The sequence below is a fragment of the Coturnix japonica genome, chromosome 24 (genome assembly GCF_001577835.2).
Source record: "Coturnix japonica isolate 7356 chromosome 24, Coturnix japonica 2.1, whole genome shotgun sequence".
NCBI lineage: Eukaryota > Metazoa > Chordata > Aves > Galliformes > Phasianidae > Coturnix > Coturnix japonica.
In genome coordinates this window covers 897,386-1,037,813 of record NC_029539.1, presented here as the reverse complement: position 1 = coordinate 1,037,813, position 140,428 = coordinate 897,386, and the positions used below count along the sequence as shown (strand labels likewise).

The following is a 140,428-nucleotide window of genomic DNA, read 5'->3' as shown; positions in this document are numbered from 1 at the left end:
GAGAAAGGAGTGAGAAGCCAACCTGTGATGTTAGCCAGCTAATTCTCAGGTGTAAATAAACTGTTTCCAAATGGTTTTTAGAATGAAATTGCTGTGACACAAAGAATAGAAGATAACAAATCTCATTGTGGAGTGTTTTGAGAGGGAGGTGATATGGGGTGATGTCCTGCATGCCAGGTTTGGGATCAAAGCAGGTAAAATTAATGGTGAATGAAGTGTGATATTCTGTAGCTGGCTTCCTGTGGTTTAAATGGAAAGTAATTGCATTTCAGTTTGGAGGAACAGGGTTTATAAAATAGCAGTAGATTTCTTTCTTCATTATCTAATCACCTTTCTATTTCTGCTGTTTGTGCCTTCTACCAAAGCTGTTGGCTTACACAGGATCACCATTCTGCCCATTTTCCTCAGCTCTGAGCCTTTGGACAGATTATGGTCAGCTGCACAGCCCATAGAGCTCAAATCTAATAGGAAAAGCCCCCAGAGTTAGTGGGTGCATCGCATTTCATTGTAGTCCATGTCAGCTGGGCATGCTGCTGGAAATGGGAAGGCAACCAGCAAGGTTGAGCTCAGCTGGGAAGGAGGGGATGGCAGAACCTGGAGCAGAGATGCTGCCATTTACATCTCCTGGAGGTGTGAGTTTTGCCTACGCTGCTCTGAGTCAGCAGGAAGGCTCTGCCCACTGCAGGCTGCCTGGGGGCCCACGTGGTTCTGTCAGATTTGTTTCACTGTTTTCAATGTCTCCCAGATTCTGGAGAAGAAAAAGAAATGTTTATTTTTCTTCCTGCAATATTTCTGTTGCAGGAACCATCTAGGGCCTGTGCCTGAGTGCTGCTCAGCTGTCTGAACATGGAGTTGGGTGTTGTTTGTTGGACTCTACATCTGAAAATCTCTATTTAGAAACAAGAAGCGATGAGCAAAATATCTGATCTCAGAGTTATTAGTAAGGCTCTACAGAGCTGTTTAGGAAGAGGTAATCACATGTTAAGTCATCACCTTAGGTTCAGTTTCCCTTAAAAGGCAGAAGTGCAGCTTTTACCACCATTGATTTGAGCTCATGCTTTGTGAGCAGCAATCCACAGCATGCAATCCCATTTTAAGTTCCTCACTTTCCTTTGCTTGTTTTGCAGGCACGTGGTGCAGATATCCCGGACATCACAGGGGAGTTACCGCTCCGGACCTGCGGCAGCACAGCAAGTATGAAAGTGAAGAATGTGAAAAAGTAAGAATGCTCTTCTTTTATTTCCCTACCTTTGCTGGGCTCCCAGTTGTGATATCCTCTTGTGTTGGAATACAACCAGGGCAGTCAGTGACAGATTTCCTTAATGCCTTCACTAAGGGCAACTCAAATCCTTGCAAAACAGTGTTCTAATGTACATAGCGTGGAAGTGGGGATCAGAGGTTTCCTTAGGTCCCTTGCCTGCTTCTTGCCATGAAGGCAAAGCCTGTTGGAGACTTTCAACTTGCTGTTACTGTATTCCTAAACTTCTGTGGTTTCTCTCTGAAATTGATCCATTAAAGTATATATATGTGTATATATGTACACATACAGACATATGTGTGCGTTTATGTGTATATACATGTTAGGGCGGCCTATATATTTATTTGATATTTTGTTCTTTCCCTTTTTTCACATTCTTTGTGCCTCTTCCCTGAATGGGTTTTGCACAATTTCTTTTTGGCAGTATTCATGGTTTCCTTCTGATTCCCTTTCATTTCTCTATGAGCCTCCTTTGCTCTCTCTCTCATTCTCTCCCAGATGATGTAAACCCACTTATTATGTTTGTAGCTGAGGTTTCAAACCCCCTAACCTGTAAAGAGGCTCAAAAGCGATCAATATTACTTGACTTGTCTTTGCTAAGGATGCTGACTTGAGGACCAGAGCTCCCCAGTATTGATTGCTCTGTGCATTCAGATTACCTCTCCGTAGTGCTCTGATGCTGTGAGGGAAATGGCTCTTTGTTCTAGTGCTGAGCAGCCAGATGCTGTATCTCACTTCCCACTTATATTCCCGTGGGAAGAGAGAGCTAGATAATGACAATCTCATTGGCTCACCACCACAGTTATCTATAGGAGTCTATAATAGCTTCAGCAGAAGCAGAGCATGCTGCAGAGCCGGAGGATCTCCCCGTAAGCCATTGCTGTAGCTGGAGTCACTTGGGAATAATTATGCCTCACTTTTGAATTTTAAAAAAGCAGAGGATAAATAGCGTTTGTTCTGCACCCTCAGATACATCAACCCGGGACTGATGGGCTGTGATGCCTTTCACAGGTAACGTTCTACTTTCCTACGTGTCTCGTGTAAGGCTGCTTCTTTGCACTGCAAAAATGCATTTGTTAAGGTGGAGCTGCTTGTCCCTGCACTGTTCCTTAAAGATGTGGGCCTTGGTGTTGATGGAATGCCACACTGTTTTTTAGGATGCAATGATAAAAGCCATTTTGCAATTTGGTTTTTCCTCTTTCACTCAATTCCTTTCTCCGCTGTTTTGGTGCATCACATCAACAGACCCCTCTGTTCCCTTGGCTTTAGGGTGAGGAAGCTCTTATTTTGTATGAGTAATTGGATTGTATAACGCAGCTTTGGTGCTGAGCTTGCTTTCAGTGATTTGCATCTTATGATGTGCTTTTGGTGTGCTTCAGGTTATCCTTTACAAAGGGTCATTTCCCGAAGATGGCTGAATGTGCACATTTCCATTATGAAAACGTGGACTTTGGCAACATACAGGTGAGTTTCAGATCTCTTTTCTGTGTGTGTTTTGTTACCAGCTGACCTGGCAGGGGCAGCTCTAGTGGGGTTTCTTTGGTTCATGGTGTGACGTTTAGCAATAGGAAGTTAAAGCAATCTGGTCTCTTTGTTTGGAATTGCTTCTGTGTTCTGGGCCAGAATCTGTCCCCAGCCATGTGGTTACCCCTCTGAGGCTGATGTCACACTTCTAAGTCTGCATCATTCATTATTGAGCCGTCCATAATAAGTGCATGCATATTTTTAGCTCGTGTGTGCATCTTTAAACAACTGCGTGCATGTGTTTATGTAAATATAATATCCTAATTCCAATTTACCCGTTCTCATTGTGCTTTCTCAGCTCTGTGTTGTGCACTGCAGCAGCTGTGTCATCAGAATACAGGGAGCTGCTACTCAGTTTGAGCTGTGTGCGGGCTTTATTCCTTTGTGGTCCATCCATCAGAAATATGGGCAGATGCATTTTTCATTGAGCAGTTCCTTGCGGGGTCGAGAAGCGAAAGTCGCTGCTATTTTCTCATAAATAGGGCACACAGTGTTCTGTGTTTTCAGAAGCAGGAATGCATCCAGCATCCACCAACTTTGTGGCCAAAAAGAGATTATGACCTTTTAATTAGTGAAACGTTTTCTCTAATATAGTGAATTATTTACAGCCTTGCATGCTCATGTACTTTGGCGGCTTTGCAGACAGTTATAACAGAGTTATACATCCCTTCTTTTTTTTCCATCTCTAAAATTCCTCCTGTTTGCTCAGCCCTATTGGGCCCTGCTCTGTTTGCTGTGTGTCTGTATGGGCAGCAGCAGAGGGGGGCACGGTGATAACAGCATCCAGAGGTGCTCAGCTGCCTCTGGAAAACCATCACAGCTATCTATGCAGAACCAAAGCCTTGCTCAGCCAAATACACACAGCTGTTTGTGTACCTGAGGCCAGATGTGCTCAAAGACAACAAATCAGGCCCTACCTGCCTATTTCTAAGCAAGATTCCTGCAGTGTAATAACTCTATAATACAGATAAAAATATCTGAAGAGCAGAGCTTTGCTCCTGAGAAATGAACAAATAAGGCATTACAGTATTGCCTTCATAGGAGAAAGGCAGAATAAATGAAAGCCATTAATACAACAGCAGTATTAGTTTACAGGCTTAAAAATAGGTTTGTATGGGACTCATACATTTTAATCGAGTGGCTTTCGTCGGTAGCTCCTTTGTAGGCTGCACTGATTTGTAACTGACAGCTTGGCACCTAATAGCGAGTTACCAAGTTGCATCTGAGGGGGTAGTGGGTGTAGACTCCTTTCAGAATCTATTTGCTGTTAAAAATGTGCATAGTAGAAATGCAGTATTATCTGGCTGTGCCAGTAATTGTGTAATGCTGTCTATTAACAGCCTGGCCGAACTTCAGATTGTTTTGTAACATTTATGTCACTTGTAATATGGTCTCATGCTGCAATTGGTATTAATATCTTGGCATTTCACCTCATGAGATGGTTTTAAATTAACTCTCTGAGATGTATAAAGACAGATTTGTTCTCATCCTAGCACTGTGCTAACATAAAGATACATTTGGGGATGCTTTTCTTCAGAGACATCCTCCTCTGGACTCACTGCCATAGCCCCTATCAACACAAAGTGCAACACTTGGCCTTCTTGAACCTTGTTAGGCTCCTATGGGCACAATGCTCTGGGCATGGAGCCATTCAGCCAGTTCCTTGTCCACCCTTCAAATCCATGTCTGTGCCATTAATGTGGTCAGGAGAAATAGTGATAAGGCGTTCTGTTAGTATCTTCCTGCCAGAAGTAAAGACATTGTGCTTGGATAAAACAGAGGTTATCTTCACTTGAAGTTCTAGTAATGGAATATGGAGACATGATGAACTCTGCACTTTCCAGATGATACTGTTTGCTCACTGAAGAGCACATTGCTATGGCAGAGATAGTACATTGCTATGGCAGAGATAGTGCTGCCATGCACATTCCTGTTGCTGCAGCTATCTTGCCTTTAGCATAAGCTTGCCCCTCAGACAGCACCGTCTTGATGTGGTTGTGTTTATGAGTAGCTGCCTTCTAAAAATAAAGCCCTGTCAGAACAAGACTGGATTAAGGTGCCTGGAAGATCCTCTCCTCCTTATCTGTTAAGCCCTGGCATTGCAAGTGGTAGGAGTGTGTTATCAGTGATAAAGGAAGTATTTGAACCAGGATCATTTCCGCCTGAGGCATCAGCTGCCAGGAATGCTGCTGCAGCTCAGCAGGGTGGTTTGCTGCCTGCAGCCCTTCCAGCCACAGCAAACTGCTGCTTCTCAGTGATCCCTGTGGTTGTGTCTGCAATTGCATTTTCCTGTGGTGTCTTTAGAGTGAGGGGTATTGCAAAGAGCAGTTCAGTTCTGCTTGTGCTGGTTATCAACAAAGCCATTTGAGTGGGTTGTCATCTTCTGGCTGATTTGTCTTTTTTGCTTTGATTTAATAATAGATTCCAATGAAAGGAAGGATACCTGCAAAGGTCTCTATGCATTGCTTTTTCCTCCTGTGATGGGTTGCAAAGAACCCAAAAATGGGAAAGCCTGCCCAGCTGCCTTGTGCTGGAGCTGCCTGGGGTGGTTTAAGGTATTTCAGCACAGAGCAGTCCATGCATGGGTCAGCTACAACAACAGGAACATGGGATTACCTCCTGACCTGTGTTTAGGAGCCAGGCAGCACAGCTCTCATCTTCCATCCCTGCTGTTAAACGAAGCCTGCTCGCTGCCTTTGGAGTGGGAGGGATTGTTCATTCCCTCAGCACTTCTGTGGGCACGATAATTTTCAGCATCTTGGCAGTCATGAGCAGCTGCAGGCTGTAATGTCTTCATTTATTCCACTCATTTGCAGAGGAAAAAAATATTTATTTTAGAAAATGAAACATTAAATGGCAATTCCCCCACTCATCTCATTCCTATTTAAAAGATGGAAATGTGTAGTAAAAACCACAAAACCTGCCCTGGGTTTTGCTGTGTACTGGTGCTATGGGAGGTAATTTTGCTGGATTTGGCTTCATATTCACAAATATCTCTGGTTATGACATGAGTACCTGTATTGTATACTATGTGGTGCTCAGTTTTAGCTGTGTACTCCTATGGAGCAAGGCCTCCCATCTCTCTGCTCCATGTGGTTTCAGCACATTACTTCTTGCTTTATGGTCATCACCTGCCTTGCTGGTGACCCATCATTGATGGGTGGGATTCACATGTCATCTCCACTAGTGCAAATGAGATTCTCCCTGTTAATTCAGCTGAACAGGCTGTTTGTGGTCTGTTCTTGTTTTTTCCTTTAGGCCTTTGGGTATTTTTGCAGGGTTGCATTTAACACTGAAAAGATAGTAGACTTGTGGGTTCTCAGTCTTTATTGGTGCATAGCGGCTGCTTGATGACATGAGTACATCTTAGAAGTGACTGCAATAAGCCCAGCTGTTAACTCTGGCATTGCCCTCCTGCTGTTTGCCACCATCATAAATCGTCCTTAGCAGCGTGTCACAGGAAGGTGTAAAAATTGCTTTAATTAGGAACTGGAACAGAGTTGTGTTGGAAAATTTTTCTTCCCCGAGGTTTAATGACCTGGAAAATACAGAGAGATGTATTATATGTATAATTAAAGTATATTAACATTTAAGAAGAATCCATGTGCTCCAGAGGAGTAATTTCTATTTCACCAGCCTTTCAGAGGTCAGGGCAGGGGAAAAGGCTTTGAACTAATAGCACTTACAGACAATGTGCAGCAATATTTGCTGTTAAAGTGACAGCGTTTCAAAGCAGTGTGTGCACCACAGAGGATGCTTCCAGGCCTGTAAGCTGAGACTCAAGTTTTCTGTTTGTTTTACTTGCGACAGAGACAGATTTGTGCAGAAGATTTCCTGTGAACCTAAACCTTCCCAGGGGTCTGGCTTCAGACAGGCATTTCATTTTAGGAGGGTAAGCACACACACACAGGCACACATTCTCACCCACGCATACTATTAGGATGTCTAGAAGGCATTTAAACATGTTTGTAGACGTTGATAGTTGTGTTATTTTATCCCTTGCCTGGTGTCTGCAGCAGTGAAGGTTCTGTTCCCTCCTGGGCTCCCAGACTGAAAAGCTCTCTGGTCTCCATTGAGGATTCTGAGGATATTAATTACTCATTTCCTCTAACTGCTTGTTTCTGGCTATTGAGACAGCCAAATGTGCACGTTCAGGTTGCTCTTCTCCTGGTAAAGCAGGATATAATGATAATAAAATGGAGTGCTGCTGTTGTAGACCCACTCAAACTCTCTATTTAAAGTACCACAGCAAACTTTGATTCTAATAAGTGTTTTTTCTTCTTTCCATCCATCTACCATAGGAATTAAAGAACCTTCAGTCAAAGCCAGATGACTTGCTCTGGGATGTATTTTTAAGGTGTGAGACCTCCTGCAGCCACCTGAAATTTGTTCTTCTCAAATATTTTGTTTCCCATAAGGAGCTTTTATGGGGAGCTTGCTTAGATCCACATCCATCTGCTCAGAGTCCCATTGGGTGCTCTTCTGGGTGACTGACTGGAGATTGATTTGTGGGTTGCAGTCAGTGCTAACACCTCTCACTGCACAGTGAGCCTTTGGCATTGCTGCACTCAGAATTATGTCAGTAATAATTCAGAGGAAATAGTGTTTCTTATTAGATACCAGCAAACCTGGCATTATAGCAACTTGGAAATAAAAATAAATAGTGCTGCATGCTTTATGTACCTTCAAGATCCATGAACCTGCCTGAAAGTTAATCCTGGTCTATTGGAAGAATGATGAAGCTTATAAATATGGTTATAAAACAAATTGCCTTCTAGAAAACTTCACTTCTTGTGTAGGTGATCTGATCTGGTATTGCCAATCTGTGTTTGGCTACCAATGAAATGAGTTACCTTGAAATCCAGGGCAGCTGTGTAAGTGCTTTTCATGGTGCTTGAGTGTTTATTGCAAATGGGACATGTTGAAACATTTGGTCTTTAAAGTGATTTTGGACCAAGTTCCCATTCACTCCCTTGAAGTAGTTGAGAAAAAAGAAACAGAAAGAGCTTGTGTTACCTTAACTGTGAGTCCAGGATTTTACTTTTAAAAGCTGGTTAAATTATTTAGGAATTGTCTGTAGGGAGTCCTGCAGTAATTACAGGCATAGCAGTGTTGGGTCAAGCAGGGAAGCTATTGGGAGATGGAGCCTTGTGTTGAAAAGGGTTTGCATGGAAGAATGGAGTGAGTGGTACCAGGTCATGGTGCTGCCTGCTGGGGTGGGGGAAACTCGTGGTTATTTAGTGTAAGACTTGAGAAGCATCAGATTGAGAGTCTCCTTCCATTAGAGTCTTCTCTTGTGGCTCAAGGTTTGTTTCAGTGTCTTAATGTTTATTTTCCAGCTCAATAAGACTTAAATAGGGGTTGGAAACTCCTATTGAAGTAGGGAGCTCTTAGCCTGGTGCAGGCATTTTGAATTATTAACACATTTCAGCAGTAACACTAGAGCTGTGATGTGCACTTTGGATACACCCCAAGCTCTGCTGCTTTATTTCCCTCCTTGCATAGCTCTGCAGTTCTTCAAACTCTGGTAAGCCTCCCTTTATCCATCATTTTCTGGCTACTTTAAACTCAGTGGAGCTTAAACTAAGCAGAAGATCTTTTTAGAGCTGGGAATTTTGTCAACTTGATTTCTTCTTCCTTAGAGAAAGGGAAGGTTGCATAAGTGAGTTAAATAGAAACCTCTTAAGAGTAAACCTGAAATTAAAAGCAAGTCTCATATTGTTCCATTCTTTTTTAACAAGATGAAGCTACATCCCTCTCCTACCTTATGGTGCTTCGTCCTCCATTGCCTGCTGTGCTGCTGGGAGCTCTCAATGAGAAGTGAGATATTTTTAAGATTAATTACCCTTAATTACTATTCAGGCCCAGAGAGACCAAGAAATGATAGTAGCTTGTAATTGCAGCTGATTTTTTGAAGGCTGCTAATTAGGAATTTACCTAATTACATCCCAAACTTTGCCACCTTTGGTTGTGATCTCATCAAAAGTCAGGTCAAGCAGTGCTGGGCTGAAACAGTGCTTGAACTGTTAAGTTCTTGCTTTGGCTCTGACCTCAGTGATTTCAGTAAGTGCTTTTTGTGAGGCTGTTTTTCAGGGTCAGCCTGTGTACCATTTTTGTGTGATGTACCTCCTGTCTGCTTTGGCTTGGGTGCAGTGTCAGATACAGATGAAACAATTACTGACATTTGAATTGTGTTAAAATAGGTGTTCCTTTTCTTGCTTTCTCTCTGCCCTTTCTCCTGAGTTTGTTGTGTACTTAAATATTCTCAATCCATCTGTCATCTCTTTGGTTGCTTAGGAATAGCTGAGAAGTGAAGCTCTGAGCTTGACTATAACAGGAATTACAGTGGTGCTGTCAGAGGTTGTTAAACTTCTTTAATTGAATGAAAACCTTCAGTGAGGTCATTTTCTCTGTCAGTTTGTGTAGGGTGTTTTGATTCAAAAGCAAGCAAATGCAAATAGATAGGCTTCCCATATCTACCTAAAGTCATAAAGGTGAAGAATTTGTGCTTTTCATCAGCTCTCCTTCAGGCAGCCCAGGAAGTAATGTTTCCATTTTCTGTTATGGTTTCAAGCCGGGCAGAGAGGGAAGATTTCCATTTGTAACAAGGAATTGTTACAGTTGTAATTCTGTGTATCAAATGGACTGGTTTATTTTCCCTTTCAGAATCCTTTAGGTGTGGACAATGTACTGCACTTTCTGCTTAGATTAAGTGTGTTTAAGTCAGTGTTTCCAGACTGAGCTTTATGTAAAACCGGGGGATGTAAGCACAGTAAATGCCAAATGCACTGAGTTTCACACAGCCTCGTTCATTAAGATGAGTAGCTGTTGATCTTTCCCACTTCTGGGGTCATGGGAGGAAATAAAGTTAAGCTTCCCCTCGGCTTTTATCACTTCCTCCTGCCATCGAAAGGGAGATTATTTTCCTTCATTTGCTGCTCCTTTTGTCAGCAGGAGGAGTTGGGATTCGGCCAGATAATAAAGGATGTTTTTCCTGGGGAAGGAGTTCTCAGATGTGGTTGTAGTAACACCAATTTCCCCCTCCCCACTGCTTTTCTGTCTCAAGCCTGGTCCTGCAGGTTGTGGCTCGGAAAGATGTGGTTTGTTTGCATGTGATGTGCAAAACCTGTTGGCTTCTGCCTGCAGTCTGTTTCTGACGCTTTTAGTGCAGTTCTGATGGTGGCTTATTCCCCACTGAACCCTGCTATGTTTATTCATCTTCTTGCATAAGGCTTTTAATGGCCAGGACTGCAGTGGGAGAATGTGCTTGTGCAAATGGGGCTTCCTTATTCTTTGATTGCTGCTGCTGTATGGATGTGAAATAAGGGATATTACACAGCACAGCTCCTGATTTGGTCTCTGTGTTATAAACAGTGAGATTGCCTCTGTTTGGATGGCTTGGAGGTGAGAAATCACAGGATAAACCTATCTGTGCTCTGAGCAAGGTGAAGGAAACTTTAGGAGCTGTGATGGTGAGGAAGGATTGATGATGAGATGAAGTAAACTGAGCTCTGAAGGCACAGTGCTCTCCCTCCCATCACAGTGGTGGTTTGGGGACTGTTCTTTGTGGTTCTTCCTCTTCCCCTGGAACTCCCGAGGACATTTCAAGTGTATGAGGTGTTCTTTCTGGTGTCTTTGGTTCTTATCAATGGTGGAAAATGTTAATATTGATTCAGTGAGGGAGGAAACAGAAAAAGCGAGTGAGCAGGAGCCTAATAGCCTGCAGTGAGAGGGCTGTATCAATTCTCAGCTCACTCAGAGGAATAACGTGCTTGTTTCCAGCAAATGGAGAAGGGGACTGAGTAAAACTGTCACTGACCTCCCACAGAACTTAATGGACTCTGGAGCTCAGAGCAGGAGGGGCAGTCGTAACTAACTGTGATTTTAATGGACTTTCCTGGAGAGTCAGCAGTTATATGAAATGCCACGTGCAGGAAGAGAAAAAGTGTGTGTGTCTCATGTAGCTGTAATAACTGTAATAACTGGATTTACTTCCTTTCATTATTATTTTTTTATACTGTAAATGAAGGCTTTTCTCAATAAGCTGAAATAACAACGTACTACAGGGTCCAGTTGGTTTCTACACTTAACGTGTGTTGGCAGTGAATTAAGTGAGCCTGTTTAGAAATGATGGAAACTGTAAAGCAGTCCAAATCCTGGCCCGTGCAGTGGCTGCTTGGGGTGGCTGGAAGGGCACCTCTGTGTTCTAGGGGAGGTGGCAGTGACCACAGCAAGGGGCCTCACTCTGCAGGGAAAGAAAGGGCACTTTGTTTTGGGGGTAAAGTCACTTTTCTTCTAAACAAATAAATAAATAGGCAGCTCCTTTAATTTAAGAGGCTCTTTGTTTCTCCCCAAGCCAGCCCTTCTGGCAGAGCCATCCCCATTGTCCCAGTACTGTAAATATACCCCGAGTTGTCCCAGCCTTCCATTTGTGGCTGAATGGAGAGGATAATTTCCTCATGTTCTCCAAATCACTGCCTGAACTCTGCTATAATTTGCAGTGCAATGCCATCTAGTGTGCGCAGGGCTGCAGGCTTCTCCAGCTCTGGAAATTCAGGACAGCTGTTGTCCTTGGCTGCAATGAACTTGGAGTGTCAGTTGTCCCAAACCTCATTTTCACAGTTGTTTGGTGGTGTCAGAATGGGGTAAGGGTTGTGAGTGGGGAAGGACAGGAGAAACAGGGATAGTTTACTCATCATAGAATCATAGGATGGCCTGAGGATGTGTTTTCTCTTGGCATATCCTGGCCTGGCTGTTCTTTGGACCTGCTGCTGAATAGATGTGGTTTAGGAGAAATGTGCCTTCATCACTTGTATTCTTCAATGAGTGTTTAACAAGAGGGGTCTGCTTACAAGTCCATCCTTTCCAGCACCAGTTTTGGTATCACTTTGTGATGCCCAAAATGTTTAATTCTAGATACTGCCAGGAGAGGATCTGTGCCTCCCCAGGTGATGACTAAACCACAACACAGGCTGCCAGAGAGGATTAATTTCTGAGTAATCTCATTTTGGTTTCAATTAATTGTGAAATCAGACTTTAATAGGGTGTGAAATGGAAACAGAGAGGTAACACCAGATGCCTTCATTTACATGTGTTAATCAACACAGACCCAAACAACAACAACTAAAACTGGAGCCCTTCACAGTGTTGGGAATGGTTCACATTTGACCATGAGCTTCCAACAATGTGCTTTTTGGAGACATAAGTGGGAGGTCAGGAGCATTTTTGTACCGAAGATGGCAGTATCTTATCAGAGCCCTGAAGGGCTGTGTTTCCAAAATGCCAAATGTGGTGATGGAAACCCATCATTACATTGAATTGGTTTTGCTTTGAACAGTAACGTGGAAAATATTTACTTTTCCCTTTTTGAGCACAGCCTGTGGTGTAACGAATATCACAGCAGAGTGGGCATGTGCCCTTAATGTATCAGAGTGCCTCTTTCCAAACGCCTGCTGTTATTATAGTCACCAGGGGGAATTAAGGAGTGACTAAAGGTGGTTTCCTTTGGAGACAGACTGGATTTTGCTTTTTGGCTGCTGGTTCTTAACTGGTTGGTCTCCCAGCTCTAAGGGAATTTGTATTGGAGTCTGCACTTTCTGGTGCCAGGCAGAGGCTTTCTCTGTGGTGGGATGCTGGTTGTACATAGGTGCACAGTGAGAGGGGAAGTGTGGCTTTCTTGGAAGCCTCATAGCAAGAACACATATTAACCTGTTCCCACATTCCTCTCCTGCCTTTTGCAGAGCATTTCAGGATCTGGTTTGCCTTAGATTCTCCTCTCTGCCTCATTCTGTGATCTCTGTGCCGGTGGCAGACCAGCCTGCACGTCACTGGGGGGCACCACTTCTGTATCAGGCATTGCTTTGTGGTTTATCAGAGAGCAATGGGTGAAGGGAGAGCTGGGAGTCGCTGTTTGATGGGCAAAGGGGCAGCTGGAAGGATTGATTCCTTCAGTTCCTACTGTGTGTTTTCTTGGTGCACCACAGCGCTGTGTATTTAGGTGTATGAGAAGCAATCTTGTCAGGTCTGCAGCTTGTGCTTGGAAACACAGCAACCGGGAGCACCCAGTCAGCTTCCCAGTGAAGTGGGGATATTACCATGTAGTGAGTGAGAGAATTTCCCTGTCGTCTTCCTGCATGGAATTTACTTGTTGGAGACATAACCTGAAAAGCCTGCAGGAAGAGAGCTTGTTTATAAGCTGTACTCTGCAGTATTGCACTTAAACCCCCTGGGCTGGGCTGCAGGGGATGACCAGGTTGTGGCCAGGTCTCCATGCAGGCACTGACATAACAGCATGGCTGGCATAAGAACTGCATGCGTGGTCAGTGTGTCTCTGTTGCTGCACCTCCACGTCCTGTGCTGGGAAGGTGGTGGCAGTGGTTCTTTGGATGCTGATGTGACCACACACAATGAGCAGGGAACCTCAGACTTGGGGCTCAGAGGAAGGTCTGCTCTCCTTATCAGCGGTTATTGGTGCTCAGGCACTGATTGATGAAATCCTGTTGGTGCTGGTTGCAGTGCAGACCCCTCAGACAAGCAAATGCTTTTAGCTGTGAGCTGAATAGGGAAGATTGTGACAGCAAACTTTTCATCATTGGAATACTTGTTTCCTTTAGAGAATACATGCAGCAAACAGAGCCCCGTTGTGCCGGGGCACACATCCTGCATGGATCTGGGCTTGCACAGCACCAGGGACTCGAGAGGAATTTCATGGAGCTTCTGCTCTGACTAATTTGATACCAGAGGAAAGGGAAGAGGGATGAGGAATCAGCGTGCCTTAAGCTATGCTGTGTTTTGGGCATGTGATGGCAGTTTGCTGTCATTCTGGTTGGTTTTTTTTCTTCTCTCTGAGCCGTAGCAGCAGACTTCTGTGCTGCGCCTGAACACAATCCCTGCATGCATTCCCTCCCTCTCTGTTTCTCTTGGCTCTTGTTAAACTCCACGGCTTGTCTTGTGGGACCTTTCCAATGAGACAGCGAGCGGGAGAGAAAGGAACACCGCTGACTTCTCTGCAGTGCAAATTGAGCATGAAATGGGCAGTGTGGATACGGCTAACGGGGCTATGGAGGCAGATCTTAAATGCTATTCATAGGCACGTTCAGCTGAAGAAGCAGCAGCACCAGGAAGAGAGGAGAGCCGAGGGAGCCGAACTGGGGAGTTCAAAGGGATTTTGCTATCTTGGAGCTCTCGCCGTGCAGAGCCGATGCCTGGAAGGTTTTTTCAATTAGCTGCTGGGAAACTGAGGAGAGACCTGGAACTGCTAGGCCTTGGCTAGGGGAAGAAATATCCATGGAAAGAATAGATCATTGTAGCAGGGGTAAGTAGTACGCAGCCTTTCAGTGATCTCCATGCTTGATATATGATCCTTTTTGTTTGCTGATGCCGTGTAATAACAATAAAAGCAGCTGAAAGAAAGCCTTGAGGATGGCACCAAACGTAAATGTGGCAATAAAGAACAAATAGAATGAGTTTAACAGGCAGTGATTTCTTTGCAGAATTAGCAGATGTAGTTTGCAGGCTGTGTATTGCATTTTTTGTAGGCTGTCTTGCACTGGAGATAGTAAAGATGAGGGTCATGCAAACTGTGGGACCGCTTGCAGAGATTAACCCATGGCCTTTTGGAAGGTTCTGTGCTGAGCAAGTCAGTCTGAGGAGTATTGATGAGGGAGGAGAAAATAGCTGGGAATGGGGCTGGGACATCCCAGCGCTGGGTTCCTATCTCTGCAGAAGTGAATGGCTGCTCTGATCTATTTATATTAACTTCAGTGACACCGTAATTAGAGAAATGCAGGGTAGTGAAAGAAGGGCTGAGCTGCATGTTATGGTGCTGGATGTGCTCCGAACTGCTGCTAACAATGCTCAGATCTCTCCCTTTGTCATTTAAAAATGAAAATACTTCATAATATATTTCCTTCCCATTGATCCTTCGTGCTGCTTCTTTCAAAAATATCTGTAGATTAAAAAGCAACGTTTATTGCTGGAGAGAATGCACTTGTATGAACTTCTAGCTGCACGAAGAACCCTATAAGCATCTGTATGTGTTTCTATTTGACACTGAGATAGAGCTGAGTGGGACACAGATGTGGGTGAATCTTTAATCAGGTGCAGGGACAGAAGAATCTACTGTAGGCAGGAACTTATTATAGAATGGCATGGTTTGTTTATCTCATTCAGAGCCATAGAACCACAGATCCATGAACTGGACAGGGTCAGTATTTGCCACTTGGGGTTTCCAAATGCCCATCACAGACAGTTCAGTGCTGTCCCAAACTCTACGTAGGCAGTGGAGATCAGCATGCAGCATGCGTAAGGTCCTTGTGAAATAATGGTGAGTTACCCTGGCACCTTCCTTGGGAAATCTCAAGTCTCTGTAAGCACTTGGGATGTGTTGTAACCCTTTCCGTTGTGCTGACTCAGCTCTCCGTGTCTTTTGTGCAGGAGATTTGGACTTGAAGCCCTTCCTGTTTCCTGCCTATCTGCTATATGCAGATTTGCATATGTGAATGAGGGCATCTCTTTATGATTATTTTCTACTTGTGGTGCCAGGCTGGGTGACACCTCTCATATGAGCTTGTGGTTAGCATGACACACAATAGCTGCTGATAAAGTGATCTGTGTCACTATAACATGAGTGGGATCCTATGCCTTTAGTCATATAAAGCATCCTTGCAAATACTTTTATTGAAGGAGATGTTTCATTTATGTGATATGATATGGAAAATGAGTTTGAAAGAGGTGACTTGTGTACCTCAGGACCACTTTTGCTTCCTCTTTGGCCACAGTGCCCTTCTTGCTTGTTTCCCTCACCCTGTTCCCCCTCCATGTCTGTGCAGTGGGGCTGCAGGGCAGCATTGGCCTGGGGTGCTCAGGCAGGTGGTGATGCTCAGTGTGGACATCGTGCTGCTCTGCCTGTCAGAGCTGTGTACTCCGTGCTCTCCGAGCAACAAAACAAGTATTTAATCAACAGTATGCCATAATAGAGGCTCTGTATTTACTGGAGCCAGATGTGTTTGTATCTCTGAGGCTGGGTTTACTCTATTAGCTGTTCTTGCCATAGCTATTTTGATTTCCATCATAGTTGTGTTAGCTTTTCCCCTTGTATTCCATTCCACAATCTGTCTCTTGGTGGAGCTGATGGAGTCAGCATCAGATTCCATTAATTTACCCTCCAGTGCTTAAGAGTACACTACGTTAATCCCAGGGGCTACTATAACCAGGAGCCTGGTTGGCACAGCACTGAGTAGTGCCTAATGGGTCTCTTAGAGCATGGCTTTGCAGAAGGAGAAATGCCTGCACCCATCTGTACTCTCTGATATGTTCTGGCAGTGATGCACCAGCTGTGGCCACAACTCCTGGATGCAGGACTTGGCTTGTGGCTGCCATGTGGAACTCGGTACCCTGCTATATGCCTGGCAGAGCACAACCACCCCACGCCCACGGCAAGCTCTGGTCTTAGTGTCATGTTTCATGCTGTCTTCTGAAACCTCAGGCAATGGAAGTAGTTCCCCACAAGAAAGGGAGGAGAAAATGAGGTCATCATGGAAGCAAAAAAAGCACCCATCTACTTAGGAAAGAAATCTGTAAAGCAATCTGGTGGCAGTTCTGTATTTTTCCCATCTCTTCTGCAATTTCATATGGACCTCTCTCAGATTTTAGCATCTCTGCATTGTTTGGAAGAATGGTTGGTGTTCCCCAAGGTCTGTGCTGGGTCTGGGATTGTTCAGTGTCTTCATAGTGAGCTGGATGAAGGGATGGAGTGCACCCTCGGCATGTTTGCTGGTGTTATGAAGCTGCATGGAGCAGGCTGTTGGTTAGTTTGTTTTTAATAGCAGCAGATATTTTAATTTCATGAAAGCATTCTGTTTTCAGACCCTAAGAAGTTGTTTCTGCCTAATGGAGTCCCCAGTGGGCGCATCTAAGAAGTTTTAATGAATATTTGATGGGTTATGAAGGTTGACCTTCTTACACATTTGGAGGAAATAAACAGGGGAGACCACATGAGGAAACACTTGCAATTTGATACAGGAAAATCTGGGCAAAGCAATTCTGATACAACTCTGTGGGACTGTGTGTCTCAACAAGCTTAGGCATCAAATATGTTTGGCTTAAGAATTAAAACAACAAACTCTGGCAGCATAGAATTAAGCTGCCTGCATTGGCAGCTGAACCTTGGATCAGGGACTTAGGGTGAAATCTTTTGAAGTCGTGCCTTTCTAACTGCAGTCAGAGTCGAAATCCATCAAGGTTAGGCTTGAATTTTTCTTCACAGAAGTACAAACTGGATCCTGCTGTGCTTTGTGTCTCAGAGCAGCATTACAACAGTAGGAGTGGATGAAACCACCTCTCCAGAGCCTTGAGCAGGGCTGGGATGTGTGGAAGGGGCCAGAAACTGCCTTCCATCTCTCTTGCTGACTCTTTCTTGCTCTGTGCAACAGGCTCAGGACAGGCTTTTTTCCCTCCCAATTTCACATTTACTTTCTATAACTGGCAGAGTGCATTAGTATCTCTTAATCTGACTTATTCTTGTCTAATTGATTACCTGTGAGTCTCAGGGTTGAATGTCTGGTACCAATCCTTTGGTGAACTTAAAAACATGGGGACCAAGGCTGCTGTGTTTGCAGAGGAGTCCTTCCTAGCATGTACATGAGCGTTACATTCCCTGCACCTTGTACTGCTTTGCAAATGCTTTCTGACAAGGCATGCTTCTGGATGTGCATACACACAAGCACCCAGTGAGCCACGTGCAGTAACCCAGGGTGGTTACATCACCAAGAAAACAAACTCTTCGTTCTCAGCTGGAGCAACAGAATGGAAATCAACACCCGTCAGCCTGATGCTGATAACTTTGGTCAGTGCTAAAAGCAGTTGAATTTCTGAAGTTGGCTGCTGCTGGCACATAGGCGCTGTGCTGTCTGACTGAAGTCTATTGGGGCTGTTCTCTGCCTTAGCAAGCACAGCTTCTTGCTCTAAACACACACAGTGAGCAGAAATCCATGAGCAGCAGTGTGCAAACAGGCAGGGTGACCTTTCTCCAGTGTTACATCCTGGAGTCAGCCTCCAAGGTGCCAAATCCAGAGCTTAGTTACTTCTCAGGAGATGCTGCTCTTTGCTGCCTCACAAGGATGCTGTTTGCTCACCACCTGCATGGCTGTTCATGTGAATGGAGAAGCTCCATTTGTATGGGTCCCTGCATCCTTTCTTCTGCCTTTCAAGTCCTCTTTCCCAGCAGTTTTGATTTGCAGAGAAGCTGAAGGGATTCCTCAGCTGCTTCAGTCTCTTGGATGGAGAGAACTGCACAGCATGTAGGCATTGCCTCATTGGGAGCTTATACTGAAAACAAAATAACCCCAATAGAGACCTGCTGTGGTTACAGGCACACATGGAGCTATTCCAACCTCTGGAATGTTTAAAGCAGCTGAGGGTGCTGCTGGGGGTGAGCATCTGCCTAAAGCACTGGCAGGGTTTGTTGGTCCACACAGTGATGCTCAGCTGAAGGGATGCTGACTGCTGAATAATCACACTGCTGTAGGAAGGAAGCATTTCTCATGTAATTGGCAAACTTAAAATAGTTCCCTACGTTACTATGGGCAAAATACGCTTCCTGTAACCTTTTAAATTGACTTAATGCTTGTTCTTATTAAAGTTAGGCTTTCTGAGCACACCTGTGAGCTGATGGGAACTTGTTTCTGCAAGGAGGAGAATTTAAGGCAGCATTTAATTTCACCCTTATCTCTTGTGACCTCCTTACTTGGAACAGAGATGTTTTCTTTTGTACTCTGTGCAGCCCATGTGGAAGAAATAGGCTGTCTCCCTGGGATCAGTTTGCCTCTTTACTGCAGGGAAGCAGCCGAGCTGAATTCCACATACAACACCAAACTTCATTCCTCAGTGCACCTCAATGCTGATATTAGCAAACCTCTGGGGCCAGCATTAATCTATGTGATGGTTATACCCTATTGTACCGTACAAGCTTTGCAAAACTGACATGAAAACTCATTGCTTGTCTGCAGTGAGTGCACAGCATCCCATGCACATGAGATGTGCAGTGCTGTCACAGCGCTGCCAGCACAGAGCAGTCATCTGGGGCCATGGCAGGAGGTGCCTTTCTTTGAGCTCTGTTTGATTCCTGCTGCTCTCAGTTGCCACTTTGGAGAATTCAAAGGGCTGGTTTCAAAGAGCAGTCAATAAATGGAACTTCAGATATAGAAATATTTTGTGAACGTCGCTCTCTTGGCTCTACTTCATTTTATTTGTGCCTGGGCAAACCTGCTCTGCTGTGGATGTTCTGCTTTGAGGCCACGGCTCGGTGTGAAAGGGATAAAGCAGAAGATGGAGAGTAGTGGGAGTAAAATGAGTACATTGAGCAAGATAAATTCTGGAGAGGGGGAAGAAGGCTGAAGGTAAATCCATTCTGACAGTTGGAGAAGTTGGTTGGAAAATGAATAATTGTTCTATTAAAAAACAACAGCAAAGAAGTTGTTTCACAGGATAGTTAGCATCAGATTCTTTGCTTTTGAGCACCAGACATAGCTTTCACCCAATACGTGCTTTCCAAAGCATTGCATAGAGGTGCCATTGGTCCTGTGGTTTTTTCCCTCATCTGATTTGCTAGATTGCACAATCATCATAAATTAACAAGAGGACAGACATCAAGGAGACAGTGGAAGCTGTGGTTTAGAAAGCAAAGAAGTTCATTGCTACTATTGTCAGAACAAACCTTTGGATGTAGCAGCCGCTTTGGAAACTTAATGAGCTTTTGCTATGGCTGAGTTTGAGTAGCAGAAGCTTCGGCTGTGTGTGCCTGGCTGCTTCTGCCAAGGAATTAACCTTAAATTCCATCTTGGAAAAATGTAAGAAGATGACCAGGTTTCCTTGGAACAATGACACATCTCCTGCCAGGGGTAACGTCAGCCTTTCCAATGACTTAAGGCTCCTGGCAAAAAACAGTTCTTCATCGTTCCGCCATCTCACCATTCCTACAGATGTGTGATGTGTTTGAGATGAACCCTGTGGAGGTTTTGGCTGTGTGGGCAGCTCAGCCCCATGCCTGGCAGCTCATTGACCTCCTCCCTCCTGCAGCACTGCACCTGGTGCTGCTCAGCACAGCTGGGTGGCTCCAGCACCCAGTGAGGCTGCACCCACTAACCAGCCTCATCTCTTCCAGCAAACCGAATTATCATCTCTAGAGAGAACAGTTGTGTTCATTTTATGTCTGTAGTTATTTTAGTTGGCCATTAAAGGCATTTTGCATGTGATGTGAATATGCATTTGCATTGTGTTGTGCACAGGTAGGTGCAGTTTGCTCATTGCTGCATGGCAGGTGTTGTGGCGACGATGGATGCGTTGCATTTCTTGCATGTAGACCCAAGGAAAAGACATGTCAGCAGATGCACCTGCTGCTCAGGGTCGGGGATCCACTAGAGCTGACACCGTGCAGCTCCAGACAAACAAATGAGGCTGTAAAGCGCCTGCTGCTTTGCTCCAAGCTCAGACCTGCCAGAGTTTGATGCGAGGATTATTCTTGGAGGGAGAGCAGAAGGAGCTGCTTTTTCTCTGACAGTAAGGAGACCACAAGAACCAGCAGCATTTCTAAGCCAGCCCTGCCTGTAAATGTTATCAGTAAAGTCTTGGCTGGCGAGCGCTGCTCTTTCCTGGCAGAACTGTATACAACAAGGTATGTAACTTCATTCTGTCTTCCAAAATACCAAATTGAAACTGTTGCCATTGGAGTGGATGGGTTCTGTGAGGTTGTGTTTGCTTCCAGGGCTGGTTTCCTGTTCTTGGAAATCTCTGCTGCTGTTTGGTCTGTTTTTGTTACTCATTGCTGGGCAGTTGTTGGTTGCATTCAGAATCACTGCAGCTCTTTTTGGTCAGTGGCATGCAGTGATTTGATGTCATGTAATGCAGGAGGAGGAGGAATTCCACACCTGCTCCAGGGTTTGGTATGTCAGCTCTTGGGCAGTATGTGCAGAGCAGAGACTCGCAGGCTTGTATAAATCAGAGCAGGCCTAATGCACTTATACTCTGTAGGATGTTTTGTTTGGAAGATATACTGATCTCAGTAACTTATCCATTAACAGAGCAAACCAAAAATTAGACCTTGTGTGTTCAAGGAGCGTAAGAGAACCTTGAGGTTTTACTTCAGGAGCAGTTATGTTACAGGGTATAACCAACAGGTCTCCATGTGCACGCAGTTCTCTCTCTTGGGAGGTTGTGAGTCTGGCTGCTGGAAGGGGGATGAATGCTCAGCATGTGGGATTTCCATAGCCCAGAAGGGACATTCAGAGCACTGCTGTACTGAGCTGATGGGCCCCCTCAGGAGCTGCTTCATCTCCTCTTTGGAACACATAGACCAGGAGTTTGTCTAAGGGGACACCGAGAAGCCCTAAAATGAAAGCAAAATACGTGGGTGTGAAGGCAGTGAATATAAATCAGCAGCTTAATCCTCAGGTAGCTCTGCTCTTTCAAATGAAAAGTGATCTCAGTTCGGTGTAACTCAGCCCTCCTACACACAGGGACCTCACGCCTACGGATGATTCACTTTCTATTTCTGGTGAGGTCGTGTACAGACTTGGCTCGACATGAATCCAAATGGGTGCACATTACAGTACGTGTAAGAGGAAAGGTGATGCAATTTCACCTTTGTCTTAGCCGGACCTGTGCCTTTTCCTACCCTGTCTCACGTTGCACAGAACTGGGTCCTGTGTATGTCAGGGAGCTGCTGCAGGTGTGTGCTGTGACTTCATGGCTGGGCTGATGGCTTTTCTGTTCACAGAGCTGCAGGGATGTAGTGCATGAAGCAGGGCCTGGAATTCCATTGTGGGCAGATGGAGTGGGTGCATGGACCCTAAATAAGCACAGGGCACATTAAGGGATGGAAACTTTTCTCCTTGAGTAGGAAACCTGCTTTTGATTGACCTGCAGCTCCCCGGAACCTGATCAACATGGAAAATATTGCCATGTATTGGCTTTCCTTTAACTGCATGTTTTGGTTTTGGGTTGTGTTTTTCATGTTGGTTTGAAAAATGTAGTGGCACTCCCAATGTGAAATTTGATAGTAGAGAGCAATGACAAAATGGTGGGGAACCCGTGGTGCAGAAGTATGTTATTGTCATGTTTAATCATGTTTATGGCAGCATGCAACACAGTTACACACATTGGAAAGCCCATCTTACAGATACGTCTCTTCTGGAATGCAATTTTTGGGTGTAATTAAACTCACTGTGTTAAAGACCCTCTGAAGTTGCGTTGATTTTCAGGGCTGTGCTGCACACCACCTTCATGAGAATGTGGGAATGCGTAAACATCATGAAGTTCTCATTGAAAAGCTTTGGAGATGAAAGTTTGCTTTGAAGGGGGAGTGTATCAGTGGGACCAAAACAGTGTCCAGAAGCCAAGAAAAGAGTGTGCTAAGAGGGTGGAAGGGGAAAAGCCCAAGAGTGGTCAAAGGGGGGATCTCATGGGCTATCTGGAGAAGGGGTGGATGAAACTGGGGAGGATCCCTGTTATCTGACAGGGGAATAATTATGGAGATATTTTTGGGGAGCAATTAATTTGCAGACTTCTAAGCTAGAGGTTGAATCCCTGCCTCGAACGCTTTGCCTTCCTATGATTGCTTTATTTTTGAACCATACTTTTTATTTTTAAACTGTCAGGTGAGATGCCGGAATCCAATGGCATCAGAGGGTCTGTGCAAGGCATGAATGCTGAGTGTTTCCTATATGATGACTGCAGACAGGCTCCGCTCCCTGCTTCCCTGAGACTCAGCATGTCTTGCAGCAAGTGGATGGGACGGTTGTGCTGTGTGTGTTATTCCATGGCTGTCTTAGCCCTGCTCACTGACCTGCTCTTTCTCTCTCCTCTCCTCACCCTCCGCCCACTGCCTCGGTGCAGCTTTTGCTCTCATTCCATCTGAGCAAAGCGACAAGGAACTGCTGTGAATCCAAGGAACTTGTCTACCTTGAGGTGATCTCACTGCCAGGTACGTGCCATGTTTTGTCCCCCCGCATGGTTTTGCATGCCGTGTGGCACCGTGTTTAGTAACACAGCCTCATGCAGCTTTGATGTGACCCTGGTCACGGGTGGGTTTCTTCACTGTCCTCCAGCTTAGCCCTCAGAAGGGTGCTGTCTGTGGTGCTGTGACCAGTTAGTCTTAAGGAAACAAATCCCTTAGGCAAATAATCCCATCCCCAGCTTGTGCAGAGCTGCACAGCATGACCCAGGGCCACAAGCATGCATGTTTCAGCTATGTGTGTGTGCGTGCCTGGTGGCTGTAGGGAGCACAGCAGGGATGCAAGCAGAGGAAATCCATATACAAGACTGTGTCTGGTGCTGGTGGTGAGGCTGCTGTGAGCCATGGGGGGGATCCACCCCAACAGTGACACCTCTCACTGCCCTGCTATCGCACTGTCAGAGCGCTCTGGGCGAATGCATCTGCTGCTCTGTGCCAGAGTCCCCATTTGCTGGCAGAGCGATAGCAACTTGTACAACACTGCCTAATAGGCTGTTGTTTTTTAATTGACTGAATGAAATGGTTGGCTGTGGGGGACCGATTGCATTGGCAAGTTCCATTGAGAATTAATGCCTGAATCTGGCATTTTCCTGGTCTCAGCATAGCAGTTTTTTTCATGGTTCGTCTCAGCATTTCTTGAGCATCCATCTTAGCAATTCGTACTGAACGTTAATAGGAATCACTGTGGAGTCTCTCTCTAAAGCTCTTTATGTGGTTCTTCTGACCTTTCTTAGGTACTAAAAGAGTACACAGCAGGGATGTGTGTGCAGCCTGCACTGGATTGTGTGGGGCAGAGTCCAGTGACTTCCAGTGAGATTTTTCAAGGGATTTAAGGAATCTGAAGGCTTGAGATACCCTCAGGGGTCTGTAGGACATGCAAGATATGTAAGCACAAGAGCAAACCCTGGGAGCTGCAAGCAGCACTGAATTGCATGCAAGGTATTGACAGTGCTGTGGTCAGAGTGAACCCAGCTGTCCTGCAGTTTTACACTGCTATCAACCCTTGGATGCCTTGTGGGATGTCTCAGAGTATCATACAGAGAACTGATTTCTCTGGGGACAACGTGGTGAGGTCTGTGCCTTGCACAAGGGAGTTGCAATTGGCAGCCAGACTGAATGGAGCTGCTGCCCAGTAGATGCAGAGGCTGTAAGTCGTGCCCAGCTGCTGAGCTATTGCTTTCTTTTTCAGTGTTGTACTAAACTAAAATGAAAGCAATGGGAGTTGGCCTCATCACTTTAAAGGATGGGCACAGAACCAGTCACCTTTGCATTTAGCAATCCTCCTGACCGTCTCGAATGTCTCCACGCCCCAAGTTTGTGATTCATCTCGTGTCAGTCTGTGCCTGTCTCTCAGATCCTTGTGAAGCTGAGAAACTCGTGGCATCTGGATTCAATGAAAGGAAAGGCATGGAAGGAGCCGCACAGCTGAGTATCATTTCTGCTGTGGAGATACCTCACCCCTGACATCTCATGGCCTCCCCTAATGTCCAGGGAAAGATTCCATTCTGTCACGCAATGGATACCAGTGGTGTCTGGATGGATTTGGCTCCACATTCGAATTAAATGGGAGGTGTGAAATAGCTCATGGAATGATAGTGCAGCAGAGAGAGGTTTTGGCAGGATGCATTTTTATTGGGCCAAAAATATTGAGGAGGGGGAAAAAAAGCCTATAAAACAAATTTCACTTTGCTTGCCCTTTGGGTGTACTGCTAGTATTGGTGTCCAGCCTACTGCAGCAGCTTGCAAAAGTCTTCTTGATCTCTCTGACGGACACAGAGAAAAGTAGTTCTGCTAATCAGAGCTGTATCTGTATGCATTTAAAAGCTGCTTTGCAAAAACAAGAGAATCACAGACCCACCAAGGTTGGAAAAGAGCTCTAAGATCATCCAGTCCAACCGTCCGCCTATCACCAGTATTTACCACTAAACCCCATCCCTCAGTTCAACATCTAAATGTTTCTTGACCACCTCCAGGCTGATCTCAGGGCACTGAGCTCTCACAGTCCCAGCGTGGCTTTTCTCCATGTTTCATCTCACATTTGCAGACCTTGTGCTGGCAGTAAGTTGAGCAGCTCCATGTTGTTGCATGGGATGCACAGTTCTTTGCACTGTTCCTGCTGTGTCTGTGCTGTATTCATTTTGATTGATAGAATAAGGTCTCTGATGAAGTGCATGAAGGCATTTACGCATATATATGCCACTCGTATCTCCCGGCTCTGTCTTGCACAAGATTCGAGCTCGTTATCTTCTGTTTGAAGAACAGTTTTGCAAAACCCTGAAGGCAACCCCATCCAGCATCCCAGGGCTGGCAGTGTGGTTGCAGTAATAAGTGCTTCAGGGCAGGAGAGAGAGTGCCAGGAAAAAATGAGATCCAATAGGCAGAACAGACCGGACTCCCCATCCTGGGTGGTTTGTGGGGAGAGGAGAGCAGACTATACGTTCACAGAAGCAAATGTCTTACTCAGACTCTGATGTCTTAAGTACTGTTTGCTGATTCCATCTGCCTGTGAGAGTCCTTACTGGAAACCACAACTGCTTGCAGTAGGATTTTTGAGTCAAGCATTCAGGAATCTTTCATATGATTGGCTTTTTTTCTCTCTTAAAGGCTTGTTCTGTAACATACAATAGCTTTGTCTTGTGTGATTGAAACTCAGACACCTCAAGAACAGTTACTGTGTAAGCGCTGTGAAATTTCTTCCACAATTCTTTAAACTGATGAGACTCTGAGGGCCAAATTCTGGCACACACATATATAATAGTGTATGTGTGCATCTGTATGTGTTATATATATCTAAAAGATTGGGATAGATCTCTGTGGAGTATCCAAGCTGGATCCTACCCCAGGCAGAATCTCTTCCTCGGGGTATGTGTTACCTGCCTCTCCTTTCTTAGTATAGCATTTGCTGCCTTTGTTGTTTAAGGAAGAGTTCACTAAACAAAAGCAGTTGCTTTGTCATTGTGTTGCATAGTAAATTCAGATAATGCTTCACTCTAAGCCTGTTGCTGAGTCCCATCAGGGATGAGCACTGGATTCCCCTGTGGGTGGTGCAGCACTGACTGTAGTGGTACAGCCAAACCAATAGGTGTAAATTGAGCATACATTACACAAGGGTATGCTCTGCTTTCTTGCCTGAAGATAACTGCAATGAAGTGCCTGGAGAAATACAAGAAATACAGCTTCACCAACCACTTTGCCTGTGAGAGTTGGGCACATCACATGCTTGAAAATCCCTGTTGTGACACCTGGTACCAGTTTGTAACTCTTCCTAAAACATTTAAACTCTTGACTGTGAGCCTTCATGGATCAAATATTTCTTGCCTGTCCTTCCGGATGATCTCAAAAGTTCAAACCTCTGCCTTAAGCATTTCTCGGATGAGGAAGGTTGTTCTGTGTTAGTCAAAAGAAAGCAACCGAACTCCTTGTTCCTGCAATACTAATCCATCACTTGATGTGCTGTGCTTGAGCGGTTGATCTTAGGTCATACACTACATGCCTTCTGCTCTTGGTAGTGATAAATAAAAGCGAAGTGACAGCAGTGGGGTGGGGTTAATAAAGAATGTATGAAGCTGGCAAACAGCCTGGAGTGAGTGGTTGGGTTGTGTTCAAAGCTCAGGCACTACCAGAGCACTGGCAAGGTGTAGTGTCTGCTCTGGGCTTTCTGAAAGTAGAGTAGCATCTGTAGGGAAAAGAGAGAAGAAATTGAATTGCATGAGAAGCCTTTAAGAATGACATAATTAACATCTACATCTATTACTCTGTAGCTGTTATGATGATATTAAAGGATAAATTCATTCATTAATTAGGATGGTAATCATTAAGGACAAGGATCTGACAGGCTGTTCTTTGGAGCTTTGCCACGCAGTGCTGATCTGGGTAGGGCAGTGCTTGCATCCATCAGATTAATGCTGTGCTGTGTCCTTTCCCTGCTGTAAAAACATGCTGCACCATACCCTCTCCATTCATCATGGGGTTTATATATATAACATATATATATATGTTATATATAACATATATATATATATATATACACACATATATATATATTCCTTTGGCAAGTGCACACATGGGTGCATTTCAGGCTGCCCCTCCAGTACACCAAAGGTGAAGGCTTGCTCTGCTCTGTCCCATGAAGCAGTAGAGCCTTTTAGGATTCTGTGGTGGTTTGTTCATGTCGTGTCCTTTGAACCTTTTGCCTTCAGAAGGAAAGCTCTGAGTTACAGACATCAGCCTTCTCATATCTAAACTGTATTCTGTTTCGTTCTGAATTAAAAGTGCAATTCAGTGCTGCAATCTAAGAAGACAGGACAGTGATTGTGGTTTCTCTGTGTGAGCGATGCGTTCTGGCAGGGCTGGGGCTGTCATATGGGGCTGTGTGGACGAGGCAGGGCCTGCCACAAATGGAAGGGAGCAGTTGGCTCTGAGTGCTGCGAGGAGACATCAATTCCTGCCCTCAGTTCAGCAAGTGGAAATGCATTGCAGAGGAGCGGTTTGTCCTCAGTTTTACTTGTTTGACAACTCCAAGAGCTGGGTTTGGTTCATATCCCAGCTTAGAGGAACTGTGGTGGATGTTCTTGTCTCTCTTGGTTGCATCAGTGTTTATTCCTATGGTGGTTGAACACGTGTGTGTTTGCAATGGCAATTGCACTGTGTCTGTTTATTTGGGAAAGCTGAGAGCCACTTGGGGCAGAAGTTTCATGCGCTGTGATCCTCTGCAGGCTACAGAGCTGCTTAAAGCAACAGTGCTACAGTGCTGAACGTGGCCAATTCATCCCACATCCCATTCATTCAGTGAATGCTTTGAGGTCCCAGCTCCAGGTTTGCATTTGAAGCATGATACAGGTCAATGCCTTGTAGGATTCTCTTTCTTTGGCCAAGGAAGGGGGTACCCTCTGAGCTTCCAGAGCTGCCCACTGCAGACAGGCTGGGGTGCAGACCTTAAGCATAATTGCATACTGATGCTTTTGCATGCTGCAGAGCAAGTTTGCAGTCACGAGCTGAGGCTCTGACAGATGATGCAGGCCGACTTTCTTCTTGTCTAATGATGCGTTTTTAACCAATTTGTGGGTTTTAAAAGTACAGTGTTTATTTTAAACATTCTGGCTTTCCTTTTTAAAAGACCCCATCAGGGATATTAGCTGTTAAGGATGGCCTGTCTGCAACACTTTGTCTCCTAGCTCTTGGCACCATTCTATCTCTTGAAAGTGGTACGTGCAGCTGCCAGCAAAGCAGCTATGTTTCCATTTTGGCTGCAGCTCCAGTTCATTCAGTGGTGCTCCAGAGCTGCTTCTCTTTCTCTGCTTTCTAAATCACTTTTCTCCTTTCTATCTGCTTTCCTGGAGTTTTGGTCATCCTTGACACACCTGCTCACTAATATAGCAGGGCTTTCTGACCTGTTTAATTACTGCAGTGCTAATGGTAACTGTAACCAGGCTGTTTTTTGTTGGTTCCTTGTTCAAATAGAGTTTGGAACCCACAAAATCTTTCATCTCTGGTGATTAGTTTTAGCAGAATCTTGCTTCTGTTTTTTGATGACTTGAAAAAAATATATCTGCTCTTTGCTTCAGTGTTAAGCCCAAGGAATGGGATGCAAGAAAACCAAGTTCTATATCTGTCTAAGCTGCTGTCAGTGTAGCTGACCTCAGGCAAGTCATTGTGGAAGGGCTTATTTGATTTGGTTTGGTTTACTGACCTCGGGAAGTCATGTTCAAAGCTTTTCTGTTGGTGCTGTTTTGTATCTTACTTTGATGAAGTAGTGTTTCTTCTCTGTGGTTCTATGCCCAGTAGATAATAGCACGTTCCAGGCACTGGGAAAAGGCAGGTTTGTATTTCAGTATGCTCAGTGTCCTTATAATGATCAGCAGATATCTGGCTGTGGTCACTTCCCCAATAGGTCAGAGCAAGTGGAATGGTACTGCTGTCATTCCAATCAGGTCTTGGGCAGCCTTGCATTCCTGCTTGTTTCAGGTGTTTCTATCTGTAATTGGAATCAGAGAGCACAAGGAACTGCAGTATTTAAGTGAGGAGAGCTGCAGTGATTTCCATTGAAATGCCTTTTTTTCCCTGCTGATTGCAATCAATGGGTAATTAGTGCTGAAAAGGATTAATTTCTTCTGTGGAATAAGGCTATGAAGGATTCACCAGCAAAATATGGGAGCTCCTGTTGAGGGGCAGCACCAGGAGCAATGAGTGAGCATCCCTCCCTGGGCTGGAGGGGAACCTGGCACTATGAGAGCCAAGAAGCCTCAGGCTGCTGCTGGGCGAATGCTTTCATTCAGAAGTAAAGCAGCTTCATGTTGCCTTAACACAAACTTCCTTTACATTTGAAAGTTTGTAATTTTCCTAAGGTTGTAATAATAGTGCTGGCAGGCGTGAAATCATCCAAGGCAATCTGGTAAATGGTGTTGAGCTCGGATAAAGCCACCTACAGCACCAGCTCAGAATGGATCTGATCAGCCTTGTTTTCTGTTTTGACTGAATTTCTAAAGCTGTTTTCCAACGTGACTCATATTAAAAAGGAAAAAAAAAAAAAAAAAAGAAAAAGGCTTTAGGGTCAAGCTGGAATAACACACAGAGCCCGAGACCAGACAGCTGTAAAAGTCACTGCATGGCCGAGTTGAGCCCTTCTGGTGGGTGCTGGCGCTTTCCCAGCTATTCAATACGTGGTGTTCCCTTTCTGCAGGGTCAAACTGCAATGACTTTTGCCGTGCTCTTTCATCTCATTCTCTGCTCTCGGTCTCCACGTGGACTGGTGAGGTTCATGGGAGCGTCAGTGTGATTTCTCTCAGGAACTGAGCATTTGAACCAGAAGAGAAAGGTCTGCTCCTGTCTTAACATAAATAAATCGTAGGTGCTGCAGAGAAAACAGGCTCAGGCCGTGGGACAGGAAGGCTGTGCGTGCTGGAGCTCAGCATAGCACCCTGCCTGCCTGGTAGATGCATTGATGGACAGAAGGGATGGGTGTCTGGGCAGACTTAAACACTTCCAGCTGGAAACAGTCCTTTACTTTCCCTTATGCAGCAGGGACAGCACATCAGTAAATCTGTAATGAAACCGGAGTGTATTGGGTTTTTAAGTGGATCATATCACAGGTTTGGAGGAAAGGAAACACTGTGCCCATCAGTGCTAGCTCTCATGCTGGGACAAGGGAGCAAGGAGCAACACTGTGCAAACTCACAGCTGGGCTGTGTTTGAGGGAGTGTGGAAACATCTCTTGGCCGTGGCTGCCTGTCATCCTCCTTGGGCTGTGTGAGCAGCAGAGCTATAAATGCTGCTTATGGAGCTGTGCTTCAGAGTCCTTGTCTCTCTGTGTCTGTGAGGTGCAGCCCATGTAGCCTTTTACCATCTATGATCTCAGAGTTTTACTAATGGAAGGCTCCAATCTCTGGCTCCTTGGAATTTAAATCATCAGTTGGGTAATCTTGAATCATTTTTCTAGCATGACACTTCTTGCTTTGATTATGGGAGAAAACCAGGAGCTCTGTGCAATATTATGAAGTCTTGCTGGTCTTTCATGATGCATTCAGCCCTACACAGCCTGAAAGAACATGAGGGAATGGAAGATCAGACTGTAAGAAGGGAAGAAATGAAAGAGAGTTTTCCATTTTGGGAGAAATTCCATAACTACTGTTGGGAATGTTTCTGTGGGATGAGATTCCAAAAACCTTTGGTTTTGTTGGAGAGGTTTTGTGTCAAAGTCGGCTGTCAGGTTTTTTTTCCCTTTTAAACACAGCAAGAGCTCCTTTGTTGGCATTGCTGACATCTTCATCTGGGACTTGATTTTTTGTCTTTGTGAAATGTGTCGTACCCAGTTTGTAACTGAAAGCCTGAGTTCAGGAAATCACTTGTCTGTGTGTTTAGCTTCACCTCTGTCCTCACATCCCATTGGAGTTAATGGGGTATCGTGTGCTTGTCTGCATCTGGGCCACCAGTAAGCAACTGCAATTGGAAATTAGATTGTGGTCATCCATTGGTTTGAATATGGAAATAAAACAGGAAGGGGGTATTTCTGATTCATGGCTGCTCTGTGCCCGAGGTATCAGTAGTGCTTAGCTTTGCTGTGAAACTCGTAGCTGCAAACATGAGGTTGGCAATGTGGGACTGAATGAATGGTTGCTTTCTTGATTCTGCTGTGTTATTAACTCTCTATATTAAAAAGAGAGGTTCATACTGAAGGGCTGTGGGGAAGCACTGAGCATGGATCAGCACTTAAAATAGAGGGAGGGGAGGTTTGGGGATGTCCATGGCCACTGATTCAGAGTCAGTGTCTGTAAAACAGAAATAGCATCATCTTCTGGGCTGCATGGAAGGATTCATTCCATCATTAAGATCTCTGACCTGTAAACTGCTACGCTATTATGTTTTTTTATTGATCGTGATAGGCCATGAAGCGTTTAGTCATTAGATATTAAAAGCTTCACAGGGTAAACTATGCTGCGCTGCCGCGGCCCCTTCCTTGTCCCCTCGAGCAGTGTGCATCTCATCAGTGGTTTTAATTGGGGAGATGATATGCACTCAGGAGTACGTTTTCACATAGTGCTGTTATTCATCATGGATTTTTTTCCCCTTAAAGTCAGCTGAAGATTTGCCTGGAAGCATCTATAGGAATGTTGCAAGCCCCGGTGCTGCCTTCAGATCCTTGTTTGAATGTTCTTCACCTGGTGCAGGATCTGATGCCAAGCTATTTATACAACCATTTTGTAACTTACGTTTGTGCGGAGACATCTTGTTCACAAAAACGCCACAAAAATCCATCAGATGGGGCCGTTAACAGCTTTGGTGGGTCCCACAATCGCTGGGCCACGTGCAGACCCACTGGTGTGTGATTAGAACAGCACTCACAATGCAAACTAACACATGTAAATATCACTGGGGCACTTCCATCACTTCCAAATGCTTTGCAAAACATCATCTCCAGAGCTGTCTGCTGCTTCTGCTGGAATCATCCCTTCCTTCATCTCAGCAGCCCTGATGAGTCTGTAACCACATGGGGTTGTTCTCTCTATACAGGGGAAGAGTTGGATTGTGAAGCGCAGCTACGAGGATTTCCGAGTGCTGGACAAACACCTCCACCTCTGCATTTATGATCGGCGTTTCTCCCAGCTCGCAGAGCTGCCCCGCTCCGACGTGCTGAGGGACAGCCCGGAGGTGAGTTAGCAGCTCAGGTAATGAAAGCAGGGTGGCCTTTCCAGACTTTAATTACAGTGGCTTAAAGGGAAATGGCCTGTGAGATTTTACCTATCAATGTGCAGCTATGGAGCTGCACATTTCATTTCTTGTCATGCAGAATTGGAATCCTTTGGCTTCTTTGCTGTGGATAACTGGGGGATCCATTCATGTCCGAAATAATTTGCTGGGAAGTAGCAGGTGCATCTTGGCTGCATCATTTTGAAAGCCAAGGAGAGAGACAATGCAATGTGTGGCCACAGAGGGTTATTTGAGCCAGCAGAGCATGACAAAACCGCCTCTGTTGGGCTGCAGTCTGGCTGTGGGAAGAGCGTGTATCCCAGTTACAGGCAGGGCCCGTTGCTTCATTTCACAGGTCACTTGTCTCTGGGCCCTGTGCTTGTGTGTTTGCCCCCTACCATCAAGTACAGCTACGGACCAACCTTGACATGGTGTGTCAGAAGGCGAATGTTGCCTGCCTGCAATGTGTAGCTGAAAAGGGAGATCAGAAAATTGAAGCCATTCTGAGCATTCAAAGCAGAATCTATCCGGGATCTGTAAATCAGAGTCTGTGTTCTTTCAGTGCCAACTGGGTGAGGATTGATTGCTTTAGAACTGCACACAATGGTTGAAATCAGTACCCGACTGCAGACTGTGGGGCTTCAGCCATTCAGTACAGAGGGTCAATAATGCTCTTCTATTGCTCATGAGATAATGCGATTTATTGGTTACTTTGATTTCATGCAAGTTCTTTCTGAAGAGAATTTAAAGTTACCACTCTCTTAAACTGAACAGAAGCGGCAGCATTCAGGATAATGAATTCTTGCATTCTTATTATTTTTTTAATTATATTGTAATCATCCCTATGCCAATGGATAACTTAAGGAGTCTCTCAAAGCTGTGGTGTGTTGACAGAGTAACTGTATGTGTTTCTTTTCCATTGCAGCTTGTCACCCATACGCTGATGGCTTACCTGTCCCGTCTCTCAGCCATAGCATGCAGTGAGATCAGCCGTGAGCCTGAGGTGGCGGCGACGGAGGTACAGTATGAAGCTCTGGCTGGTCTTTGTTCCCTGTGTTGAGCCAGCAGAGGGAGCTGCAGATGTACTCTCCTGCCTTTCAAGAGGAGATCTATGGGAGATCTCTCCTTCTAGATCTATGGGTGTCACAGAAAAGCTGTCCTGAAAGCTTCATTTCCTCACTGTGGGTGTCTAGATTGCCACAAAAAGTATAGTGCAAAAAAGGCATTATAAACATACAGAGGCATTTGTCCTGTCCTGCTTGGGTTTTATAACCCAAAGGTGTGTTCTCATTTTCATAAGGTGGCACTTTTGATGAACCAAGGGTTGGGTGAGCTGACCACCACCTCAGTCATGTCCATGAGGTCTCCAAGGAATAGCTTACAGGAATCAGACAGCTCTTACCCTCCTTTTTTGGGGCTGTCTCATCTCTGGTGTTTCTCCTCTTTGTTTCTCCCTTTTTGTAGCTGCAGAGACAATAAATATGATCTGCTCCTGTTTGCCGGATACGGCGTTGTTGTTCTTAAGTGGATGGAGGGGATGTACGACCTTCTGAAATACACACCATGAATTTTTCTTCCCTTTTCTTCCTGTGTGTTCTGTGCCCTGTGATGCCTCTCCATGCTGCTCTGCTTTGGGAGCCCTCAAGCTGTGCTGTCTCAATGAATCAGCTTGAAATCTCTGCCATGTATGAGCACCAATAAAATTCCTCCTGGTTTGTCCTCAGCTCCTGACCACGGCCTGTGCTCTGTTTTGCAGGCTGATAACATGCGGAAGCCGCAGCTGGAGCGTGCTGTGTCATCTTTAAACGTACCAGCAATTGCGGCAGCCCATGTTATTAAGAGCCACGTCGCCCAGGGGCCGGATGAGCTCTCCCTGGAGGTAAGCAGTTACAGGCATCGGCATTTCTCATGGTCATGTAATGTGTGAATGCATCAGTAATATGCTCAGACACCTTTGGAATCATAGAATGGCCTGGGTTGAAGAGGACCACGATGATCATCCAGTTCCAACCCCCTGCTATATGCAGGGTCACCAACCAGCAGCCCAGGCTGCCCAGAGCCACATTCAGCCTGGCTTTGAATGCCAGCAGGGATGGGGCATCCACAGTCTTCTTGGGCAACCTGTAATATTTGGTGAGGTGAAGCTTAGAAGATTCGGTTCAATATTAGACTTGCACTGGGTTGGATACAGTGAGGAGTTCAGTCATCTATAAAATATAGCTTTACTTGGCATTTCTATCTTTTGATTACTGCCAAGTATTCTAGCCTGGTCTCTGAGCAGCATCAGACCCTGCACAAACAGTGTCTTAAGTACATTAAATCCGTTCAGGAAGGCTGTCCACACTCATGCATACATGGACACAAGCCAATTGAATTATTCATAGGCCAGCCCTATACAACCTATATTCCTACTCTAAAGTTTTTAAAGACTTCTTCTCCCATGAAAAGTGAGGAACCCAGCTGGGATTGATGTTTCAATCTCTTGCAGGTCGGAGATCTGGTGAGCATTGTTGATATGCCACCAAAGGAGCTGAGCCCCTGGTGGAGAGGCAAGCGTGGCTTTGAGGTAGGCACACGTTTTTGACTAGAGAGCACAACTTCAGTAGAGTCGGGAATCTCAGGTTGGAGCTGCTCTGCCTGCACAGGATGGCTTCTGGATGCAAACAGTTGCCCTGTGTCGGTGTCAGAGGACCTTCCCTTTGGCTCTGGGCTTGGGCTGAAGCTGAAACAGCGTCCTTGTAGGAAATGGTCTCCTCTCCAACTGTGCAGAGCAGGGACAGCTGTGACTCTTTGATGCTGATGTTAGGGGAGCTTTTACTGAGCCCTGTCTGAGCCAGCTGACGGTTATTCAGATTATACCATTCTTTCCACTATCTAAAACTAGCTCAGGCAGAATGGAAAGGACTCAGGCAAAGGCAGCTGGTCAGACTGCCACTGAGATGGACTTTTCCATGCCAGACTCGATTGTGGTTCTGCTGTCACTAATACCAGTGCTGTGTGCAGTTGGATCCCATCAGAAAGCAATGTTACACACAGGGCTGTGTCCCTGTCTCATTAGAGAGCACCTGAGATACAGCTTTTGTTGCCTTTCTATCTGGTGTGGGTGTTCTGGTAATATCTCACTAAGATGGCCAAGCTGCTCTGACTTGATGATTAGTGAAGTGCTTTAGTACTGCTTGCAGTGATCAGACTACGTTGCATTTAACTCTTGAGTGAATTGGTAAGAGGAAATAGAAATACATTGTGATATGTCTGTGAGCCTTTATGCACGCAGCTGATTGCTTGCAAGTGTGTCCCCACATACAGTGTGGATTCCATCATTCAGTGCAAGCTCCCTGCTTGCCATCAGGCTGCTAAAAATTGTGACTCAGGGTCACAATTCGAGCTGTGAACTCAGAATATGAGAAGGATTTTATTGCCCTGTTTGGTGTTGCTCCCAGATCTCTCATCCTGACCTGGAAAGCTTTTGTGCTGGCAGGTGTTTGGAGAAACCAGAGCTGGTAGGGTGCAGATATGCTCCATTTGAACGTCAGCTTTGATTCAGTATGGAGGATGGTTTGTGCTTTGCCAGACCAAGCGATTCCTTGGGAATTTGTCCTTCTGTTTTCTGTTGCAGTTGGAGGCACCTTTCTCCTAATACCTGATCTAATGATTGCATTGCAAAGTACTTAATCCTGCGCAGAACAAAACGACCCTTTAGGCTCTTTATCATTTTCCTGGTTAAAGTACAATCATTTTTAAGATGTTTTTCCACTAGCTTTTTACTTTTCAAATGCCCTCGGTGAGTCACTGCTTTCATTGTAAGATTGTTACCTAAATTACAGCCACCTCCACAGTAACAGCCTCCCAGCCCTCTTTGTTCTCTCCTTCTTCTTTTCCCTTCATGCTTTGTCTTTTCAATCAGTAACTCTGTGTCAGATAGCTGAATCACCAGAGACAGGCCTTCTTCTGATGCACAACTGCCTTTTGATGTTCTTAATTATGTTGTCTTCGGGGTATAGCTTCATTAGTTGCACTGCTGCACAACAGCAAGCTGCCCAGCACAAGTGTGTGTGCAGCCAGCAGTGGACTGTGTGCTTTTGGAACCAAGGTCTGCTTACATGAGCTTGAACTGGTTGTGAAACTGCAGATCCACCCTTCTCAAGCATGTTCCGTGCTGGGCCTCCTCACTTAGAGGAGGAGCAATATTGCTGTTCTGCTACTGAGGTCTGGTAGAGGAGATATGAATATCTCAACCTTGCAACTCTTCCAATCCCTTTTATTCGCTTTCCATGAAGGATGGCATATGTTTAACCTTGCAACTCTTCCAATCCCTTTTATTCGCTTTCCATGAAGGATGGCATATGTTTGTTCTCCATTCCAAAAGGCATGAGCATGAGGAGGCAATTGGATCAGAGCAGTGGTTAAATGCTGTATCAAAGAGGAGTGGTTTGGATTGGAGTGAACCTTTGAGATCACATAGTTCCAACCCAATGCTGTAGGCAGGGACACCTCCCCCAGACCAGGATGCTCACAGCCACATCCCACCTGGCCTTGAATGCTTCCCAAGAGGGGTATCCACAGTCCCAGTGTAAAGAATTTCTTCCCAGTACCTACTCTAAATCTACCTTCTTCCAGTCAAAAACTATTTCCCTTCTTGGTGTTTTGCTGTTAGGTTTTGTTCGCCCTTCATGATTTGCAACTAAGAGAAAAAGACTGCATTAAATGTAATCCATACTTTAGCATCATTTAAGACTAAAATGCAATCAAAATGTCTCGAACAGCATTTCATTTGCCACTTATGTTGCTGATATGTTCCCATTCATTAGAATCCCCTTCTCCAACACTGACAGTGCTTACCATTATTCTGTCTTTCCCATAAAGCCTGCAGCATCTTCCAGTTTGAGCAAAGCCTGTGCAAAGAAATAATGCAGTTGCTGCAGTACAAATGTGTGCACACAGCAGTAGTGTGTGCTTTCCTTTTGAGCATGAGTGATTTCTTAACCTTCACGTGACCTTGTATCTATCTAAATATGTGTTATCCTTGCTATTAATTTTCGTACGTTGCCAAATCCTTTAATCCTGGCCCCAGCACCAACAGCGCCTCACTACATCTGTTGAGATTAACTCTTGGACTTAACTCATGTGTTTATACAAAATCAGGGAGAACTTTCCATGCAGGGAGAAGCAGCATCATTTAAGCGGGTGGGAATAAGGCAGAAGTCAAAGGTGATGACCCTGCAGCTGATCTCCTGAGGATCATTAAGAAATGTCAGGGTAAATAAGTCAAAAAAGTGCAAGCTGTGTCAGCTCTGTTAGCAGGAAGTGAATGTCAGAGAGTTTATAAGGGCTGAGAGAAGTGAGAATTGTTTCCCTTAATGTTGTTCATTACAGTTATTGGTTCTGAATATGGCAAAAAAAAAGGGGGTTGTAGAAACAGGTGTCATGTTATATTTGGGAGAGCTTGGGAGAAATCTCAGAGCAAGGACATAACCAACCTAGTCACGCTCCATTACAAAATGCATGGCTGGCATTTTGTATTGCACCAAGAAACAGAGAAGGCATCTCACCACATCTCTGTTTTTCCAACTTAAAAATTGTCTCCTGCATCTCTTGCATGGGAAATTTCCTGGAGAGACTCTCTTAGCTGTAGAGCTGTGGTTTAAAATATACATGATGTAATTTGTTTAAATAGCAGCACTTCTTGCATGTGTGCCAATCAGCATTTTTCTCCGCATCTCCAGGGAGAACTAGGAACAGTCTCCCAGGCTGAACTATTCACCTGGGCACAGTATGTATGGCACAGCAAGCATGGCACTGCTGCTGGTTGATTGGGAGCTTACTGGTACAAATCATTGTGGAGTAAGAATGAGTTCCTTTCTGCCTGGGGAGTTGTGCAAGATGGTTCAATGGGGAGAACCCTCTGCCACGTGTTGTTGTTGCAGCACTGGAGCAAACCGTGGCTATAGGGATGACACAATGCAGGTGAATATACTGTTGTAAGGGTGGAAAAAGATCAGGTATTGGTGAGATCTGAGTACAGATGACTACAATGCTAAGAGCTGAACAAGCTGCTCTCATTGCAATTGAAATCTTTCCCTTCAGTTCCACTTGGGGTGTAGGACTGTGTGGCATACCTGACCCCTCCCTGCTCCATGCACAGAAGTTGACCATCTGTATCCTGAGCACCAAGCATAGAAAGCAGAACAATGATTTAGTTTGTGGACTTTTTGACTGCAATGTTTTGAAGAATGACGACTCTTACGCAGGCTGGTTTGTGTTGGATGAGGTTGTGGGGCGTCAGGAAAGCACATCCCGAAGAAAATGTTATGTTGGTTGTTGGTTGAACAGTTCAGCTCTTAGAAACACTGCATTCAGTACTCTGCCTGTCTTTTTGTTCTTATTACAGGTTGGGCTTTTCCCTGGTGAGTGCGTGGAACTCATCAGCGGAAAAGTTCCCGAGTCCCTCCTCAATTCATTGCCAAAGCCAGGTACGTATGTTACATTTTAAGGTGCAGTGAAGTGAAATGGAGTCTTTTATTGCGTGTCCCATGCCTAACACCTCCTTTGTACACCATACATTATACTCTGTGTTGATCATCCTTCATGCGTTCCATTGCTGCCCTTTCTCCGTGTTGACCATCCGTGGGTTCCTCCTCTTTGAATGGCATCCAGTGCTGAATGTCTTTCATCTGTTTCATATGGTAGTAGCAGCGTTCATCTCCTGCATGGTCTGAAAGACTCAAGGCACGTGTGAACGTAAGATTCCTGCAGCAATCCATGCAGCTTCCCAGCTCTTGGTGTGTTACATTCGTGTTTCTGGTTTTCTATAAGTGCACAACAGTGGTCCAAAAATGCTTATGCTGATTTAGATGGAATAGATTAATCAGGTGTTGTGAGCTGCTTTCTCTTTGGAGTGTGATGGAGGAAGTCAGCTAGAACAGAACTTGGGATCTTCATTGCCTCTGTTCTGGGTCTAGATTAACTCCATCCACTCCTACCGCCCTTTGTTGTATGAAGTGCAGGCAAACCAACAGCAGGCTCTGCTGTTGGAAGGGAAAATAAGTAGGAGATGTGAGCTGTCCTCCTCCTGTTATCCTGGTATCTGTTGGAAGTGGTTACAGGTGTTCGTGCTGGGATGTCCATAGAATTTACTGGTGCTGAAGCTTTTGTTTGATTCCTCCAGTTTTTTATCTGCTGCTGTTTGTGTGTGTTTATCTCCTGTATCATAAGGAGCAGTTTGAAACTGCTGATCTGTCCTAAAACATTACACAGCAGGCGTGTAGAGCTGGAGAGCTGCTTAACGAGTGTTCTTTTCATCTGTTTTCTTTACTCTAATGATGATCTTATCTTACAAGATTGCTGGTTTGATACGCTGCAAACGGATGCAATTGCAAAGCCTGATTTTTACTACAGGAAATGCATTGTATCAGGTCTTGTGCTAGGATTTGAGGCATTCAGGTTCAATAGTAAGAAGTTGTGAGAGGCCTTAAGTTATCAGCCTGCTGCATTCATCTGCATTCTCCAAGAGCAACAATTCAGGGCAATCAGTTTTGCAGCTTTTGTTATTCCTGGGAGCATGCAAATGTATTTGTTGGGATCAGTGTCAGTTGGAGGCAATGCAGCAGGTGGTCGTTCCCCAAGGGCAGCACCTCCTTCTGTTGGATGCTGAGCTCCATACACTGCGCTCAGTCCCTGCTCTGTGCTCTGTCAGCTGCAGCATAGTAGATGAGGGAGCCCTATATACAGGCTGAGCTGATAGAAATAGTCATAAGTGAGTGTTTGTTGTTACGTATGGCTCAGGCAATTAAATGTCATGAACTGCTAGTGAGTAGGCTCTTGCTACGCTATAATGAGAGATAATGAAGTAGCATAGATTAATAAATGCTCTTTGGCTTTAGCAACACGCTGGGGGGTGGATTTCCTCTGTCAGCCTGGGGAAATGTTTGCTACAAAGTTACAACAAAAGCCTGAATCCTATTAAAAGTAATACGATGAGATACATTGCCAAGCCATGAGGCTGTCCCTGCTGCCCTTCCCTGGCTGTCATTCCAGGCATACAATTAAAGGCAGAAGCAGCACAGTGAGAAGGGTTCAGATGCATGGACTGCTACAGCAAACGTTGCAGCTGTTTCTGTAATCCCCCCCTGCCCTTCCTTTGCACACAGAATCTGTGATACTGTATCACTGCAGCATTGTACTCCCTGTTTTCTTTCCACCTTGGGATGGCAGCGCGCTGTGTTAAGCACATTGAATGTTGTGTTGGCAGAACTGAAGGATTTGAGGGGAAAAAACGATGTTGCGAAAGACAGAAGGGGTGAGAACAGCAGGGAGGAGGGGAGAGGTTCCATTTGCTGCTCTGGATTCAGGCAGCAATGGACACAGGGCAGCAATGAGATGCTGGAGTAGCACTGCTACAAAGAGTGCAGTTGGGTCTGCTGAGGATGATGTAAAAAGCTTCTTGCTCACCGGATGCATTCAATGCCTTCTAATCTGCGGTTTATGCATATATGGGATATTTTCTGTACACTTTAATATCCACACAAACTAAATTTCCTCCCTTTAGATATGTTTTAAACATTAGATTGGCTTTTTCTCTGGAATAGAGGCTTTCCTCAAGGGAAGTGCTTGGAGCTTTTGTCCTTTGCTAACACTGTCAGGGTCTTTCATCCAGAATTAATGGTTGATAAGGCACGCTTATCAATATCCAAACTTGATTTAATCAAAGTATGGTGAGCAGAGCTTCCAGGGCATGTTGTATCTACAGCATGAAGCTCTTTGCCATGAAGGGCTTTACAATGTAGGACTGCTTGTGCCGTTTAATTGTCCGTAGATTTGGCTGCACTGAGTAATGTAATGAAAAGCAGATGGAAAGCAAAGAACTTCCTGTGTTTTTTACTGTTATTTACAGAAAGAGGCTTTGATTTGCAGAAGTGATGAGGGCAACATTTTAATGGAACCATAAAATCTTGCAATGGTCTTAAATATGGAACCAATGATGACAGAGGTTCAAATGGAAACAAAAGGCAGCAGGAGCGGGGAGCCGTGTGCTGAAGTGCAAAGTGCTTCTAGAAACAGCATTTCCAAGGGCTGTGGAAGTCATTCTAAGTGTGCATTTGGGAATTGCCAGTGGGTTGTGGCTGTGTTTCCTTTCCTTGTCCAGCTCTGGCTGTATCTGCAGCAGTGTCTGTGTGTGCTCACTGCTTTGCACACATAGCCCTTCCAGGCTTCTCAGCCATCCTCCATCCTGCTTAGGGCAATGGAGCCAATGGACCCAACATCTCTACCCATGTTTGTGGAGGATGTTTTTCAAATCCCTTATCCATTCATTTAATTCAGATTTAATGAGGAAGCGTGCTCTTCTTATATGAGATGAAGGGTATGTGAAGGGGGGTGTTTACTTAAAAGGTCGGGAAGAATAAGGTGCAAATAGATGGGACGTGCTGCAGATGGCAGGGCTGAACAGCCATTTGACACTGATGAGTGCATAATGTCTTAATTAGTGTTTTTATAAGGAAAATATGGAAAGAAAATGCACCTAATTAGTACCATTCTCCTTAACCTTCAGTAAACAAACTGTTTCAATAAAGCTAAATTAAATTAAATGAAAATGTTACCGAGGCAATGCAGGTGCTGTTTGCAGGGTGGAAGCAGACAGGGAGCAAACACACAGAGCACTCAGGGCTCCTAAAGCAGGCTGTGGTCAGAAGACAGAACATGTGCAGTCAGTACTGACAGACCGAAGGGCCAATCCTTGAAGAAATCATGTTTTCTCAGCTCCTATGGGGTGAGAGGACAAAGGTTTGGGGATGAAAGGTCAGCAGTGTGAGCTGGGAAAGGAGCTCAGCAGGGCAGTGCCAGCATCACATTGCTGCTCTGACCTGGAGGGGGGGGGGGGTTGTGGAGAGGAAAGCATCTTAAGCAATGAATGCAGAGAATGGAATGTAAGATAAAGCAGCTGTTTGCTTTAGCTCTGCAAGAGATGGAGGAAAGCTGATGAATGTGTAAGAAAACCATTCATGCACACAGTAAACATACAGATTTGTGGGGTATTTTTAATTGTTGCCGCTAATGGATCAGCGCTGTCTGTTTATATAAAGACACACTGCAACTTCCAGCCCTGTTTCTGACTCAACAAAGTGCTTAACCATAAACACATGCTTAGCAGGCACTGCAAGGACCGCAAAGAAAGCGGAGGTTTCGCTGTGCTGCTCAGCGGGGTGGGCCTTGTGCAGAGCTCAGGCAATGCCAAGTGTGTTGTTTCTGAGCTGGGACACGCTGGGTGGGGAATTCCTGGATCCCAATGAATTTCCAAAGCATCTGTTTCTTTCTTCCTGGTTTCCCTCTTGTTTCCATCTCTCTGTTCCCTTTCTTCCCCCTGCACACAGCAGGCAGTGGCACTGAGGCTCTGAAGGATATCCAGGAATCCAAAACAAAGCTCAATCCGACACGTGCCTTGGTGAAAACCCTTTGGACATAAGACATAACACAGCAGGGAAACAAAGCAACTGCTTCTCAGCCTCTTTTTAGGTGCTGCCCGTGCTAATGTGAGCCTCCCAGCAATAACCTATTGCTGGTGATGTGGCTGTGTCTGCAAGCATCCTATTTTACCATTAAGCTCTTGCTTACATGCACAGCTCCTCCTGGGATGTCATAAACCGCTCTTAAAATTGGATATGTAAATACCGCGTGTGTGCCTATCTATAAAAAAGCAAGTAATATATGCGTGCATGTAGAGATGCATATGTACTTTCCCTGTGTACACACTTCCAGCCCGTTGGCATGGAGATGGGGCTGTGTTACTATGGTAATGGGGATGCAGGGCTCCAGCTGCTGTTCTGCTGGAGAGCACAGGGTGGGCGATGCTGCTTCCTGAGCACTGGAGGGGGAGATGCACTTAGAAACAGGCAGCACCTCGGAAAGGAGCTCTGCCTGCAGCTCCCAGCCCTACCAAAGGTGTGCAGGCTGCAGCTGTGCTTAAACCCGCTGTGATTCATCCTCCACCATTGGCCAAACTCAGCTGTGATCTATTCTATGTGGTTTTTTATTCTATGTGAGCTTTAAAAGTAGCAGGAGCTGCTGCCTGCCTGCTCCTACAGCATCTCTTCTGCCCCATTTGGGGGAATCAGCTGAAACAAAGTCCTACAAGTGAACAAATATCAGATAACTTTTTTTCTGCAGACAGCATTGAATGTCTGACCATGAGAACATCCTTTTATCTGTTTTTGATTTCAGCCTCCGGTGGCAAACCTGAAATACTGGCCACAGAAATGCAATTTGTAAATCCCAGCCATCCCTAAGTGAGGGATGAGCAGGGAATGTGAAATGCTCCAGATCAATTCCTGGAGACACACAGCATTAGGAACTCAATGTTTTTTCCTCCTTAATCCTTTAATCCTTGACTGGTGCAGCTGTTTGTGGCAGTGGTAGGAAGCAGAACTCCCACATTTGGGCAGCGTTTGTAGGCACCCACGGTTGTGTAGATCAGCTCCAAGACCTGCCCGTCCTCTCCTTCCCTCCCAACCCCCACAGCACAGAGCCTTTGTAAGCTCAGAAACAAATGCCGTGTGTGCAAAGCAAGCACTTTGCAGGCATCAGTTATCTCACGTGAGCGTTGCCTGTGCAGTCACATGGATGCTGAGCAGAAGGCTGATCGCTCTGCACCTTGTGGCTGTGTGGCACAGTGACAGCACAGGTGTGGGGCATCAGTGAATGAGGCCTCTGTGTCCAACCTGGGCCAGGTCCACGCTTGTGTTTTTCCTGGCACAGCTGGTCATGCTGTAAGTAAGGAAGAGATAGCAGACAGAGCTGGCACAGCTTATCTGCCAAAGAAAGCCCATGGCTGTTGGCCTCAGCAGTGCTATGCCAGCCCTGTGCTCAGGCAGAGAGTTCTGCCCACCTTGGAATGGGGAGATTGAAGATGCAGGTTGATTTCTGCACTCCCTCTGTGCCATTTCTTCTCTGGGGCAGCTGAATGATAGCTTTGAGATCCCAGTGTTTGAGGAGTGGATGTGTGGTGAGCCTGGGCTGTGTTTCTTAAGGAGTCTGAGCTGGAAAAGGAATAATGGTGGTGTATGAGTGAGTGCACAGTCTGTATATTGTCATTAATATGAAAGCACTGTGTTAATGGTTCTGTTATGGAACTGAAGGTGTTTGTGGGGGGTGGTGCTGGGGTGGCCGTGCCCAATGCTCGGTGCTCCTTCTCACTGCTCTCTATGTGATCCAGTTGGAAGTGCTTGTTATTTTTAAACGAGGCTTTTTTCCTTTCTCACAAGCTCTGTCAGAGTGGGACTCGGCTCTAAGAATAGTTGGCTTGAGCAAAGCTCTGTGTTTGTGGTAAGAGCTCTGAATTCCTGGCAGAAAGGTGGTCGGTTCTGCTCTCCTTTCCCATGCGTAATTGTGAATCATTCCTGACTAATTGGATAACCGCAGGAGCCAAATTGTTGAACCACAACAGAAAGCTCTCCAGGTGGCTTTAGCCATAGCTGGTGGCTCTTGGCTCTGACCTCTCCTGGCAGTGGCACGTGGAGTCACACAGTGATGCTCACATCAAACCTCTCTGGTGTGTGCCCATGCCCTGCCATTCCTCCTTGCCTCTCTGCTCTCTCCCTCCCTTCCCCCCCCCTCCAGCAGCAGCATTAAGCTGCTGCACAGCAGAGATCACAGCATTACTCCGGCCTTTAGGGCTTGCTCATGAATCAGCCTGTATCTGCAATTAGTTTGGAAGACTCGGCTGATCTGAAGTTTCATCTGCAGGATTTCATTTAAGAACTCGTGTCGGTGTCGCACTCATTCTTCTTCAGCACTGAATCCTGTAACAGCAGCAGAAAGCTTGCATCAAATTCTTTGACCTGTTCTCATGGGAACTTGCTTTTGCTAAAGGGAAGGTGAGTAGAAGTCCTCTCTTCCCTATTTGCCTATGTTTTGTGTCATTCCTAACTGCTTTTTTTATGGGTATCGGCGGGTTTGATAGGAAGAACGTTCCTGGTAGCAGGATGTGGGTTCTGTATGTGCAGTGGTTGAAGCTGGGCACACACAGAGCTGGATTCCAGCGGTCACGGCTTGGCTGCTAAGGAAAAAAGAAACGTGATACAGTCATAGTCCAAGCAAAACGATCCAGCAATAAATACCGAGCAGAATAAATAGCTGGAGAAAAGCATTATTAGGAGTTATGAGTCAGCAAGCAGTTCTGAAAATAACACATTTGGACACCAAAGATGTGTTTTATCTCCTGATGATCGGCATGTCTGCATACCTAGAAGCAGATCCCTCTTTAATCTCCTGACCCTGAGGTTGCCCAGCTGACCCAGTGAGCTGTGAGCCCACGGTTCAGAGATGGATTGGTGAAGTGCATTGCAGCCCTATGTGAACTGAGGCACTGGGGGTCAGCGTGGCTCAATAGAGCACGGCAGTGTTCATTCCTCAAGCAGATGCAGATAATGCCGTGCGCTGGAGACAAGTGGGGCTGAGTGAATCAGCCCCGCTGGGTTTTGTCCCCTCTGCCTTCAGCTCGGGTTGCTGACATAGCTGGGGCTGGGAATCAGGCTATAAATGAGGTCACTGCAAAACGCTCCGTGTCCTTTTGCTTTGGATTTAAACAACAGACCTGGGGAAAATTTGGGACAGAAATACTTGATTTTTCAGCCACAAAGTGTGTTGGTTCCCAGCCACGCAGGTGGGAAGGAGCACTGCTTCCTCCCGGTGCTTAGGTCCGGTCCGGCCGTGCCCGAATTGGACAGCAGAGATTTTTCCTGGCTCTTGGGGAGGGCTCCGCTTGGGCGGGGGGGGTGACAGCCGTCCCTTACCAGCTGTTAGCAAACCTTTGACCTCAGCGAGGTGTTCTCTGTACCCTTCGGGGCGTGAAGCTCAATTTAGCTCCGGGAGAAAGCGGTGGGCAAAGCACAGCGTGTGCTGCGTCCCGATAACGGAGGTTGGGAGGGGGCGCGATCAGGAACGCTGCCCGGATTGAGCCGCGTCCCTCTGCGCTCCATCCCCGAAGGAGGCACCTGGGGAGGTGGAGCCGGGCTGCAGGGCGCAGTGCCGGGGAGGGGCCTGACGGTTCTCGGGGGCGGTGAGCTCCGCACCTCCGCTCCGGCTGCATTGAGAGCCGCGGGAGCCCCGGGCTGCGCGGGTCCGGGCGGGCGCTGCCGCCGGAGCACGTCGGGGAGGTAAGGGAGCACCGCGCGGAGCGGCTCCGGCTCTTTCCTTATGTAAGGCTTGCGTTTGTCTGTCCCCGAGGCCACTTGTTGCCTAGTAACTTGTCAGGTATTCGGTTTGCCGCTTTGGGGAACGGCTTTGCGTGGCTTTTTCTTCCGTGCGGGGCTGCGCGCTCTATGCGCTCTGTGCGCTCTGTGCCGTGTGCGGGATGGGAGCGGAACCGTCCGCTTTAGCCCGGGGCTGTGCCCATAGCAAAGGCCGATGGAAGCCCGCACGCCTTCCCCCTTTGCCACTTCAGTTCTATTTCCCTTTTACTAACCTCTGGTTTCAGGTTTCTATTGCACCTTCCTGCTTCCTAGATCCGCAGCCATAAACTGTTTATTGCACTTACGCTCGGGCCGTGGGTGTGTAGCAGGCCGGAGCCGTTAAAGTGTTCATTTTGGATCTGGGAGGGTTGGTGTGTGGATTCCCACCCTGATCCCAGGGCAGGAAGAGCTCTGGAGCTCCCAGACCCCCTCCCATGTGCGGGGGTTACCCACGGGTTTATACCCCTCCAAAGAGGCTGCTGGCAGATGGGCATGTCTAACATTTGAATTTCAATAGACCTTTGCATATCACGTTATCCTTTGTTTTCCTTCTCCTCTTGGACCAGCGCTCAGACAACATAGGATGCATTCCCAAGCATTAATATTATGGATGGTATTGTTTGGAAAATGGGGCTTCCTATTTAGAACTGCTCTTCCATTGTGTGCCGGAGCCCCGGGGCACCGAGTGCAGCTCTGGGAAACAAAATTCCCAGGAGGAGCAGTTACTGGGATCATAGCAGCCCCTTTGCAAATAGCCACGGCTTGTCTGTTCCTATTTGTTCAGAAAGCCTCCTAGAAGCTACCGGCTATTTTAAGGACCCCGTGCCCTGCGGGGTGTTATTATTTATGAGAGAGGAGGCAGGAGGCCTCCCCCTTCCACTCTTCCCCGACCTCTTTTGTTCCGGGCACCACACAGGCGTGATGAAAGAGTCACTGGAAATCAAAGCTCTGGGCTGGTGTGATAAAGGAGAAGAATAAAGCACACAGAACAATACAATGTCTGCATTCCTGAGTCTTAGAAAGTAGATTTAGTTTGCCGCAAGTCCATAAATGCATTGGGCCTGATTTTCAGTAAAGCTTTTGTACACCAAAGCAGTGTAAGGAGATGTGTGGGAATATGTAATTCTCATCCTTGGTGCCTTATAAAGTGACTGACGTGAACGTGTCCTGTGTTCCTTGTGTTCAGTATCATTTCCACTCCAGACGGGTGCAAACTTGGCTTCTAAAGCCAGAATCCCTGCAGGGGTTAATGTGGGTGTCAGTAGCTGAAGTAGAAACAATTGAAAAAGTCAAGGTTGTGAATAGGCAAAGAACTGTCCTGATGTCGACCCGGGCAGAGTAGGTCATGGCAGTGTGAAAGTAGCTGGTGTGGATGGTAAACATCTGCCCTCTGGCTAGTGGGAATGGAGATAGGGATCTGCAGTGCCAGTCTGGGAGAGCTGCAATGGGAACTGGGAGGTATGGGGTGCTCCCAGTGTGACAGGTCTGCCATCTGTGGTTTGGGAGAAGGGAGATGCTGTGCCCTGAGCTGAGCCCTCCTCACCCAGGTCTGTTGCTCACATCCCTTTTGAAGGAACAGCAGCTCCTTTCCCAGTGCCTTGCATGAGAGCAGATGCCCTCTCAGTCCAGGATTGGGTCTCACCTGGCAAACTCGCTGTTATTCAGCTTTTGCTGTTTGGTGATTCATGTCAGGTCTTTTTTTTTCGCTGCTTGCCTCCTCCCACCACCCCAGCTGAAGCGTGCTGCATGCAGAACTGGAGGAACTTGACTGCAGTCACTCCGGTTATCCTGGTTTGGCTGATGTCAGAGCTGTGCTTGACTGACAGGTGAAGGCTCTGGGCTTGTGTGCGTGTGTGGGGATGGTGCTCAGGGCTGGTTTTGGTTACTGTCAGGTTTTTGGATGATCTCCTGCTGTCAGCAGTGTGGGTGAGGAGCCAGCAGCCGCGCTCTGACTTCATCCAGGGTGTTCTGAAGCCTTTTGGTCAGGGGAAGGTACATCACAGGGTATATGGCTGCTGTTTGCAGGCAGTGAGGATAAAAGAGGGCAGAGGCAGTTCTCCTTCCAGTCTGAGTGAGGCTGGGAACAGTCGGTGTCCCTGGTGGACAGATAAAGGTTTGGTTGTGCTAGTGATGCACTGACTCTGCCAGAACGTGGCTTTCAGGGGTTTCGTTAATGCCCAAGTTGAGCAAGCTTAGCAAGAGGACTGCATTAAGCTCCTTGGGACACGCAGAGATCTGGCATTGTGTAGTATGAATAAAAAAAGAGAAAACAAAAGATGCAGGTGTCTCTTTTGCTCCTTTTCTCCTCACTCTGCATTTCCCACTTTAAACTCCTCATCCCCTGGTCCCACTGCTGCCTGGTGTTGCCTGGCTGCTGCCTTTTCCCCACTCCCATTGCAAGGACCTTCATTACCTGACCAAAGCCCATCCCTGCTGCTTTGTCACTACCACTATTAGTGCTGCATTTTTCCCCAGATAAAAGGGAAACGTTAATAGAATTAATGGATTGACCTTGTCAGCTCTTGGACCTTTGAAACCTCTCTCTTTTCTCAGTTGGCCTTTGGCTGTGATTTATATCTCCTGGCCATGCACTGCTTCCCCCAGGGTAGAGAAGCTCTCCTGCAATAAATGAATCCTGAGCTGTCCTGTGGTCTGTTTGCTCAGGAGGTCAGCTCGTATTATCTTCATGCTCATTTATGGCCTTTGAATTGATGAAAAGATCAGACATCTCTTTACATGGAAAGTATTGCACATTTCTTGGTACTGGACTTCCCTGTCTGTGTGCAGGTGATGCCCATCTGTATCTGGCTTTGCACTTTACTGCTGTTATCCCATTGTAAATACTCCAGAAAATTAGGCAGCAAAGTGCCTGGGAAGAGTCTTTGTCAGTGTGAATGGCTGTCGTATGTATTTTCTCCTGGAGGTTTAGAAGCCATCTCCAGACTGTTCATGCTGTAAGTAATGGGTGTGTGCACCATCACAGATGTGTGGCTGTGCACCCTTAGATCACATAAAGAATGTTGGAAACTGCCTGTGCTGCTGATCAGATACACCATTTGCTTTTGGAGCCTTCTGTAAGGAGACCAATCAGACCCAACTGCAGCACAAGATGATGATAGAGGTGGTTGTGTAACCTGGGAATGGAAATGCACGGGGTTGGTTCCTGAGCTGGTGGGTCTCTATGCTGGGTGTTCTGCTGAGCCTCAAGCTCAAGCTGGTGCTGGCAGGCACAGAGAGGAGCTCCATTCTGTTGAGAGGATTGCTTACAAGCACTGCCCAAAGGGCAGCTCCAGGGTCTTGGCTCATGCAAGAATAAGGGCTGCTCTTATCCACATTATTAGGCTTTGTGAATAAGAGCAGCAACATTGCTTGCCAGTTTCAATGATCTCTCCATGGTTGTGGCGCTTTTTCAATAGCTGGAAATATGTGCTTGTTCTTGGCCAGTTCTTACCATCCTAGTTTGATGATTTTTATCTCCTGAGGATGAAATGAATCACTTTTAACCTATTTCCTGACTTCTTGTGGCACAGAGGCCGACCTCAGCAGATGTCAGCCGCAGCATCAGGGCGCTCAGCTGTTGTTGTTTGCTTTCACTGAGCAAATAAGCAAATACACACTTACCAAGGCTATTAAATATGAGACAGGAGGATATTTTTAGACTCGGATCTCTGAAATTCTGAAGTCTTTCTAAAAGTCTTTATGGTCAGCAAGGGGAGCCCAGTGGTGTGGTTACTGATGTGGTGGTTGGTCCCATTCAAGAGCTAAAGGAGTGTGATGGTGCGTGGTTCCAAATTCTGGTTGGGTTTTTAGGGCTGTATAAATTAGCTTCCAAAATAGAATCTGTTGTGGCAGGAGGAAAGAAGCAAAATGCCCCGTTGCTAAGGAACATGACAGAGAACTGGGAGATGTGACTCAGTTCTTGGCTTTGTATGATTTCTCTCCAGTAAGATGTGGGTCCACAGAGCACGTCTTGCAAAGTGTGAAGGGAAGGGTATTAAAAATCTTGACTGAGGTTTTAAGAAGAGCTCGAGAGATTTGCTCTGAGGGGAACCAGCTGAACCGAGTCTGCTCAGCAGCGGTTGTGCAGGTAAATGTGTTTGTGATCAGTGTCTGCAGAATCAGGAGCGTATCAGATAGGTGGCAAAACTCAGCTCAGCTATCTGATATGCTCCTGATTCCCGTTGCTGCTCCTTCTCTCCCCACATTAGAATTTAGTTTTGGAGGAAAATGGGTCTCTGGGGGCTGATAGCCTGGAATGATTTCAGCTTGGCTTACTGTAAATCTCTCATCAGAGAAGATGGATTTCGCTTTCGTTTTGCAATCCCTCGCTGTGCTTTTTCTTTTTAATGACATTCCCACACCTCTTGATTCCACCTTTGATTTTGTGACTAGTTGTTGCAGTGTGTTGATGTGTTATGACCCAAGCAGCCGCACGTGGCCCTGCTTTGCCCCCAGCCCTGCAGCAGCTCTCAGCAGGGGATGCTTGGGCTCAGCAGCATGCAGCCCCCCAGGGGGAGCAGGAGAAACAAACAGTGGTGTGTGCTGGAATGTGGGTCAGCGAGCAGCTCAGATCTTCTCCTATAGTCCAAGCTTACCAATTATCTGTTGGAAAACATGCTGCTGTCATGTGCCAAGGAGAGGATTCTTTTCTAGGAGTGGGTTGGAAGGGGTCAAGCAATGGGTATGTGCCATAGGATTCTGCCATTATCCTGCTCAGAGCTGGGTGCTGGGTCACCATACGGCTGCGTGTCTATGAGCGCTTTGCTCTGATGTGCATATAGACTGCAAGTGCTGAGAGCTGCTCATGTCTGCTTCTCTTCATTTCCCCACTCTCTGGGAAGTGGCAGAAGCATAAAGCAGGAGATGCTCTCCCAGGATTCAAGTGTCTCATCATACAGTGTTGTCTGTGCTGTATTTTGTCCTCAGAGGGATGCAGTAAGAAATTACTGAACAGGAGAAGGGAAAAGCACACAGAGATTTGAGTACAAAGGCTGTGTTTGTTGAGAGAATTCTCCTCTTTGGTCCCCGTGATTCAAAGCCAAGGAGGCAGAGCCCATTTCTATTCTGCTTTTGGTGCAGTGGGCAACTGATTAATTAAATACTACATTTTAGAAGTGGTCCCCATTAGAGTTTCACAGCCCATCCATGATAATGCTGCAGTTTGGGCTTGATATCACTGGGTTGCATCCGATTCCATGTGTGTAGATCCAGAATCATTGCATCACTGCCAAATCTGTGCTGGGTAAGAAGAACAGTTTGTGCCCTGGTTGTGCTGCAGTGTTGGGCTGCTGCTGGACTGAGTGCATGGCGTGCTGTGCTGCTGTGTGCACTGAGAGCTCCAGGTTCATTCAGCAGGTTGCTTTAATCCAGGTCACTTCCATGGCTCAGCTCCTAGTGCAGCCCCACAGGGGGATGGATGCAGGAGCCCAAAAGGAGTGCTGTGATGCTCAAAGGAAGGTGGGCAGCTCCTTAATGTGTCCTAAGAGATCCCTGTGGGCTTTCAGCTCTCAGTAACCCAGGAACAGCACTTTGTGCCAATCTGCAGCCATGAAAGCTCTTTGAAGCAGCTGCTGGCTGACACATTTCTCCAGGAAACGAGCTGTGTAAAGTATATCCTGAAATGCTTTATAGTCTGCGGCGTGAGGGCGAGCAAGCCCTGCTTTTAATGAAGTAATTGTTATTTAATAGTTTTTATCAATGTCGGGGGAATTTGGGGCCTCACTTGCACTACAAAGGCTGGGTGGAATGGCAACAACAGCACAGATTGATTGGCGATGGCAGCTTCCCAGAGCCACAGCACGCCTGGCATGGAGCTCTGCTGCTTTCCCTCCCATGCACAAAGGCTTTGGCCAGCACAGCTGTGGCACTGAAGGGTGTGGTATTTCTTTGCACTCCTAATTGACGTATTCTTGCCAGCAGAACGTTAAAAATAGTCCAACCTTGGGTTATTTTTTGACTATTACTATTTTTCTCACTATGGCAGACAGAGTTTGCCTTTGCTTGCTTGGCCAAACCTGCTCTTGGAGGAAGATCAGCCCTCTTCCTTCTAGGAGAGCTGCAGGTTCTTGATAAACAACTTGTTCTACAGCGTTTGCTTTAGAGATGGGAAGTAATATGGCTAAATATTGGGATTTTCACTTAGTTTTATTTGCCTTTCTGTTGCTAATCTGGTAGCACTGGGAATATAGAGATAGGCTGATAAAGGAGAGTAGGAAAGGGTTAAGGAATCTGTCCAGGTCTCCATAGCTTGGGACAGTTTTAGGTCTGTTTCTGGTATAGATCCTCTCCCTGGATCCCATTACTTTGTTGCACTCCCCAGTTTGGGCTGAGCAGGAGCACTGGGTTGGCACATGGGTGCCCTTGCTGCTGCTGGAGCTGTGACAGCAGAGGTTTTGGTGCAGAGTTTTGGAGCAGAAAACATTTATTGTGCAGAATTCTTGGTAGCAGCCTTAGTGTCAGTGTTTGTACAGAAAGCAGGACTGCTGTGCTAGCTTAATCAAAACAGAAATGAATCAGAAATGTAATCTCTTTGGATATGCGTTGCTGGTTTGAGGGTCAAATGATGCCGGAGGAGCTGGAGGTGGGATGGAAAAGCATTTCTCCTTTATTGCTATTGGCCCCAAGACAGCAAACCTGACAGCCTCCTGTGTTCTTATGATAGCTTATCCTGATCAGACACCTACGTGCTTTTCTTGTTCCTTTTGATAACCTGTCAGCAAGGAGAGCACTGCTGGAGTTCTCTCACATTTTCTCCCCCCACTCCAGAGAAGCCTGACTTCTCTTATCAGTGAATCATTCCAGCCTATGTGTAAGCCCCAGAAGTTGCTTTAGGCTGAGAAACTCTCGCAGGGAGGGCAGTGATTCAGAGAAGGCTGTTTAACCAGGGAAGCATGCAGCCGTTCCCATGGGCTGGGATAGGCATAGCTCGGGTTCCTTCATCTGCCCAGGCACTGCCTGGCTCTGTCATGGATTGCTGCACTGTGTGTTTCCAGGACTCTGCTTAATGGTGCAGAAAACACAACAGTTGTTTTAACCTGTGCTGAGAGGCTTAAGGGAAGATTGATTCTGTCTGAAAAGGGTCTAGAGGTGTAAGTGTGTCTCAGTGCCAAGCAAAGCACAGTCCAGCATCACCCAGGTGTATGCACTGCACTGTGCTGCTGGTCGGTGGTGCTGGCACAGCCATTGTTTCTGCAGCATTGGGACTGGATGTTTTTCTCCATTCTTCTGTTATCTGATGGGTTTGTTTTTCATTAAGTCAAGCAAGAACTGTATGCACAGTCTATGAAATGATTCAATGGGTACATGTGTATTTGTCTGACTGGTAGAAGGGTCTGTCCAGCTCTGGTAGCATTATCACAGCATCCCAATGGTGTAACCCTGTATGGCTGCACGCAGGTCAGGATGAGACTCCAGTCTCCCTTTGAGCAGGGCTGATGAGAGCTGATAAAGGAGCTGTTACTGCACTGTGATGGGCACAACCAAAATCTGCCCCAGCTTTGTTTGGTGTGTCAGCACAGCCTGCTCGTTTGTTGTGTGTAATTAAAGAACCCCATCAAACCGAAAACATTCCTGTAATTAAAGTCCCCATCATCACAGTTTGTCCTGCTCAGTGCTGCTGCACATCCAGCCTGGCCTTGAATGCCTTCAGGGATGGGGCATCCACAGCCTCCTTGTTGGGAATGTTCTTCCCGTTGTTACATGCTCTGTCGAATGCATTATGTTTGGCCTCGTCCAACCGAGCCAAGCCTGAAATGAACTGGTTTCTTTGTTTTGTTGCGCAGTGCCAAAGAAACGGGGCAAGCTCATCCCCTTCCTTCGTTCCCTGGTGAAGGCCCGCCCCAGGAGAGCGACGGAGCCGGAGCCAAAGAAGGAAGGGGTGTTTGGGTGTGACCTGGGGGAGCACCTTCTCCGCTCTGGCCGTGATGGTAAGGAACAGCCCATTCCTGAGATCTTCCTCCGTTGGGCATCTAAAGATGAAAGGGAGATCATACCTAACATGGGGCAGGTTGGTACCGGTGGAGAAATGTGCAATGATGGCTGAAAGATTAATTGGGGCTAATGCTCATTAGAGGTGAGTGTGATGGTTCAGCGTGGGAGAAATGAAGATGAGTTCTCCATCTCTTGAGGTCTTTGAATAAATAGTAAGTGGCTTTTTTGTGGCAGGGAAATAAACATTACTGTGTGTGTGAGAGGATTCATTGTTATGGAGAGGGAAGAGCAGATGGAGGGAGTAGAAGTGAGATGGAAGGACAACAGCTGAGAGGTCTGATGCGTTGTTAGATGAACGCTGAGGCAGTGGGCTCAGATGGTGTAGCTGGAAGTTGCAGTGCATTGCAGAAGGAGAATGCATTGACATGAGGTGTCCAGGAGGAAAATGATACAGCAGTGACATTGTTGGTGTAACAGGAGCCCAGGTGACAGCATCCCACAGAGCTCCGTAGGTTTGCTCTGCATTCAGCTCCCTGGTTGGCAAAGCTTTATCTTAGATCCCTTGAATTTTTGAGTTTGGTCTTCACTGAGGCAGAAAATGCATCTCAGGCTGACGTGACAGAACTTGTGTCTGCAGAACTGCAGGACATGATGCCTCTGCTTACCGGAGTTTCTCCCGAGGGGAGGGCGGCTGGGTGTGATATAGGATGCGTGGAGCAAGCACGCTGTTGTTGCTGTTGCCTTTTCATTTTTGATGAGGGTGCAATTTATCAACTCTTTAATTGTTGTGTAGGCACCTGAGAAGTAACCCTATGAGCAGGCATAGGGAGGGAGGTAAGGATGTTAGCAAATGTTTGCAAGAATGGCAGTAGGGATGAGTCGTGCGCCTTAAATTCTCCCTTTATGGCTGGTGACTCATGTTGGGGATTGCAGTGATTATGGGCTGGTAACTGTAACATCCTGCTTTTGGGGTTCAGTTCTATGAGTTTGTAGTTTGTTTACACTTTGGGCCATTTTGTGTTAGTAGTTCATGGGCACATTGTTTGCAGTGAAAGCAGCAGAGCCTGCCCTTCTTGTTCCATGTGTGAATGCTGACTGATGGGCTGATGCCTGTAGGTGTAAAACCAGTTTTGATAGGAGGGATTTTTGACTTCTTTGTTGGATTTAGATCTAGCCAAGGCCATGGTGGTGCATCCCTCAAGCATACTGGCTTATGCAATACACACCCAATGGCCATCACAGCCTGCCTTGGGAGCACCATCTCCATTTAATTTTAGTGCATTACTCATTTGTTGGCTCTTCTGGGCTTTGAGTGCTTCCCCTGCCACTGAGGCACCTTGAAAGCAGACCGTGCTCAGCAGGGAGCAGCTCATTCTGCATCATCCTGAGGGACATTCCCAGTGGCTTTTGTGCTTTGTTGTGCAGAGCTGCAAGGTGCAGCAAATCCAGCTCAGTCCCCAATGGATGAAGGCTCTGTGCCCCCTGTGGGTAGGCAGCCTTTTTTTTTTTCCCTTGATTTTTTTTTCTCTCAAAGGAAACCAAACAGAACTGAAATGTAGCCCGACCCCAATTAGACAGATCTGTGCTGGCGGAGGATGTGTTTGCTTAGCGTGGGAGCTGCTTAAATGCTGCATTGCAGCATCCATACCACGTCCTCAGTTGTGCCTCAGAACGTTGGGGAACGTTGCAGTCCCTTCTCTGCAGCTGCACACAGTGCTGTGGTTGGTGTGCACTGTGTGGGCTGCTGATGGCAGCTGGTTGGGCACTGCACTGAGATACAGAGAGCTCCAAGATCAAAGCTGAGGGATCCCTGTGCAGGGAGCTCAGTGTTCAGGTGTGTGTGGGATAACAGGCTGGAATCACTTGCACTACAGAGGTGTAAATCCTGGCTGTTCTTTGCCTACACTGAGAAGCTGCTGTTGCCCGACACTGCATGGAAATACCATTTTTCTCTGGGCAGTTGGAGTTGGGTGCAAGCTAACCCTGATTGAATGTATTACTGGGTGTGTGTTCTCTTTCTGTGGCTGTTATGCTCTTCAGATAAGCTTAACAGCACCTAACTGCATCCTAACTTCCCATTGGTGCCTCTGGGAAGATAATGCATGCTTGCTTCTTTGGTGAAATCCGTAATGCCCTCAGGTAGTTGTGGGAAGTAAAATAAAGCACTGGGTTAGGGCATGATTCCTCTTGAGGTTACAGCTCACAAACCAGTGTGTGCACCATGTGCTTCCCAACAAACCTGCCTTGTAATGCAGGTACTGATGAAACTCTTCTCCTCCTTTAATAGTACCTGTGTAGGATGGACCCCGCAGCAGCCACTGTCCCAGTGTGCACATGAGTAGAGAGTATTCCACTTTCTGCAGATGGATTCACAAACCCGTTGAGCACCAGTTGATACTTCTAAAGGCCAACAGTTCTGAGCTATTTGGGGCAGTTTTCCAACCATAACAGGCACTGTTATTGCTTCACCATCTGCCCTCTCAATTGCTGGAACTCGAGATTACTGGGTATGGGGTTAGCATTACAAAGAGATACGTGGGGTTCCCACAGAGAATTACTTGTTTGGGGGGAAGTTGTTGCAAAAAGGGCAAACTGGGAAGGCAATACAAGCTCTGGCAGTTAAGAAAAGAGCCAATTTCTCAGTCCCCTCCCCTTCCCCATGCCCGCAGCTGTGAGGAGAGACATTCTTTATGCCTGAGTGACCCAGGGGACAGCGGGGAGTTGAAAATTAATTTGCATTTTGAAATGCTGCAGCTGCAGGGAGAACAAACAGGAGAGAAAAAAAATGATTCCCTCCATGCAGGAATTGCTGGGCTCTTACCCCTCATTTTGCTCCTGCCGAGGTGGGTGCTTTGCCCCTCTTTATTTGATTGATCTAAATGGAAGGTGCTAGCACACAGCCTGTGTGGGAATATATCTGTAGTGTATTTGTTCCATTTAATGGATATTTAATGGATATGCACGCAAACAACTGCAGAGATTTAAGTGGATACCACTTGGGAGATGGATATACCATACAACAATGCTTATCTTGGATGTCAAAGCAATAGGAGTAAGCATGGCAGCTCAAAGCAGGAATTCCCTTGCACAGATAGACCTGTGATGCCGAGCATGTTGCTGATAACACAGTGCTCTGTAAACGTGGCTGCCTGCCTGCCCAGCTTGATGCAGCACGGTGCGGTTTATGTTTCTCATGTTTAGACTTTGCCCTTGTGCTTTTTTTACACAGTTCCAAGCTGCCATAACCAAGCATTGCCATCTTACACAGCAGAGAGCAGTGCCAGAGGCTGACTCTGCAATGGGCACTACGTGGTAACCAGTCTGTTTTATGGCCCCTCTTAATTATCACCAGGGATGCAGAACACGAGTCACACCTTCAAATAAAAGCGTTGCACGTTGCCAGGAAATAGTGCAGCTTGTGGTAGCTGCCTTGGACTTTACTCCTTACAGTGTCTGGAAAATCAGGAAGGGAGCATCTCTAAGTCACTGTTTGTTTGGTTTTGTTCTTCTCTCTTAATCCTGGTGATTTGAACTTAAGGACACAGATACAGAATGAGCCAAAGGTCCCAGGAAGAGAAGATTTCAAAGTTAGCTTTTCTGTGACCACGTGGGGCGTGTTGTTGTATGTGTGATTGTAAACGTGTGTGCCTTCAATGCCCTGGGTGGAAATACTTGGATATTTCATTGAAGAACTGAGCTGAAAATAGGAGAATGATTGGGGTAAGAGCAACACTATGTCTTGAATATATTCATTGGTATCTTCTTAAACAACCTTGTGTTTGTGCAGTAAGGGAGATGGACGTGTCTGGCTTTACCTTTGCCACTGTGGTTGGGTGGCACTCAGGGCTGTTCATTTGCTGTGCCTGGTGGTTGACAGGTTTTGCTTTCCACGTTGGTTTCTGTGTGTGGAATTCAGCTGCATTTCAACATGCTGTGGTCCATTAACCAGCCAAAGGCCTGGCTTATGTGGCAGCACACCTTATTGCTGTAATAGCATGGAAACAACTCTGTGAGAGGGGAGCTTGATGGGAGGCCTCATTCCTCAGGCTGAACAAATAGTTCTGATTCCAGTAATACACTGGAAAAATAAAGATATAAAAAAGCCTCCCAGAACCCAGGGAAGGAACACTACAAGTGATTAAAAAGGAAAAAAAAAAAACCCAGCAACAACAAGATGATAGGAGAGGAAATGTGTCTGATTTCAAGATGAATCTAATTGCTCTTCAGAATGAAAACCGTATAACTTCTGCCTCCTCTTAATGGGGAAGAATTAACCAGTTATGGTTACTACCATGTTAACCATATGGTTACCGTGGACTGCCAGCTTCTGCAGGAGGATACTGTGGGAGACAGTGTCAAAGGCTTTGCTGAAGTCTAGGAAGGCTACATCAATAGCCTTTCCCTCCTCCACCAGACAGAAGGAGATCAGGTTGGTAGATGAAGGGAAGCAGCTCGGCTGCTATAGTAGTGAGATGATTCCTTCCATCCACACACACATATATGTAAGTGTGGATCTAGCTAAGGGGCTTAGAATTCAAAGGGGAGAGGGTGATTAAACACACTTGTCAGGTGTCATCTTTGTTCAGAAATTAGAAGAATCGAATCACTGCTCCAGCAAAGGGCCTTCAATTGTAATTAAGGCCCTACTTATAATTCAGTCGCTTCTTCAACCATGCAAAATTCCCCCCAAAATATCTGTGGTGCTGGCATGATATATTTAGCTTAAAGAACAGATCGTCCTGGCAACCAGATTAGGAAATGCGTGGAACAAGCCTGCTGGATGTTTTCAGTGTGCATTAATTCTGGCTGTGCCCGGCCCTAACATGATGCTGCTGGATGCAGTGTGCTATTGCTCATGCAGCCCCCTCCTCCCCTCTGTGCTCCCCTGACCTGATTCATAGTATCACAATGGGTCGCTGCTCAGAGGAGCAGGGGTGTAAATACCACTCTCACCATACTGTGTGTTTACACAACTCGATCAAGCCCAAAAGGAGGGGCAGAGAAACAGGGGGTCCATATGGGCTGTCCCTGTGCTGTGTGGTGTCAGCTTCCCTGCTGGGACCTCAGGGCAAGGTGCTGTGCTCACCTCCCATCATTCCGCATCCATTTATACCTGGGTCACACTTGTCTAATGCTGCAGTGCAACGCGAAGCAGATTGTTGCCTTTTTTGGCAGTTGCTGGCTTGTGGTGCAACTCCTACCTGATCCGCTTTACGCATTAAAACTTCCTTCTTCAAGAGGTGTGGAATTTTATATGTATATATATATATATATTTTGCATAAGGATTAAATGTCCTCTAAAAACGTTGCTTGAAACTGTATTCCGGTGTAGGGCCATCTGTTCTGCCTGCCCTGCTCTCAAACTTTCAGCTGATGGCACTGTGGATCCATTCCAGAATGGGGAACACACACAAGTTCTGTCTGGCTGGGCCTGCATGGGTTTGTTCTATCGTGTGCTCGAGTGTGGAGCAGACATTCCCATAACCCAGGGTTCTTCTGCTGACCACCATGGAACCACTTACAACAACTCTTCCTTGCTGTGTGTTTGCTGTTTGCCACAAGCCCAGAGAGGAGCAGTGATGCACAGAGCATCCCTGTTCAGCAGCACTTAGAACTGAGTGGCAGATGGCATTTGCTGCTTGATAGAAGGGGATTTGCTACGTGACCTATTGAGGATCAGACTTAGCATCTAACGTAAGAATAAATCTTGATCTTCATAAGAGTTGTGACACGAAGGTGGTTTGTGCAGGAATCCACACGGAGGTGGGCTTTGCCCTGCAGGTTTGCTGGTGTTAACAGGAGCTCAGTTCTAATTTTCTCTGTGCTTAAGGAAGTTTTATCTCCCTATGATAGATAAAATGAGGTGCTCCTCTTCAAAGCTACATGGATGGACAGATAGCTCAGGCAGTGGCAGCTTTCTCCTCTAAGGAAGAACCAAGCAGTAACCCAGTGGATGGGATGTGAGAAGAGCACGGCCTGAACCAGGACTTGAGTAAGAAGCTCAGCTAACCGCTGGCTCTTGTTCTGTAGTCCCCCAGGTCCTCCAGAGCTGCTCTGAATTCATCGAGCAGCATGGCGTAGTGCAGGGGATATACCGCCTGTCCGGCGTGGCGTCCAAGATCCAGCGACTACGGTAAGAGTGACACAGCTGTCAGTGGGGTTGGGATGGGAAACGTGCCATGTTCTGAGTGTTCAGAGCTCTGTGCAGGCAGTGGGTGCTCAGCAGTGCTGTGCCAGGCTTGTTGCTGTCCTATGGGAACATGGGGTGTTCAGACTTGCTGTTCTCCTTCAGGACAGAGCGTTGGAAGGCTCCAGGTCTGCAGTGTCGCTGCTGTCAGATTTCATTCCTGTTTCCTCTTGTTCCCGGAGACCTTTTTGAGTAGCTGATGTTTCTCCTTGCTGCTTCGGGCTCCTGGCATATTAGCAATTAATTAGTGACAAGTGACGGAGCACTTGCATAATCCTTGGTGGGCGGCATTGCTGTGTGGGGGATGGCGAAGTGCACCTCATCCCCACCATATCATGTCCTTTATCCTTTTGTGAGGCTCTGGATTTTTCCTCCCTTTGCTTGCTGTGCTTTCTTCCATTGTGAAGGGACTTAGAGAACACTGTGTGATGTGACCAATTCCAGGCCCACAGCCCCACAGAGGCAGTAAAGGGGTATTTTTCTTATGGAGGATATCCTTTTTGTACCAGCTATTCCCATGTTAAATGGACAGGTTTGAGCCAGCACAGCTACTGTACAAACCCTTGTATGGATGGGTTTATTCTGGTTTCTGGTTCAGCTTAATCCTGTTTTTTCATCACAGCAAGTTCAATTTTAACAACCTGCTTGTGAGGCTTTGCTATGCAGGCTCCAAGGACCCTGCCTGTAGCTGTTGTGCACAGCAATCTGCTGAATAGAATGGTTGTCCTTGCCTCAGTTCCAACCCTTTAATTCCCCATTCCAACTTGAGCTGGTCCATCCTTCCTATTGCCATGTTTACCCTTTGTTAAGCCATGCTCATTTTCTATTTGGATGCACTCCAAAGGTGCTTTCAAAATGTTTTTTCCTGAAGCATTAATTGCATAATTCCCTGGTCTAGTAAAGAGAATGAGATGATAACTTCCTTCTCAGTTTTCTGAGACAAAAGCAGTGGAATACGTGGCATAACTTGTAGACACTGTCCCTGTTGTTCATCTATATCACTACTGCTTTCTGTAATCAAAATGTGCCTTGATGTGTCTGATAAGCACAGCAATGGCTTATGTTCAGCTGCCAGTGGCCGTGCTGCTCAATGCTGCTTTCTCATTTCAGTTTCCAGGCCTTTGAAATGCAAAGGCAAGCAGTTTTCATTCTGACCTACAGGGACTTCTCCTCCAGGCATCTCTGTGCTCTCAGAAAACATGCTCTGGGGGCTCTGCAAGTGGTTTTAGACCAAGCAGTCAGTTGTAAAGCTGAGAATGCTTTACCATAAAGAAAAGGTCTATTTTGGAAACAACCGGTCTGGCGTGGCTCATGTGGTGTTGGTGACTAAAGGAAGCTCTTGCTTTTCATTTGGCTGTAATTTATATTGGTTTTTATTTTTTTTTCCCCTCTTTTTCAAACCCCTCTGTCCGTTTTTGTGTCCTCCGCAGCCACGAGTTTGACTCCGAGCAGATTCCTGACCTAACCAAGGACAATTATATCCGTGACATTCACAGCGTGAGCTCCCTATGTAAGATGTACTTCAGGGAGCTCCCGAACCCTCTCCTGACCACCCAGCTGTATGACAAGTTCACGGTAAGCACAGGGCTGGTACATACACATGCATCTGCTCCCCCCCCCCCTTTTATTTTTCGGTCTTAATTCAGTTTAAGTTTGGGTTATTATAGAGATCCAGAGGGTGTATGTGTAAAACGAGCAGCTCGTGCTTCCCACACACCAGATGCCCACCTGCTGTTAGTATCCTTCCCACTTGAACAGTGGGAGATGGGCACAGTGGTGCCCCAGCTCTGAGGTCTTCTTTCTGTTAGCCCCATGAGGCATGTCTTTGCCACATCCTGCCTCTCACTGATGCCGCTTTGGAGAATTCCTGGTTTTTTTTCTTCCATGCTCCAACTATAGAACAGGAACGGTACTTGGAGACGAATGCCTGCTGCGAGGAGCTGCACTGCGCAATCAGGCAGTAAGCCAGCCCAGCACTTGGATTCCTCTGTCTTTATCACATCAGCTGCATACACCACTATGTTCCCCTGATGCCTCTTGGAAGGCAGAGAGGCTCAAAAAGTCTTCCTCAGTATTAACAAGCAATGCATTGTCCCCATAGTTCCAGATCCTGCAGCAGGTATTGGTGTCTGAATCCCTTCCTGCCTTTTTCCAGGACGCTGCCGGTGCTGCTACAGAGGAGGAGCGGATGGTGAGAATGAAGGACGCCATCCAGCAGCTGCCCGCTCCTCACTACAGGTCAGTGCTGTGCTCGGTCTGCTGAGCTCAGCCCTCCTGCCTTTCAGAGGGCGATGATGCTATCCAGGTGTTGCCTCATGTCATTATGCCTGTGTACATTAATGGGGATTATGGCAGCAGTTGATTTATAGTTTACTTAGATCTTACCCACCCACCATTAAATACTTTGCATAGTCTTATTTTATTTCCTCTAGAAGTCCATATAGGAGGTCCAGAAGTGGCTGATGCCATTGAGGAAGGCCCATGTCTGGGTTGGTCCCTTGGCATGGGGATGCAGCTGATGGCTGCGATGCTGCAGTGTGGTATTTAGTATCTGCTTAATATTTAATGCCAATAGCAATAATACTAATAAGCAAATGGTAAAACTGACTTAAATAACTGTGGATAGTGTTCATTATTTAAATGGCAACGAGCTCATTAGAATAGCGTGTAACAATTAGTATTCGTAATATCAATATATGCTAATTGATATTCATGACTATTTGTGGTGTATGATAATTTAGCACTTAACATTGCAGTGTATATTAGTAGGCAATTAGCCAGTATTAATAACCTCTGCACTGTACAGTTAATGTATGCTGATTGGTGTTAATAGTATTGCAGTTTGTCTTGACCAATTATAATGTATTGATTGGTATAAATAATATATGTTAATCTCCATGTTAATATTAATAAATATCCAGCTAAATATAATGAATAACTAACTAGTGATAATATTTAGTGTTAACTAAATATCATGTATGGTGATTGGTATTAATAATTAATTTATTGTAAGGCATATTAACCTATCATAATTAGCCTATCATAATGCATGGTTATCCATAGTGACCAGTTATTATGGGATGGGGCTGAGTGTACTGGAAGGGATGGAGTCCCTCTCCCTCTGCCCAGTTTTGCAGTAGCAATTGGGGATAATGTAAAAAGCAGCTTTATTTTCATAGGGACATCAGTCTGTGAAGCATATTCAGATACACTTTGCTGGTATCTGAGCTGTTAGATCCCCCTCCTTGTCTGCTGGATCCAGTCCTGTGGCAGAAAGCGGCTTTTTCCTTTCCCCTGGATGACTCACAAGAGACCCCTCCCCTCCACCCCTATGTAGCTGTTATGATAAGGATAACTTCACCATTCTTCTTCGGGTACACAGTTCAACTTTTGTTTTGATTGTTCACAGAAAAGAAAGCATGAAGTGAGGTTTGTTTTGTGCACTGCAGCACGGCTTGCTTTTTGGTGCTGAACATCTGCCCCTCTTGTTTTCCAGGACACTTGAGTACCTGATGAGGCATTTGGCGTCTCTTGCTGGGAACTCCTCAGTCACCAACATGGACGCTCATAATTTAGCAATAGTGTGGGCTCCAAACCTCTTAAGGTAAACTTCTTTTTCTGTTTAAGCCAACGCTTAGTTCTGTTCTCCAGAAAGAAAGCAATCTTCCCTTCTTCTTCATCTAATGTGCTCTTCTCCTATAAAAGCTGTCAGAAGTTTCTGGCAGCAGAGGAGGAGCCTGGACTGCTCTCCCCCAACCCCAGGGGCACAATTTCTAGATGACAGTTTCTACTCACTTGTTTAGCTGGGACTGCTGTGTCCCTGATCATCCAGGAGAATTTCGTCAGTGGCATTGCTGATTGCCCACTGCGGAAGTCTCCAGAGCCCAGTTTGACAGTTTTTGGCTACAGAAATTCAGACTTGGGGAAATGATCTTGGGGAAATGACTCCTATGGTTTGTTTTCAATGTGCCTTACAGGGTATCCTGAAATTAATGATGTAATTTGAAAATGTGTGCTTTAAAAGAAAGAAAGAAAATCACCCCTGGCCTCCATTACATTGATTTCTGCACTGCTTTGTTACCAGCCTGAGAAGTCTGAGTCATAGCTCCCCCTGTGAGCAGTTAATGAGGGAGAGCTATTTTCTCCTCTCTGGCAATTCACTCACAAGCACTCTTTTAAAAGATCTCATTTGAGTTTGCTGTTGTGAATACTGGGGTTCTTGCTGAGCAGGACCAGTTGGAGACATTCCCTGCAAGAGGAAAAGCTGTGGAAAAGCCCATGCTGGGCTTTGTGCAATGCCACTGCATTAAACTGCTGCCACTCATTGTTTCTGAAAGGAAGTTAAGGGTGAGCTCCTGCTCTGTGTATATGATACATTTACCTCCATCTGGACCTGCCAGACTCATCTTTTCCTTTTTTGACCAAGTGTTTCTCTTGCCTCTTTTAGCCTAAAACCAAAACCTTGCAACCACTTCTGGCTGGTTGCAGTGGTGCTTAATCTGCCTTTTCTTCAGATCCCAGCAGAGCCAGTCTGCCTGCGCCAGTGGAGAAGCTGCCTGCATGGAGCTGCAGACACAGACAGCTGTAGTGGAATTCCTCATTAGCCACACAGACGGCCTCTTCGGCTCCAAATCCACGTCAGCCATGGGAGAGGGAGCAGGTGAGTGTCTTCCTTCATTAGATTGATCTTGATCAAAAACAGTAGCAGACACTTAATGGAAGTCCTCCACAATACTTGAAATATGCTTTTATTATCAAGGAGACAACATATTTCCAAGGTTGTATAAGAATATGGCAAACATGGCTACCATCACCTGGTAGAACCTGAGCCAAATGATTGTCACAGCTTTAGAGTGGAGTGTATAAATTTGCCTAATTGTTTAATGACTCAGGCATTCACATTGTCTGCTTTGACACAAAACTGGGGGGCAGGAGGGTCAGGGTATGTCACAGTGTATCAGCTAAGCTCAGGAATACTGTGCTCTAGCAAGGCACTCTGAGCACAGCATCTCAACCTGTACCAGCCTGATAGAAGCAAAAGCCTTCCCCAGCCTGCTTTATGCCATCCCAAGTTAGTCTAGTTGGAAGACAGCTGGATGTCTGAAATTTCACCCCTGGTACTCAGGTACAGCTTACAAACACCCGAGGCTGTGCATACGTTACCCGGAAGCTGTGATGTTAAGGGAATAAATAGTAGGAATGGGTCCAACCAGGATGTTGATAGGAGGGGATGATAGACTTCCTTCCTACACCTCTTATCACATGAGAATAACCATGTAAATACTTGCTGTGTAAGCAGTGGCAAACAAGGACAGCTCTTAGAGCAGGCTGCTCGTGCTCCCCTGCAGCACTGCTCTGCTTAGAAGAATAAATCACCTCCCCCAGAACTGTGATGGCTGTACTGCTGCTTTCTGATCCTCCGTCTTACCTGTGGTTTTCCCTTGTAGGGCACAGTTCTCTATCCAGGCCCAAGTCTGTGTGGGTGTCTCCTCTATCCACAAAGCTGCTCACACTGCAGGAGGCACAGGCTGAGAGGAGAGGCCAGAGCAGCTCTCCCACTGTGACACGGAGCAGCAGGATACAAGTAAAGGAAGGCCCCGCAGCTGTACTGGGAAGATTCCACACAGTCATCAATTTTTCATCTGAAAGGTAGAGTAGATAAGTGCTTTCCCAGCACATATCATAATTGTGCAAACACTTACTGAAACTAACTTACATTAATCATGCATAAAGCACTATAGACAATTTCTACCCACTTTGGACCTTGAGGATTTAACTAACAAGCACATAGTTGCCCAGTAGGTTTAGTTTAGCCACACAATGGTGCCATTCCTTCCCTTTTGAGCATGAGATACAGGAAGCCACGATGACGTGTATCCTGGTCTGTGCTGGCTGTACCTGGAAACATTGGGGTTTCCAGATTTCAGGGCCACATGCCTGAAACCAGTTCCAGTTCTCCTCTAAGCAAAGCTGTTGGTCAGACTTGCTGGCACTAGAAATTAAAGATGGCAGTGGGAGGAGGCTGGTGATTTGTTAACACAGCAGAAGAGATGCTTCTGCATGCCTTGTGTGGCTGCATGGTTCCTTAGAAAGCAGTTAGACTGCCACTGAATTAAAGCCATCCATTAGATGCTGTCCTGTCCAGCTGTGGAGCCTTTGCTCACATGCTCTGCATCTTGCTTGACATGGTTGAGAGGAATGTAGCCAGCAGGACTTGAGGGCTGAGCTGTAGGAATGGAAGCATCCTCTGCTGTTTGAAACAGAGCGCGTTTCTAAGCTGTGTTTCAGCAGAAAGCAGGCAGTGCCAGGAACTATTGGCAAGGGCTCGGTGCAGCTCTTCCCTCACCCTGCACCACGACTGACAGCATGCTCTGTTTTCTCTCTCCAGACCAAGTTCTCCCAGTAAGAGGGCAGAGTCACCAGCTGGCAGTTGGTGTTCCTGCTTCTGCCTGCGCAGACCATCCCCTGTGGCCGAACACCAACTGCAGAGCAGTGCCAGGGAGCCCTCTGAAGCAGAAGTCGTGGTCCTGGCAGGTAAGGGTGCAAATCCAGCTTTCAGAAGACAGCAGCGTAGAATTCATGCTTTCAGTGGGCTTGTACCTCCTTCTGGCATTCAAGCCCGTGCCTGACATCTTCAGTTGACCCCTGTCTTTCCCAAATGAGTCTTGTGTTAATGCAGAATCCAGACCTGTTACAGCACACAGTCTCGTGCCTTCCCTCCAAGTAGCTTTCAAAGGACAGTAAATGAGCACCTTTACAAAACTCTCAGCAGGGAGTTTAGTCCCATCTTCACCCTGATGCCCTAATTTCAGTGTAACAAACACATTCTGTGACTGCACATTGAGACAGTCTCCCTTAAACATTTATTTGTGCTTGTTCAGTGCTCATAAAACCAGCTGTTCAAATGTTGCTTTCTTCCCCATTGTGTTGCTGTCAGGAGTTAACCTGATTCCATGGGCACATGCAGAAGGACCTGCCTGGCACACTGGGCATGTGGAGCAGCTGACAATAGAAGTGCAACTATCACTTTCAAGACAGTGACACTGTTGCTAGAAGCCTATTTGCTTCTGCCCACCACCACTACATAGCCAAATGTCAAGAACCTCTTTCATGATTCATCTTGTCACTGTCTGGTTTTATTTCCCCAGGGGGACGTGGAGACAGCGGGACTCTTCGCTCAGCTAAAAGTGAAGAATCACTTACCTCTCTGCATGCTGTTGATGGTAAGGCAAAACGTGGGTTTAAAAAAAGGTAACATCACTGAGACTGCAGATAAGCAGCAGGGCAGATGCCTGCCACCCCCCAGTGAAAGCTGGACTTGTTAATGAAGCAGCTTATCTATCCCTGTTGAATCGGACCTGAAAACTGCTTTAAAAAGAGTTTGAACAATCTTAATTAACAACAGCTATTGCTAACAACATTGTTTTTCTGTTTAGGGCTCGCCAGGTGAGCAACTTGCATGCTAATTGAAAACCACCAAGCATTGCCTCCTCAGACAGTAAAGTTTTGACACTAACCCCTGTGTATCCCCTCCTTCCTAGGTGAATCCAGCCCTTGTGAACCCACAAGAGCCAGGCCAAGTGGTGATGTGCAGTGTGTTTCCATCAATGGAGAGCTCATGGGAAGCACAAATCGCTGCAATTCAAATGACAGCCTTCCATATGACATCAGCGATGGAGAGAAGGAGGTCATCATTGTTCAGGCAATCATTTCTCCCAGCTCTGCTGAAGCTGCTGACCTGAGCCTGCCAGAAACCACAGACACCAGCCTGGACTGTGACCCGATGCCTTCGCAGTGCAGCCCAGCCCAAGCACAGCCCGAGTGCCCCGACAGCAGCACCACCATGCAGGCTCAGGTCAGCGTCACTGAGGAGAAGCCAAGCCTCTTGGAGGGGGACTTGGAGTCAGGCCTCCAGTCCCAGGCTCCAGGCAACAGCACGAGCTCTGAGCCACTCTCTCCTTAACAACAGAGGATGAGTCCCATCTTTCCTCCAGACCTGAGCCCAACTGAAGAGAAGACCTTCAAACCCAGTGACACCTCGCCCCAGATGGGGAAAAAGCCCATCAAATCTCCCCCGCTGACCACATCAGAACCAGTCTCCTTTGCACTGCCCAGCTGCACATCGGAATCAATTGGAGGAATGCTCATCACAACCAGAAACTCCTCCACTTCCAACTGGAGCGAAGAGATTGGGATCACTGAAATCACAAACAGGTTCCCAACCCAGATGTCCTTGCCTCTGAAAGAAATTGAAAGAGCAGCAGAGGAGGAAGCCCATCAAGAGCTAAAGCATGCCCAGATAGTGGCTGCTGGCAAACCAGAGTTGCCAGAAGAAGGGGAGAGACCAATGTCAAGCAGTCAGAATAAGACTGTCCCCAGTGGACACGCACAGCCAGGTACAGTGCATTTTCCTCCATTCTTTCTTTAAGTTCCAAAGGGGACCTGCTCTCAAAAAAGTCCGTCTCTGCGTGCCTTTTAGGAGAGGGGAATGCCCGTCAGTTCTGATCACAAGTGTTCTTGCAGGGCTGTGCAAATCGGTACGGTCTTAACCTCTGTCTTCTTCCTACATCACACAGATCTCGGATATTTTTCCATAATACTTTCTATACCGCTTTCTTTCCCCCATCATGTTGTACACGAAAATCTATAGCATGTACTTCTAAAACATTTCGGCTGATAAATCATCTAAGACTTTTCTTTTCTTAAGTTAAAGATCTGCCAACACTCGAAGAAGGGATCCTTTTTGCCCAGAAACTTATGATCAAAATTGTGTAAGGGTATCTCCTTCTCTGCTACCTTCTTCCTACCTCTCTAGAAATGCAAGAGGAGCCTTTAGACAATCTCTTGTGTTTTTCCCTGTTTGTGATGAACTACTATGCTATTGAGCAGCATTTATATGTAAGACAGAAGATACAGTATTTCGCATCAGAAGGAATTACTGCTGTGAAAATGTGGAGAGCACCTATTTTTTCTTAGGGTAGTCATTAAGGTTAGGTCACTCTCCTTATTGGGTAACATAAAATCACTCTCTCTTTCGATTTTCCCCCTATTAGGAGCAGTTGCCCTCGACTCCCCCCAGGATCCTGTTCCTGTCAGTTCTGTGTCTCTTATCCCTCCTCCTCCTCCGAAAAACGCAGCGCGCATGCTAGCCCTAGCGTTAGCTGAGTCTGCACAGCAAGCATCTGCTCAGTCTCAGAAAAAGCCAGGAGATGCCCATTCTGAAAGCAACAGTTATGGAGAAACTGAAGCTGCTACAGCTCTGGAAAAGCTCCATCTCTCTGCTGGAGCTCCAGACAAGCTTCACCTGTATACTGATCTGCCTGAGAGCCAGCTTCACTTCCAGACTAGTGCACCAGTTGAGCAGGATTTTCAAGCTAGCAGCACAGCTCGGGAGCAGAACCATCCTCCAGGTGCACCTGGAAGTCAGGACCCCCAGCCTCTTCACACCAGCGTGCCTGGGGATATGCCTGCTAGAAGAGATGCAGAGCAAGAGCAGCCCAGCTACCTTGCTGGTCAAATGGAGAACAAAGAACAGCTCCCAGCCCATGCTGAGGACTGGGAGCAGACACGGCAGCATGCTCCAGGGGCACTGCCCGACTGGGAGCCACCTGCACCTGACTTGCCTATGGATAAGCCCCATGTTCGTGCATGCACATCTGGGGACAAGCAGCTCACTTCGACCTGTGCATCTGATGATAAACTTGAGACTCCTGTAACTGCTGGGGAGAAAAGCACCCCAGTCCCAGTGCCGTACCTGACAACCATCCAGACAGCAGCAGCAGCTGAGCCTAACCGTGCACCGACATGTCAGCATGCAGCTGGTCCTGCCATAATTCAGGCAGATGTGACTGGCACCGCTGCTCAGCGCACACCCACAAGCAGCCAGCCCACCCCACCGCAGAGGCAGGATCACCAGTCTGCAGTGGGACAAGTGCCAGCGGCCTCTGCAAAAGCATCCAGCAATTCCAGTCAGGTACGTGGATGTGCCCCTTGCTCAGCCTTGCACATGTTGGTGAGTGCAACATCTGTGCACAGCTCCAATATAATTATAGGGGACTGAGGTCGGGGAGAGTTGCTCCCAGTCAGTCTTGCTTCTGGAAGAAGCAGGAGGCTCCTTGCAGGGAACTGTGAGTGTATGGCAGAGGCCTAATATGAATGCAGCACAGAATTTGCTAGGTGAACACAAGGGAACACCCCAAATATAGTTGCTCTCATAAGTTTTACAGAGGAAAGAAGTATTTGCTGGGGTTACTGATACAGTGAGTGGCATTTCTGAAGTGCTCAGAAGGAAGTAACTGACAGTATCCTCTTCCAACAGCCTTTAGCGTAAAGCAGCTCAGATTCCCAGTGGGGGAACTGCCTCTAACTTCTGGTCTCTTCCCAACAGGCTTGGGGTGCAGCTGCACCTGAAAAACCACCCGAGCCTGCTCCTGGTTTTGCCACAGAAAGCACATCCAGCACCCACCGCTCCTCCTCTGTGCCCAGCAGCCACCAGAGCCGCTTGGAAAAGCCACGGGAGAGCACGAGGGCTCCCCTACTGCACCTGCGCTCCGAGTCAGTCCCTGCTCACTCCTCCTATGGCTTCACTCCACCTGTCCCACCCGTGAGAACACTGGAGAGCAAAATAGCTGCCGCCATGCACTCCAACAACACTGACGCGATCAACAACTCCAACTACCACGCCTTCCTGGCTTCCTCCATGCTGGCCTCCTCCGTAGAGGAAGTCCTGCTGCCTCCACCAGCCCCTCCACCACCACCACTGCCACCACCACCCCTTGCTCCACCACCACCACCACCACCACCCCCCAAGCACGCCTCCCTGCAGTCCGTCTATGTGCCGCACCCCAAACCCGAGAGCATCCTGGAGCCCTCCGGGCCAGATGTCTACCTGCACCACAAACCAACCTCCATCCACCAGTTCCGACCTGAAAGCGTTCCTCCTCACATGACCTACCACAACAAACCAGACCAGCACCCAGCCTACCCTCCTCGATCTGAGACACCTACTTCTGCGGGCACTCGCTACAACACCTACGCAAACCAAGGGAGGAGCGCCTCTGCTGTCTACTCCAAACCTCGCAGCCGGATGGAGTTTGTGTCCTCTGTGAGTCCCACAGGCCTGCGGAATGCCACCTATGCTGAGGATCCTCCACCCTACCCCACCATCCGAAGGGTTCAGTCGCTGCACGTTCCCACTCCGGCCGCCTCTGCCATCCGCTCCGTCCCCATTTCACGCACCGAGGTGCCTCCAGATGATGAACCACTCTTCTGCCCGCGGCCCCTCTACCAGTTCAAGCCATATCAGCCTCACTCCGACTACCACGTCACTCAGCTGCAGCCTTACTTTGAGAATGGGAGGGTGCATTACCGCTACAGTCCTTACTCCAGCTCCTCTGGATCCTCTTATTACACCTCTGCTGATGGGAACTTCTATGACCTGGACCCCTACAGCACCATGCGGGTCAGGCCTTTTCACCCGCTGCACAGCCGTGACTTCACATCCTATGAGGCACGGCTTCATAGCAAGGGGCTGTACCGCCACCCCAGCCTGTCTGCCTACCCACGGGGTGGCCTCATCGGCCACCTGGCAGGTAAGGAGCACAGCTTCATCAGCAGGGACGTGCCTCCTGCCCCAGACATCAAGCACATGTATATGTCGTGGGACCTGGAGGACATGGAGAAGTACCGCATGCAGTCTATTCGCAGAGAGAGCCGTACGCGGCAGAAAATGAAAGGACCACTGATGTCCCAGTATGACAATGTGACCCCACTGCTGCCAGAGGACCCGGGAGGGCCCGATATCATTCACTTGCGCAGCAAGTCAGACCCTGGGAAGAGCGGGCTGCTCACTGTGGCAGAAGGGAAGGAGGGCAAGTACCCGGCCAAAGCAGCTACACCCGATGGGGATGAACGTTACTACATGCAGCACCCTGAGCCAGACCTGGACAGAGCCCACTACCACGGCGCCTATGGGAATGGGCAGCCGGAGAAGCCGTCCCTCCCCCAGAAGCAGAGCAGCATCCGCAGCAGGAAGGTGCACGAGCCAACCTGCAGTGCCAGCGACCACCGGCCACACCTGCAGCAGGAACCGAGCCACAGGCAGCCTTCCGAACCCAAAAACGGACCCCCTTATCCTGACTACAGGCCCAAAGGCCCCGAGCCCGCCGAGCCCATGGGTTACCAGCACTTGGGAAGGAAGTACTTCCTGGCGAACCAGGATACCCTGAGACTAAACCATAAGGAAGTGAGGCTGGCAGATGACAGGCCAGATTTGGAAAGGTCCCGAGCCAGGCCCAGCACGTCCATTGAGAAGCACTCCAGAGATGGCTACAAGGAAGAGGAGCACACCGCCTCACCCATGGCACCACCGCCTTCACCTGAACGGAGTCACAGTCTCAGGGTGCAGCACCGCGAGTCCGTGGAGAAGGACCCTGCCCTCTTCTACCCATTCCAAACCCTTGGGAAACGCCAAAGCACTATGACTGTGATGTCCCAGTATGATAACGTGGAAGATTACCATACCATGCCTCAGCACCAAAGAGGGGGCTATGCTGGAGAAGGGGGGTGTGTGCCCCCCGCTTTTACCCATGTGCACAGTAGAATTTACGCCACAGCCCTTGGCCAGGGGGCCTTCCTCCCAACAGAGCTATGTTTGCAAAGGCCTGAGACAGAGGTCCATGTTGAGTGAGCACACAGAGGTAAAAGAAATAATGGAAATAATTGAAATAATAGAGTTTTAAACAGCCTCTGCTGGACAGTGGACTGTTTTATTTTTTCAACGACGGAAAAATAAAAAGTAAAAATTCCTGCCCCAATGAGCAAAGCAAACCCACCTTCAGCCCCACCCTTCCCAGCCCACCACTCACTGTTTTTATGTAGTAGAGATGGAGCTTTTTCCATATCATTCGAGACAACTGGAACAACAGGGCAGGCTGTTGGTGCACAGATATTGCCAGAAAGGACAGGCAGAGCTGAAAGAGATGCTGCTGGGGTAGAGGAAAGGAAGTTTTTCCTTCCCTGGGTTTAACACTGGCAGTTACCAGCACTTCCTCACCATGTCTCCATGGTCCCGTGCATGACAGACTGTGCATGCTGCTGTTTTTGTGAGCCCCGCGTGTTGCCTTTCCCACTGTTAGCTCCCAAGAAAGGGTCTCTGTGACGTGCGGGAGTTGCTTCTACCTTCTCTGAGGTTATGCTGGAAGAGCAGGTGGGAAGCTGCAGGAGCAGGGGGAGACCTACTGAGCACTTTCTTCTTGATCAATGCCAAGGTCAAGCCTCTCCTTTAAAGATTATTGCTTAGGCATAGCAGGTTCGCTTCTACTGCTTTGAAGTGGGTGTGAGCCTGTTTTGACTTCAGCCTGTGGAATGGGAATTGAAGCAAATCCAGAACACATCACACTTCTGAAATTGCTTAACAAGTTGCTTCCGACTACATGAAATCAGATTAAAGCTTCTCTAGCCTAAGCAGAGACCAGCTGTAGAAGCCAAGTAGATCACAGGTCTACATTTCTTGTACCAAAAGCCAACACCAAAAAAAAACAACACAGACACACTTGGGAGCAGCACCCCCATTTCATGCCAACCCCTCTTTATGCTGCTGGGCTAGCTACAGTGCAGGTGATGTAATCCCACACTGTGGCTAGCCAGTATCCTCTCTCTACAGAAATAATAAGATTTCTATAGCATTATGCCCAGCTTGTAAATGGGAGCACAGTTACTAGCTGGCAATGAGTGTGCAAGTGCTGAGTTACCTGCACAGCCAGGTATTTGGCCCAGGCCACATCCTGCAGCTCTCAGATCAGGGAGTGCTCCCATTGACCTTAAGCTAAAGGCCGCAGGACGCTGCTTGCTGTAACCTTTCAGTTCTGTGTTGGCAAAGGGATCCCTGTGAAGTCGTGGCACATGCAGAGTAGTTATGTGCTGTCTGTGCGCTGTGAAATAATATTCCCTCCTGTATACAAGTGTAGATGATACCAGTATTCAGTTATAAGTAGGGACAGAAGGCCAGTGCACTCTGTAATACACTAATACCATTGTCCTAGGTATTTACAAGCTTTCTGTACTGTAAGAGAAGCCAGGCACCCACCCTACGCAGCCTCTCAGACTTCCCCGGACTAACTACAACCCCACCTTACAAAGCACATCCATTTCATTAGACAGGGCTTGCAAGCAATACTTGAGACTTAGGATTTTTAAACGCTCACTGGTAAATACCAATTCCTGTTCTGTGTGGCTGAAGAACTTCTGTACCCATTTCAAATCTCTGATGTTTTATTAAAAAGCTGCAGGTCCTGCACTTGGGACACAGCTGTGAAAGTTAAAGGGAGCTTACATCAGTTGTGCTGGATATATATATATATATTTTTTAAGCAGAAGTTTTGTGGCTATTTTGAATCATAAAGAAGAGCTGCTTCTGGTAGCTGATCTGTCTTCAGCTGTTTAGTTCTTTTGGTCTTGTAGCCTTGTCTGGGGCTGTTTCACTAACAGTACCTTATTGTGCAAAGCTGTTGTTTTAAGCGTTCTGTCTGGAAGAGATGTTTTGTGTTCCAGAAATGAATCTGGAAGTCAGAAAAAGACTGAGAGCCAGATTAGCAGTAATGACCGGGCAGAAGGGTTCATTTCCTCATGGGGGGGAATGCTATTTGTAATATTTGCTTTTAAGGAGTTAAAAAAAAAAGAAGATGCACAGAAAGGAGGTGTTAATGAGCCACACTGTGGGTCATTTCCATCCCTCAGTGCAAGAGCTGGGGAATCCAGGTCGAGCACCCCTGGGTTCTGTTAGGATGAGAGGCAGTCCTGCAGTGCTGAGCACAGACTCCCATGACTGCCAATGTCTCCATCTGAACAAGGGACAATGCTTTGGTTTGGGCTATTTGGGATTCAGGTAATGAGAGCTGGAGGTTAAACCTCTCTCTCTGTGAAAGCCTTAACTCCCCTCCTGCCCCCAGCACCTAACTTCCATTTTGGCCTTATCTAATCAGGACTATCCTTCTGCTACGAGGGGGCTGAAGTCAGTTCCCACCAATTCTAAATGCCTCTGGATTTTCCTGTGCAAAGCCACTGTCTCCCTGTAGATACCAAGTGCCATCCCTGGACAACTGTTCCCCACATTGTTCCTACCCCCAAGCCTGCCATCTCCAGCTCCCTGCACTGTACCAGGTGCTAAACAACACAAGTTTAAGTCCCAGCATCTCCCAGACAAAAATATAGATGAGCAATTCTCTTTTGGTTTGGGTAAGCATTCAGCAGTCATCCCCACACCCACCCCATGCAAAGCCATATAGCCAACTATGCAGTTCTGCTCTTGCACTGTGCTGATGGTCCTAAGAAAGTTTTTGCGTGCCCATTAATTGATTTGCAGTAAGGCAGTCAAGATATCTTTCCAAAATCATAGCTGATAAGAAAAACAGGGCATTGTGCACCACAGCAAGGAGGTTATACCAGGTATCCCAGGAAGGTAAGTTGGCAGCGCAGTTCTCAGCATCCTAGCAGAGAATAGGGAGAGAGAGCAAGGGGATGGCAAGGCAAACAAAGAACAATTCATTGCAAAGCCAGTTGTGCTCAGATTAAGTAATTTACTGCCTAACCTCATCTCCAGACAAGATGACAAGCAGCTGTGATGTCAAATAATTCCCCTATACTTGCCACAAGCTATCTGCATCTTAAATCACCACTTCCTAAGTTCTCAGCTGAGTTCTCCCTCATGCAATGCAAGAGTCAGGGCCCAACAGCACACTCCAGCTCTGGATTTCCACCTCCACATTGGAGCAGTGAGTGACCCACAGGAGACCTGTGAGCAATGAGGACCCATCCCCTAGAAAGTCATTTCTGATTTTCAGAAGAGGTTTATCAGGTGAAATCCATATGCAGAAGTGACAGAACGCCCACAACTTTGTGCCTGTGTCTTTCCAGAGATCCTCATTTTGCACTCATCATTTCAAAGGGGTTGGTAAGGATTGTTTGAATGGCTACACAAAACCAACCCGAAAACACACATGGTTCCACTTTAACCCCAGAAGGGACAGAACCGCTGGCCGGGGCATTGACTGAAGCGATGTGTAATGTGTTAGGAAATCCAGATGAGATACTGTTTCAGTTTCTTTTGTTACAGGGGCTTAGGCATGCGACTCTTCCCAAAACCTCGTGCTACATAAACCCAGTATTGAAGGCATGGTCTGGTGTAAGCAGCCATCCAGCAGAATACCTTTGTGTGCAGTCTTGCCTCGTCCAGTCTGTGGGGGGTGGTGGGAGGGGGGATGGGGGGAGGACAGGGTTGTTTTGCTGTTCATTTTCCTGCTGTAGAAGACTTGGTTTTTCTTTCCCTGAGCCGCATGAGAGAAACGTCCCAGAAAGTCTTGGGTTACCTTTGGAGTTCCCTTCACTCTAATTTATATAGTGTCTTTTTTTTTTTTTTTTTTTTTTTTTTTTTTTTTTTTTTGTGAACTGGTGTAAAATGTATATGCTGACAAGCTCATGTATTTTTATGTAAATATTTTTTGTGGTTTCCCCACTGCCCTCCTCTGTAAATATTTAGAATTCTCATATTCTTCTCACCTTGTATGATGCAGATGTGGTTTTGTTTCTGTTTTTTATTTGTACTGTAATGCAACAATCCAGACTGAGGTGTCTTGTGGTATTAAGCAAAAGCAACAGTCCCACTGAGCTCACACTCAGATGTACAACTTGACAGCATTAATCAAGCCAGGTTAAAAACTATTCCTGTGTACGTGTGTGTTTGTGCCTCTGCCTCATTAATTAAGAGTAAAAAGCCTGGAAAGCCATTTTGTGGCCACAGCAGGGATCTCTAAAGCCAAGGGACAAGGTGACTTTGTGCTCATATGCCAATACCCCTCTAACTGCTGCTTATCTGCCCAGTCAGACTGCAGACCTGATGGCTGCATAGCAAACAATAAACCAGCCTGGGCATTTTTAGGCTGCCATCCTTCTCACCCAGCACGACAGGGCAGCAGAAATAGCTTTGCACAGAAGGCATAGGGCAGGGAGGTGGGGATGGACAGATGGCAGCAGCACTGTGGCCTTTGCGCCTGGCCGGGGGCATTCTGGCACTGCAGGCATATTGCTCACTGTTAGTTAACAGCAAAAGGTGTTGGGACTTTCAGCAGGTCCTCTCTGTGCACCTGTAATAACTGGGAGTTATTGTGGTGGGACGATAGCAAGGTTACTGCTGTGCCAACTTATGCTTGGGATAGAGGGACCCTGGGAACGTTATTGAGCATTGCTGCCAGGCTGGAACAGACAGCCCCCCCCCTACCCCAAAACAAGCCTGCTGAGGTCAGCAGCAGCACTTGCAACATGGGCTCCATGAGATCAGCAAAGGCAGAACACAGCAAGCAAACACAAAGTCTACAAGTTCTCATTGCATTCATGGCAGCACTGTACATTAATTGCTAAAAAGATCGGGTCCATGGTCAAACCCATCCCCAAATGCCAGGAGCAGCTCCCAGCAGGAGCTCCGTACTTCTCTCCCCACGTGCTCCCACCAGGCGGCACTGTTCAACCACTTGTGCCTCTGAAACCAACTTCTCAGACCCATTTCCGAGAATTAGGCTTCGTTCTAGCGAGTCCTGTCCAGGTCCCCAACTCCTGACACCCAGGGAAATACTGGGAGGGGTGTTTTCCTAAGGAATTCGGTGCTGCAGCAGCACAGGTGCTGTGCCAGCAGTGCTGTGGGTCCCTGTGCTCCTGCCAGGCGGACACACAAACTGCAGAGCTCAGCAGTTCACTGCTGCTGCTCAGAAAACCATCAGCTGTTCAAGGGCTCCATCCCCAGAGGAGCTCTGCCATCTATTAGACTAGCATCAGATGCACCGGTACAAGAATCAATGATAAGCAAGCCATCCAGAAGCAGCAGCTGAGGCTGGAAAAGCAGCAACACTCAACCCTTCCCCTGCTGCCCCGCTCCATCCTCCCTGCTGTATCCTAGAGGGCTATAAAGTCCCCTGGCCACAAGTACCAAGTCCAGCAGCTGTCAGAGCAATGCTAACTCGATGGCAGCATTGCATCCTCTTGCACAGCATCAGTCACTAGCCAGGGTTTATCTCCTCACCTCCAGAGGCTGAGCACCTGCTGCAGGGTGCAGCCCTGCCCCCAGGCCTTGCTGCTGCTTTGAGAGCTCCTGGAAGTGATAACCAGGGCAATGCGACGGGTCCACAGAAAGCGTGCTCACAAAAATCAAAGTCTTTCCTCCTCCAAATCAAGGACAGGCAATCTCATCAGCAGCCATATCCCAGGAGAACATCGTCCTGCTGCACTTCAAGTTTAAATTCAAACAAGATTTATAAAACAAAGTGCCAGACAGGGTCAGGTTCTCAGACAGGCAGGCGGGCAGCCAGCAGAGCCACATCCATACCCACAGCCCAGGGCTTGCTCCCAAGGGTGGGAGACACCTGCCATGCCCCTCACCCTTCCATCACATGCTTACCTTCCTCAGGTTTCACTTAACTCAAAGCCATTCGGTTTTCTTTCCGAGGGGCATCTTAACAGTCACCTCACATAAAGGATTTGTTTTGCACTTTTGGTTTCTTTTCTCTCCCTTCAGCTTCACTTCTCCCCATTCATCCAGCCCCAAAGGATGGGAACAGGAGCACAGTCTGTCTCAGCTTCTACAGCAGAAGATGGGAAGCTGAGAGTGGGTGGGTACACAATGAAGCCTGTGCCCCCCCAGAACAAACAGGGCAGCACGTTCGGCATCCAAGATTCACCAAATAAAAGGGGATGTTTGCTGATAACACTGCATAATGCAACAGCCTTCCAGCTCACACTTGCTGAGGTGCACGTTGGGTACAGAAGGTGCCTCAGTTACTACAGAGCAGCCACTGGTTTCTGTAACAACAGGAGAAAGGTTGCTCTAAACACTCTCCTATTTTCCCCCACACAAAAGACTCTTAGAAAAAGAAAACAGCGTTAAAGGACAACCTTTAAAAATGAAACAGTAATCTCCTCACTCAGCAACACAACCAAAGCACTGTAACAAAACCCCAAACCCACAGACATTTCCTATCTCATGCTGCAGGATGAGCACAGCAGTCAGCATCACTGTGCAGTGAGCTCTGCTCAGAGCACTGCCCTGAGCATCCCCAGCCCAGGTGAGCTCCTGGATGCCAGCAAGATGCTTTGTGTTCTGTCTGCAGCACTCAAATCTCGTCCTGAACCCTTGCGTGCCAGATCTCACATCCTTGGCATATGGAATTCGTGGGTTTGAATTATAGACACAACCTCTGCTCTCTGCTCCTGCACACACATTAGCATTTCTCCATAGAGCGTGGCTCTGCTCCCACTCTCATATCGAACAGCTTAAGTGTCCTTGTTCCAGCCTTCCTCCAGCTCATCTCCTGGAGGATGAATAATGGAGCAGTGGTGAGGAACAGAAGGGAACAGACATGTCTGTTTGGGGTTTCAGGTCAGACAGAGAGGAGCTTGAAACCCAAACTGGCCAAATTAGAAGGAAGCTGTTTATTTCCATCCACCCGCAAGTAGCATCACTAGGAAAGAGGCTCTATCATTGCCCAATCCATCCTAAAGGAGAAGAGAGACAGCAAGGAATTAGGATCAGTCTCGACTTTCCAAGGGCTTGTAGCCCCATGGTGCCTGATTTTATCCTCCTGGCTTCAAACCAGTCTTATAATTTACCCTCGCATGCTGATATGAGATGGGTCAAATCTACAGCCCTTTCCAAAGCTCTCTGCACTCAGCAAAGCCTGTTTCAAGTTTTAAACATTAGCTCAGCTCAAGCATCAACAAATCAGGCAGGATCTTCAGAGGTAATTAAGCAGCTAATCAGCGTTGAGAAGCTGAGCCTCTAATCACTCCTCAGAAATACAAAGTGGACTTTTCTTACTAGCTTTCCCAGGCAGAAGAGCAGGATGGAGCTGTACCAGACTGCAAGGGATCGTGCCCAGCCTCCCTGCTTCTGCACGTGGGCTTTCATGCTCCAAAACTGCATCAGCACTTCAGAAACGTCAAAGCAATTCAGTCTGAAGAGGTTCTTTTTCTCTCCATCCATTAAAACCCTGTGAAACATTCCCCAACTTCAGCTCTTCCACAAAGAACCACCAGCATGGAAGCCTTGATTGCTCTCTGGTTCCTCAAGAACAAGAAAGAGAAGAAAAAGCTGAAAGTAAGGAACCAGACATGGAGCAGAAAAGCTTCATCCTGCACTGTCCAGTTTTCCTCTCCAAATTGGAACATCCCTGGTTCTGGTACCAGGCTTATTATCGAACAACAGCTCCTGCACATCTGCCAGTGACTCTACCTGCCCATGCTTCACCTGACAGCTGTGAATTACCCGCTGTGTACACACAACATTTTTCCATTTAAACAACCCTTGAGGCTTTTTCTCTGAGCTGTAATCAACAAATGAGGTGACACTCTTGTCTTCGGCAAAAGAGCTTCTGCCAGGTGCCTGGTAACCTGCCTGCTTCTGTGCATACCTCTGTGCACAGCCAAAAAGCAGCAGCAAATGCTCCCATTACTGAGCACCATTGCTGTAGCTGACATTATACAGAAGTCCCTCAGCCCAAAAGGCATCACCCAGCAGCAAATGCTGGCAAACAGCTCTGCAGTCCTTTCTCTGAAGGCTTCTACCCCACCCAGGACACTAAACCTCAATGATATGGTGTTCAATTACTGCTCTGTTCTTCCAAAGACAAGGTCAGTGCTAAGTGTTTGCTTCAAGGAGAAAGCCATTATGGTTATTTCCCAGGGTACGGTGCAAGCCAGCTCACCGTCCTTGTGCAAAGGCATAAGAGAGAGGCTGTGCAGGGATAGGGTTGACTTTGCCTCTCTGCATCCTTGTATGTTTCCTGGACCCCAACTTCTTGGGTCACATCTGACACCGCTGCAGCCCTGCTGAGCCCAGCTGCCTCATTGAGAGTCACAGACAGCCCTCCCAAATGGAATTAGGAGAAAGAAGTGGACTGTGCCCTGCACATGGAGAGAATTATCAATTCACTACTGAAACCTCAAGGTAAAACTGCAAGAAAAGGACATTTCTAGGGCTCCTCTGGCAGCAATAAATCTTCCAGCTGCATGGGATGGGAGGATGTAATAAATCTGAAATATAAGTCAACAGGAGCATCAAAGCTTGGCCAAATCCAGCTGTCAGTGTGTTGCTGGGGTTCACCGAGAGCCGCCTGCTCAGCTGCTCTGGGAAATCAGCAGGTAACCTGGAGAAACACAAAGAGCAGCAGAGCTGGGAGCTCAGTCCTCATTCCCCATTCAGCACACTTGGATGGCACTCCAAGGCTGGGCCAACACACACCCTGCAACACTGAGCTGCTGTGGAACACAGGAGAGCAGCAGAAAGGGGAAAGGAGAGGAAAAGGAGGGAGGAAAACCAAGCAGAAATAGCAGGGCTCCTCCTTCAGAACGCAGTGAGGAGCTGAGGGCGGGGGGGGGGAGGCTTCCTTACATCTCAGTCTGCATCCTCCAGTCTCTGCTCAGAGAGCAGCAGAGCTGCTGCCAGCCCAAGGAGGGAAGGGCAGGAGCTATGGCATGCTCATTGCTACACATTCATTATCACAATGACAGCACACTGCCAAGTTAGAGGGGTATTTTTAGACTGGAGAAAAAAAACCTGGGGCCTTATTAGAGATTTATTAATACAGAAGCAACACGAGCGCTCACAGTGTTCTTGTGTTTTCCCTACACTCAGACAAATGAGGTTTATTTCCTTCCCTCCTCCAGCTTTTCTAGACAAGGGGATTGATTCTCATCCAGCCCCCGCAAGGACTGGGGCAAAGACAGCAGCTCAGAAGAGCAGAGATGAGAGTCCCTGCTTGGACTTAAGGACAGAAGGTTGTCTTCAGAAGGACTATTTTTGTTCATGTCATGGTTACAACCACAAAGTCAGGCAGGGAGCGGGTCTTGGTGCAAGTGCAGTGTAAATGTAACCCACTGATGGCCATGATGGGCAGACCAAACTCATGCACTCTCTGGGACATCCTGCTCCCCAGAGAGCTGTTGGCTTGTGCACAAAGGCCAGGGCAGCTACTTACAATAAAACTTGGATATATGAACTGGATTAAATCTCTATGTGGACAGATTTACCTAGAATTAGAAGCAGACTGCATTTCATATAGCTTTGAAGTAAACAGACAAATTAAGGCCATTTAAAACAGCAGTTGGGCTACAAGTGATCCACTGTAAATCCATGCTGCTGGCTAACTTGGACTCATTTTCACCCAAATCATAGAACCACTCAGACTGGAAAGCAACCCTCAGGTGCCCAATCCAACCCCTCCCCATCATGCCCACGTCCCTCAGTGCCACATCCCCACAGCTCTGGGACACCCCACTGCCCTCCTGTGCTGTATCATCCATGACCTGCCTGTGTGCCTTGAGGCGAACCTGAGCCACAGCCGGTCACCCAACTGCCCTGGATTTGCTGCTCCCAGCTAATGAGCAGGCAGGCACACTTGGGCTTTCAGCCCGGTTTTCTACAAGAGCATTTCTGGCTGAGCTGTGCAGACAGATTATTTAACAGAAGGACAGGAGAAAACTGGGAGGGAAGGAAGGATTTAGGCTCTCCAGGGAAAGCTGCTGACAACAAGCAAAACACAACACCCTGGAGAGAGAGTGCTCTACAAGAGACTAAGAGGGAAGGAAATGTATTAACAGCATCACAGGAGCAAACCTGGATGGAGTTCCCAGCTGACAGGTGAAAAACAAAGGGCAGAACAGACCCTGTGGTGCCAAGAGTGGCCATTGGAAGCACAGGAGTGGGGCAGAAGGGAGCACTGCCTGCACCAATGGGGCACAGATCTTCCCAGGGCTGGGGTAGCCCCAAAGGAGGCTGATTTGGGGTATAACCACACTGAACACTCCCCTTACAGCCATATTTTGCACACAGCAGCTTATTTCACCGGGTCAGGTTTCCACACAAGGTGACAGCAGCAACAACAGAAAATGCTGAATGCATTCAGCAGCAATACATGGAGCTGGAAAGAGAGTTACTGAGCAGGGTTTATCAAGATAACCAAAGCAGCAGCTCAGCTACAAAGACAGAAACTGATTCAAATACATCATTGGTTTGGCATCTCTGGGGCAGAGCACAGGGCAGGCTGCAGCACCTCTGCAGAACCGAACGTCATTCATTGCATGCAAGCTCTTATTACAGATGCTATTGGGCTACACACAGTGATTAAGTTCAAAACCACACTACCAACTCACACTTAATGAACTAGTTCAGCTTATGGAACGATTTAGTTGAATGATTTTTCTCTTCATATTTCCCCCCCTAGCATAAGCGGGGCCATGGGTTAAGCACAGCTATTCCATCAAGATCAAGAAGGAAAAAAATAACGTGCCTATTAGCATTGGAGCTAAGGGAATAATTAGTCGTACCTCTTTCTGCTCACAGATGGGCTGGAGCACCTCACCATTTCCTTCTATTTATTTGTGATGGGAAATTTGGAGAATTATTCCTGCAAATAATTAGTTATTGATGTGGGAGTTTGCTGAGGGGAGAGCACCTCGAAGCAAATCAATCTGTTATTCAAGGAACATTTGTTGGTTGGTCTGCTTGGCATGGCCATGGGGAACTGCCCCAAGTTCCATTTACAGCAGTCAAATGTTCTTTTTCCTTTCAGAGAATGCTTCTCTCCAGCATAAAAGGTTTGGAACATTTCTTGAGGAGAAAAAAAAAACCACTAAGCTATTTTATCAATATCCTAGAAACATTTTCCCGGCATTTAGAAGTCATCAGAAACAGCATTAAGATGGATTGGAATTCCTCAACCCAAAGAGCACAGAGAGCTTCAGATGGACACAACTGGGGGCTGAGCTTTGATTTCTGTTCAGTTTCCCACCTCTCATTGCAGCAGGCAGAGCACTGACCACCAACAACTGGCATTTACTGCAGCTCAGGTTGCCACTCCCAGCACAGCAGAGCAGACTTGCAGTCTGCAGTAATTAGGAAGGAAGAACGAAGCAAATTAGCTCTCAGCCTTCAAGAAACCATGATTCATGCTTCGCTGGGCTTTGTCAAAATGAGCTCAGAGCCAAGAGAGCCAGAGCTTTAGTCCATCCTGAAGTTACAGAAAGGAGAACTCCAAGCAAGGTCATAGCATCCTCTGCATGTCCTGTAAGAGCCCAGCTGGCTGGCACTGAGGACATGGAAAGAAAGCTACAGCTCTGCACTTGCTGCAAGCATTTGGTGCACTGTATGCTTTCTGTCTGCAGAAAGAACAAAAGACTTTTTAAACTCACTAAGCTCTGCATCAACCCCCAAGAGCACATAGGCCAGCACTGCACAACAGCCCTGCCCTGCTACAAGGCAAGGAATATGGGCTGGCAGGGGACAGGCATCATGCTGTGTCACGATGTTTAATAGCAACGAGCTCTGAGATGGGGGACCTTCAAGTCAGCCTGCCCCACACTGTGTGATATGGATATCACAAAACTTTCCATGCTACAAATGGAATGTAAAACAGACAACAGCATGGCCACATCATGGTCCTCCCAGCGTTTATGGGAAAGCTGCTTTTAGAGACCACATACAGCCACCTGGTGCAGATTGTCTGGGCTCCTGATTTTAAGTGCTACTTGAGCTCCTTCACATCACATCTCCCTGCTCATCCCCCACATCTCCTACAGCATTTCTTCAAATTATAAGCAACAAAACACTCTAAAAGTATTACTTCATGCTGCAATGATAAGAGATGCCAATGTGAAACACATTTTGGAGATAACCAAATCCAAAGTCACCAGTGCTTGTTAATGCAAATGCCTCAAACTACCCTTAAGCCTCCAGCTTCCCTCCTTCCCACAACTATAGGGCCACTCTCAGCATCCCAAACAGCTTTAGTGCTTATTCCTTTCAACACTCCACGCAAATCAGTGATGGGTTCAAAAGAGATCTGCACTTCCCAGGCAGAGGAAAGATGGTTCTGTAGTTTCCTTTCTTATTTATAAAGCATGTTGTAAAATACAGGGGGAAAAAAGGAGCTTTAGGAGAGGCAGGAGATAAATGTTTTTAAAGGAACATCTTACTCTGCAAGCCCAGTAGGAAATGCACGATTCAGTGCTTTCTCTATTAATCTCATCCTATTCTATTAGTTAATGCTATTAGCTTCCATCATCATTACTACTCAAGATTAACACTGTAGGATTTGTCCCTTCAATGCCTGCTCCAGGAATGGGATCCACACTTAAGGCATCAAACACAGCACCCAGGGCAATGCTCTAACCTGCAAGGAATGGCATCAAAAGGACATTGAGAGATCAGACTTTAAAGATCCATAAGAAACCTCTCAAGAAAGAGAATCAGTGTGCAAAGCAATGCTGCGTCACCTGCATGAAGTCACAGAGCAAACTGCACCAGGAAGGAGCACCGCAGCTCAAGGTAAGCAACATCTCATACTGCTCAATGTCACTTTGTAACCTTAAACACATTGCTAAGTCAAGCCATGCTGAAGCCTTGCTAAATTAAACGGGCTGGCTGCAGGGCAATGAAGTGGATAGCTGGAACTGCTACAAAATTGCACTGCTCCTCTGCCCCAGATAAGATTGTTAACAGTGAATTCTGCCTCTCCCTTCCCCGCCCCCCCCTCCCATATTAATGCCCTCCATTGCAATAAGGATTCCTACCCACTGCCAAAACTCAATTTACACTATTTACTTTAATGACCTCGTTTGTCATCTTAGCATGTGCATCCACCTCCGGGACTGCAGCCCCGTCAGTCTGCCAGAAGGTCTCATTTACAGCTTGCTCTTTCATTATTATTTTTAAAGATTAAATTGCTTTCATTTCAAGGCAAACAGTCTGGGAACTCCCACAGCCCCGAGGATACCAAGACACATTTATACATCTGATCAATATACTGTAGAGTTACACACATCTCAATCCCAGCTGACTCCCCCCCTCCTCACCACCATCCATCCATTTCCATCACCTTTAACTTCGCTATTGCTCTTAATCTTTACAAAGGATGCACACCAGGTATGAGGTTTGAATGCTGCCATAACGTTTCAAGTTGGAGTTGCGGGAAGAGTTTTAGCTTTTTCTTTTGAGAGGCACAGGGTGAAGAGTGCATTAATTCCTTCCACAACACATCAGTTCATTTGTTTCAAACCACATTTCTCATCTCACAGCTTGACTGCTCCAGAGCGGTGCATTCCTTCCTATTAGATTATATTTCTCTCTTACGGTGCACCTCCGATGCAGACATGCTCAGTAAAATTCAATGTTAATCGAGCCATTTACATAGGTTAGGAAAACAGAGAATACTTCGTGTTTTGTGGAAGTAGCATTGCATAAATGGAGAACTACAGCTGAAGAAAGTATCACAAAATACAGCATCAAAACCTGAACAACACGTGGACAAAACCCGAGCAACACACAGAGGAGGGATTGGGTATTTCAGAGTAACTCACGCCTGCCCTTGGTATCTCAGTAAACCACTCCCTTGCTTCTTTACAGCATCCTTAAAGGGAGATATCAGAAGCCATTTCTCACCTGTGAGCACTCGCTCCATCCGTGTGTCTCCTCCTGTCCCTGCCTCCCATTGACCAAATGGGACAAAGCACATCAGAACAACACAGCCATTGCTCTCCATTTCCAGGAGCATTTACAAAGCAGACCAGGCACCATCTGCAAATTCCAGTATGAAGCTCAAGCAGAGCAAACAGATTAACTGCTAGGAAAACCAGGGCTACGTGAGCAACTGAGAATCACAACACAATTTATTCCTTCAACTTTTCATGCTTTTCTCAGGGTAACAGAAACCACTTCTAACCAAGAAACATCAATCAGACCTTCCAGAAAATAAGTTCAGAACTCAAAGTTCTTTCAGAGCTATGGAGCTCCCTTCAGCCCATACAACAATATGACTACCTCTGTCTTCCTTCCACCAAAAGCATTTATCACAAGTACCAATAAACATCACAGCAAAAACCTCCACTCCTCCTATTAGTGCTTTCCAATATGCTGAAATGTTTCTCCAGAAGCTTTTCCAGTGAAACAAATTGGTCCCAAACTAACAGTACTTGGTATTCAGACACAGAGTTGTCTGCGCTTGATACATCTCCTAAACACACCAAAGCAGAAGCTTAAGGAACATCATCTCTTCCACATCTATTTGGGTCAGACATAAACGTAGTTATTTTCTACAGAAAAACAGCCTTTGCGTTTCTCATCAATATTTATACACACAGCAGAAACAAAACTCTTCCAGATCATATATAATGATAAGTTGGCAATTGAACAAACTTAAAGGTTATGTATACAGTATAAAAGCGTATTTATCTTACTTACAGTTAGATGCTCACAGTTCGGGTACGGCAGGAGGAGATGGAAGATATCAGAGCTCAGCCTTCCCTGGGATCCCTGAGGTCATGCTCTGGGCATTACACGAAGAGAGGAGCAGCATCAAGGCTGAGGAAAAACAAATAACAATTGACAACATCAGACCAAGAAAACCAACACCAATTTGTCCAAGACCATTTGGTAACACAGAAGTAATACAGCATCATCAAAGCTCTTTGGAACATCAGGTTGTGCCAGAAAGAAGCAATCATTTTGGAAGCTATGCAGTAAAATAAAAGCCTTTGTGCTCCTGTTGGTTTGTTTGTTTTCCCTTCCTGCTTTCCTTTGTGTCCATTTTATTTCCCTTCCTCACTGTGCTCTCTGCAGCAGCACACAGCACTGATGCCCACGTTGCTGCCTCAGACCTGAGGCTGAAGAGGACTCTCAACTATCTCAGCAATTCCTGCTTCCCAAAGAAGCACAGAGGGAATACTGATAAAAACAATAGGGTGGGAAACCCACAGCATCCCCACGTGGAATAGGAAGAGCCTATCCCTGCTGTTGTAAAGGTAGGGAAAGCAAGGCACAGGCTGGGGACATCACTACAGCACAGCCCTTAAAAGAGGGCCTAGGAAAGACCCAGAGCTGTGGTTTGCAAGGAAAGCTGCCCACATTGCCTCAATCAACCCATGAGCTGAAAACCCAAGATGGAAATTGGGTGTGAGCACATCTGTTTCTGCAAAGAGCATCACGTTCAATAAGGCAGCTTTTATGGTGCACTCTGTCAAAAGAGCTTCCTGATCCATTTAGTGGGGGGCAAAGGCTCCTTCTGAGAGGCACAGACCTCTTACTTGGCACATTCTGACACCTCCTAACTGCAGAGAGGAATATTTGTAGTCACGGCAGATAAATGAGCCGTGGACAGGGAACACAACTAATTTAATGGCATGAATTATTTACACATACATTCACAAAAGCCATCTTGCTACACAGCAGTCCCAGCAGCAGGGATTATTAATTTATAACTCAACTACAGCTATGTTAAACAGAACCAGGCTTCCATAAAACCTTAACAGCAGCCTCCAACCCCACATCAACTGCATCTGTCAGGCAATGAAGCAATGCCCACCAGTTTCAACCCACACCCAGAACTATCTGCTGTGCCCACACAGTGCATCCTCAAGTAGGATTGGCCTTTAAAAGCCATTAGCTTCCAAAATAGCATGCTTCCTCTCCTTTAGAACAGCAGTGCCAACACACCTCAAACCAGACGTGGTTTTAAGACCCAGTTACTCAGTCTTGCTCCTGGCCAAATACTTTGTATACTTAAATCCTGCTTGAGTGTATTGTACCAGCTGCACAGAAGCCTCCACAATGTAGGCATCCTTCCAGCATCCTATTTATCCTGATAAACATGCTAATATCTGGACTGCCTGCATCTTCACATGTCTTATTCACTTAATAGATGGCTGAGGCAGCAAACTAATCTTCATATAGTAGGAACTCACTTCCCATTAATGACTAGAAACCCTTCATAATGCACTGCGATCAACCTGAAATAATTTCATAAAGCCAAACCTTGTGGCAGAGCTGACTCTGCTTTTAACTCCTTGTGGAAGATCAAAGGACTGGAAAGGGAGATTGGACTGTCTGTTTGTAGTGATACAGAGACCTGCTGCTTTCAAGAGAGGTGCTTGGTGCTTCCTGAACACACAGGACAGAGCAGAAAATGCACACAAAGACATTCACTGCACCAAACTGCAAGAAGGAACCACATGGTAAGGCCAGGTGTGGCTGATATCTAATCAGCTCGTTAGGCCAGGAATGTGATTGTTTCTGCAACACCAGAAAAGCCAAAGAAAAAGCAATATTTTTTTCTTATTGCTTTTTGTAGAGCTGCTGTTACAGGACTGGTCAGCAGCTGATGAGATGAGAGAGGTTTGCAGGGAGTGGACAGGACTCACAGCAGAGATATTGCACTGCAAGTTTCCCTACGGACACATTCAGAGATTTTAATCGTTACCTTTCTGCTCTGTGCTTCGGCTTCTTCATCTTTATAAGCGGGCATTCTGACACCAGACGGCCACGTGAAGTACTTGGAAATACTAAACTGTAAGACCTGCTTGATGTATACGAGCACACCACAAAGCACACAACCTATGAAAGGAGGGGTGGGGGCAGGAGGGGTTTTGGGGCCAACAGGTCAGTGTTGTTCCAAGAATCACAGCTGTGGAGCAGAGCACAACTCTTCCAGACTCCCGTGCACCACGTATTTTAGTGCACAAAGTGGGTTCACTTAACAAGGCAGCTATCAGCAGTGACACAATGTGCATCAATTGCTGCTGGCTGCTAACACAGAATCACAGAATCACAGAATTACCCGGGTTGGAAGGGACCTCAAGGATCATGTAGTTCCAACCCCCAACATGAGCATCATACCCCATAAGAAAAGGCAGCATGACTCTAGAACACAGCAAACAATTTTAAGGAACAACAATGGGTTCATAACCTACAGCTCCCCTACACCACAATACAGGGCAAGTCCCGCTTGGCACCCTCCAGACCACACAACTATGCCTCAGAAGCTTCAAACCTCAGAAAGAAGCCAGCTTTCCTCCTACAGAGCACTACAAGGTCAGCACGCTCATCCTTCCCATCTCTCCTTACCTCCCATCTCCTCCATGGCTGTTGCTTCTTTTTCCTCAAAGAGGTTGAAGGTTCTGAACTCTTCACAAGGGCACAGAGAGCTCAGAGTAGAGCAGGAGGAGCACAGCATGTACAACAGTGCAACAGAACTCCAACCACCTCCTACTCCCTCACCAACAATCACTGACTTAATGAAGCCTCCTGAGCCCCTGGGAGGGATAGGGGCCCCAGAGTGCACGCTCCTGCCTGTCCCTGAATAGTCATCTGTGTTGCTGGGGGCCACAGCTGAAATCCAACAAAACTTATTATCAGCTTTTCTGAAGAGTTACAAAATCACCCCTCTAGTTCCTGACATCCCCAAAACGGGTGAACTTTTATGTATTTTCTGTTTATCCACAAAAATTTGGGTGTTTTTCTTTTTTCCTTTTCTCCTATTTTTTTCTTTATTGGATGCCAGGGAAGGAAATAAACGTGTTTTGCTTTTGAGACCTGGTTCAAACATGTAATGAAAACCTGAAAATCTTTCTTCCATGAAAACGGCTGCTTAGGAAAAAAAAAAACAAAACCCAAACCAAAATGATAGTCTTTCAGGAAGAAATGGTTTCATTAAAAAAGAATAAAAAGATACAATGGTACTTTCTAGTGAGAAGCTGGAGCCTATCCTCAAATTGTATTGAGTAGCAACCCCAGCCAGAGGGATGTAATTTCTTTGTTATCCTCACCAGTGCCCACGCTTGCAGCAGGCAACGTTCCCAGTGGTACTTCTGAGATGCCAGCAGTACTTTGGTTAAGAAAAGAAAAAACCTTCTGTCTGGCACACAATCTGTATTCCTGATTTCCAGCCACGCATTCAGGATTTAGCCCAGCTCAGAGCTCAGCTGGGTCTTTCCAATTTGTACAGCAAAGGATGCTGAGCTGTGATCCCGACTTGTGTGATGCCAGCAGAGCTGTGCCATACAGGATGTTGGCTTGGGGACTGTTTAGGACCTGTACTGCTATAGGAGCTACGCAGGCAGCCGCCCCCTGGGAGTGTTTCTTGGCTAAATGGACACTAGAGAGAAGTGTGTGCAAACCATTTACCACTGTATAACATTAAGAAAATTCCTGAGACAAGCTCACACCATTAGGGATAGGTCAGACTGATTCCAGAGTGCTTTGTTGTACACATTAACCCCGGCAAGAAATGGCAGTAGGAGTATTTATGAGCCAGAGGAAGGATGAGAAAGGGCAGGTTAAGTATCAGGAAGTTGCTAATGCATCTGTTCTTCAGCTACAGTGGGTGATGTGTGGGGAGGGGAGAGGGGAGCAGCTATGGACTGCCCTTATTAATCTGCAGCTGGGAAAGAGCCCTGAAACAGCATTTCCATCTAAGCTCTTTTAGTAATGGCCACAGATGAGGTCTGGATTGGCAGCATGAGGCAGGTGAAGCTGAATATTAATAATCAGGGCCTGGAAACAATCTCTGACTGCAGAGTTCAGATCTAGCTCATAACTCCTTTTGCTCATATGAAGGACCTTAACATGGCTCAGTACAAAGCCATTTTACTACTGAGTTGCAAGCTTCGTATTTATAACTGTGATAGCAGCGTGCTCTACTCAGGACTGAAATCCTCTTCTATTCTGAGCCATGCAAGAAGAGAAAGACAGATTTCCCACCCCGGCTGATTTACAATTTAATCAGGCTGCTGCTGTGTGGAATCCTGCAGCACGCCAGCATCAGTCATGAGAATACGGTCTGCCAGTGGGATGAGAGCGTGCTCCTTCAGTTGTTAATCACAAAAAGGTTTCCATAAATTTGCAAGCTCAGAGCTTCCTTCAGAGCCATGTCCCTAAAGCAGGGAAGTCTGGGGCACCTGTAAGCCTTTAGTCAGCCATTTCCTTTGCCCTTTGCTCTGTCAGTGTACAGCTGACAGCACGGTGGTCCTTCCAACACGCTGCTCTGTCAGCTTCAGAAGTGCTCATCTCCTTCACTGGTGATTGAAGTTCTACTCTCCCAGTTGCCCGTCCCACATTAAAGGTGTTTCCTGAGGCTCTGACAACAATCTTCCTACTTCCAAGGGAAAGCTACTGCAAGCTTCGTTCATATGAAATTATATAAGGGAGCTGAAATAGGAGTTACTCGGAGATGGAAAAGGTAGAAGCTCCAATTTTGGATCCTACCATGCATGCTGCAAGATGATCCCTAGAGAACCAGCACTTAGACTGCATTCCACTCCAAATGTCTTCAGGCATTACACCCAGAATGGTTTCCCTCAATGGAATATTCTGAGCCTAATATGCCCCTTGCAAGAGACACTCCGGTGTACTGACTATGGAGCGGAGAGAAAACACATACAAATGTGTGTGCGTGACAGAGTCTGTGTGCATACACAAGCAGGTCTGAACATATTCATACCCAAATAGCACGGCAACAGGAACTGTGCCCTTCACACTGTGTATTAATGGTCACTCCACGCAGCATGCTGCTATGCAGAACCCAGGGGGCTGCATGCTGCATCTGTCTGACTCCTGGTGAGCGTCGCTTCAGGCAGCTGTTCGAAGGATGTAATTAAAGCTGGTCTCCGGATCCATAAATCAAAGAGAGAAAGGCCTTGAAAAGGAGGATAATAGAAAGAAAAAAGACTTAAAAGTATGTCCTGTGTTGTATAATACCCAGATAGGTTCTTTCTAGACACAATTGTGTTCCAAAAACAGTGTGCTGAGGCTGGGGAATCCAACTGGGGGAAGCATTTAATCTCCATGTGTCTGTGGGGCTTTGAGTGCTTTGCTCTGCTGTTAAATCATAGCTCTCCTCTCCTGCACGGCCACCCAGGGAAAAAGCAGAAGATGGCAATGCTCCAGGGAAAGGCTGGTGAGCTGCTGGAGATGTGGCTGGCTATGAAAAAGGGAAAGAGCAGCAGGGAGGTTTACTGCCACAGCCCAGATACACAAGGATCCCATAATTAGTGCCTCCCTCGCCACCATTAACAGTTTATCAGCACGGGTGAAGTGGCAGAATTGGAAAGAGGGAGATAACCCATCTCATAGGAAAGGGGAAACTGAGGCACGAGAGGTCAGCACATGTGCCAACATGTGCCCACAGCCATCCCAAGTGTCCTTGCCATGATACTCGTATCTGTTTTTCTAAAGCCTGAACTCATCCTCCCAGAGGCGTCTGCTGGCTCTCATACAGCACATGAGCCACGGGGATGACTCCTGAGATCACCACAAGACCTGGGAGTTGGATGCTCACAGCCCCAGGAAGGGGGTGAGTTGGCTCAGGATTCAGATGCCAGATGTGCATTTTCAGCAGTGCTGTTTTATTGAAGGCCATTGAAGTCTGAGCTCTATCAGTTCCCCATCTGGAAGAGCCATGTGAACGCATCTAGCTGCTTGCTCAGAGATGACAGAGAAGGGAAATTCAAATATGAGTAATGTTTGCAAACTAGTACGTGGGTTGTTTTTCTTCTATGCAGACATCCATAGAAGGCTTCATTATTCCGCTTTAGGCTGAAATCAGCTCTCTTTAGCGATTTCAGCTGAGTAACATTTGCCACATGACACACCGCGTGTAGCAGAGGTTCATATTCCACGAATGAGAATGAATGCAGAAGAGACGCGGAGTTCTGAGCAGCTGCAGGTTAGATGAGGCCGTTTTAAAAATAAAAGATCCTGCTCTGCTGTGCAGGATGGAATGTGGGTCTGCTTTGGGGATGGATTCATGGGAGTCTATCTGGAACCAAAGCAGAATTCTTAATGAAACAAAAACGAGGAGCTCTAAATTTAGATGCTCTATTAATGCTTTTAAAAGGAAGTGCATCTGTAGCCACGGGCTGTCTGAAATTTCATTCACGGTGTTTGCTTCCAATGGGCCAAATCTCAAAGCCATTGAAGGCAGTGGTAAAACTCCTACTGATTTCAATAGGTCCATAGCTTGGCTCAAGTCTGCTGTCCTTGCCCTTCTTTGGTCACCCGATTGGGAGGTGGCTTTGCATGCCTACATGGCAGAGTCTGCAGTTGTTGATACTTGTAATTCCATTTTATGCTTCAGCCTTTCTGGAGGCAAAGATAGCTTGGAGCTTGCACAGTAGCTCATCGAGTGAGACAGCAAAATAACCAGCAGGGCGAGGACTGTAAATCCAAAGGAGATATCTATCTTTTGAATAGCAGGTCTGCTAGTCTAATTCTCTTTGTGTTGCAAAACAAGCTTCTCCATGGCACTCCAGTTACATTTGCATCAGATGTGCCATACATCATACAGTGATACAGACGCGAACTGTGACTTGCCTGGCAAATTGCATTCTGCTTTCGATATGCCGATCTTTGCAGGATATGAATGTATAAGATCTGTGGGTTGAAGGCATTATTGAGATCTGTAGTAAGATGGTTATACATGAGAGATGTTCGTATCAGACCCTTGCTGCAGTGTATTGCTTATTTAAGAAGCCTGATTTATAAATATTTCACCTGAGCAGAACCTTGGCTCTTTAAAGCCATGCACACAGAACTGCCTTGCAGTGCCAAAGGGTGATCAAAGAGATCCATGAGATGCAGGTGAGGGGCTTGAGAGCTGCAGCTCCTCCACAATATCTCCAGAACCAAAGAGGAGCTGAGCTTTTTTATTGGGCCACTAACAGCTAATAATCCCTCATTTATTCTCTGCTCCAACTAAGCACATTATGTGATAGGCAGTGGTTAAAAACTGGTATTGGTTGCTCCCTATAGAACCAGGAGAGGTGCATTCATTTCAGTATTAAGGAACAAATTACAAACTCGTCTGTCCTGCCAAACTCTCTCTTCTCCCTCATAAGGTCAGGAGATTCAGACCGATGCAATAATAAAACACCAACCCCTCTCCTGTCAATCACTGCAGGTTTATCAGCTGCAGACACCTCTTTCTGCCAGCAGCTTAGTTCTATTTTTACTGAGCAAACGCTTTCACACCTCAGCTTCCATGTGTGTGCTGCTCCGTGCATTGTTCACACCTTGGTTACTCTTCACACCTCTCAAGGGCCTCGAAGATAGGCATGAAAGGATTCCTCCTCTGGGCAGCCATGTGCTCTGATGGAGAGGGAAAACAAACGGAGCCAGGGATGCTGTCAGCACTTTGGGTTATTGAGAGGGGACAGGAGAGGCCTCCTTTGTTCTGGTGTGTTTACAAGCAGCAAGGGAGCATATCTTCATGTCAGTCCTTCACAATCACTCCAGCTCACTACAACCTCCTTTCAGGATCTGGAGAGGCAGTGAGGTCTCCCTTGTACCCCCTCTTCTCCAGACTGGGCCATCCAGTTCCCTCAGCTGCTCCTCATAAGATGTGTTCCACAACCCACAGGCTTTAGGGCTGCCCTGCAGGACACACCACCACCCCATCCATCACCACCCCATCCATCACCAGCTGCTGCACCAGTCAGATGTGTTCAAATTGTGGCTCCTAACCCAAATTCAGCCTTGGGAATATTCTCAGCGCATCCATCTCAGTGACAATTAGCCATGAAATATGACTCCCCTTGATACCAGTTTAGAGTCTTTCCAGTAACATCGTACTTCATCACTGAAACGTGCACTATTTAAAGTAAGAGGGCCACATATTTAATTGGAATGGAAATAAATGTGCATGCCAAATATAATCTGACTTTAAATAATCACCCCGGCATTTAAAACCTATCAGTTTTCCTCTTCCACCTCAGTTATTAATAGCAGAGGTGTAAAAGAAATCAAACACTTTCCCTGGGATGAACCATGCTGATGGGTGGTTGGCCAACCTGCGTGCTGCATGCTGGGCTCATGAAGGGCATCAGAACATCACAGAACATCACGTACAAATGCTTCACTGAATCCAGCCCGGCTCTGATTTGCCACTCCTAAGAACAAATACTTCCTAAAAATAAACCTGTACGTTCCTGGTTTTCTTCCTTTCTTTGTTTTCCTTCTCTCTTTTTATCCCCCCTTTCTCTCTTTCCTTCTACCTCCCCACCCTCCTCTCTTCTTCCCTGTGTTTCGTGCAGCCTTAAGATTCAGAAGGAGCTCTCCTGCCAGCATTATCAGGTCAGGGAGCTCCCTGCACACAGGGCTTCACCACGGTAAAAAGTTCACTTACTAAAATGACTGATACAAGAATGAAATATTTATGAGCCGGGCTTCTTTCACCATCAGTTTACAAAGACTGTAATTTCATCCCTGTGACAATCAGCGGGCTGTGTAAGAAGTGAATCACTGAATTGACTCGGATGAGGGAAAGGCTGCCTCTTTCTGCCAGAATCACGACAGGATAAATGTAGAATCTATTTCCAGCTGGAAAACAAATAAACAAATTTAGAATACCCACAACAATGGCTCAGAGACTACAGACGACATGATGGACGGCTATGGGAGCAGCAAAAAAGGGCTTTCCTCTCCCATCCCTTTCTCTCTGAGAAGAACGAGGGGCATGAGGGATTTATAAGAGCGCTGTCTCTTGAACTCCCACTTCTCATTCCTCCTAAGGGAATGTTACAAGCAGAGCATCAACCCTCTGCATGTCACAAATAAGGATTGCTCACTCCCTCCTCATCCCCACAGAGAGGGGCCAGAATTTCTGGATGTGGTCATTTTGGAAACCTAATTGCTCACCTTAGGAGAGGCATCAGAGCAGACTCTCCTTGTTCACTCAAGTGTGAATCTCACTTGTAATTATTGAGTCCATTTTGTATTCAGATCCTACTCTCCCTCACGCAGAGCCACATCAGCTTAAGTGTTTTCATCTCATTTCTTCCTTTCCCACAATTCAAATCTTTCACATTAGCAGAGATGGGGGAACCCTCTTTGAAATGTATTATTCCATTGAATGTTTCCAGCCAGGTTCCATTTTTCATGGTCTTTATTTGGATCAATCACATTAAGAGCTGATGTTGCATTATTTAAGCTTTGACAGGCATGGAATTAAGATGCAGGTTTATTCACTTACAGCAAATGTCAGGGCAGAATTAGATGATCACTTCAGGGATTGAACCAAACCACTACGACCGCTGCTTTTCCATGCAGCAAATGTTAGCATTTTTGGACATATTTTTTCCCCTGGTTTTTATGGCACGAGAAGTAACTTTGTGGGAAAAAACATCCTGTTCCCTTCTTCAGTGCAAACAACCTGTTACTGAATATTCAGTACTGAAGTGTACGATAGCAGGCTGGGTACTGACATAACAGAAAGCACCCAAGGTTGTGCGTACCCACACAGGAACTGAAAGGACTTATGCCTGCAGGCAAGTCAGCTTGTCTGCTGCAGAATGCAGTCTTGTCTGGCTTCAGACAGTTCTGTAACACCACGATGATTTGCAGCAGCCAGGACAGCTCTCCCTGGTACTTAAATTCTCCCATATAAAGCTGGGTGCTCTTGAAGGGCGGTTATGGGAAGGACAGAGCTCAGCACACGCTGCCCACAGCTCCAGTGCACAGCTCTGGGTATCAGCACAACTTGGCTCCTGCTGATAACTCACTGCACTGAGTACTGTGTGATACCCTCAGATGAGGACAAAAGCCTTGGTAATGAATAAAGCAACTTCCTCAGGGCCCTGTAGGGTGCTGGATTCCCACTTTTTGGATGAAATACCCAGACACAGACATTTCTATTACTTGATGCATTCCAAAGCAGATCATTAATATGTTGTGAAGGACAGCGGTGGGAGCTGTGATGGGAAATGACGGCTGCCAGGGGGTCCATCACCTCATTTAGAGCTGGTTCCTGCTTACCCAACCCCTGGAAGATGCACCTGTAAGGACTGATGTGCCTCGGTAATGAGTGGGTTAATAAGCAGCTATCTGCATTTTCCTCCTCTGGAGCTGAGTTCCCCCTCCCCATCAAGGCCACAGCCTGTTTTTCAGCACGGATCTTATCTTTCCTACTCAAGAGGTCACAGATTGTCAGCCTTGTTTTAATGAGCTGTGTCCTGTGAATTTCACAGTCACTTCAAGTCTAATAAGGGAACCCGCAGGGGTAGTGTTTTCAATTTGCTCTTCTTTCCTGGAGAGTTTGTACCATACATCACATGTAGTACTTCACAGCTGGTGAAAAAGGAAAGAATCAGCTTGTATTCCCTGTGCACGGATTTTACAGTTCAATATTTATGAAGACTGAGGGTCCTCTCATCTGAAAGGCCGAGCAGTTTCTTTCACTGTGTGTGGGATATATTACGTTAATATAGTGAACAGCTGCTTCCAAGAACTAATTTGATGCTGGTACTGAAAAGCTCTGTGCACTATAGAAATATTATGAACATCTAAGAGTCCTTAGCACTTTGCTTAGCTGAGCCTTGTGCATACAAATTAAACATAATTGGAATCCCTGCCCTCCCCCCCATCAGAACTAAGGGCTACTTTATAACTGAAATAACACCTAAATATCTAATTTTAATTTCAAATTCACTCTACAAAAGCTCAGCCTGATTGTTTTTCTCCTCATTAAAGAAGGATTATGAAAAATGATCAAATCTAAACATCACTTAAATGCGTATGAATGAACGCAGCCATCAGCTGGAGATCACAGGAATGTAGCACTCCTTGAATACTCAATAGTTCTTCCAGACATCTGATATTCCTTGTACAAAGAGTAGCAAAATTCAGTCAGTAATGCCACTGTCCCATGAGAAATGAGGAGATCCACTCTCAGCTCTTCAACTGAACACAGGGTTCACCTATTTGACTGTTTTGGATTACAGAACATGCCGATATCTGTATTTGGATGGGTCACAACAATTGTGTGCCATGAGCAGCACACTGGGATGTCCCCAATGAGGGCTGTATTCATGTACCCACTTGGCCATCCCCTGCAGCCCAAGGAGACACCATCAGATTCACCCCCAGCTTCAATTTGCTGCTGAAAAACCTCAAAATTTCAGGACTGGAAATTCTCCCTTCTCTTTCCACAGTGACAGTTTCCATGGCCCGGAGAGCAGCAGAACAGTGTGTGCAAAACAAAGAAAAACAGCTTCATCTACACTGCAGTTAATAAAAATTAAATGTCAAGCAGGACAAGAAAAACTGATGTGGTAACGTACAGAGGACAGGATCCACGAGAGACTGAGTAATGAAAAGGTCAGGAGGGCCATAAATAAAGCAGGAAGCAGCCAAGATGTGGTGAGGAAGAGAGCTCATCTGAGGGGTACAAGTGCTCAGGCAGTTTAATGGATGTGTTTTATGTAAATAGAACGATTACCATTCCAGGAACAGGAACTGCCCTTACTCTGAACACCACACGCACCCCGCATCAACCATCAATGCAAGGCATGAGCTGAATATGTTGCTTGTAAGGGCTGCACAGCACAGGGACACAGCTCAGGAGCCGTCCAGTGTTGTATCTGTGAAGTTTTTCCTGCTTCTTATCTCCATCAGTGACCAAAGCAACAAGACTGAAATCACGAGCTTGACCTACCCGTTGCTATTTGATTCCCTGTAACAATATCCCAAATCCCGCATCAGAATAAGCTGTAGCTCCTGCCTCAATTCAATTGAAGCCATCAAGCCCTACTTTGGAAAATCAGCCAGCTTGAAATTCAGGACATGCTTATGGGTCTTCCTGAACCACAGACTACATAGATATGACAAACAAAGCACCACGTGTAAGCACTGCCTCGCACTGATTTATACATGGGGTCAGGGGAAGCCAGGGATAAAGCACAAGTTCTCCGAGTCACAGCCCATTGCCTTAGCCATCAATTATGCTGCATTCTTTGATATCGTATATAATGAAGCATAGCACTTTGTTCAAGGCTAGCTGTTCATTTATACCAACCAGGACCAGTTATTTGTTCAGTTCATTGTTATAATGGTCTGTCATGTGTGCTGCAGGAATCACTGCAGGACTCAGCCCCGCTGGCTGCTCCATAGACACAACAGCAGCAGTCCCGCATGCAGGATCTCACGGTCTCACTGCAAGGAGCCTGAAAGCAGATGGGCAGAAAAAACAGGCAGGGGAAGCACAAGGCAGAGAGACAACGATGATTCAATAAAACCTGACATCATGGAATAAATGAGATAGAAACATCTCGTCTGTGCTATCGAAGGGTCCTCAGAGCTGCGGTCCTATTCCCTTCTCCTTATCTGAGCACCGTTTCAGCCATGTGGTCTGTCTCTACTCAGCCTGGCAGCAAAGAGAAGCCCCATCCCAGCACAGACAAACCCCTCCTGGCCTTCCTTGGAGGGTCTGTCAGGCAGTGACTCTCTCTGCCTGCACCTGGCATCTGTCTCTCCTCTTTCTATTCTGGGAGGAAAAGAAACAGCTGAGCTCTGCTACCCAATGCGAGGGAGGCAGATGGGGCGTGAATTCGGTAGTGATTGTACTGCTCATTTGTTTGGCATGTAAATGATGAACACAGGATAGAACAACCCGGAACAAACATGGGGGGGAAGGGGGTATGAATACTGAATAGCTTTTACCATCATTACTTTTCCCATTACTGTGAGATTTTTTTCTCCTCCAGCAATAAATCTGCATAAATACAAAGGGCTACAGTTGCCACCCTAATTTTCATGAGGTTTTTCATCTGATGGGCTTTCCTATTTCTAGGATTTCCTATGGTGCATCTCTTTCCCTTTCAAGCAATGGGAATAAGCAGTTCAGTTTAACTGCTTAGCTGGCTGCACACACTCCTTTGTAGGCACTACTGGGGTAACAGGTCGGGGGGAGGCATTTGCTTCCATTCTGGGACAGAACCAGATTCATTATATTTTTTAGCAACTTTTGGCTTTATCTGCTTTTGGTTAACAGGGCTTTAAATCCATACAGGGCTGGAAGGCCAAAATAGGATTTCAGAAGTATATACTCGAATATTGGGTTTTTGTGATATGAGTCCCAACACCTTCATCAACCAGGACCATGAGTTTGGTGCTTTCTTGGGGCTTTACTTTTTAGAAAGAGTAATTCCAACAGCATATGCTGCTCAACAGAAGCCACCTCTGTATGCATTTGCCTCCTCGCAATAACACAGCCAATAGCTGAACACTGCTCTGTTATATGCTGGCATTGCAGAGGGACCCACTGGACTCCACTGGAGCGTCTTCCCATTTCCCTGGCATAAATGAGATTGGAACTTGCCCTTGACTTCTTCATATAACAAAATGCCATCAGATAGATGCTCCTGCTTCCCACTCCTCACACCTACCTAAGTGCCCAGTTATCCCTGGGCTGAATGGTGCCAGTGAGAGCATCAGAATCAGACTTTCAGCACTTATCGCTGTGTCACTGGCCTCAAAATGGAAACTGCTGCCACTTTTATGCATGGACTCAGAGCTTGCCTAGTTTCCCTGTAACCTCATTAAGTGTCCTCTCCATCATCCCCAAAACTGCTGCTTAACACACTCTGGCAACGTGCCCTCCTGTATTGCAGCAGATACGACTGGCAGTGTGCAGAGCTTATGACAAGGTATTAATGACTTGAGCATAAATAACATTCTCTCTTATCTCTGCTTCAAGATCCACTACTTCTGATGGAAATATATTCATAATAATAAACGAGAGAGAACAACAAAAGGAGTAAATCTGAGCATAAAAACAAGTGACAGGTCTCACAATGAGTGAAAATTAAAGCCAGGGAAGCTCAAATGAAAAATAAAGGTACATTTCCACACTTCTGTTGATTATCCTCAGGAAGCAAATGCCAAGAGCTGCATTCTTAATGCCTATGCATCTTCACATCAACGTAAGAAACACAGTTTAGTAGAAAAAATGGTCTTAATGCACTTAAATATGGAAAGTCATGCAGGAGGAAGCAGTGTATGAGGCATCCAGGTCAGTTGGGCTGTGTAAGAGCACTGGTGACACTGCATAAGAACAGAACAGCTGGATGATGTGGTCTGGGGGAGCAGCTGATGCACAGGCTGAGGGCTGCCCCAAAACTGCAGCCCCAAACCTTCAAACAAAACCACGCTCAGCAACAAAGCCTTTGCTGAGAGCAGCTCTCCTCTGCCTCCATTCACAGATCATCAAAGCTCCTGCATTAGGAAGGTGTTTCCCTGCTACCAAGCCAAAAAGTATAGCTTGTGTTTGCTCAGAAACACTCATTAATGATTGCGGGACAGAAACATATACCTGAAATCAAACTACTTCAGTGAGTGTTGGCTGCTGAGACTTCCATTGTTCTGTACCGTATAGTGTTGGAAAAGCATTTGAGTGCATAGATTTGGCAGCTGGAGAGACAAAGTGTACCTTTACATTTGCATGAAGGCATCTGTATTTGAGACAAAGAGTGCACAGTCCCCATGTGGTTGTTAATAAGCAGGAGCCAGGCATGCACATCAACGTGTGGGTGTTGTGAGTGGCACACCATGGACGCAGCTCCTGAGAGCTCTGCAGACACTGCTATAACTGTATGCTCTTATGGACAGGTACTGCTGTAAATGTTGCTCACCAACAACACATTTATGAGGCGTAATTGATGTTTCGAATGTGTATTTTTAGTTTGTTTGCTGGGTACGTCGTATAAATGTCATTATATGTGTATGAATGGTGTGCTTACGGGCTATAAACGCTTCTTGTGGAGTATCAGTATTTTTAAAGGATAGAGGCTGATGAGTGTAAAGTATATATTGGTTATTCATGTGGGTGGACACAGCCACGTGAGCTGTTTCAATTCACATAAGACATACAGACTAGCATGTAAACCTCCATCACAGCGAGGAGGAAACTTCAAACACAGGAACAGCCCATGGAAGCCAAGAGAATGCACAGCTGCAAAAGGGCTTTGCTCAAGAAGGGAGAAATATTGAACTCCCAGTCATTGTAATGGATGTGCACACACAGCCCAACTATACACCCAGCAGTTATTTTGCCACTAATAATGTTCAACAACAAAAATTCCTAAGATGTAGGATATATGATTTCTCAGACTTGACAGTACTAGAAAACAGCAGCTTTGTGTGATGAGATCTCAAGGGAAATGAAGGGGAGAAACAGCATTTTGGTCATTCAAAGATGGCTGGCTTCTCTCTGGAGGGTATCACACAGGTAGGAGAAGCAAGGTACAGATGCAATCCAGTGCCATTTTCCAAGCTGTCTATCTCTGGCATCACATAGGGGACCCAGCCAGCCATCTCTCATGCTGAATTGAACTGGACAAGTTAGCTCGCCGGGTAGAGCTTATATAACCTCTCTCTGAGGGGCTGAAATTGCCTCTGCCTCACGTGGATCAGTCACAGTTCTACTTTCCATTACTCTCCCCTCCATTAGGAGTTCACTTCAGCTACAGAATGAAACATTCTGGAATACAGAAACAATCCTTGCAGAGGCAGAGTGAGAAGTGAGGATGTGAGAAAAGGAAGGACAAACTCTGCCAGGAAATCTCTCCCATTTTTTTCTCCCTATTTTCTTATCTTTCTTTCTTAGTTAATCCTGTTCTGTACTACTGCTCCTCCTACCTTGCAAAGGGAGAACATTGCAGGGTGTCAGTACATGTTCCCATTAGCTATAGGAACACGAGCATCTAAACCCTCACTCTAAGTATGTGTTTTATGGAAGAGAGTTTGGCAAACTGTTACTTACCCAGCCGAACTACTGCAGGGACTCTAAGTGAAACTCCAGACCATTTCAAGCTCCCAGGTAACTACGTATCTTTTCTTAATAATCAAGTGGGAATGAGACACCCAGCCAGGAATGAAACCTTTACTGGGGCAGCATCTCTCTGTTCTCTTATTGTGGATGGGCTGTGAAATGTATCAGAGGATAAAAACATCGGATAAACCTGCCATGATCTGCAGGGAAAGCTGTAATATTTGGTAAGAAATAAACAACAATGTCTGTGGTCTTGGAGCAGAACACAAACTGAACTCCATCACAAAATAAAAACTCCACGGTGTACAAGAGAGGTTTTTTGGTCTCCTTTTAATTAAGCAGTAACAATGTCTACAACACATCCACTCACAAGTTAAGTGAAGGCATGAAAACACATTCTTCATACTGAGATGGGAGCTTCTAGCTCTTTACCTTTGTAAATACCCTTGCAAGGGGAGATACGTTTTGAATGTCCAATGAACACTTTCTGAAACAACTACTGGTGGGGATTTCAATTTTAACCGTGATTGTATTTAGTGAGCCTTGTCCACAGAGATCCAAACGTTTTGCAATTGAGTGCAAAGCTCAGAACCTCACCGTAAAGATGAGGGAAACTGAGGCACAGTGCTGTGCAGTGACTCGCCAAGATCAAGCAGCAGGGACAGAGATCTGGATTAGAAACCTCAGGTCTCTGACTCCCAGTCAATTCCTCACTTGCTGTGTGTGTGGGTTTCGACTGCCCAGCAGCTCACGTATTATACAGGCAGATCTTCTTTCATCTCTCCCGCTGTCCCGTTGGCTCCACTGAATGTTGCTGGCTCCCTGTCTTCTTCCTCTTCCTCTTCCTCCCCTCTTGCTGTCTTTGCTTCCCTGACTCCACCCAGGACAGTGGCACTAGAGATGCTGCTGAGGAGCTGACCTTCCCGGCGGGACTCGGCCAGTTCTTTGGCACAGCACACGGGAGTGTTGGTTTCATAAGTGCTGTGGAAGCTGTTGTAGTCGACTTCATAAAAATCCTTCTCCAGGGTGAGGACAGGAGTGAAGCGATGTCCCCACAGCACCTCTGTGTCCATGTAGGAGCTGCGAGCCTGGCAAGTCATCCCTGGGTGGAAAGAGAGGGATGTTAAATGCAAAGCTTCCTTACATGCTCACCCAGCCACTTCTTTCATTTAAAAGCACTTTCATGTTATTTCCATACCTGATTGCTTTGGGACACAGACAAAGTCTTCGCTTAATAAGCCTCATAAAAGCCTCTATCATGAAAAAGCTGAGCTCTCAAAGGAAAAGGGGGTGGACTCATCGCCGCATCTTCAGGCTGCTTCCTGAAACCTGCACTTAAGGGTTTGAAGTCTGGTAGCACTAAGGAGCTTCTCTCTGTCCTCACATTTCTCTGTCGAGGTGCTGCTTCCATGCGTGGCTGCTACTAACAGTGTTTCTGGTGAATCACGAGCTAGAATGACATACAACCCTGCTAATGCGCTTCAATCCTGACCCACACATCCCCCAGGGAGAATGAACCACTGCTCTGCCAAAGCCACCTGCACTCCCACTGTGTCCCATGCTGTCCCTCTTGAGCTACAGCCCCACCAGCTATTCTCCCTGCACACTAAGTGATGCGATCTGTAAGGAGGAAGAGGCTCCTACCCCTATATATGACCTATATATGGCACACTGGCTTACATATTCCTCATATTCCTTTGGAGGGTACAGTCCAACTGCAATGGGTTGATTGAATCAAAACACAGCATCACATAGCCAAGCTCGTAAGTATGTTGAATTCAGTGTCTTAATGGAATGAATGAACAAGGGGCAATATGAAACCAATTTTGTCCAGCTTCTCAGCCCCAAGGATAAGAGTTTGTTTATGTACTTAGAAAGCTCCTAAAGAGGTTTTGCAGAGCAGAGATAAGGATTCAGCATTGGAGTGACCTCCTCTGGAATCACCTGCTGATTGAGAAGCCGAGGCTGACCTCTCTTCCAAACATTTGCTGTCTGCTCATCCTGAACATGTTACGCTTTTGCCCTTTAATTCTGGTGAAATGTAGAAAAGCTGAACTCACAAAGCCCTCCCACTGTTCTCCTTTGGAGTGTGAGTGATGGCCCTGACTGGAATACATTCAAAACATGCACTTGATCCAGTTTGCAGCCAATGCCTCCAAGCCCACCTCCTGCAGCCCAAAGTATGCAAACAGAAACCTGAAATAACTCGCAGGGGGAGAATAATGGTGTCAGATACTGCAGGACGGAGCATATGTGTTCGGACCACACGAGTTCTATGGACCGACTGGTATCTCAGAGCAATCAAAAACCTTATCCTTTCAAAAAGCCGCCTTTGAACAGACTGAAGCTTGTTTCTTGTATTGTTGCTACAATCTATTAAGACATGAACACAAGCAAGATCTGCTGAAGACTTTACTTGCCTCTTAATGAGTTCTTTCAAAGCCCAGGAATGCAGAACAGGCTGCTGACACTCACCGGGCTAGGAGCTGTAAGCAGAAAGGCTGATTTCTACCATGGCTTTCCAAGAGCTGCCTATAGACATGGCATTGTGAACCCAGGCCAAGAAAGAAGGACCTTGCTACATGCGGGGGTTTGAGGCATCCAAAGGGAACTCCTGCCTTGTAATCATGGCCTGAAATAGTTCCTCCGCTGGGGGAGAACCTGACAGTGAACCCGAACTCCAGAGACACGATCACGGTTATTTCCTGCTGTAAATATTCAATTAAGGAAGGAACAATAGAAAGCTTTCATCAACCAAATACTGCTCGCTGCCAGCTTCCTGCAGGAGCTGCTTTCTGTAACCCCAGGGGTACGCAGAGGCGGCACAATAAGACAACTTGTAATTGCTCCATAAGCCCGTTCAAATATTCCTTTTTAGCACATGTGCAGTGGTATTTTAATTGCGTGGGGACATACTGCTTGGCAACCCCAGCATCACCCAGTAAACAACAGCATTGTCTCTGCCTCTAAGTCCATTGAGCGCCTGCTTTGCAGGCTGCCCTGCGCTCTTCAGCCTGGTTAATTAATGCAACTGTAACATCCCCCGGCTAATCACTGCCTTTATAACTGCAGAAAGATGACAGAGGAGGTGTGGAAACAATAAACCTTGCTTTTATTAACACCGAGTGGATGCAGCCACCTCCTATTTGCATATAACATGCACTCTGCCTTCTGTGCAGTGGAATCTGAATTCCAGCCTGTAGTGGGGCTGAATTATTCCCTGGGCTCACACCTTTCATGCATTGCTCTGTGCAAAAAACAGCAGTTCTGATTCACAAGCCTTGCCCGTCCGAGTCCATGGGTGTAGTGAATCATTACATCCTATGCTCACATCCATCAATAGGCCACTGCCATTCTGTTCCATTGCAGCAGCCCTACCCTGTGCTCTCCTGCTGCAGCTGTCTGAAGTGCTGCTGTCCTGCAGAGTGCATGCAATAAACTGGGGGAGATTCAAACTCCCTGAATTTCTTGCAAAACAAATCATCATAGTACGATGCTTGGTCTTGAATAGAGCTGTTAATGCTTTTCTTTAAATAGATATAATTATATGGTTTAGGTTTAAATGGCGTGGATATTTGGTATAGATATAGGGAAGGAAGGAAGGAATATTTGGTGACTGGGGCATTTCATTCAGACTCGTTTCATGCCAAATATCTTCATTTCCCCTTTGTCAGCATAAGCAGCTGTGCTTCAAAACCTCCATCCAAATAACAATCACTGAGATTTTTACTTCCGAAGCATTACAGGAGTGGACTTTGGTTCTGCTGACCAGGATCTGTGCATGCTCCTGTTCACAGCAGCCAGATGTTTGTTCAGAATGACTTGTTTCTGCTTTCCAGCCGATGAAAAGATGTGGAATATACTGCAGTGTGCCTTAAACCAGGTGTTTCATTACATCCAAGAACAGACGGAGTCACTGAGGAAAGATTCCTGTGTAAAATTGGTGTCAAGGAACTCTACCGAAAAGGCTCTTTTCTGTCATCAAAATCAATGGGGATCAAGCAGCTTATATTTTATCAAAGACAAACGCATGTAAATGCATGCTGACAAAAAGCAGTTATTTGATGGCTCTCTCAGTGAGGAGCCTATATTTTCTGCAGTGTACTCAATGAGAGCTGCAGATTTCAGAACGTTTCACTGCTTGCAACACCACTGATTATACAAGTGGAGCAGCGGCTGCTGGCTATGGAAAGGGGAAAAGCTGCAGGAGAACACTCCACATCTCCCTCAGGTCACCAGTTAAAATCAAACTTCATTATCATGGGCCAATTCTAACCACGCTGTGCAGCTGTTTGGGTGCCCAGAGAGGAACCAGCCATCTCCCTCCAACTTCAGAGGTTGTTTTTTCCCCACATGTACCATCACAGCCTGTTCCCGTATTGGCAGTTTCACAAGAGAGGGCAGGAGGACCACAAAGCACGACCCACCAGCCAAGAAATGGCCTCAGGCTTCCATCGGATCGCATCAGCAGCAGAGCTGAATCGTTTGGCACTGTTGCACAGCCTGGACTTCCTCAGCGGGTACGGCCACCCCAAGCCCTGGGGCTGTCAAGACAATGTTTTTCATCAGCCTAAAATTAACTCTCCTCATTTAAATGCCACGAAGCTCAGTGATTATCTGCTGGCAGAGCGTCATGCGGATGCTGACTGCATGTTGGCTGTATTTGCTCTGCTCCCTCTGCAGTTTAGCCACAGACACTGCCGGAGGTGATTTCACCTCCCTGGCCCTGGCTTCATATGCTATTGTGCACACACTGATTACTCCCCTTGTACCAGGTGCACTAAGGCTGCACAGTGCAGACTGCTGCTTCAGCTGAGCTCCAGCTGCACTGCCAGAGTACACAGAAAGAACTGATGGGCTCAGAGGTACAGCAGCAGATGTATGGCAAGCAGTAGCTATAAAAAATGTACTTCTATCACTCCAATTAAGAAATACATGTCTTTAGATCAGCATCAGCATTTTAATAGTTACAAAAGTTATTAGTCCCTTTGCATTAATTAGACCGAGGAACATTGCAACCTCCAAAAAGTCAATATTCCTCCAACTTCAAAAGGAATATTAGAAGGTAGGAGCGTGGCCCTCCAATTATTCATGCTTGTCTCTTTGAGAGGAGGACATGTCCAGGATTGATTCACTTTGATTTTTATGCCAGAGGAGAGTAATAGGATTTTAATTTTTCTGAATGCTCTCCAGGCATGGAAAAGCTCCCGAGCACTGGGGAAAAAAACAATAATAAAAGGGCATTGTGATCTGAAAACCTTGAGTTTGGTGGCCTTGATTCTGAGGCCCAGGTACACCCACAGACCCCTCACAAAGGCATTCATACACTGCAGGGGCATCTAAGACAAGTGATGTGCCCTCATCCTCCCATGGAGCATAGCGTGGGTGCTGAGAGCAGTGACTGCAGGTGTCTGTCTCTTGCCTTTAATTACATAGGCAGCGTCTGTAACAGCTCTGCAAGGTCCTCCTTGCAAAAGAGAAAATGTATTTATATGCAAAATTCAAAACAAAACGAGAACCCAAACCAGATGCTGAATGCATGAGAAATCCACTTATTAAATTCAGCCTTCCTTTGTTCTCCCAAGAAAATCATGACTAATTTCAGAACGCATTACATTGCAACTGCTTCTTTTTCTCCTACATTTACAGACACAGCGTTTGACTGTATCCTGTCTAAAGATGGATGGTTTGAGATGCAAATGGGATACATTCCCATAGGGACGGGATAAGGAACTGAGATGCAGAATCCTGACACATGGCTGATTACTTATATATGTAGGTATATATATATATACATATGTATTTATTTATGTAGGCTGTAAGCCAGAAATATGTCTACTTATCCTTTCAAGGTGTTTACTATAATTTTGTTTAGCCATGGACTAGTCACGTCTTTAGACTGTGTGGTACTTAATAAAGGAAGAGGTGTGAGAATCCTCACTGTGTTTGCACAAGCTGGCAGACCTGGTTGATATTAAGTACCATAAGGGCAAGGCCAAGACTTGTGGCCAACACCAGCTTGGTCCCCTTCTGTCAATAGGATGGGTCTGATTTTTTTCTTGCCACTGTGGGAAGCGGAAAGACAGTGAAAGCAAAAATGTATTCACTTGGCAAACAGATTTTCCACCTCCACTCTCTTTCCTTTTATTGCAGATCAAATTTGGGCCAGCTGATCTGGACGAGCGTCTCTTTAAGATGCCGCACAAGAGAATTAATTCCCTAAAGTAATCTCTATGACCAATTCATTAAGCAAGCGCTGTGAGCAGAGCTGCTGCTTTCAGGATGCCCACAAAGCAGCAGGGAAGTCAGAACTCTTGTCATCTATATCGATGATGCCCTTCAAGTGGTTATTTCACTCAGCAACGATCACCACAGATCTGTCCAGAAATGCAGGCTCCCTTTGGTGCTCTTAACCTCTTGTGGAGTCACAGTGCCACAACTAAACCAAAATGCTGCTTGGAAAGGCAGCTGTGCTGCAGCCTGACTGCATGGGGCAGGAGTGCAGTGGCTGTGGGTCCCTGGAGAGCTCTCTAATAAATTCACTAATTTCACTAATAAAATGCTATTCAGTGTCTTTGCCTTCCATGGGATGGAAGTTCAGTGTCAGTGAGAAGGGTTACCTGTCTGAGAGCAAGACAAAGCATTTCTTGGACAACATGTGCCTATCTCAAACTACAGGCAGTGGCCAGGAAATCGCCCTCCTCAGCGTTTATTCCCTGAATAATTATTCACTCAGAGATTATGCTCAGGATTCCTTTGGTCATTTACACATTGACAATCACAGCACAGTCAGATCTGACCTGCTTTTCCTTACCAAACACAGCCACCTTCCCCCACCACTGCAGGGTATGACCTGTTGTTCTCTACAGACTGGGGGAGTCTCCATTAATTTTCCCTCCTGCCAATAACTGCAGAGCTGAGCTCCCCCCAGGGTGCACGCAGGACCTGTCTGCCCTGGGCACCGTGAGCCGAGCTGGATGTGCTTAATAGCCCCATAGGAGGTTATTAAGGGAACAAGCAGCCTGCTGTGTTTTCTTGCTGTCCCAAACCCAAACAGGTCATAGCGGTGTCGTCATTTAATAGAAGTGGCACTGCAATAAATTATACCATTCCTGAAAGCAGATGGGGCTTGGGCAATTGGAGGGAAAGAACCAAAATAATTTGCTGGGAGCAAAAGTTATGGTATGGGGGGGAAGGTATTCAGTATTAACGCCTCCAGAATGGGTTTAATCAATATTATGAAGTGTAAGGGAGCAGAAACCCTTCTGCTGGGCCAAAACATCACCCATGTGCCATTCAGAAAACCATTTCAGCCTCTGACTCAGACCTCACCGACACCTGAGGTCTGCTCCCACTCTAAGCCCAATGCAAACTGGCTCTCCTAGCTCTGGTTTTGAAATTTCACATCGTGTCTTCTGAGACCATAACAAATCATTTCCACAGATGTCTGTTCCTTAATATCATTACGCACCGGTCTGTACAATCCCTCTGGGAAAGGAGCCCATTTGTAAAGTAATATTATTGCTATGCCATGCTTTTAATTTTAAGGCTGTTGCTGATAATGATTTCCCCTCACACACATCCAGCAGGGACTGAGCTCTCATAGGACTGCATTCCATGCTCACATTAGGTGGTTTTAGTATCTGGTAATTGTTTAGGCTACAAAATAAGCTCCCATTACAAATCCTCCCCTTTAATATTCTTTTCCACCCCCTCTTCTTTTGCCACATCTCTACGATATTCTGCTGGCAAAGAATATTTGCCTAGCAATGCCACATGAATTCCACCCATAAAATACAGTACTCCAACCTAAGCACAGTGAGGCTGTGCATAACCACCCATTAGCTGTTAGAAATGCTTGCCTATTGCTATTCACTAATAACTACAGGGAGACATTAGGGAACAGATTTAGTTCTCTAGAGCTCTGTCCTCAGGTCTGAAGTTCTGGGGTGCAGGATTCAGAGAGACTATTCCTCCTTATGTTCAGCTGTTAGGAGAGCAACAGGGACAAACCACAAGGAAGGGACAATATTCACTGTAAGCAAAGGGCAGTGTCTATAGAACAGGATGCTGATGCCACTGAGAACCCATATCAAGCAGAAACCCCATGTTAGTGCTTCAGAGAGAATGTGTGCTTCAACAAGATGAAAAAATACTTGGGTTCAGAGCAGCCTTGTAACAAAAATCCTTAAATGCCAAAGGGCAAAATTACTCATAAAAGCATTTCTGTATCTTTGAGACTTTCTAGGCTCCTGCATCTCTAGACAGTAATTCACTCCTCCCTGCTGCCTGCAGTCCCATTGCCCTTAAGGACCCTGATCTGACCACGGCACGCTGCCAACCCCAGGCTGAGAAAGCCTGCCTTGAAGGGAGCATCAGCATCTCAGGCTGCTTAAAATCGTTTGCTCCCTGTTGGCTCTTTCTCAATGCCTGGAATAAATTAGCTGCAAGTGGTAAAATGATCCCTTATGCCTTGTCTTTTAGGTAAGACTCCGGAGTAAAAGCCTCTTCCCCACTAGCCAGGCTCCATGGGGATGCACTGCAGGGAGGACATAGAGGGCCTTTGTGGACAGCCATCCTCTCACCCTGTGAGAAGCACACTTCCTACACACCTTGAAAGGCTGAGACACAGAGCTTTTCCAGATTCATTTTATATAGAAGCAGATTTCTCTCATTGCCTACCACAAATACACCCATAGGAGGAAGCTGGGAATCAGCTGAGCCTATCTCCTAATCTGCCTATTGCACAGAATTGTTTTGTGCTGTTAAACAGCTGGTATTTTTCCTCTATGAGCTCCTTTATAAATGCATGTCCTGCATCATGTGCAAGTCATCCAGTTTCAGCACACGCTGTTTAATGGGGTATTGTAATACTGGGGCAGTTCCTTCATAGCCTCCATTAAGTAGCAACACCACAGCAGTATCTAAAATAACAGCTACAGCCAATTTTTAATACTGAGGAGTAATGGAAAACAATTTGCAGTATGAATTTTGATCACAGAAAACAACCACATGAGACAGATTCATTCAGTTCATTCCTTTTTATCCCATAGATCTGTTCTAATTGATTACAGACAGCTCTTAATCTCTTCTGTGTGACCCCAAACACTACAGTGGGAGCTAAAGGACCTCTCTTTCAATCCCTACCCAAATCAGACAACAGTATCTTACCCAAATGAGTCACTTGAGAATGATAAACCCAACATGTTCTCAGTGCAATTTACCCCTTTTCTCCCTCAAAATTGTGACTGACTTTGACAAGTGCTTACCTGTTGCTTCCACCATTCCTTCCAGAATGACCACAATCTCAAACTCTTCCTTTTCCAGCTGGGTGCGGGACATCTCCCAGAAGGGGCTTTTCTCATTGATTTCATGTGAGATGATAAGAGGTGACACCAGGAACAACCTGTCATCTCCAGTGTCAAATCCCACATTGATGTCTGTTTGGTTCAAGGGGATGAACTCTCCCTCTTTGGTCTGTTTGGACTTAATCAGTTTGGCTCTAATGGAAGCCTCGACAATGTGGGAATTGCGGAGGTCTCCAACACGAAACATGAGACAGAGCTTCTCATCCCTCATGGAAATCACTGCGTTGTTAGAAAACATGAGGGTTTCAGCTCTCTTCTTTGGTTGGCTGATCTTGACAAACATGCATCCCACCATGAACGCGTTGACTATGGAGCCCAGAATAGCCTGGATCAGGAGCAGTACGATGCCCTCTGGGCACTTCTCCGTTATAACCCTGTAGCCATACCCAATTGTTGTCTCAGTTTCAATAGAAAAGAGAAACGCAGAAACAAATCCACTGAGATTTTCAACACAAGGGATCCAGTTTTCATCTTCAAGATGGTCCAGGTCTCCCCGGACATAGGCAATGAGCCACCATATGAACCCAAAAAACAACCAGGTGATGGTATAGACCATAGTGAAGACAAGAAGGTTAAAACGCCATTTGAGGTCCACCAGCGTAGTGAAGAGGTCACTCAGGTATCGGTAGGTTTCTTGAACGTTCCCATGGTGCACATTGCACTTGCCACTTTTCTCCATGTATCGCTGCCTCGGCTTCTTACCTTCTGCTGTTATGAGTCGGGTTCGGTCAGTGGCAATGGGGACATCATCCCGAGCCTGTTTGGGAATCTTCTTAGGCTCCCTAGATGCAACTCCGATGTCCATGTCCTGGTTCATGAAGATTCTAGAATCTCTGGCCATGGCTGGGCTGGGGGAGAATAAAGAAATGAAGCTCAAGATCAAAGGGAAAGAACTGAGACAACAGTCATTGTACTGCGTGAACCACTATGGACAGTGCAAGCCATAGGGGACGTTTTCCTTGTCAAAACTTCTTGGTTTTCCTTTACTTTCATTACACAGGGCTCACTTGTTTCTTTGTTTTTGACCCAACATTTCCCAGAGATCACAACCAGAAGCAAAGCAAAGTTGTAATAAAGTATGATCTAAAAAGGGATTGGAGTTTCCTGGTGCCTCAGGTCTGGGATAGATACCAAGAAAAGCCTTAGAAATGCTCAGAAAATACTCTGCACTACTACCTACCTAAATCTCACACAGGTCTAAATTATTCATCAAGGTTTCCCTTACAGCCAGCAGAGAAAAGAACCTCCAGGGATAATGGAGGTTTCAGATGTACTGATTCACCTTCTGGGTATATTCACTCCTTCCCACAAATTATTCTGGGATCCTGAATTCCAGAGGTGAAACAGGCTTTTAGTTCAGCATCTTCAGCTGCGTGCCTATGGGTCTGATGGATCCAGGCCTTCTGGTAGTCAAATATATGAGAACTCTTTCACCTCATTTGATGCCAGACGAACAGCAGACACTTTCAGAAACGTAACAGCTATTAAAAACCCACAGTCTACATGCAAAACTGTGCTTGACAAGACACAAATAATACAAAATGATGTCTGAAATGATTTTTGGTTATCATGCAACATCCTGTTTACTCGGATGATTTGATATAACTCTTAAAAAAAACCCCACACACTCTATAGAAAAAATGAGAATCTCTACTCTAAATGCAGGGCACAGACAACATCTCTGTGATTACCTGAGAAGCCTCAGGAATATCAAAGATAGAGTAGCAATATTCTCTATGATGTTCATTCTCTGCATTGCCCTCTGCAAATCCTATTAAAATCCAACTAAATCTATTACTGCTCCCTCTATCTTTAATCTTCTTATGAGCCTGTGAATCAGAAGAGGTGTAGAGATACAATTAAGAGTATCTTGGGAAAGATAATTTTAAGAACGAGGAATGTAGCTTCATCTTTTCAGAATTAAAAAGCACGAAGGGTGGGCAGGAAGGAAGCAGAGGCAGGATGAGTCCATGAAGCAACAAATTTCCACTTCTATTCTGCTGTAGCCAAGTCTGGTTAACAGCACTACGCCCTTGTACAAGTCACCATCAATCATTACCCCACTGAAGCAGCCAGAGCCTGTTGTTGGAAGCAGCCCCGCTGGCTCCATCCATCAGGGAGCCCAGCCATCTGCCCGCAGCACAGCCCCAGCGCTTCCTTCTGCTGGCAAATCTGCCTGCTTGGAAGGGTCTGAGCCAGAGCTGGGGCAGTGCAGTCACAGGAAGGGGAAGCAGAAGGGATCAGTGTATCTGGATGGTGAGGCAGGGGAACTGGTTTGCTGTGCCCACTGCTTGTTATCATGGACATAGGTTAGGTAACCCCAGCACTGTGCTGCTCCCTTTCTCTAACAGCACCACCAAGGATTTGGATAGAATATTAATCCCTACCTCTGTCTTTGCATTCTCTACAGAGGGTTCCCACAGCTGGCTAACAGCAGATTTAGGCATATCTTGAATCATTTTCTACCATTTTTTTACAAGCTCAAATCCCCCCAGCCATTGGTGTGGCTCTCTGCTGCCTTTTGGTATATGTATATATCGAGTGGCTGCTCGAGCTGTGAGATGATGAGGGTACACACTGACACTTCACAATGCCCAATAGCTTATGCCAAGTTCAGGTCAGAACAACCAGCAACTTTCATTTTCCTTTTTAATAGGGGAGGAAGCAGCCCATCACTGACCTCAAAATGATTTGGTACAGAGAAGAACCTCTCAGCTTCCTCCTCAGCAATATCACTTTTGATCCTTGTGTTCCTTGACCGATCCATTACTCCATTTGGACTCAAGATTTGGATCGATCCGCATATGTGTACTAGTGTGAAGGCAGGCAAATGGGGCATGTTTTCAATTCAAAAAAAGACTTTTGTTCTTTTAAAAAACATTATAAAACTTAAATTTAAAAGTGAATTTCCCTCCCACTGATACTACATAGGAGAGAACAACTGATAACAAGACACTCATCTATAGTGTAAGGTTCTGTATTTCAGATTCATACCCAAAAGACCAAAAGGATCTGGAAACATATTAAAAAGATCAGAATAGAATAAGAATAATCATAAGGACTAAATCCCTAGAAATATCACTCTGGTGAAACCAGCTACAAGAGCTGCCCATTAATGAAAACACAGGGAGACTTGCTTTAATAAAACACCCAGGGGACTGGCAACACCACTTTTCTAATGCTACTGATCTTTAGCAATAGGTCACGAGAAATCTGCCTGGAAATCTTAAGGAACACCTCACAAGTGCTCCATTAATGCGAAGAAATTCCTGCTGTAAATGAACTTTACTGACAGCTGCAGCAGCCTTACAACTTCTGCTAATATTTGATTTAATGCTCTCCCATCGCAGTGAGAGAACGAACTCAGTATGTGGTTACTGAAAATAATTAAGCACATGAATCTCTGAGCACAGGTTTGGGTGTTTGAAGACTATCCAGCTTTCTGTTACAAAAGCTTGCAGTGTTCATTCTCTAATTCTGAGCAAATCACTCCTCTCCCTCTCCCTTAATTTCCCAACTGTAAAATCTGTGATACAAATACAGTCTGCAAGATCTGAGGTGGAAGAATCTAATAAGAAATTCACTATTATTCCCTTATTAGTTCAGCTGCACTTTATGATGGATGGTCAAACACCAAAGAGGACCACTGTCCCTATGTAAGGAGTTGGTTTACTTCTCTATTGTATGATATACTGCCATCAAGCACACACATTGTTTCCAGGTACTGGTAATTATGTGTCAGCATCTTACAGAGATTTAGAGTTCAGTTTGTAAACCATTGCTCCATCCAGCAAAGAGAGCTGTGACACAGAACTGCCTCTTACCATCGCACACACCATCCTGCTTCATTGGCATTTACCATCTTTGGTTAAATGGGGCCAGGATAATAAAAATGTCACATTTGTACAAAGCTGCTTTCCTTTTGGACAGATAGCTGCAAAAGAAGATGTGAGTCACTGCATTATCAACCTTGCAAAGAGGCTTTCTATCAGACTGGCTGTTGCTCAGCTTTAGCCCAGACAGACTCAGGGGCAGGCAGCGACATTTGGGCTCCTGGCTCTGCTTGTAGCAGGGTCACACTGGGGTTAGTTATTCACATAATTGCTGATCTCACTTGGGTAAATGCAGGTTTCAGTGTGGATAGAATTTGCCCCTGGAGAGGTCTAACCTTGCAGGCAATAGGAGTCTGGATGCAGGGATTGGCCACTAAGTTGGGCTCAAAAATCACTTTCTACTATTTGCTTCAAACCCAATGCACACATCACCTTATAGCATGGGAATAAACAGGCAGCTGTTCTTTAGTAACACTCCCAGTTCCCCAAGTCAGGATTTTACTTGATCACTTGCTTCCCAAAATGAAGAGCCCTGCGCCTCTAAAGAAGCAACCAATTTAGCAATACACATTGAACAGGTCACTACTGGATGATCCTGTGGGTTCATACCACCTTTCTCAGGAACAGATGTATGAATATAGGATATAAAGACTCTTTGCAAAGTGCTTGGAGTTCCAGAGGTGAAGGAATGATACCTAAAAACAAGGCAGGACACTTCAGCAAACTGCACAAGAGAGATCTGTGACATTTCACTAATAAACATGTGGCTCCAAAGCTCCCTCAGCCCAATAACTGCTTTTCAGAGTGAATTCTCACTCAGCACTAAAGCTGACCTGCCAGTTTGTGGTTCATTAGGCTCAGAAATACCAACACAGAAGGTGTTCATTCTGTCAAAACAAAATGCTTTGTAAGGAAATCTCTCCGGGTAGGAAGTTATGGCACAAAGACAGAGCTTAGGGACGTTTGTGCCTTACCTTTATCTGCTCATTACCTCCCACTCTATTTTTCCCCCCTGCAATAATCACAGTTCTAATAGCCCTCAGCCCTTTCCTTGTCATTTGTGAGGCAGTAACGTGCCCCCCAGAGCCTCCAGATGCTTCAGTGCTCAATACAAGTAACATGCTTAATTTGTATCATTATTATGATTATTATTGAATATCTGTGAAATAAGGAAGCTCTCTGGTTCTAATTTATCGGGATGGGGAAGCAAAACAGAGATGCTTTCTTCTTGCATGGATGGGAGACCTGTGGCAGGGAGGCACGGATGTGGCATGGCAGGGAATGGCAGCTACAGATCCCCAAACCCCTGAAGTCACCACACCAACCAGCAGAGCAGCAGCAGTTGCTGCATCACCTTCAGCCAATTCCCTTTTACTTCTTGGGAGTTACAGAAACTGAGCGTGTAAAGTCTGCGTGCAAAGGATGGATTCATAATATCATCCTGTTGGGTGTTCTGAACTGATGTTGAACAGCCAAATGATATTCTCTTTACCAACAAATAAATGCAGAAAGGAAACCAGTTTGATCTCTGCATCTCCAAGGGGGTGGCTTTGCCCGAGGCACTCTGCAGCCTCTCTGACCCTTCACCCCAGGCTATTTTTAGGGAGACCTTATGGTGTCATTGCAAAAGTGACTGTTACCTTTCAACAAAGACAAGTGAACACAGACAGTCCTGTTCTGATGAGCCATTCCTGCTCCTCCTGTTCCTGGCTGCCTACCCACAGCACACCGAGTACTGCGGTATGCACAACCTCAATTCAATGAGAAAATACTGCTCCAAAAGCACTAATATTCCTGTCCTCCATAGTTCAAATCTTGCACTGTTATAACAACCGATGTTTACTGTACAAATCTGCAGCTGGCTTACAAAGGAAATAAAACTGAAGGATGCTGACACCACCTCACACCTCTACAGTGACTTGATGCCAAACAGCTCCAAGATGAACCGGCCAACTATTGTCTCCTTCCACCCCAAGAGGTGTAACAGTGCCACTCAACTGCAGACAAGGGAAAATGAGTCACAGAGGGACAAACTGATCTACCTAAGACCAAATGGCTGGTAAAGTGCCAGCATCATCCCAAGCGCCGAGTGTCTCCCAACCTCTAAGTGAATTGGAATTGGGTGACTCATGGAGAGTCCATAGATTTGTCTCAGAACTTGAAACTAAAAGCCTGTTTGTCTGTTTCAGAGCCTGTAACTAATAAGCTTGGAACCTTCCAGAGGTGGACAACTTTCTCTATTGGGAACCAAAAATGATCCTGATTCCTTATCTCCACCCAATGAGGAACAACAGGGAAAGAATTGGACCCCAAAAATGAAGTAAATCCCCCAGCACAATTCCCACAGATGATGTTTGCTTGGACTGCACAGAGAACAACTGAGAACCAGCTTTGTTTCCCTCCGAACCACCCAGCTATAACTATACGGCAGTTTTCTTCCCCAAAGGAGAGTGGTGCACTGATGACCTGTTTGATTACCACACCACACAAAGTCACACAGTGAGCTTCTGGAAACAGGGACAGCTTCTGGAAACTCTTGGTTTGTTTCCTGGAGCTCTCTGATCAAAAGCAAACTGGAGAGGTGCTGTATAAAAGTTAGCATGTAACTCCCAACAGCACGAATTAACACAACAGTTTGGACTCTGAGCACTATTTGCTCAGCGTCAGTAAATAAACGAGTCATGGTTTTATTTCATGGGGCCATTAAGACCCCTCGGGATTCTCAATGCATTAAATGGTCTGTCTCCCTTTAGGGGCTGAACATGCCAATTCATTGTCTATTACAATGCAAGGGCTCTTTGAACCCAACCCGTCTTCTAAGCTTCCTCATTCTAAACGAATGTAATCTCTGACTCCAGGTTAGGATTCCAGTTACTCCATGCATCTCAGGGTTGTTCAACGACCACTCTGTTCCTACCCACTGTATTCCACCGACCTCCACTAATTTGGTTTCGGGGCACTCCATCATTTATAATGTCATTTCCTACACAACACCTCAGATAGATCTAACAGTGCACAAAATCCACATCCACTCCCACGGTCACCCAGTAGCCAACAAGTTACACAGCATCACATCTCCAGCTGTCTGGGCTGGGCACAGAGACCTCATGCTCAGCTCCTTCTCCTCTCACCTCCTTGGCTACTGATTGTCAGCAGCCGGAGAGGAAAGCAAGGAAGCCGACAGAGCAAACACAAGGAGGTAACTTACTTGCTGAGAGCGGCTCTGCATCAGTCTCGTGCCGTGGCACTTCGGGGATGCCGGGCTGTGACCGCACCGAGAGGCGGGGAGCGCAGCTGCTGGAGAAGCGGCCGATCCATGCCATCACCAACAAGATGCGGTGATCTGTTGATCCCGGGGCCGTCTCCTCCTTCCCTCCCTCTGCCCGGCATCACAAAACATTGATGTGGTACCGTACGGTTAAACGCACACACCCCCGTTTCTGGGCTCTCTCGCTGTCGGACTGACACGGGGAGCTCCGTGCTCGCCCGCCCCGCTCTCCCCGCTCCTCCTCCCGGCCGGAATGACGTCCTGGCTGCACGCAGCTCCCCCGGGGCCGGGAGAGGAGCAGCATCACTTGCAACGAGCAGAAAAGGGGAAGGGAGAGGTGGCAGGAGGGGACGGGGAGGGAGGGGTTTAGTGCTGCCTTGCACAGCACGGGCTGGAGGGGAAGGGGAGCGGGCTTTCTTTTCTTCCCCTTTTTCTTTTTTCCAGTGGGTGGGGAAAAGAAGAAAACCCATTGTTTTAAATCACACGGAACAAAGCGGGCCCGTGCAAGGTGCTGCAGGGAACCTGCTTTAGAAGAGGCTGGACTGAATGACCCCCAGAGGTTCCCTTTGAAGCCTTGAGATTCAGTGATTGCTGTAAGACAGAACGGGAAGGATGCAGAAGCTGCACATTTAGCAAGGAGCACACGTGCTTTTTTCTTTCCTTTCTTTTTATCACTGATAATACCACACTGTCTCCCCAGCTTCATAAATATTTCCTCTTTTGAAAAGCAAATGTCAGGCCAGCTGCATATGTAACATCTGCCTCCCGAGTGCAGGTTGCCTTCAGGCTTTGTTGCTCTGTTCCTTACTCCCAACCTTCCCCCCCTCCCTAATTCCCTCTTTCAGGAGCCACACACATTACAGCCCATCAGAAATGCTTTCTCAGAAGATTTTCTGGGCCAGAAAAGAGAGCTCGTCAAAATCACAACATGTCACAGGGATGTGCCAGTAGCACTGGAAACTGACAGCAATTGTTTCCATTTTCTGGTGTGAAACAATACTCAACGTCTTTAAAGTTACACATCATCTATGAAATACATTTCTACGTGGATCTTACTTTATGGGGATGAAGTCTCCCTGTATTAGATCTTGTGCCTGCTCACAATCATTGGGAACACTCTTTGTTCTCCCAATATTTCACCTTTCAGGACTGTGCCTATGATACACAAAGGATCCTCATAGATCCATAGAGTGCAGAAGTCAGTCCCCATGAGAATTACAATGTTCCCTTTCAGGAGGCACTGCTCACTGCTTCCATACAGCAATAAGGACAGTGTCACCTTCATAAAAGCACCAGCTTTACTTTTATTTCACCTATTTTAATAAGATATAGAATGAATCTTGGTGCTACAAAGGGCAGTTCTGCCAGCAGCCCTAGAAGAACAGAATCTCCTCAAGTCTGCAAAGCTGATGTGATGTGGGCACACACACGTTGGAATTAGCACCATTCTGGGCAATGCAAATACAAACTTTTGCATTTCGAGTGCATTCCTACTTCTTTTGCCACGAGTGAAACTGCTGACAGGCACTGCCATCTGCTGGCACCTCGTCCCATCACTGACTTCTCTATAGAGGTCCATCAGGAGCCTGTTTACCTTCTGCAAGGTCCATGGGAGTGTGAACAGCTTGGTGGCTTTGTCACTTGGTTTTTATTTCCTTATTCTTACGCTCTAAATCACTGCATTGTTCCACCTTTTTCAGCAGACATCTTCTAGTTTGCAACGACTGAAGATCAGGCAGATCTGAAAACTACACTTTGTGAGTCACTGACATCAACATTCTCTTGCTAATGTGGTTTAAAAGCTGCTAAGAGCCTCACGAGCTTGGAATATAACAAATTACTTTGGGTATCACATTGCTGCAGGACAGATTTCACACATAATGGCAGTACAGTTTGGGATCACTCGGTCCAGCATAGAAACAAGGAAATACAGAGGGAACGCTTCTGAGTCAAGGAGGCCAAGTTCTCCCAGGGTTTGGGATGAAATTCACCTCACATAACGTCACAGTGCTCTTTCCAACTGAAGAAAACAGGCAGTGCTGGAGCTGCTGGGCTGTGAGCTCCTCACAAACACACTTTGTTCCTTTACATCCAACAGAAGCTCAAGGCAATTTCCAAGACACTTCTTACTACCACAACTACGAGAGCCTTTAAGAACAAAACCATTTGTTCAACCCTTCCCCAACGCTTCCATACCCAGGAAGCAATCTGCAAGGACCTATTAAATTCAAGAGCTGGGAGTGTTTATTAGAAAATTCCATTAGCCTCAGCGAACTCCCCCAGCTCCTGGATTTACACCTCATTTGCAAACATCAGGAAGATTTTTCAGCAGATTTTCAGTCATTTTGGAGCTGTAGAGAAACATTTCTAGAACTTATGATTTTTTTTTCCCCCAGCCCTTGCAGCAGCATTCAATATTTATAAGGAATTCCCTGCCTTGGTAGCAACAACTGGCAGTTATAAAGAATAGCTGCTCTACAAAATGCATTAATATTTTAAGTCTGCCAAAGAGTGCTGGATGAAGATACTTCCAGCTTTTGCCTGACTGGTTGTTATGTAGTTCAAGCAAATAACTGACAAAAGGAAACATATATAGGAGGGAAATGAGAGCGCGTCCGGGAACGTGCAATAGCTACAATAAAAGGCCTTTCTCTATTTACACAATAAATCAGCAGCACGATGGAGAAAGGAACCAATATGCTGCTTTCTGCTCCAGTCATGTATTCAGGGAACCACAACAGCTCAGACATTGCTGTAGGATTCTGTAGTACGTGAATGAAACCCTCCCATTTTTCCAAATGAAATGGAAGGATTGTGCTGAATGCAGGCTTTTCTACACACACACACACAAATGAAAATAGCTCCTATTTAATGATGCAATGGAGAGAAAAGATAAAGCTTGATATCCCTGCAATGAAGTGCCTTTCTTTATGAACACTCCTGTGTGCTCATGACCTGACGATGCTGGACACGCTCTGGTTCTGTTTGCAGAGCCAGTCTGTGTCCCTGACTTCTGGCACATCTGCACATTTTGTTCTTGCCATGTTTGTATCTATGGAGCCAGCTGACCTTGGAGCTCACAACACAGAAAGAAATAAAGAATAAATAAGAATATTGGCAGGCAGAAAACTGACCCGCCCCCCCACCCCCATGGTTAAAGTGCTTTTCCTCTCTTTGGTTTGCACAGAGATGATGCTCAGTAACACTGAAAATGTTCCTAGTTCCCCTGGAGAGGCCTGTTCAGAGCAAAACCAAAGGAAATTAAAGACCTATCAACCAATCCCTTGCTACAGGTTCATAAATACAGAACTGCAGGCAAGGGCTGGCTAAAACACTAAGGACAAAATGTGCTGAAATGCTTTGACTTGAATCCCTCTGTTCCTGTCTCTCCCGTGTTCCCTGCTCTGCGAGGAGACGGGGAAAGATGTTCCCTCCCACTCATTATCGCTGCATATTCACATGAAACAGAGGATGATGCCTTTGCTGTTTGGACTAACTTGCCATGGAGCACTGCTGCTGTGACAGCAAGGCATTGCAGCAGCCTCTAAAAATACACTCCTCTGCCTCTGCCACTACAAGGGCAGCTTCTTTCTTTCCATGGTGCCCAGCACCTGATAGGATGCGCTCAGGTGCAGCTCATCCCAATGATCCTACAGACCAGGGGATCTGAAGTCCCAAGCAGAACACACCAGACCCTCCCATTACACAGTCTGTGAGCCTGGGACACAAACTGCCCCATTCTGAGCAATCCTTTATTTGAGGATTCTCCCTCCTTAAAGCGTTTCCCATCCTCCTGAAGAACCAGCGGGTGAGTTTTGCTGTGTTCTGCTTTACGCCTCTACGATGCACATCAGCGACAAGGGTTTATTTTTCTAGCAGCCCCGAGAAAGAGATGGGGATGCTCAGACACAAACCAGGTCCCTCCATGATTTTCAGAGCCGAACTGCTCTGCACATATGCTGCCTTCAGTTTCCATGCTCACTGGAGCGCTCCCTTATTCACTGTAATTTGTGCAGCAACAGCTCTCTAAAGTTGTGGCAAATCTGTTGGATTTACCCTGCAGTTATTCAGCCAAGCTTTCCCTTCCGGATGGATTTGCCTGAGGCTTATTTCGTCTCCATGCAATGCACCAACTCCGTGTTTCAGATCTGACTGGTGCTAAAATTGTACGAGATGCTTCATGCAAATGGATGAAGTCTCCTTTTCTGTTCATCACGAGGTTCAGCCGCTGTTAGATCCATCTGAGCCTGAGATTCAGGGGATTGGTGACATCTCAGGTCATTATAAAGCCATCTCAGAGTGCAGAACAGCCGCAGAAATAACTCTGATGACTCCACAAGCCGTGCTGTGCTCTGCTCTAAGAGCAGACGTGAGGAGTTATTGACTAGACTTCCCAGAATGTACCAGTGCAAATGAGGCATAACCACACAACTGCAGACGTGTCAAAAGAAATAGAAAGAAGTTTCCCCAGGAAAAGATGCTGCCATATGGACACGGCAAACTCTAAAGCTTTGGTTTGCTGAAGCTTCTTTCAGCTCCCCAGGCTTTTCAGTGTCACAATGTTCTCTAGGAATACAGCCGGGCTGTGTCATCTCAGCACTCACATTGCCCTGGGCTGTGGTGTTTCCATGCCTGTGATACCTCTGGAACTCACAGGCTCAATAGCATCCCGTTTGCACAGAACTGATTCATTTGTGCTGACAGCTTGCATACACCTCGTCATACAGCAAAGTTATTGAAGCTGAATTGCCAGAAAGGCCGCAGTCATTGCTTCGGGTGATTTATCAGGGACTTACACTGCATTGAGCCCATGCCAAGAAAATTCCCTCGTGAACCAAGACCAGATGTCGTTCTCATCTAACTACATTAAACCTGAGACAAAACCACTAAAGCCAACAGACCTGTAGCAGTGCTATCGCTCTTGTATCCACGTAGAGCTGCTCTCCCCTGTGTGCCTCCACACACACAGCCCACCCCAACACAGAACGATCCCACTTGTTTGCTGTGCAAAACGATTTTGCCATATACCAGAAAGCTTCTTCCACTTTCTTAAGAGATTTTTCCCATCACCAGCGGAGCCGGCCGTCACCCCGCAGTCCCTGCACAGGCCAGCAGAGGGTGATGGGCAGCTATGCTGTTTCTGTACCATCCTGACAAGTTCTAGGGGTAAAGCCATGCATCTCTTTGAAGCAGTATTTAAGCAGGCGTCCAACTTGTGTGAAAGTACGGATCTTTAAGTACGAAACAGGAATTATACTGAAATAAGGCTTTTCCTATAACTTTATCATGGAAATGATCCATGCCAATTTTGACTGTGTTGTCCATATGGAAGAGGTCTGTGTATGACTCATCTTGCACAGATGATTTTTGCATCCCTGAGGTCTATGGGTGGTGAAGACCTACAGAAAGCCTTGCTGCAAGGGGTGAAGGTGCCTGGGCATTAGCCAGGTTTCACTATGGGAAGTTCCAGCTCCCTAACCCAAGTCAGCACCAAGGCAGAGGTTCTGAAGTTGGCTGCCTCTTGAAGCCACCCAGAACAACTTGCACAAAACCCAACTGAGTGCAGTCCAAGCAGAGCTGTGCTGACTGCACACCAGTGCCACTCAGACAGCACGCTTTTCCAGCCTGAATTTGAAGCCTTGCATAGATGCAGACACATCACTGAGCATTTTCATCACTCGTGGAAAACGAGCAGACTACAGCTGATACCTCAGTCTGCTCTCTGTTACCAAAAGTGGTAACTGCTCACTGCTATCAAGCCTGTTCTTACTGCCCTCCCAAGTGACTCATTCTGTTGTGTTCACTCATCTGTAAAACAGTCGTTCTTCACATGGCTATTTCTCATGTTCTGACCTTCAACAGCAAGGCCTGGGGTTTTTGTGTGATCATCCAGTAAATGTACTTCTGAAAAGGGAGCGTGCAGGAGAGGAACCTGCTGCTATTTGCTAGGGAACTTTTAAGGGTACAAAGCAAGACCATCAGCCTAATCCACTGCCTTTGAAAGTTAATACAGAATTACCACCCAGTTCTGTCATTGCTGTCAGTAATGGAGATTTACCAAAGGAGAGCAGGAGCTGCAGGGCTGTGAGTTCCATAGCACTGCCTACTGTGTATCTGCACGTGCATTCCCCAGTCACGCTGACATCTTCACCACCCATCCCATGCCCATATGGGGCCGTATTCCTGCTCTTGGGGAGCAACTGAACAGTCACACTACACAACTCGTTCACTTTCTGACTCTGCAGGCTCCATCCAACCCATTAGCTGCAATGGGAATTCAGCAGAGCCCTGTCTTTGAAGTGCTATGCTCTCAGCTTTCCTCATGGCTCCCATCAGAGATCAATGCCTGACTTCCACAGGTCAGAATATCACACCAGGCTTTCTGCCATTGTTTTGCCTTTCTGCCTTGGTTATTATCAGAGAAAAATAGCGTGATGACTGCTTCCTTTATTTCTCTCTCCTTCCCCTGCATTCCAAAAGAGGCCAAATTTCATTTATTAATGCTGATAGAGTCCATGGAGACATGCAGATAAAAGACGCAGTTTGAAGCAGAATGTAATGTTCTGTCTTGCAGGAAGCTTGTGCTTTACTATTTACTTTCAGGGCACCTGCTGACATTGCTAGGCAACTGTGACAATGTCCAAAATAAAAACACTACTAACAATGAAACAAACAAAGAGGTTCTGAAGCTGACAGTCCCAGCTGAGAGCTGTCAGGAGAGCAGAGAATGGATGGAATCGATTCCAGCATTTGGAAGAAAGCGAAGGCCAAAATGATCAGTTGTGGGTTGAAAGATAACTGCAAGTAACAAAAACACACCTTAATCTGCTTATTCCTATTTGTATAGTTGCCTTCCAGCAGATGCCCACACAGGTATGCCTGGTTGTGCACTGTGTGCCACCTCATTCCTTATCAAGCTATCAGGTCTGCTCAAGCAAGAAGGGCATCACATGTTTCAGAGCCTGTCTAGCCTGTGGCTAAACACATCTGTGCTCCCTGAGCTCCCAAAGGCTGATATAAGAACAAATCCCTTGGGACCAGCACTACAGAAACACTTAAGACTTCTACAAATGGCTTTTTGGAGGTCTTTCTTCAGAGCCATATCTATCTGGAAAGCAGAGAAAGACAGAAGGTGAAACAAAGCGTGCTCTTACTTTAATGCTTCATAACATTTGATGGAGCAGGAAGGAAAGAAGTGCCTTTGTTGCAGTCCACCCATGCCCTACATTTTCAGAGGAAGTAAGGACTTTTCTGGCACTAACGTACTCTGCCAAGTAGCTGAATTACACACAAATGCAAGTAATGAGCTTTATTACTTCCAGTGAGAAGCCAGCACAACTTTCTTGATGAATACTGTTGCATAAAGCAGACTTTCCCCATCTGGCACTCTCACTAAGGTGTTCTACCTTGCAGACTTGCCTGACTCAAATGAGGTCTCTGCTTCCATGCAACTCTTAGTACATCAAGGAGTTAAATAACACAGGGCTCTGTATTTTTGGATTCCCACATGCATTCCCACAGCCAGCATTGCAGCCAGCTTCATTCCTGAAGAGAAGTAGCCTTCAATTATACCTATGCATTTAAATTCTATCATTACAGTTAGCAGAGGAGGCGAAGGACTTCCAGCTAACTGCTGTCTAAGAATAAGAAAAGGAGAAGGGATTATAAACCTCTTGCTTTCATTAGCAGCAACGCCAGAATCACAGCTGTATGTACACACACAGAACAGACTCCTGTTACTTCCACATTATTTGCTACACTACTGTCAGCTCAGCATTTAACAGCTAGAAAATGAGAGGTAATGGGAAGGATGGAATCACATCTCTTGGGACTCAGAATAAAACAGCAATGGATTTCAAATCCCTCCCCATGGTAAACACCAAGTACATCAGCACTGGGAGGCTGCCAGCCTCACTGCACTGAGGTTAATGAACAAACTACTGCCTTCAGTACTGACTTCTCTACCACGTTTATAAAGTGTGTATCTTTGGTTACATCTAGAGAGGATGCATCTTCCATAAATAACCATTCCTAAAGATAAGGGCATGACATCTTCCTTTTTATTTGACAAAGCAGATAGAGATGATCAATATTTATGCAGAAAAACTGCTTTAGGCGAGCAGGCTTCACAGAGCACCCTCCATCAACAATGTTGACTTAATGTGGGAAAACACCAGAAAAATATATTCACAAATACAGCAGGGGATGTTCTGACATCAGCTCAGTCACACCTCGTTTCCCATTTCTTCTTTATAGGACAGGTTCCCAAAGCCAGCTCAGAGAAGGGGAGATCATTACAATGGAGGAGAGCAGTTGGCAAACCCATATCAGGCTGAAAGTGCTGTTTAGTTCCTTGGTTCTCAAGTTCTCAGTCTCAGTTCTGGCCTCAGATTGAAGGAGGAAGTGAATTACAATCTAACCTAAAAACCTGCAATCGAAATCCACTCTGGGAGCTCCTGAAATCCAAGGAAATCTATATGTTTTTTTAACGCTCTTTTGACACGTCATAGTGGGAGAATGGAGGAAGCCCATTCACTTTTAATTTCCCAGTGTTGAGGATAATATTTAACAGAAGCAAAACCCTTTAAGGGCTCAACACGCTCTTTGAAACTAATGGGAAGAAAAAATCCCATTGAATTTCATGGCAGGAGAACAGCTTTTTTTTTCTTTGAAAAATTAAGTTAAACAATGTGCAATATGCTGGTTGATGACATTTAATTTGTACCATCACGAACTGCCAACAGGTGAGCAGCACGAGGCTCCTGTGTGCACTCGGTACAGCATTACAATAACCAGACTGATCATTTCTGAGTACACCACATCAATTACTCCTGGTAAATTTACCTGCAGCCATTCCATCATCACATTGCTGGTGCTGTGTTGGCACTGCTAACAGCATCCCAGGAGTGTGAGGAGAAATAACAGATGGATTAATGTGCTTAGAGATGAAAAGCACTACTTAAATTATCACACTGATCATCAATGACTGAGCTATTTAAACAAGGGTATGGCTAAAACCTGAGCTCAGTTCCTTGAATCATGGCAGGGCAAGGAGTTCTGACACTGAATCACTGATCTCCTGTTGGTTTCAACTGTGTGAACAGATCTCATTTTGCCCAAACATTAAATAAGGTTTTGATGTACAAATTGTATCCCCCATTTCTTTCAAGACTCTTAGAGACAAAGAAGATCCTGCCCTCACAGTGGCTTCAACATGCCTATGGACAGTGGCTGGAAACACGGGGCTCCTGTTGCTGTATAACCCAGGGAAGATCAACCTCCCATTTGGGGATTTTAATGTCAAAGGTAGAACTCATCTGTTCACAGCAGGCATTGAAAAGATAAGGATATAAACTGCTTCAGCCTCTCAAGTCCTCTCTCTGTAAATGGAGATGGATGAGCATCTCTGGAAGGCAAGGCATTCTTAGATACTTGTCTTAGAGTGAGAAGAAATACCTTCCTCCTTTGAGCAAACCAGAAGTATTAACTTAATTATGTGCATATAGGTAAATTAATTTCAGGCTTAAATCACACAATCCCTTATCAGTGAGATGCAGAGACACTGCTAAAGGATTGAGAAATACAAGAGATGTTCACTTCTTCAGTCTCCAAGATGACAGCAGTGAATTAAATGAACTCCTGCAGTCCCTTTGCAGAGGTTTTGGGTGGAATTGGGCTTTCAGCTCAGATCTAGGAGGGAAACCCTAAGGAAAAATACATGCTTCTACTACACCAGAGGTCGAATAAATCAAACTGCAAAGGTTCTGCAGAATATAGGAGGTATTAGAAGATATGCTTTGTGGGTTTTTTTCCCCCCAAAACCGTGCTTCCCATGCAAAATAAAGGTAGGATCCTCACAGGTAGTCAGGATACTGCTACTACCAGTGCAATGGGGCAATAGACTGAGATGCTGCTGAAAGTAATAGTAACATCAGCTTTCTAAGGTAATACTGCACTTTTTCCCCTCAACAGCTCAATACCTGTGCCTTGTTTTTTACTCAAGCAGTCACTCCTCTGCCTTTCACATAGGGTATATAAACTGAACCATTATGTTAATAACCCACTGCATATAGATGAGCTGGCAACCAGTCTGAGCTGACGCAGGCACACATAAAAGCCAAGGAGGGCCCTGGCCATGCTCCCTTCGGTGGAGAAGCTGTTGGGAATTACATGCTGTAGGGGTACAGGAAGCTTTCCCTCCCACCTCCCTGCTGCAGTCACCTTTGCTGCTTAACACCCAAGGTAAGAGGCTGACTGCCATATTATTTTCTTGAAAGGTAGCAGTGACACAGGGCTGGAAGGATATCGAGGTGCAGCAATGCAACAAACTACAGTGGGATGAAATGACGCAGGTTTGCATCAAGCTGGTAAACTGCCATGACTGCTGTTCTAACCCTGTGTTTGTCTAAGAGCTACTCCTGCTTTCAGAACCTTCCAAGGCACCTTGATGTGCACAGAACCAGCAGTGAAACCCCCCACCCCAACCCTCATTACCCTTTAACGGGGGGAAGGAGACATGAGCCTTCCATGACTCATTTCCTTTCATCAAGGTTCTTGCTGGTTTCCAGCTCCATCCAGATCTCTCTGCCTTTGAATGCTCCTTTAGAAATGTAACAGGACAGCTCTGAGAATTCACTTTTCTTGGTGGCAGCCCCAGGAGCTGACAGGTAAGCAGTGATATTCTGGGGTGTGACAGTGGAAAGCTCTTTCCAGCCATGCAGTTCTAAGTGTCCTATACCTAAAGGCCACTAATGGCTTCTGCATTTCAGCTGTACTCAGCAGCTCACCTAAACACTATGGAGCATCTGTAAGTGTCTGGACTACATTGAGAAGGGGGGCAGTTTGGCACAGGAATGTGGTTTTACCTTCCTTTACATATAACCATGAGACAGTGAAGTTGCTACAGCAGAGCCAGGTGTCTCTTCCTTCACCAACACAGCTCAAAAGATGTACTAGCATGATATAGCCCAAGGCTCTATTTCTAGTCTGCTGTGCATCAGCCTGAATACCAGAGCAGGAGCTTTATAGCTAAGATTCAGAGCCTTGTTAGCTCAGCCTGAATATCTTAAATCTTTGCTACACAACAGGTAACAGACCACAGTCAGGCTGTGGGTGGCTGATAAGCCTGCACCTTCCGTACACAGAGCTCACAGAGATAAGATGATTTTATTTGTTTCTTGGTTTCACATCACAGGGTTTTGATATGCAAATGTGCCTCCTCTGCAGCAGCATCCCACAATAAATGCAAGGTAATTTAAGTTGGTTCATACCTTAATAAACTCCCTCAGATGCAGCCTGTGCTGTCAAGAGAAGTGTGCACACAGAGTAATCACAAAGATAACAAACAACAAAACAAAGCCTGTTTGAAGCCCTGGGACTTTCTGTCCCAAGGAGGAAAACAGGATTAAACAAGAGACCTTCACAACACAGAGCTGCTGAGATCTGAAGAGCTACTTTGTGTGAGAGCATTTAGTAATATCAAGAGATAAAATAACGGAGTAAGATCTCCTTTACTCACTTAAATAAGGAGATCTAACCTTGGCTGCCAACATAACCTGGGGGTGGGCAGCAGCTCACCCAGTCCTCATTGCACGCTGGATCTGGTATCTCAATCAGCTGCCTGGGCCTTTCTCATGCTTTGAGGGTACAGCGAGGTGAAATGAATCCTTCATTAGGTTTCTACCACTTCACAGGGACTGTGGCAATCCCAAATCACAACCAAGGGCTGCTGTGAGTTGTGCATTAGAACAACTGAGACAAGATTCCTGAGTGCCTTCACACTCATAATAAACCTAAATTAAAGAATTTCTTTTGCTTCGTATCTGCAAATCAGCTCAATATTTTTCCATCTTAAAGCAACACTGTATGTTTCCCTCTTTTCTCTCTTCACTGCTCTCTTTGCACATAAATGCTTTTCTCCCCTTCAGAAGATGATAAGTTCCTACCAGGACAGCAGGCAGGCATCTCTTGCCTTTATATTCCCCTAAAATCTGAGCTCCATTACAGTTCTGACTATGATGAGCTGATGGCACGCTGTCAGCCCATGGCAACACACACAAGAGATCTCAAAGCACTTTGCTGTCTTTGAATTCATCCACACAACGCTCCCATTTTGCTCCCATGTTATGAGCAGATGAGGAAACAGACACAAAGGGGAAAGCACAACAAAAAGAAATGGAAAGCCAGAACTAAGCTCAGGTAAAAACCTTTCCTGGAGGGTTCAATTACCTCTTGCTCCCCGGGTGCTGCAGACAAACCTTATTAGGATAGATTAGCCTTGTTTTTATGTTAAGACAATATCCTCGTTAGGTTTAGTCCTGATTGTGAAGTAACGAAGATGTGCTGAATTCCACTCTCTGGCCTTGGTAATAAGTTGATTTAATTGGATTTGATTTTTCAAACGTAGCATCTCAAGTCAGCCATAAACTCCGGAATTAGCATTTCACATCTCAACATGGGAGAGGGTTTTAAAGCAGCATAAGGAGATGAAATCCATGCCCAATGAGTTTCAAATTACTCCGAGGATGAACTCAGCCATATGCATGTTAAACTAAAATTGTGCAGGCTCTGAGTGCGTCAGGCAAAGTTATTAATGGCGTACATTTGCTATTAAGAATGCAAAGCAGCTATTTTGTACCCAGTTTGTTCGTATGTCTCTTCACACCGGTGACCCATGTGATGGGTCAATAATTCACTCTGCGTGCACTGAAAGCCAGGAATGTCTTGCAAGTCAATTACGCTTATATAAATAATTAGGAGCCCAAAAGTAACTGAAGGATTGGAACAGAAAGAGCTCTGCAGGTGAAACAGTGCACACCACAGGGACAGGAGACTGCTCACATCCTTAGATTTGCTCCTGAAATGCTTCACTTCTGTGGCATTTATTTGTAAGGAACACCCTAACCTGGCTCTCTAATTCAGGTGGATGATGCTCACTTCAGCAAACCTTGTATGAAAGAGCATAGAATATCCTTCATACCTCTACCTTCACCTGAAAACCAGCTGGAAAGCCAGATTCTTTCCCCAGTCCAGAACATGAGACCACAAACTCACTTTAAATGCTGGGGCAGGAGCTGTAGGCTGTCATACACCCCTTCAAAGAGCACTGGAACAACTGCTGTCACCCACCTCATGATGCAGCAGCCAAGCAGAGATGAGGGAAAGAAACTATTGAGATAAGACCGTAACGGGACAAGATGTTCCTAGACAGCTTGGCTGAGCATAGCAGAAATCAGATATCAGGAACCAGAGGTAGAACAGAATCTGTCAGTCAAAGTCTGCAACGCTGCCAGCATTTGTGATCAGAGCATTGAATGATGAAAGGAAATCTCCTGAACTACTGATGGCTGATACTTTTACTGGTGAACCTCAACTGATTCAACACGCAGCATCAGCCAGCAAGTGCCAATCCAGCTTGCAGCTACTGTGTGACAGACCTGCAGGCACAGTGAGCAGGAAAAAAAAGGACTCATGCACTGAGCAAGCAAGAGCTTATGGAAGCTGCTGTAACAATAAGTATTTTCTGTCAATGCTGGGTCCTTCTGTCAGTGTTTTCTATCACACCCAGCGCTGAGCTCTGTTTGGGGTGGCACGGAGCCACTGTGCATTTAAATACACCAACAGTTTGGAATGGTGAGTGTTGAGATACCTCCAGATCAGATGCCCAAATGGGGTCAGATCCATCACAGCGTTCCCAGGTGGTCTCGGCCTTTGGTAATGGCTGTCAGCTGCCTCTCAGCCCTCAGGGCTTTTGCACAAAGCCTTTCCAGTGCACCGTACTGATGACTGAGTCTTGACATTGCCAATCTGTAGAAACAAACTGCGAGTTAATGATTCAATGCCTTTAATAATTCAGCGAAGAATAACAAAATGAGAACGTACAGAAGTGGCTCACATGACTCTGCCTGTTCTCCCCATGACCTTTCTAGATGGGGTTTGTGCTGCACTGCCTTCCCAGCTCTCACCTAAGCTGAGCACTTCAGGCTCCCTCCCTCAGTAAACGAAGTAAAGGATTAATTCTGTATGCAGTGCTAACTATCATAATATTAATGGCTAATGAATGATGATAGTAATGGCTTTACTGCTGTAAATCTTTACTTGCAATCCTTGAGGACCCCAGTCTTCCTGGAGTGGCTCAGTCCCTTACACGATCAATAGCTCCACAGAACCTGCACACCCCATGCATCTCAGTTGATACACATGTTCAGGATGTGGGAGAATCAAAGGAGGGTTTGGCACAGCCTTGTGCTATATGTCAAGGGTAGCTGGAACACTCCTGATTCACCCAGTTTACATAGAAGTGACGGGTGCTCCTCTGATGACAGGAGACAAACGAGGCACCTAAGTGGACTCAGGCAAGGTTACGCTCCTTCTGTACTTCAAATTGATTCAATACAAGGTCAGCTCTGTTTGGCAGTCCTTGATCCTGTTACAATTCTGATATGACAACAGGTCTGGGAGATCCCTGCTCTGGCCCTGGCACCGACTGAAAAGCAAATGAGCTGCATTCTGCAGAGGTCTCAGTAGAAAAGCAGCCAGCAGATAACACACAAGAAGACTAAGTGCTGTCGAATGCTTTTCTAATAAGAAAGGATTTCATAAGGTATTAAGAATGGGATATTTCACATACTTCATTCAGAGGAAGTTCAACAAAAAGAAAGAACAGAAGGGACTGAAAGAGATCTGATTTTTAAAGGGAGCTGAAAGGGACTGAAAAAGAAATAATCCTTTAACTCTGTATCCCCCTTTCTTCTACCTAAGCTCCTTAGAACTTCATCTGAATCCCTAACAAAGATGCATTTCTACCAAGAGCTGTGAGTTCAGAGGGCTGCCTTGTATTTTTGCTTTCCCCCCGTACCAATGAGGCTCTGCCAGCTTTGTTTGTACCTCCTTTTCTGTGGGGGAAGAAACACATTTGAAGCCACAGGTATCAAAACGACAGTTAAACGTGTTAAAAGATGTTGTTCTTGTCTGACCCCCATCAAACCTCATCCACTTTCCCCTTCCTACACCCGCTGCTCCCCAGCACTGCACGTGACTGAGATTAAAGCCATTTCCATGGATTAATGTGCTCCGCACACAGGACTTACCCAGAGAACCATTAATGCTCCTGGGCATTACCCCACATTCAGAAGTGCTCACAGCAAACCATCTGAGAGCGAGTAGGAGCAAAGAGGACCACTCAGTTACATCCAAGGTGAGCAGAGGATCCCCAGCTGGTACGTAGCACATGGAATCTCTAAGCACTGCTGTTACCTACTTGCAGAAGTGCATCTCTAAAGATCTAACTCTCAGGGTGTTTATAAGTTATTCTGGGTATGGGGAGCGATGCAGGTTAGTTAGGAAAGATCAGGAATTGAACTGCAGTGATCTATGAAATATGAGAGTGGAACAGCCCAGTGGAAGCTGCACATCTCTGCAGCCAATATTAACATGCCATCAGTACCCAAGGCGGCTCTGCTGCTCACCATCCCATCACTCAGCACAAGCAGTGCAGCTCTCCTGTGATGAGCTCTGCCAGCTCCTCCTAAAGGCATTTCTCATGCAGTACAGCCTGCAATGCTGTGTTTGTTTGGGCTGACAGGAAACATCCTGCTAAATATTAGCTACAGCACAGCCGGGTCAGTTACCTTCAGTGACTGAAATGGAAAGGACTAAGGGCTATATTACATAACTTGCTTTCTATAACCTCCTCTGTGTTGGTACAGGAGGGAATGCTTCTCTTGCTAAAGAGAATCAACACATTCCAGCTGTAAGTGGGAACAAGGAAAATTTGCTGAGGGTAGGATTGCTTTGCCACCATGGCTCAAGAAGGGTGTAATTCTTCAGACTTTGATCTACCTGGGGTAGCTTAAACAGGGCTTGTAAAGCAGTCTGAAGACAGGAGGGAAGATTTAAAGTGGAAAGAAAGGAAGAGCAAACTTGGCAGTGTTTCCAAGGTTGCAGCTCAGATTGCAATGATTGGCTTCCTCTCATCATCTCTGTGATAATTATCCAGCACTGACAGCACTCACAGTGCAGGAAAAACACAACACAATGGATACCAACAGCGGCTGAATCCACACACAGGGAAATTAAAGGTTAAATACTGCAGAACTTCTGGGTACGGTGCGTGGCGCAGCAATGTTTTCCTTTTGCTCCAACTATGCATTAACATGAACACATTAAAAGGGTGTCAAGAAAAAGCAGACTTGAGGATTGTTTGGAGGGTGACCCCATTCCTTTCCTCAGGTTCTTGCTTAAAGTTTAACTTTGTCGGCTGCATTCACAACCAATGAGTTCAGCAGCAAAAGTTAAACACAGGGGAAAGCTGCTGCACGGTGACCTTCATTTCTTCATCCTCACTTCTCTGAGCAGAGGTTTCAGTGGGGCACAGACTGACACAAAGCAACAAACCCGTATTTTACTTCTGGCTATGCAAAATGCAATTCGTGCTTATCGAGAATATTTTCCCTTTGCGACTGATTGCTGTATCAAGAGGTAATTTGTCACCCCTGTGACTACTATGTCTAATGGGAAGATCTATTTCAGCTAGCTAAAACACAAGGCAACTTCTGCTCCAGTGTGAATGGAAGAAAGCCTTTACCATAGAGCAGCACAGTGCAGTGACAAGGAGCAGGGGACAATATGAGCAGCTGAGTGATTCTTAGCTTCACAATCTCACTAAGCAAGCCAAAATGCTCCTTTTTCTTTTGCTGGAATGCTCCTTAGGCAAGAATCTGCTCATTTCCTCATATACTTACTGGAATTGTTCTCCAGTAGCAGAGGGAAAATATGCAAATGGGACGACTTTTTCCTAAGCAGGAGCCTTGAGACCTTCGCAGCCTTCATTCTTTGCCTGCAGGTACAAATGAGACCCACGTTACCCATAATGTTTATTATTTCTTCTCCAGAGCACCGGCAGCAGAGGGAATGTTCAACTACCTCCGGAAACGCTTTGCCAGCCACGTCACAGAACGAAGCCGGAGAAAAGCAAGGCTTGTTTCTAAAGATGGAAGGTGCAACATTGAGTTTGGCAATGTGGAACAGTCAAGGTTTGTCTTTTTGATCGATATATGGACAACTATCCTGGATTTGAGGTGGAGGTACAAAATGACCATCTTCATTTCAGCGTTCTTAGGCAGCTGGTTTCTGTTTGGTCTCCTCTGGTACGTTGTGGCCTACATACATAAAGACCTTCCAGAATTCAACCCCTCCATCAATCACACTCCCTGTGTTGAAAATATCAATGGTCTGACTTCAGCTTTCCTGTTTTCCTTGGAGACACAGGTCACTATTGGCTATGGCTTCAGGTGTGTCACAGAACAATGTGTCACTGCCATTTTCCTGCTCATCTTCCAGTCTATCTTGGGGGTAATCATCAATTCTTTCATGTGTGGCGCCATCTTGGCCAAGATATCAAGGTCCAAAAACAGGGCCAAGACCATCACCTTCAGCAGGAACGCAGTCATCAGCAAACGTGGTGGGAAGCTCTGCCTCCTCATCAGGGTGGCAAACCTCAGGAAGAGTCTTCTCATTGGGAGTCACATCTATGGCAAACTCCTGAAGACCACCATCACCCCAGAAGGAGAGACGATCATTCTGGACCAGGTCAACATCGAGTTTATCGTTGACGCTGGCAATGAAAATCTCTTCTTCATTTCCCCATTGACTATTTACCATATCATAGACAAGAACAGCCCTTTCTTCCACATGGCGGCAGAAACAATTCTGCAGCAGGATTTTGAGCTGGTTGTGTTTTTAGATGGCACTGTTGAAGCCACCAGCGCTACCTGTCAAGTGAGGACATCTTACATCCCAGAAGAGGTGCTGTGGGGTTATCGCTTTGCTCCCATTGTATCCAAGACCAAAGAAGGGAAATACAGAGTAGACTTCCAGAACTTCAGCAAGACAGTGGCAGTGGAAATGCCCCACTGTGCCTTCTGCCTCTACAATGAGAAAGAAGCCAAAGCCAAAGAGAAGAAAGGCTTTGACAACCCTGGCTTTGTCTTGGCAGAAGCCAGCGAAGCCAGTGACACAAAGATGTAGCTCCAAACCTTTATCAGACTGCACCTTTCTGCATAGTTAATTCAATCGTGAGAGGATTCATAACTTAGCAAAACAAATAACAGGTTTGTTTTAACTCCACAACAGCATCTATCTTCTCAACAGCCTCAAATCAGAGAGGACCAGCATGCCATTGATCACCACAACACTATTTAACAATGCTACATATTGCATAGGATTTATATTTTTATATCTGTGGGACATTTGATGACGCTGCTAATTTGGAGCCTCCAACTCACTTCAGCTCCCAGAGGAGCAGCAGCTTTACAAAGGCTGAAAAGAGAAACTTTGAGTCATTCTTAAGGAGCAAAGCTGTCAGAATGAGAGCAGAGAAGGACAGACAGAAGGCCAAACTTCTCCATGTGGACTAAAGGGACTTAGACAAAACCTCACCATAAACACATGTCCCTCATTGCCAAAGCCCTCTGAGGATGCAGACTCTTTGGCTCCGGACCCCTTGAGCACTTTTGAACCTTTTGAAACAATTCCTTCTTATTTTGAGCTGACGTATTTATAGAAATAAGGGATGGTACGTGCTTAGGAGGGGGTTGTAAGGACACCATCCTCCTGCACTGCCTACTTCATAAACAGTTCTCTTCTGTGAAAGCCTTTGATTCCTTGAGGGAAAATGCCAAATGGAAATGGAAAGTGAAAACAAACACAAGCAGAGACACCTGCCATGAGAGAAGAGGAATTTTGCAGCTTGTTCTTGACAGAGGGAAACTGGGCATGGCATGAAGTGGGTCAGACCCCAGGTTGGCAGGGCCATGGCTGAGCCAAGCTCACATGGACAGGGATCGTAGGCAACCAAAATAGGGACCCAGGAAAGGAGCCGTCCTCCCTCTGGCTGCCACCCAGGGAGTGCAGAGCCCGGCAGCAGTGAGGGATTTCCTCTTCATGTCCAGAGAGGGCTGTGTGTCACTTGAGAGATAAAGGCCCAGAGCAGGGAAAAATGGTTATCGGGAGACACCCTGCATGCAGCGCTGCTCAGGACCGACTCCATAGGAAATCTATTTCGGGGGCTGTCACCTCTACTTCCATTAAAAGAAAGTTCAGTTAAGAGGATGAAAATAAATGTAATCTTGCTGAGCAGAAGTGGTTCTGGAGGGAACCACTGCCCTGATACTGGAAACAAAAGCGAGTTTCTTTGCCTGTGACAGCACTTCATTGTCACATCTGCACAGCACTCTTTTCTAAACCCTCATGGTTCTCTTCCCCCTCCCTCCAGCCTGCAGTCTGTCCAAACAGTGGCAGAAACAACTGCAGAATACAATGCAGAGGCCACCAGCCTCATTGGTACAGAGCAAAGCCATCTCAGATCCCTATCCTCAGGGGAGGAAGCACATACTTACTGCTGGATGAATCAGCCTGCGTTGCAAAGGCCCACAGTGCTCACCCAGTTCCAACCCCCTGCTATGTGCAGGGTCACAAACCAGCAGCCCAGGCTGCCCAGAGCCACATCCAGCCTGGCCTTGAATGCCTGCAGGGACAGGGCATCCACAGCCTCCTTGGGCAACCTGTTCCAGTGAACATGAAGGCCGGGAGGGATTAGCTGTGAAAGCATTAGCCAAGCAGCAAAGCTTGGGAATAATGTGTCTGCACTAAACTTAATTTATCTTCTCGTTTCACAAACAACATGTTCCTTCTACTGTATTTATTTTAAACATTCGTTCAAGCTGTGCATAATATTTCAATCATTTTGAAATAGATTCACCCTCCTGCTGGCAAATGAATAAGGCATCCTGCTGGCTGCCGGAGAAAGGGCCATGAATTAAAGTATCTGCTTTCAGTAAAGCGACATGTGCTCGTGAGCTGTCTGCACACACCCTTTGGTAACAAGTGAGAAGAAACTCCTAAACAACAACAATAAAGCAAACCTTGGCAATCAGTTTGGATACAGACTGATGCTCACTGCGGTGATGCGGCACAGCGCGGCTAAACCAACCCGCGGTGTAACCCTGTGTGTGCACTGCCTTGTAAACCCAGCTACTCCCCTATAAACAAGTCAGCAGCATGCACAGCCCCAGCACAAATGAGAGTGGCTGAGGTGTCGCAGCCTCCTTCCTCTCCGCAGGCAGCGAGCCGATGTGGTTACACACATGTGAATTCAGCTGGGAAGAGCTTTTATTTCCCTTTCTCGTTCTTTGCCCCCTTTGATTCAGCCCTGCCTGGGCTGCCATCGTTCTTGATCCCCACA

The 140,428-nt window shown here is 46.2% G+C and overlaps 4 protein-coding genes and 2 long non-coding RNA genes across 8 annotated transcripts in view; 5 read left to right on the top strand and 1 right to left on the bottom strand.

The window, feature by feature from the left end:
- The window catches only part of LOC107324097 (rho GTPase-activating protein 32-like), a 64,792-nt gene extending 54,112 nt beyond the window's left edge, over positions 1-10,680 (top strand). The window contains exons 3-6 of the mRNA XM_032449063.1: positions 1,128-1,219; positions 2,228-2,269; positions 2,638-2,722; positions 7,084-10,680. Coding sequence (XP_032304954.1) covers positions 1,128-1,219; positions 2,228-2,269; positions 2,638-2,722; positions 7,084-7,272 — 408 coding nt within the window. The 3' untranslated portion in view covers positions 7,273-10,680. The remainder of the gene's footprint in view (positions 1-1,127; positions 1,220-2,227; positions 2,270-2,637; positions 2,723-7,083) is intronic.
- A 21,075-nt stretch (positions 10,681-31,755) lies between these two features.
- On the top strand, positions 31,756-33,862 carry LOC116654367. Its single transcript, XR_004309564.1, has 3 exons — positions 31,756-31,934; positions 32,899-32,991; positions 33,730-33,862. It is a non-coding gene; the product is annotated as an uncharacterized LOC116654367 (long non-coding RNA).
- Positions 33,863-34,455: 593 nt separating this feature from the next.
- LOC116654368 lies at positions 34,456-46,244 on the top strand. The gene is made up of 3 exons (XR_004309565.1): positions 34,456-34,539; positions 38,362-44,839; positions 44,926-46,244. It is a non-coding gene; the product is annotated as an uncharacterized LOC116654368 (long non-coding RNA).
- A 7,701-nt stretch (positions 46,245-53,945) lies between these two features.
- Positions 53,946-77,027, top strand: ARHGAP32 (Rho GTPase activating protein 32; the record flags this gene model as incomplete). The annotated part of the gene is given in 12 exon segments (XM_032449052.1): positions 53,946-54,120; positions 60,155-60,257; positions 61,742-61,886; positions 62,467-62,549; positions 63,808-63,915; positions 64,826-64,971; positions 65,759-65,960; positions 66,700-66,845; positions 67,460-67,534; positions 67,853-68,707; positions 69,365-70,284; positions 70,699-77,027. Coding segments are annotated over 12 exon segments (5,259 nt in total), but the record flags the coding sequence as incomplete, so codon positions are not given.
- Positions 77,028-87,584: 10,557 nt separating this feature from the next.
- Positions 87,585-120,488, bottom strand: KCNJ5 (potassium inwardly rectifying channel subfamily J member 5). Of its 2 annotated transcripts, none has more exons than XM_015884241.2 (3): positions 120,127-120,488; positions 112,987-113,933; positions 87,585-87,705 (listed from the first exon to the last, which is right to left on the bottom strand). In XM_015884241.2, exons 2-3 carry the CDS (start codon positions 113,924-113,926, stop codon positions 87,632-87,634), a joined length of 1,014 nt encoding a protein of 337 aa, XP_015739727.1. In that variant the 5' UTR covers positions 113,927-113,933; positions 120,127-120,488; the 3' UTR covers positions 87,585-87,631. The 2 variants fall into 2 exon arrangements, with proteins under 2 accessions (XP_015739727.1, XP_015739725.1); XM_015884239.2 differs by lacking the exon at positions 87,585-87,705 and adding an exon at positions 104,022-104,819 and having other exon boundaries at positions 120,127-120,480.
- A 9,852-nt stretch (positions 120,489-130,340) lies between these two features.
- Positions 130,341-140,119, top strand: KCNJ1 (potassium inwardly rectifying channel subfamily J member 1). Of its 2 annotated transcripts, none has more exons than XM_015884116.1 (2): positions 130,341-130,428; positions 137,079-140,119. In XM_015884116.1, exon 2 carries the CDS (start codon positions 137,098-137,100, stop codon positions 138,211-138,213), a length of 1,116 nt encoding a protein of 371 aa, XP_015739602.1. In that variant the 5' UTR covers positions 130,341-130,428; positions 137,079-137,097; the 3' UTR covers positions 138,214-140,119. The 2 variants fall into 2 exon arrangements, with proteins under 2 accessions (XP_015739602.1, XP_015739603.1); XM_015884117.2 differs by lacking the exon at positions 130,341-130,428 and adding an exon at positions 130,520-130,853.
- Positions 140,120-140,428: the final 309 nt, after the last annotated feature.

What these genes read in the sequence shown, in the direction of transcription:
- KCNJ5 (XM_015884239.2), bottom strand. Translation starts at nt 113,926, where the DNA reads ATGGCCAGAGATTCTAGAATCTTCATGAACCAGGACATGGACATCGGA. An exon ending in AGGAATGGTGGAAGCAACAG is followed by an intron (nt 104,820 to 112,986) that starts GTAAGCACTTGT and finishes CTTTCCACCCAG; the next exon opens with GGATGACTTGCCAGGCTCGC.
- KCNJ1 (XM_015884116.1), top strand. Translation starts at nt 137,098, where the DNA reads ATGTTCAACTACCTCCGGAAACGCTTTGCCAGCCACGTCACAGAACGA.